Source organism: Rattus norvegicus, chromosome 3, assembly GCF_036323735.1.
Source record: "Rattus norvegicus strain BN/NHsdMcwi chromosome 3, GRCr8, whole genome shotgun sequence".
In the NCBI taxonomy this organism is placed as follows: domain Eukaryota; kingdom Metazoa; phylum Chordata; class Mammalia; order Rodentia; family Muridae; genus Rattus; species Rattus norvegicus.
The window spans coordinates 188,560,007-188,700,164 of record NC_086021.1 but is presented as its reverse complement, the minus strand read 5'-3'; the positions used below and the strand labels follow the sequence as shown (position 1 = coordinate 188,700,164).

General features: G+C 49.8%; 5 protein-coding genes and 1 long non-coding RNA gene across 30 annotated transcripts in view; 5 read left to right on the top strand and 1 right to left on the bottom strand.

The window, feature by feature from the left end:
• Positions 1-4,095, top strand: part of Srms (src-related kinase lacking C-terminal regulatory tyrosine and N-terminal myristylation sites) — a 6,405-nt gene extending 2,310 nt beyond the window's left edge. The window contains 7 exon segments of the mRNA NM_001011961.1: positions 47-168; positions 841-1,007; positions 1,681-1,822; positions 1,909-2,067; positions 2,633-2,814; positions 2,896-3,052; positions 3,306-4,095. Of these exon segments, the coding sequence (NP_001011961.1) occupies positions 47-168; positions 841-1,007; positions 1,681-1,822; positions 1,909-2,067; positions 2,633-2,814; positions 2,896-3,052; positions 3,306-3,499 (1,123 nt within the window). The 3' untranslated portion in view covers positions 3,500-4,095.
• Positions 4,096-6,940: 2,845 nt separating this feature from the next.
• Ptk6 (protein tyrosine kinase 6) lies at positions 6,941-15,532 on the top strand. Its single transcript, NM_001108968.1, has 8 exons — positions 6,941-7,461; positions 9,775-9,896; positions 10,175-10,338; positions 10,696-10,849; positions 11,324-11,485; positions 13,662-13,843; positions 14,339-14,492; positions 14,850-15,532. Exons 1-8 carry the CDS (start codon positions 7,232-7,234, stop codon positions 15,035-15,037), a joined length of 1,356 nt encoding a protein of 451 aa, NP_001102438.1. The 5' UTR covers positions 6,941-7,231; the 3' UTR covers positions 15,038-15,532.
• Positions 15,533-21,565: 6,033 nt separating this feature from the next.
• Positions 21,566-23,344, bottom strand: Ppdpf (pancreatic progenitor cell differentiation and proliferation factor). Of its 4 annotated transcripts, none has more exons than XM_006235748.5 (5): positions 23,176-23,344; positions 22,342-22,413; positions 22,192-22,269; positions 21,965-22,061; positions 21,566-21,883 (listed from the first exon to the last, which is right to left on the bottom strand). In XM_006235748.5, the coding sequence occupies exons 2-5, from the start codon at positions 22,394-22,396 to the stop codon at positions 21,766-21,768; spliced, it is 348 nt and encodes a 115-aa protein (XP_006235810.1). In that variant the 5' UTR covers positions 22,397-22,413; positions 23,176-23,344; the 3' UTR covers positions 21,566-21,765. The 4 variants fall into 4 exon arrangements, with proteins under 4 accessions (XP_006235810.1, XP_006235808.1, XP_038960622.1 ...); XM_006235746.5 differs by lacking the exon at positions 23,176-23,344 and adding an exon at positions 22,632-22,940; XM_039104694.2 differs by lacking the exon at positions 23,176-23,344 and adding an exon at positions 22,632-22,916 and having other exon boundaries at positions 22,342-22,527.
• Positions 23,345-23,381: 37 nt separating this feature from the next.
• On the top strand, positions 23,382-33,512 carry LOC134486215 (uncharacterized). Its single transcript, XR_010065066.1, has 2 exons — positions 23,382-31,259; positions 31,887-33,512. It is a non-coding gene; the product is annotated as an uncharacterized LOC134486215 (long non-coding RNA).
• Positions 33,513-47,531: 14,019 nt separating this feature from the next.
• On the top strand, positions 47,532-56,710 carry Eef1a2 (eukaryotic translation elongation factor 1 alpha 2). 2 transcript variants are annotated; one of them, NM_012660.2, is made up of 8 exons: positions 47,532-47,783; positions 49,054-49,272; positions 50,707-50,886; positions 51,445-51,741; positions 53,216-53,366; positions 54,441-54,697; positions 55,472-55,706; positions 56,288-56,710. In NM_012660.2, exons 2-8 carry the CDS (start codon positions 49,129-49,131, stop codon positions 56,413-56,415), a joined length of 1,392 nt encoding a protein of 463 aa, NP_036792.2. In that variant the 5' UTR covers positions 47,532-47,783; positions 49,054-49,128; the 3' UTR covers positions 56,416-56,710. The 2 variants fall into 2 exon arrangements, with proteins under 2 accessions (NP_036792.2, XP_063139179.1); XM_063283109.1 differs by lacking the exon at positions 47,532-47,783 and adding an exon at positions 48,490-48,564.
• A 12,063-nt stretch (positions 56,711-68,773) lies between these two features.
• Positions 68,774-127,820, top strand: Kcnq2 (potassium voltage-gated channel subfamily Q member 2). 21 transcript variants are annotated; one of them, XM_039104178.2, is made up of 18 exons: positions 68,775-69,273; positions 88,954-89,044; positions 89,973-90,099; positions 90,431-90,606; positions 91,668-91,793; positions 94,040-94,150; positions 94,690-94,785; positions 98,598-98,692; positions 100,315-100,344; positions 103,315-103,383; positions 106,178-106,207; positions 111,095-111,148; positions 114,824-115,047; positions 115,726-115,831; positions 116,313-116,537; positions 118,137-118,244; positions 120,907-121,030; positions 121,603-127,820. In XM_039104178.2, the coding sequence occupies exons 1-18, from the start codon at positions 68,978-68,980 to the stop codon at positions 122,323-122,325; spliced, it is 2,811 nt and encodes a 936-aa protein (XP_038960106.1). In that variant the 5' UTR covers positions 68,775-68,977; the 3' UTR covers positions 122,326-127,820. The 21 variants fall into 21 exon arrangements, with proteins under 21 accessions (XP_063139106.1, XP_038960106.1, XP_038960105.1 ...); XM_039104177.2 differs by having other exon boundaries at positions 68,776-69,273; positions 115,723-115,831; XM_006235721.5 differs by having other exon boundaries at positions 68,777-69,273; positions 115,723-115,831; positions 116,313-116,444.
• The last annotated feature ends 12,338 nt before the right edge of the window (positions 127,821-140,158 follow it).

Here is a 140,158-nt window from a genome sequence, read left to right as displayed (position 1 = left end):
CACATGGTTGGGCCTGAAAGAAGACTGTTATGTCCTGGATTTGCAGTTGGTACTTCAATGGGATCAGCAGGACTCAGGCCCAGCAGTTGCTCTTGTCTCCTGCCAACGCACCAGGGGCCTTCCTCATCCGGCCCAGCGAAAGCAGCATCGGGGGATATTCTCTGTCAGGTACTTGAACAACCTCTCAAGACTTCATTTTCCTGGGCGGGGGGGCGTCTTGCTCAACCCTCCCAGGTCAGACCTACTTGACCTTGGGGCAGTTGATTCCTACACTAGCAACCCTTCATACAGACATGCTTGTTAGCAAGCAACCTCCCTCTCTCTCTCTCTCTCTCTCTCTCTCTCTCTCTCTCTCTCTCCTCCTTCTCTCCCCCTCCTTTCCTTCATTCTTCCCTCCTTCTCTTCCTTCCTCCCTCCCTCCTCCCTCCCTCCTTCCCCTCCTTCTTCCCTCCCTCCCTTCCCCTCCTTTCTCCTTCCCTTGCCTCCCTCCTTCCTTCCTCCCTTCCCTCTCTTCCCTCTTCCTCCCTTCCTCCCTTCATTCTTCCCATCCTCCATCCCTTCCTCCCTTCCCTCCTTCCTTTCTTCCTCTTTCTTTCTCCACTTCCTCCATTTGCTACCTAGTAGAGTTAGCATTCCATTAAACATGAACCTATTTAATACTCTGTCACCAGGGCTCCCTGACTGTCCTGGGGCCTGTATCTTGACCATGCCCCCTCTTGCACAGACCATTGTCCACCTCAGCGACCCCATGGTCAATCAGAGCGAAGTCACTTGAGATGCTGGGCTGTGGGTGTCTGAGGCAGGTGTAACCAAGGCACTGGTTTCCATTTCTGTCTCCAGTCAGGGCTCAGGCCAAAGTCTGCCACTATCGAATCTGCATGGCACCTAGCGGCGGCCTCTACCTGCAGGAGGGTCGACTCTTCCCCAGCCTGGATGCATTGCTAGCTTACTACAAGACCAACTGGAAGCTGATCCAGAACCCTCTGTTGCAGCCCTGTGTACCCCAGGTGGATCTGCAACTTTCCCCATTCCTGGGGACCACCAGGAACCCTGCCTTAGAGTCTCTTGGCAAGCGTCTGGCCTAGACTTGACCAGGGAATAGCCGGTGTCCAGTGGTTTGTTTATTCTGATGGAGTTGCCAGTTTTATCTACTCTGAGGCTGTTAGAAAGTTGGGGAGCCCCAAGGGGTATAGGATGCACCCAATTCTGCATGGCATCATGAGGAGTCAAGGCCAGTGTGGGGAAGGCACCCACAGTTGCTCCTAGCCCTGAGGGCAGAAGCTGAGAGTAGAGATACTATTTCTCCCAGTATCTGGTATTACTGGGTCCAGGGCAGCAGTCTGGTTTCTCTGGTTCTGTAATGACAGCCTAATGACAGCCTAGCCAGGTTTGTAATGAGTATTTGTGAACGGATGTCCGGCTCTGGTAAAGGGGCCGCTTAAGTTCCCAAAACAATTAGCCTCCTAGCTCTGAGCTTGGCCTCCTGGAGGTCCACACTGGTCTCCCCTTTGTCCTAACCTGGGCCTGGAGTAGGAGTGCACTGGGGAGGGAGAGGCTAAGGCCTGATGCTGGGACTTTTCCTGAGATTCCCAGGGGGGCTAGGTTCAAATAGTAACTTCATCTTCCTGCCCACTCTGCTACGGGAGTCTAAGGCAGCACACTGAATGTCCCTTCCCACAGATGCCCTTGGCTCAGGACGAGTGGGAACGGCCACGTTCAGAATTTGTCCTTCGGAGAAAACTGGGTGAAGGCTTCTTCGGGGAGGTGTGGGAAGGCCTGTGGCTGGGCTCTACACCTGTGGCGGTGAAGGTAATCAAATCAGGTGAGGCCCTGTAGCATTGCCCTCTGACCCTGGAGCCTGGGGCAGTGGTGGCCCTGCACAGTCCTGGAGCAACATCTTTTTTATAGCTGACATGAAGCTGGCAGACCTCACCAAGGAGATTGAGGCACTGAAGAGCCTGAGGCATGAGCGGCTAATCCGACTGCACGCTATATGCTCCCTGGGTGAACCCGTGTACATCGTTACTGAACTCATGGGCAAGGGCAACTTGCAGGTCTACCTGGGCAGTGAGTAGCTTCTACTTGGGCAGTGGATGCTTTCCCTTCCCCCACCCTGTAGCAGTCACATCTGCCAACCCCTACGATAACATCACACCCTAGGTCCACAAAGAAGAATCCTTAAGCATTTGTAAGAGACACATGCAGCCCAGGTTGCAGACACCTGGTCCCACTGAGGCCAAGGATCTGGTTCAGGCCTAGATTTGGTGAAAGGCTATGTAGTCAAATCCTGGTCGTTCTGAGGCTAGGGCTGCCGTACAAACAGTAGAGGTTCCCTTTGTGTCACTGACCTCTGATATGCTCAGACCCAGTCCAGGTTGGGTAGTATCTCCCTTGGGAGTACAGGCAGGTACCGAGAAGCAGGTTGTGCTTGAGGCCTTGTGGTGACTTCCCTTTCCGTGCTATTCATTGTCTACTGGGCCTTAGTAGGTGCCGCTCTCACTCTCTCAGAGATGGGAGAATCAAGGCACGGAAGAAGCATGTGTGTGCACATGCACTTGCCTTGCTGGGCATCATCCTGTGCCATTATGAGGACCGCCACCCAGCCCTGACCCCTGAGCCCCTCTCTCTGCAGGCCCTGAGGGAAAGGCCCTGAGCCTGCCTCATCTACTGGGATTTGCCTGCCAGGTAGCTGAGGGCATGAGCTACCTGGAGGAGCGGCGTGTTGTCCACCGCGACTTGGCTGCCAGGAACGTGCTGGTGGGGGATGACCTCACCTGCAAGGTAGCTGATTTTGGCCTGGCCAGACTGCTCAAGGTCAGTGGGGCTCTGGGCTCCTAACCCCTACAGAGGGGAAAACACTACTCTGAATTCCCAACCGTTACACCTCATCCCCAGGACGACGTCTACTCCCCAAGCAGTGGCTCCAAGATCCCCGTCAAGTGGACGGCACCTGAGGCTGCTAATTACCGTGTCTTTTCCCAAAAGTCAGATGTTTGGTCCTTTGGCATCCTGCTGTATGAGGTCTTCACTTATGGCCAGTGTCCCTATGAGGGTAAGCCATCTCAGAGGAGATTATGACTCATCAGGGAAAGTCTAGTCTGAGGGAGGTGACCTGGAATCCAGTCTGAGGGAGGAGATGTATGGTGCCCTGGGAGTCACTGACCCACAGAGGTACCAGGGTAGGGGCTGGAGTACCAGCACAGACTGGTCATGCAGAGGTTGGGAGTAGGATAGTCTCTTTGGTGGCACCTGGGCAGCAGAATCAAGGCAGCTGCTGTCTGGTCCTCTTGCTGGCCCTTTATCAGGAATGACCAACCACGAGACGCTACAGCAGATTAGTCGTGGATACCGGCTGCCACGCCCAGCTGTCTGCCCAGCAGAGGTCTACATGCTCATGGTGGAGTGCTGGAAGGGCAGCCCTGAGGAGCGTCCCACCTTTGCCACACTGAGGGAGAAGCTGAATGCTATAAACAGACGCCTCCACCTGGGCCTCACGTGACCAGGTCTCTCCAGACCCTTGGGCAGCAGCTAGGGCTGCCACTTCCTGAAGGCTGTCTCCCAAGGAAATATTTGTCACTCATACCCGGGAGATGCTATACAACTGAGAATGACAGCAGCCTCTGGGCTCCCACACTGGGGCTCCTTCACTGACACAGTCTGGTACTCACATGTGCACACTAGAGAGACACATGTACCTACATGTGCACACCAGACGGACTCGTGCAGACTGAGCCTGGTCATGAGCACTCACTCAGATATGAAGGTCGATGTGCTCCTCCTGGCATAGTCCCCAAAGTGTTGATAAAGTATAGAAGAGGAGCCGCACGGACGTGCTGGACAGACAAGTACCCACAGAGCCAGCAGTTTCCTCCTTGCCCTCAACGCTGCTCCCTTCTAGAATCAAGGATGAAAAGCCCACTTTCCCCAGGTCTTACTGTGGATTAAGTAGCCAACACCAGGGCTGGCTGTATGCCAATACATGCTATGTTCTCTTAGGAAACAGCAGCAGCATCTGCCCCTACCCAGTGCCCCACGGGTACTAGTAAACCTTAGGAACACAAAGTCAGCTTCAATAAACATGTTCTGTCGGTTTCACATTCCGGCTCCCCGAATGGAATGCTGGAGGCTTTCGAACGCAGGAGGGAGAGTTAAACGGCAGCCCACAGCCAGAGCTGCATTACAGTGTGGACCTCGTGGCATTAATGGTGGACACTGCTAGAGCTAAGCAAGCAGTCCTTTCCATCTCCCTGGCTTGGGATTGAAGCCAGAAGGCTCCTCAGCTTCAGGAAGGGCAGACTGGCTGTTTGGAGGTCAGCACACCCATGCCTTCTCTACATGCAGAGGAACGGTGTTTCGAGAATGTTTCTTTGGATGATGGGCAGTGAGTGGTTTAGGAGGCAGAATTTTCTGGCTGGTGGGATTAGGCAGATTTAGGTAGGACGTTGACAACCACATAAACTACTCTCTGGGGCAAAGCCCCCAAGGGCCACTTTTTGAGGGTAACACCTTGAGAAGTTGGGCCCTTGATCATACCACAGTTCACGGCACTCAGGGGCAGCATACTTAGCAGGAAAGGCATGGGGGCTTTGCTCAGGGACCCAAGACCATTTCACTCTCCTACCAGTTGTACCCAGAAGGCTGTGGGGCAGAGAGACTGGCAGTCCCTAGAGGGGATGAAATTTGGGGCCAGCTTTGCACTCACCAAAGCCAATTTGCCCATGATTACATTTGTAAAGTGGCTAAGAGGAAGCTGGGAACCGAACCTCATGTGTAAAGTGACCCCTAAGCTAGAGCAAAGATTTTGGGGGTTAGCCAGTCATGGGCTTTCTCACGGGAGGCAGATTTGAAACAGGATGGTCCTAGGAGCTATGGAGGCCAGGCTGACAGAGAGCGCTAACATTGGTCTTTATAGGTAGAAGAGGCAGTGGGATTGGGCTGAGGGATTGCCCTGCCTCTCCTTAGCCTGCAGATCTGATTGAGGGAGGTGGAAGGGAAGAATCTGCACTTGGCAGTTGGCTGTTTATGGGGTTCCTGCTTTGCCAGCACACAGAGCAGAAGTGTGGTCCTAAGGGCTTGTATGGCACAAGACAATAATATTCTGATATTAAGGGGCTACCATGAGTCAAACTATGAGGGCTCTAAGGATAGGATGGCTCAGTCTGGAAAGAAGGATGGTGCTAGGATTGTAGTCAAACCATGGAAGCTGGTTTGACCTGATCCTGGCACATTCCTGGGCACCTAGTCATCCAACGATGAGCAGGTTTGGCCCTCCTGGGGAGAGGCCAGGGACTTTTGGGCTACCTGATGTGTCATCAATAGAGCTGCCCACGGGTCTCATTTAGGGACATGTGGTTGTCCAGGACATAGCTTGAGCTCAGAGGCTCAAGACTTGAAGACCCTGGAGGAAACCAGGAGGCAACTGTGGAGTTCTTGAGGCTGACCTCTGCCACTAGCAATCCTTATCCCTTTCTTCTTCCTGTATTGATTGATCGACCCTTCCCCACACCTTATGGGGAGCTGAGCTAGGCTGGGTAGGTGTGAAGCTACTGAGTAATGCATGTTGCTGTTCTTAATCCCAATAGGAAGTGGGTAGTGCTTTGTCTCTTCCATGAAAGAAAACGCGAGGCCTGGCACAGTTCTCGGAAGTAGAACATTCATTCAACATGTGGGCCAGAATTTGATCCTCAGCATGAAGTAGCATCCCCCACCACCACCCCCACTCCCACCACCACCACAGCACTCCCCCACCTTAAAAAAGAAAAAAGAAAGAAAAAGAAAAAAAAATCATTATTTCCCAGGTCACTCACCCTTATAGACTTTTCAATTTCCTTTCCCGTCCTGGGTGTGCAGGATCACCCAATCATGAACACAACAGGATCAGCCAGAGTGAGAAGGGTTGCCAGGGCCACTCTGGAGACAGGGAATCCTTGGAGCTCTCAAGGTTCAACAGGAGGAGGAGGGACAGACTGGAACAGTCACAAGTAGGGCTACTAGGGATTGGGTAGCATGGGAGGTGAATTAAAAGAGGCCCGGGGGGGGGGGGTTGGGGATTTAGCTCAGTGGTAGAGCGCTTGCCTAGCAACTGCAAGGCCCTGGGTTCGGTCCCCAGCTCAAAAAAAAAAAAAAAAAGAGAGAGAGAGAGAGACCCTGGGGGCCGCAGAGCAGGAGGGAAACCTGGGAAAGAGGGTGGTGGAGCTGTAGAGGCCCTGGTGGTGTGGGCCCTTCCTAGCCATTACTCACCCTTTGTGTCTGCCCCTTTTGTGTCCTTATCTGGAGGATAGGACAATACTTGCTTCTTGATCTGAGGTCTATGGACCACAGACACATCTCCAAGATATCAGAAAGCATTCTAACCCAGCTCACGACACACACAGATGGTCATGCCCTCATACCCCTTGGTTCCCTTTGGCTCTCCAGCTGTCATGCTGTGGTCTAGCATGCTGTCATGGCTGGCTTCTCCAGGATAGACTGTATCTGAATGTCCTCAGCTCAAGGAACCTGAGTTGTGGCAGAAGCTCAGGCTGGGGTATGTTCTTTAAGTTCACAGGTCTCATGCAACCCTCACCCCCTCAAGCCCCACCAGTTTCTTCTTTGTCTCCAACTCATGCCCTGCCCGATTTCCTTGATACCATGCCTAGATCTAGTCCTGTTAGCATCTAGAGGGTGGACACCTGCTCAGGGAGGCGGCGGTCATGAATGTCAAGTCTTTCAGGGGGACGCTTTCTCCTTTGGCAGGAGGGACCAGCCAGTGTAAGGGAGTTTGTTTTTGTTTGCATGTAGAAGAGCCATTGCTTTACTCTCTACTCTGTTCTAGCAACCTGCCCACCATCTTTGAAATCTCCCTCCACTGCTCCCCTCCCCTTCCTTTAGCTCCAAGACTCACACCTCAAGGGGACAAGGCTTCAGTTGATACCTGTGTGCTCCCCATCTAATAGGGTATTCTGTGTAACTGTGGCTAGGTCTTGTCAAGGGGTTGTTTAGCTGACAGGCTTTCACCGAGTGTGAACACATAGCATGGTCTTATCCTGTAGATAAAAGAACAAACAGGGGCTAGAAGGGCCTTCAGGGTGGAGCTAGGTTAGTCCATCTCCAATCAGTGCCGGGTGTGGCTGCTCTCCTGCCCATCATAAGGAAGTAGGTGTGACTGGCTTTCTGGGAAAAGTTCCTCCTACCTCTCCCAGCAGTAAGTGTCTACAAGTAGGCCACAGTTGGCTCTGCCACTAAGCCTGCCATGGTGTCTTTGGACAAGGCTCACCTGGGTCCTAAGTATGTGGGCCTCTGGGACTTCAAAGCACGAACGGACGAGGAGCTGAGCTTTCAGGCAGGAGACCTCCTCCATGTTACCAGGAAGGAGGAACAGTGGTGGTGGGCCACCCTGCTGGATGCGGAAGGCAAGGCCTTGGCTGAGGGCTACGTGCCCCACAACTACCTGGCTGAGAAGGAAACTGTGGAGTCTGAACCGTGAGTGGCCCTGGGGAGTTGGCACAGAGGGAGGGGTGGGTGTCCGTGGGCACTGGAATGGACTGGGGAGGCCAGAGGGTGTAAGATCCTACTTGACATTCAGCTGGTCATACTCTGATCCTTAACATTCTGGTACACAGTGTTGCTGATGGGGCTATGCTTCTGAGCAACACTTGGGGACAGGGTCTCTATTTTGGACTCACCTATGATCACTTCCCAGCCATAAGTACTGCTCTGCTAGGACCCAGATGGGTCCAGAGGGGCCTGATGTGGAATTTTAAGATGTTGTCTGTGAGGGACAAGATCTGTGTGGGAATTCAAGAGCTGTTGGGGGTGTGAAGTTTGCTCATTTTCCAAACAGCCAAAACCAGATGTGCAACTTAGTTAACTAGGGAGAAAGAAGGCTGCTGGGGCACACCTATTTATATCACCTGGCAGGGGGCATATGTTGCAAACACCACAGTGGTAAGTGTTTACATGTTCTCTGAGGCACCCTAGTCCACTGTTCTTGGCCTCCCACATATCTGAGCCCTTGGAGGCTTTGAGGAACTACAATAGTGACTAGTATGGGCATGTTCACAGGCACCCAAGGACCCAAGCTACGTAGGTTGCTCTGGGCTAAGGCTATGAAGGGTCCAGCAGCAGCGGTTTCTTACTGTTTTGCTCTTGAGACCCCCCCAATGCCTCATCTCACAGTGAGTACCTATGGTGCTCAATGAAGATTGTGAACACACAAACAAGAAACGAATACTAAATAGTACCTAGGACAGTTCCAGAGACAGAGACTCAAGACAGAAGTGAGGTAGGCATGGGTGGTGCGCATAAAAGAATGAGGAGAGCCAGGTGCCTTGAACACTCGGGAGGTAAAGGCAGGTGTTTATCACTAAATTCCAGGGCAGCCTGGTGTGTGTGTGAGTGTGTGTGTGTGTGTGTGTGTGTGTGTGAGAGAGAGAGAGAGAGAGAGAGAGAGAGATCAGACAGATAGAGACAGAGAGAGAGAGACAGAGACAGAGACAGAGACAGAGACAGAGACAAAGACCATGTGGCCAATATAGCAAGGGCAAAGGCCCTGAGGTCCTGAGAATCTAGCACAGGCAAACATGTCAGAGGAGGGGAGGGGCAAAGCAGAGGAGGCAAAGTGGTCAGAGGGGAGAGTGGGGCAGATTCTGTACTCTGCAGGACCCGAGCAGGTGGGCTTCAAGGGCTTGAGCTAGATGTTAAACTCTTTTTTTAAAAAAAAGATTTACTTATTTATTATATATAAGTACACTGTAGCTGTCTTCAGACACACCCGAAAAGGGCATCAGATCCCATTACAGATGGTTGTGAGCCACCATGTGGTTGCTGGGAATTGAACTCAGGACATCTGAAAGAGCAGTCAGTGCTCTTAACCACTGAGCCATCTCTCCAGCCCTAGATGTTAAACTCTTACGTGGAGCCTATGATCTGACAGCTCTTGAGGGAGTTGGAGACTCCGAGGGCAGAGATCACCCATGGAATTCCAAGGACTTTCACCTGTAGTTCAGTTCAGGCATATCTCCATCCCTTTGGTTGGAAGCCAGTATGATAAAATGGCTTTGAATGGGAGAGTATGAGCATGGGGGCTACCGTGTCTGTGCATGTACATAAGGGCGTGCTTATCAGAGTGTATGCAAGCTCGGGTTAGTATGAGAATGTGAGTGCACGGATGGGTACACACACAAGTGTGCAACATGAGGACATGGTCAGTGCAATGTGAGTGCACAGTTGTGTGTGGAAAATATCTATCAAACATGCACTTGTATTTCAGTGCATGTCTGTGCACACAAGTGCACATGTGCAAATGGCTATGTGGTTATATGCACATGTATGTGAAAATATGAGGCAGGAGGCAGGACCAGGGAGCTGCTGTTGAGACTTGTCTCCTGCTTCTGGGCCAAGGCTGGTATCTATAGCTTAGGGCCTACAATGTGTTAAGGGACATTCACAACATAGAATTGCTTTTAAAGGGGAGGGGACTCTGATCCCCAGGTGGTCATCATGCAGAGCAGGGTGGAAGGCAGTGTTTGCCTGTCCCACTTCTGAGCCTCCGGGACCTTTCCTGGTGTCCAGAAGCAGACATTTAGGACTCTCAGGATCCATGATGGGCAGAGAGGCCTCTGTAGGGTTGGGAGCAGCACAAGAGGCAGCTTAGCTGGAGTTGGGAGTGTGAGACGGGAACCAGAGGTTATCTAGGACTCCAGGTAGGCAGGGCAAGGGTAAGTAACAGAGACAGGATGGGTGTGGAGCTGGGGTAGAGATCGGCTAGGCTGAAACTGAGCCTCTCCCCTGCAGGTGGTTCTTTGGTTGCATCTCCCGCTCAGAGGCCATGCACAGGCTGCAGTCTGAGGACTACCCGAAGGGTACCTTCCTGATCAGAGTCAGCCAGAAGCCAGGAGCAGACTATGTCCTCTCCGGTACTGCTTCCCAGACCTCCCCTTGCCTGTGCAGAAAACCAGTCACTCCTCTTCAAGTTGGGTGGTTTTCCTTTGCTTTTGTCATGGAAGCCAGGCTTCCACAGGGGTTTCTCTGTTGCCCAGTAACCTGGGAGTACCGGAAACAGAATAGCCATGGTTTATGGCAGGGGTGCCAGACAATGTCCAGGCTGGGAACAGGGGCAGGCAAAGTGGGGTGTTGGGGGACATACAGGACAGGATGCCTACTCACATCTCCTTCTGCCGGCCACCCACCCCAGTGTGGGATGCTGAGGCTGTTCGACATTACAGGATCTGGAGGAACAGTGCGGGCAGGCTGCACCTGAATGAGGTGGTATCCTTCTCCAGTCTGTCTGAGCTTGTGAACTACCACAAGACCCACAACCTGTCCCCTGGCCTACAGCTCTCCATGGCCTGCTGGAAGGTAGGCCACTGGCTCCTCTGTGGCATAGTTGTCCAGGGTCAGACAGGTGGAGTACAATATGGGGAAGGGGGTGAGGGCTCGGGACATGGCATTCTCCTTGGCCCATGGCATCTTCTCGTATTCCACTGACTTACCAGAGCTCAGATGTGCCCCTGCTGAGTACCAATCCCTGACCTTGGTGGATGAAGGCAGTGGCAATTTATGCAGGATATCCGGACACTACTATGCTGGATCGGGCTCTAAATTTAATAATAAATAGGACTCCTCCTGAGGGGTTGGGGCAAGCCCTTCCTGAAGACAAGTTGGGCAACCCAACCCCCATTCCTACCACTGCTATTGCCCTTTCTGTCTCTCCAGCTCAAAACTGAGCCCTTGCCCCACTGGGATGACTGGGAGAGGCCGAGGGAGGAGTTCACGCTCTGTAAGAAGCTGGGGTCTGGCTACTTTGGGGAGGTCTTTGAAGGGCTCTGGAAAGGCCTGGTCCGTGTGGCTGTGAAGGTGATCTCTAGAGGTGAGCAGGTCCGGGCCCAACTCAACTTGGTCGCATGCTACTCCCCCACTAGTCCTTCCAGCAGGCACTTCTAGTCACACCCTACTGAGGATATCCCAACATACTTACTGGGCACCCACAGCATCATGGTGGGAGTAACTTCTTTCAATCATACCGGGTTGTGTTGTTTGTCTGTTTGTCTGTTTGTTTTTAAACAAGTCACTGGAAATTTGTTTCACCTAAAATCCCGACTTCACCCTTAGGTTTATACCTGAAATGTCGAGAATTAGGTCAGCCAGGGCTTTGAAAACATCCAGCTGGGAAATGTTGACTTTGGCAATGGTGGCTTGGGACACTGAGGCCTTGGTGTTGTACTTGGAGGCCAGCCTTTGTCTTCCTAGGCTGACCATACTTCCTGACTTGCTTCAGGAGGTCTGGGCCTCCTGCTTGGGGCACAGGTTGAGGGCTGTATTCACTGAGGTTGATGTCTCTCAGACAATCTCCTGCACCAGCACACCTTCCAGGCTGAGATTCAAGCCATGAAGAAGCTGCGACACAAGCACATCCTGTCGCTGTACGCTGTGGCAACTGCAGGGGACCCAGTCTATATCATCACGGAGCTCATGCCCAAGGGGAGCCTGCTGCAGCTATTGCGGGGTAAGTAGAAAGCTCCATTTTCCTTTTCCAGGGTGAAAGTGTTGGAAGCAGTAGGAGACACACACAAAGGAGCCAACGGATCTGCAGATCCTACCTGTCCCTGCCTGACCTACAAAAAACAGCCAAGAACTCCCAGATGAGCTTGTTGTTTTGTTGTTTAAGAAGCTAGAATTTTAAAGTGGTGCTTGGTGGGGGGCTGAAGAGATAGCTTAACAGTTAAAGGCACTTAATGTTCTTGCACAGAACCAGGGATTAGTTCCCAGCACCCACATGGTGGCTCACAACACCCCTAACTCTAGTTCAAGCGCCAGGCATGCATGTGGTGCACAGACATACATACAGGCAAAATATTCAGGCACATAAAATATTTTTTAACACTAAAGATGGGAGCCAAGCACAGTGCATATGTATTTAATCCCAGCACTTGGAGGCACAAGTTCTGTGCCCTGTTCCATCCCTTGAGCACTCAGGAGCATGCTTCTGGGATCATCTCCTGGAGACACTGTCCACAGGGAAGGCAACATCCACAGACAGTGTGCTACAACATGTCCAGAGCATGATGGCGGTTCTTCTAGCAGGGGTCAGCATCCAGGGAGGAGCCAAAGGCAGCTGGGTGTGACTTTCAGGGATCAGAGAGTGGACATCAGTCTCCCAGGCTGCTTTCTGTATTTGAGGCCAGCCTGGTCTACAGAGCAAGCTCCAGGACAGCCTGGGCTACACAGAGAAACCCTGTCTTGAACCCTTCTCCCCTCCCCCACCAAACTAAAGATAGACAGCAATCAAGGAAAGACACGCACACGCATACCTGTGCACATACCCTCAGTAACAAGTACACGTATTACATCACACGCATTGCAACACACAGACTATATCACCTCATTACATCACACAAACTACATCACCTCATACACAAATCTTTAAAAAAAAAAATGGCTGGGGAAATGGCTCAGTTCATAAAGTCATGAGGACCTGAGTTTTTGAATCCCCAGAACTAACGTAAAGGCAAGTATAGGAGCAGGCACCTAGGTTTCCACGGTGAGATGGGAGGCAATGGGAGAATTCTTGTTTTCTTTGGCTCAGTAGCAAACCACAAAACCCTCCTCAAACATGTCACTGGTGAAGACTAACACCCAATGTTGTCCTCTGACCGCCACACACATACACACATACATTATACATATATAACAAAGGGGGGGGGGGAAAGCAAATGATTTATTACCTACAAAAAATCTATTCATTGCTGATCATAAAATTTGAAAAAGTACAGAAAAGAACTCTCCCTCACAGTTTCTATCCCCACAGTTAACTGAGGTCACTTTACTCTATAGGCTTCTGTAGCTCGTGACTTGCATCAGCCTGCCAGCTTCTCTCTCTTTCAAGACCTGCTGTTCGGTCACACTTATACACATTTATACCCAGACCTATGTAAAACACTGATACACATGAATACATTCACACATGGCACAGACACACCTGCACGCATGTAGACACAACGGATCTCACCCACAAGAGGATACCATGTTTTCTTCAGCACAAACCCAGACCATCTCTATCTGTTGAGATGTTGGGTATGTAAAGACGCCACCCAACTTCATACAAGAGGGAGAGGGAAAGAGATACCGAATGATCAGACCTTGGGAAAAGGGTGCGTATGTACCCTTGGGGAGGGGGCCCATATGTATCCTTGGGGAGGGGGTGCATATGTATCCTTGAGGAGGAGGTGCATATGTACCCTTGGGGAGGGGGCCCATATGTATCCTTGGGGAGGGGGTGCATATGTATGAACATAGCATTTGGAAGAGTAAAGTTGTGTAGTCTGCATGTGTCATAGAATGAACTTGATCTCATGAGCAATCTCTGCAGGAAGAAGTCTTCAGAGATTAAACTCACGCCCCTTGTAGGTGTAGCACTCGCTGGCTGTGCACTATCTGGAGTGTTTAGTGGCTACGAACCAAGAATATCTCATGGCAATGCTTTTACTTTATGAGTCCCAGAGAGGGTGTCAAACAGAGACTATGGGTGTGCTCTTTGCCTCTGGGTACATAACTGTGGAAGGCCTGGGCCTTCCCGCTTTGTAGTTAAGCCAGACCGGCTGCTCTTTGCTGTAGACTTTACAGTCACAGCAAATGACGATTGGTCTCCGGCCAGCTGACTCTGGCCTTTGATCACCCTACAGACTCGGATGAGAAAGACCTGCCTATTTTGGAACTGGTGGACTTTGCATCACAGGTTGCCGAGGGCATGTGCTACCTGGAATCTCAGAATTACATTCACCGTGACCTGGCTGCAAGGAACGTTCTCGTTACTGAGAACAATCTCTGCAAAGTGGGGGACTTTGGGCTGGCCAGGCTCGTCAAGGTAGGCTTCTCGGAGGTAGAAGCCAGAAGTGGGATAATGGGGTTTTGTCTCCCAAGCCTTGAGCTGAACCTAGCCATAAACAAGATGATTTCTTGATAGGGTGGTGTTAACAGGCAAGCAGGTGGCTTTATCCACACAGCCACAGCCTTGTTCATGTCCCATTGGTCTAGCTCTGAGTACCTAGCCAGTCAGTCATGTACCTTGATGTTTTCCTGTTTTTGTGCATTGCAGCTCTGTTCTTGCCTTCCTCTAACCCAGAAACCCAGTGAACTGCACTTTAACTGATACACAGGGCCTAGCCATGATGGTAGCAGCATTGGTGGTAGCTACCTATGGTAGCAGTGGGCTGGTGTCAGTGGGCCAGACAGCAATAGGCAATGTGGTTGTCCCTGCCTACCAGGACCTTGGAGTCTGTGCTTGTCAATGCTACACAGGAAGAGTACAAGTGGCCGCTCCCTCTAGTGTCAGGTTCTACCATAAGACATCTTACCACAGGAGGACATCTACCTTTCCCGTGACCACAACGTCCCCTACAAATGGACAGCACCTGAGGCACTTTCCCGAGGGCATTACTCCATCAAATCGGATGTCTGGTCTTTTGGTGTTCTCCTTCATGAAATTTTCAGCAGGGGGCAGATGCCCTACCCAGGTATTGCCCCAAGAATGTCTCTAGGGGTGGACAAGCAGTGAGGTGGAGTCAGGCAGGTCTTGAATGGATGACAGAGATGATAGGAGGTGCTTCCCAGGGCCTCAACCAGACCCCACCCTTGTTCCATCCCTTGAGCACTCAGGAGCATGCTTCTGGGATCATCTCCTGGAGACACTGTCCACAGGGAAGGCAACATCCACAGACAGTGTGCTACAATATGTCCAGAGCATGATGGCGGTCCTTCTAGCAGGGGTCAGCATCCAGGGAGGAGCCAAAGGCAGCTGGGTGTGGCTTCCAGGGATCAGAGGGTGGACATCAGTCTCCTAGCTCTCATTTCTCTTCTCCCATGGACCACAGGCATGTCCAATCACGAAACCTTCCTGAGGGTGGATGCCGGCTACCGCATGCCCTGCCCCTTGGAGTGCCCACCCAACATACACAAGCTGATGCTTAGCTGTTGGAGCAGAGACCCTAAGCAGAGACCCTGCTTCAAAGACCTGTGTGAGAAACTCTCAGGTATCACTAGGTATGAGAACCTGGTCTGAGCTCCTCGGCTGTGGCCAGGACCCACAGAAGAGGGCCTCGTGGTTATCCTGGATTTCTACCGAAGGCATGCACCACCCTTCAGTTTACTGAGAAGAAGGGGTAGGGAACACACCAAACATATCTTAAACACTGAGTGTGGTCAAGGAAAGAAAGAGGCAGCAGCCATGTTCCTTTCCCATTTATCCTCCTCCAGGAGGCAGTACACAAAATCCAGGAAGTCACTCTCTGGCTTCCTCATCCCTTCTCGCAAGACTTCATGTGACGGAGAAGCCAAGAAGAGTCTAGGCAATAGTCTTTGTGGAATTCTTGCCATATCACTTTTAGAGCTTGACTGCCCACAAACACATAGCCCACCCATTAGTGCCTTAATTCTGCAGGATCTTATGCCACGTAAAACTCAGAAGAAGTTTGCATGATTTTCTCTTTATAACCTTGGCTTCGCTGGAGGAGTCTCGCCTAGGAAGCTCAAGACAGATAAAATGATATGAAATTTCCGCCCGGCAGTTTCTGATGCCCACTGGGGGGTGCTTGAGATACTCAACCACCCGGAGGCTGCAGAAGCAGAAGAAAAGGATGACGGAACCAGGAGGAGCCAGGAGTTTTGTTTGTTTGCCTTTTCCAAGACAGGGTTTCTCTGTGTAGCTCTGGGACTCATCCTGTAGACCAGGTTGGCCTTGAACTCACAGAGACTCGCCTGCCTCTGCTTCCCAAGTGCTGGGACTGAAGGCAGGTGACACTGCTGCTGCCTGGCAGAGTGAGGACTCTTAACCATGTGGGCAGAGGCAGCTCTTCTGCGTCTCTGCCTGAGGTTCTGTACTTGTTTCTAAAGTCAAATTCAACCTGGGCTTGTGAGTCTTGTGTTTAGTTTTAGAGCTCCTGGTTCTTTCCCTTCAGAGATGTCTTTTATCCCTGAGCTCCTCAGGCAGAATTACCCTCATGCTCGGTGCCCTCCTCTGCTTCCCGTTTGGACCTGAGTTTTCCCAGGTGGCTCTGGCCCATGGCTGCTTTTCCCCATGTGTCTTCAGTGCTCTTGACCCATGAAGTCCACACAATCTGCTCTCCATGTCATCTCCTTATATACTTGGACATTAGAACTCCAGTTCTGGGGGAGTATCCCAAAAGCACCTACCCGAGGCTACCTTACTGAAAGTGGACATGCCCCTCTGATCACGTCTACCAGACATGTCCAGACTGGCCTCTCACAACAGGTGAACATGCTGCAACCTCCCTTGCAGAAATGTCTTCTCCGTATCCTAGAGATGACACTGTCTGCACTGCTTCCTGTAAAGCGGTTCTCAGGGATGTGACGTCATTAGATAGGGAGAGCACAGGAAAACAGTTGGAAACGGGGCAAAGGAAAACCCTTTGAACTAAATCTTCTGCAAACATATTCATCAAAAAGTTTCCCCTCTCTCGGAAACTGAATCTTTCATTTTCACCAAGAACAGAATTTGGGCCAGACTTGGTGGCACCCATCTTAAATCCCAGCACTTGAGAGACAGAGGTAGGCAGATCTCTGTGAGTTTGAGGCCAGCTTGATCTACATAGCAAATTTCAGGATAGCCAGAGCTATACAGAGAGACCCTGTTTCATAAAAGAACAAAAATAAAAAAAACCCCACAATTTGTATAAAAATCCAAGCAGACATAAACTGAACCAGGACTAAACATTCTAAAATTAAAGCTGTAGGGTCTCTGTACATTTGGCTATTTGCAAAGTCCTCCCCCACTTACAGAGGGGACAACACTGGGTGCACACCTTTAATCCCAGCATTTGGGAGGCAAATGCAGGTGTTATCTGTGTGTTTGGGGATAGCCTGCTCTACAGAGTTCCAGGACTGCCAGGGCTACATAGTGTGACCCTGTCTCAAAAACAAACAAACAAACAAACAACAAAATAAAAAAATAAACGACAGGGGTTGGGGATTTAGCTCAGTGGTTGAGCGCTTGCCTAGCAAGCGCAAGGCCCTGAGTTCGGTCCCCAGCTCCGGAAAAAAAAAAAAAGAGAAAAAATAAATAAATAAATGACAAATCTCTTACAGTTCTGTTTGGGCTGATCTAGATAGAGATGAGTGCTTATTAAATATCCCTAAAACCTCTCAGAAATATAGAAACAAATGTCCTCAAAGATCATATGATCTAGAATAATCTTTAAGAGTGTTGGTAAAATAAAAACAGGAATGTTTCCAGACCTGTCAACACGGATACAGTGTAGCTAGCTAGTATAGTATGACCAGTGGGTCTCCACCTTCCTAATGCTGTGACCCTTTAATACAGTCCCTCATGTTGTGGTGACTCCTAACCATAAAATATTCTGGTTGCTACTTCATAACTGTAATTTTGCTATTGTTATGAATTGTGAATATTTTTGAATATAAAATCCCCTTTTGTCAAAGGAGTTATGACCCACAGGTTGAGAACCACTGAGGTTTTTTTTTTTTTCTTACTAAGGTTTAAACAAATTTAATTCTACTGAGTATTAAAACGCTAAAAGGAGAAATGAAACCCAAGGGCGGAACCCAGAGGAGGAAGAGAAGGGGATGATCTTTGCTTCTGCGGTGTTATCTACATTTGCCTGACTTGTTAACAAAAGCAAATTAGGTGCTGATAACTTGTGACACTTTCTTAACTGTTGAGTGGACAGGAATGTAAGTGGAGTCAATGTTAAAATGAACTTTTCAACAACAATTTTAATTTTTAAAAGGCATCTTACAACCTTAAGTTTGTTCAGGCTTGAGAAATGCAGTTAACAGTTCAGTCTTGGGTTCATCCCTAAGGAGACAAACTTGGGCTGATCTGCTTATGGCCTCCTGTTTTTACACAGGATGGAGCTGTGCAGTGAAGGAAGGGCAATGCTGCTTCAGTGCCTGCACAGGTTTTCTTCAGTGACATGCTGTCTGCCATGGGTGCCAGGGGCTCTAAGAGTTAAGAATGACAACATATGTAATTAGAACCACTAGAAATAACAAGAAAAACCACCTATGAGCAAAGCGTACAGGGAAAGCTCCGTTTGTGGTGAGATTATACACTGGCATTTAGAGAGAATGATCATTGAGTGCTAACGTAGGACTTCTTCCAAATTATGAGAAGAAATAGGGAGGGAAAGCTGGGGGATTGCTGTTGCTGTTTTGTCTTCTGAGACAGGGTTTCTCTGTGTAGCCCTGGCCATTTTGGAAGTAGCCCTACAGGCCAGGCTGTCCTTAAACTCAGAGATCCACCTGCCTCTGCCTCCTGGTGCTGGAACTAGAGGTGTGTGCCACCACACCCAGCTTGTTGATGGATACTGTCTTCCAAAGGCCTGGTGGAATGGAACCTTTTCTCATGTGGTCAAAGCTAAGGACTGAAAGGATTTATGTAGCATTTTTAAAAACAGCTTAGGGGCTAGGCTGAAGCTCAGTTGGCAGAGCTCTTACTGAACACACGTGATGTCTTGGGTTTCATCCCTAACAGTGTATACACCGAGTGTGGTGCATACCCGAGTCCCAAGTATTTGAGGACAACACTCGGAGAATCAAAAGTTAAAGGGCATCTTCACCACAAAAAGTTCAAGACCGACTCCTGTAACTGGGCTTTTCTTCCTGACCACCTTGTTCCCAGAAATAATGACTCTGAGACTAATCATTTACTAATAAATGCTTAGGTCAATAACATTGGCTCTGTTCCCTGACTCAATAATCCAGTTTATTCTAGGCCAAATTCTTCTACTGGCTAGTTTCCTCTCTGTCTGGGCGAATCTCTCAAGTCTCACTATATCCCAGAATTCCTCTCTCTGCTGGAACTCCCACCTCATATTTCCTGCCTCAGCTCATTGGCCAAAGGGTTTTTTTTTTTTTTTTTAATTGGCAGGTAAATGCTTTTACACAGTGCAGAGATTCTCTCTCTCTACAAACTTGGGCTATACAAGACTTTCTATTAAAATATCTCCCCAGAAGGGAATAGTTTTAGTAATAATATAGTGATATAAAAACCATCTTGGCATTATCAAAGATGTCTAGTTACAAGTTCTAGAATCTTGCACTTTTAGTTTGACTCAGGTGACTAGCCTAGGATTCGTGCTGTCTCACCCTTCTTTCATGTTGTGACTTGTTCTTTGATTACTGAAAGACACATTTTGCTCCCAACCACATAACCAGGATTTCCTTTAAATATCTTGTTTCTTTGCTTATTTAGGTAACTAAGGTCACACCTAACCAAGTATTTGGCAATTCTGAAACCAAACTCTAGAGTCAGTTCTAACTCTAAACCAACTTTGCAGTTTCTCGAAGGGGGCTTGCAGCCTCAGGATTTCTTTCATAAAGGAGAGCTATTAAACCAAGCTTTTGATATACTATATAAAAGACCCTGCCAAATACTGAAATGTGAAACCTTCAGGTTGAACTTACAGGTGTTAATGCATAGGGGTTGTAGAAAATTCCTGAAACTCTGGTATATCTAGGGATGTCATCAGTCACATTTCTGTTATACTTAAACACGTACCACGGGAAATTATGAGTTCCTTAGCTGAGGCTTAATTTCCTCCCATAAATGTTTACTTTGACTCTTGGAGATGGAAAGTGTGTATCGGCTCTGTCTCCAACTTCTTCCAGATGTTTACATCAGACAGGTGTCCACACTGTCTTGGAATCACCTGGGTCATTGTTTCTATACGTGAAACTGGTGGCCTCACCGCCATTTCCAGATAAGTCAGAACAAGGATTCATTATCAGTGAACCGGTTTTAGGTTTTTTTGTTTTTGTTTTTGTTTTTGTTTTTGTTTTTGTTTTTGTTTTTTTTAAGATTATATTTATTGCGAAACTGCTCTCAGGCAAGTTCACTGGCCCCAAGGATTGAGGCCAGGGGACTGGCCATGGAGAGAGAAGAAGAAAGGGCTCGAGAGAAAGGCAACAGAGAGATAAATTTTTAAAAAATGACTTTAAATGTTGCTGGTTCTGAAGCGCCTGTTTTCTAAAGGAAATCTTTTCCCTGTCTCCAGCTTACCTTCTGAAAGGCGAAATGTGGTTCTTTCTACCTTCTGATTATTTTTTTCCAAAGAACCTACAGTGTGCTACCAGCTATTCTGCACTTGAATGTGAAAGTCCGAGGATGATTTCAAGTGTTGCTCCTTGGGTGCCATTTTTTTTTTTTTTTTTTTTTTAAAGAAAGTATCTCTCACCATTAGCCTCACAAATCTACACCTCCCAGCCCTGAGGTAGTGAACACCTCAACCAGCTTTTACCCGGATTCCAAAGTTCAAACTCAGGTCTCCTCATTGGCGAGGCAAGCCTCTGCCAGTTGAGCTTTTTCCTCAGCTCCAGGTAGACTAGGTAACTACAGTGACTAAGGGTGACGTCATGGTAGCAAGGCCTTGTGGGAAGAACTGGCCTGGTTCCTAGAATGCCTTACTATGAGAAAGGCTGACTTCAGGAGCCTCAGGGACTTTTCAAAGAGGGAGCTACCCAAATCTACAGGTGCTAGGGGCAAAAAAACCCTTGTGGTACAACTCAGATGTGGCAGCCTGGCCCAAATACACTGAGAACAAAGTCCTGGCACCACAAACAAACACAGGTGCCCACAGCGCCTATGAATCAGCATAGCACTTGTAAACATGTCACACTGATTTGGCTGAGACTGCAGGGGCTCTTCCAGAACCCAGCCCTATGCCCATCTCTATAGAGTTTTTGTTTTTGTTTTTTTTTTTTTTAGTCACTCGAGATCCAGAGTAGATCCCAAATTCTTTTCTTTACTATCTTTATACGTTTGATTATTTTCTACGACTTCTCTCTAACCTTCTGCAGGTCACTAAGATACCCATTTCTCAGCTTTGCCGGCTGACAAGACTTCAGAGAAACCAACAATGGGAACAGAATGGATGGGGAGACAGAACAATGCTCCTTGTCCCTCGGAGCTGTTGGCTTATCTCTAGCTTCCAGCTCTGACTTGGAGCGGCTCTGTGGGCCTCATCAGGACATTCCAAGTAAAATGCATTTCCTGTTTTGGGTCCACCAAAGGTACAAAGAGCTCAGGAGTGAAGGGCAGCCTTCCACAAGCTCCCTGGATACCTTCAGGGCAGGCAGTAGGGAGGCTCAGCCTTCAGAGGCACAGGCCTTAGTTCCCTGGGGGGAGAGTGCAGCTGTTTACTGGGTGAGGTAGCAGGAAGGCCTTCGGTGCCACACCTAAGACTCCACCCTAACCTTGCTGGCTTAAGCCACCCCCTACAGCTCCTATGCCCTTTCACCTAGAGGTTAGACTACCTGTGGTTGGAACCCTCTCTGTCTGAGCTAGTATCCCAGGGGAGCCATCCATGCAGCAAGTGGTGGAGAGGGCCTGACCCAAGGTCATCCACCAGGTTCAGGGTAGAAACTGGGTCCCTTGAGCTCAGAGCTCCCAAACTCAGCCAGAGGCCCAGCTTCCCCTGGACTCTCTACCTTGGACCAGGCCCACTTGAGAGGGCATCTCACAGCTGCTGGGGTATCACTGGGAGGGGCCTCAAACGAGCTGTCAGGAAAGCCGCAGGAAGCAAGTCAGGATTCAGTCTCAAACACACAAGGGGAGGATGGCTGCTGTGAGTTTATTTTCTGCTTTGTGGAAGACACAGTTATGGGGTCAGGAAAGCTCAGTGCTGTAAACTAATAGGCTCTCTCCAGCTCCTGCTCATGTCTGTTTAGCCTTCCTAGTTTACAGGGAGGGTTGAGAGGGTGGGCTCTGGTCTAGCACCACTTAAACTTGGGCAGTCTGCTGATTCTGACAGGTCAGGACGGGGCCCTGCTGTTGGTCTGGCTAGGATGCATGACTGGCTGCTTCTTCATGGTTTCAGGAGCCAGGCCACAGGAGATCGGGCTTCTGGAGGCCTGGGGGGATTCTGCCGAGCTGTAGGGAGAGCATAAGTCGCTGGGTCAGCATTTGTTTTAATTGGGGCCACCCCCACAACCACACGGAAGATGGACTCACTGCTCAGGAGACTCCAACACTGCGGCCATGAATGGGAGGGTGGATTTCCCGAAAAAGAAGCTGGCCCACCAGTGGCCCGAGTCAGCTTTGGGAAGACCTGAGGAGCAAAGGAGGGTCACGATAGGGTCCTGTCCCTCTCCATGCACCCCCACTCCCCTTCCCCAAACCAACTCACTCCCGCCTTAGGACGTGAACTCTGCCTTTCTGCGGTCTGGTTCTGCACTCACCCGGGGAGTGGGGCACGGCGTCCCCCGGGTACTCTGCACTTCCGCCGGAGCTGTTGCTGGACGAGGAGCCCAGACGTCCTGGGAAGGGGAGGCGGGTCAGCCACAGAGCCCTGGGCCAGCCCTGGGCGGGGCTGGCGAGGGGCTACTTACGCCGATAGTAGTCATGGGTAGCCACGAGCGAGCCGCTGGAAGGGATAGCTGCCATGCTTCAGGGCCGAGGCGCTGCGGAGATGAGAGCAGAATGTGGGCCTGGTAACCGCACACCGGAGTGTACGTCGAGTCCCCCGGGTCCTGACAGTGCCTGGCTTCCAGGCGGCTCCAACCAGCCAGGGCCGGCTGCACGGTGAGACAAAGGAGCTTTGTATGCTCCTGGCCCTAAGAAGACGCGCCTCCCCCACCCCACCGCCGGACGTCACCACCACTACTACCGCTGCCCTCACCTCGGCGGAGACCCCTCCTAGCAGGTTTCGGTGCAAGGTTACGGATGGAAACGCCTGGGGCGCTAGGCCACGGTGCCCATTTGCAAGGATAACTCACGAAACACCACTACTTTAGGACCCACGCGCGTTATGCGCACGCGCGTACTTAGTTGCTTTCCTGCAGGGCAACAGGCACAACACTGTGGGGCGGAGCGCGCGTCAAGGCCCCTCCCCCTTCACGGGGGCGCCACCCATGAAATATTTGAGCTCTCCTGATTCCTATTAGATCGGTGGTAGCGCGAAGTGGTCCCGCCCTTCCCTCTTAGACTCCACCCGGAGCCGAGCAAGGATCCGCCCTACCTTCTGCAAAGCTGGTTCTGCAAAGCTCCACCTTGGCCCTAATGCCTGGATCAAACATCTGTGGTCTCGTTCCAGGCGAAATCAGCTCTGCTGCTTTTTTTGCCCCCCACTTAGAAGAGGTTAAAGAATCTCATGTGTCCCTCAGTCTGTGCCACCCTCTCGGATGTTGCCCCTCGTAGTCCATCCTGTTTGGTGTTCTTGTTACCTTTACTTGCTGCTGTCTGCGGCTTGAGCCTGTCCCCGTAGGCTTTGTTTTCCATGTACGTCACTCCGACCCTTGACCGAGTGGGTCTGTTTAACATAAGTAAGCACAGGGGGCAGCTGTCCCCGCGCGCCTCCCTACCACTGCAATCTCTGTTTTCTGGGCTCACTGGATGGTGCCTGGAGCCCCCAAGCGGTCCTGTAAGGACTAGCCAGCCCTTGGTAAGCTGAGGAGGCTGGGACTGTTGTTCACCCAACCTGTGCTCTGTTTGGAGAGGAGTAATGGGGAACAAAGTACAGACGAAGCCTTAGGGGCAGGGAGCGCTCGAACAGAAGCAGTAGCTAGCGTCAAGCAGAGGTCTGCATGTCAGAGACTCATGTTTGGGCAAATCAAGTGCTTGGAACTCTAGGGCTGGCCAGCATACCCTGCCCACCCTTCCATTCCCCAGCAGTCAGTGTTCTGCCAGACCTCTGTGGGGACTGGGAGGACCATGAGCCAGCTTCGTGCAGCATGCTTCTCCTATAACCAAAGATGCTAGACTTCATGGGGGTTAGGGAGAACCTAGACTAAGTTGGAGCTAGTAGGACCCCAGGAGGAGGCTCTCGTGTCCCAGAGGTCTCAAGGAGGCTATGGCTGGGACCCTTTGCTTGAATTTGTTGAGAGCTACTTTGTGCAAACATGGAGCCAGGCTTGGGGAAACCAGACAAGAAATGGCACAGTAGGGGTTCTGGGAAGAGAGGGGTAAGGTATAATAAAAGAGACGTGGAAAAAAGCAAACCTCCCAAGAATACAAGAGACTTGCTGGTGGTGGCACATGCCTTTAATCCCAGCACTCGGGAGCCAGAGGCAGGCAGATCTCTGTGAGTTCGGAGCCAACTTGGTTTTACAGCACTAGTTCCAGGATGGCCAGGGCCACATAGAGAAGCCCTGTCTCGAAACAAACAAATACAAGAGAGGCACAGGAACTCACAAGAGATTTACCAACACTCACCACACTCTTCTCTGGGTTATATAAGCAGTAACCAATTGCTGGAGACAAGGGGATGCTCCAGCATCTTTGACTGCAACCAGGAAACTCAAGCAGCTTCCATGACTCGTCACCCAGGCTGATGTCACCTAGGCTGATGTCACCCTGGCTGATGTGGGCCTCATGATTCAGCTGCCTGAGTCACCTACACTTTTGTAAGTAACCCTTACATTTTATAGTTTTCTCATTGTCATGACAAACCACCCATCCAAAGTAATTCAGTGAAGCGTACAGCCTGTTGCAGAGTGACATCATGGCAGCAGGGATATGAGGCAGCTTGGTCATGTTATGCCTGCTGTCAGGAAACAGAAGGATGACCTCACTCTCCCTTTCTTCGTTTATTTCAAGAACGCAGCCCACGGGATGGCGCTGTCCACCTGTAGGGACTGTCTTCCCACCTCAGTCCGAGTCTAGAGACTTCCTTCCTCTCAGACAAAATGCGCAAAGGCTTGTTTCCATGGTGGCTCCAAATCCCATCAAGTCAGTTAAGATCAATTACCACATACCCACGCTTCTACCAGCCATTCTAGTAAACTCATTGGTTCACAAGCTAGACTTGAATTTCCTCTTTGATCTGTCATTAATGTCCTGCCTGTGGTGACCAGATATTTGTTCATGTTCCCCAGGAAAAGCTATGCAATACCTGTGTGGTTCAGACAAAGTCTAGAGAGACTGGGCTGAGGGGGTTTGGAGGAGGACTGTCAGGATCAAACTGCAAACGACTTTGGGAGAAAGCCACATAGACTTCTAGCAGGAAACAGGATGCATGTAGCTTGTGGTCACTGACTGAGTCTCATAACCTGTGCTGTTCTGTCCTGTGGATGTGCAGCCTCTCTGAATCTGCTTTGTGGGAGCAAGGTCGGGTCCCACTTGGAGGCCTTTCTGGCTGTCTCAGGGCTGGACAGTTTGGAGGTGTGGTCCTTTGCTGGGGTTGGACAGGTTAAGACTGTAGACATGCTATGCCCACTTCCTGCAAGGTGCTCTCCCTACAGTGTCCCCTTGGCAGCAGAGTTTGTGATCCAAGGTGTAGACTGTGGGTCAGCACCTGGGGGAAAAAGAAGAGGGGCCATGAGAGTTTCCCACACTGGGGCAAGCTAGCTGCTTCACTTGGATGGATGTGGCTGGGGGAGACTTCAACGGGAGACTCACAGTGGGGGACCAGCTACTGATTATCCCCAGCTGGACAATAAGGCTTTCTGTCTCTCCCAGGCTACTCTTGGCTATGATCTGCGCCTACCTAATCATCCCAACTCATTCTCAGCCGCGAGTATCAAGAGTATCTGTAGTAGAGTCTGAAGGTAGTGTCTTTCATCTGTCTGTCTTTCTCTGTGTTTGTTTCTCTCCTTCCTTCACCCCTCTCCCTCTTTCTCCATTCCCCCTTCCTTCCCTCCCCTCTCTCCTATCTAAGATGAGTTCTCATTCTGCTATCCAGGCTGGCTTTAGACTCTTGAGCTCAAGTGAGCCTTCTTCAGTTTCCCACGTGCAGAGGTCCCAGGCCTGTACCATCGTGCCAGCTTTGGTATAGTCATAATTTTTTTCTTGTAAATATGGAATAATGCATGGATTTGCATGTTGTTCTTGGGCAGGGGACCATGTTAATCTCTGCATTTCACTCTCTGTGCTGTGGAAGCAAGAATGGGATATTCTTTCTTTAGAGTGGAAAAATGCTATCTAGTGAGATGGATCAGCAGGTAAAGCCTTGCAAACTTGGTAACCCAAGCTAGGCACATGGATCCTACATAAAGGTGGAAGGAGAGAGCTGACTCTACAAAATTGTCCTCTGATGTCTACACATGCTGGTTAGTGTGTGGAAAGGGGCTATGGGGCTTTGTCCTCAGGGTAGACACCTCATCCTTTCTTACCTCCTTGGAGATTCCTAGTGAGGCTGGCTAAATTACTGTCCAGCTCCAGAGTTTGACCTGTCCCTGGGTTGTGGCTTGTATAGGAGAGCCAGGGTTAGAAGCCCTGAAGTGCGGCCTCCCACTGGCTGTTTGATCTGTCCAGCAGCTGACTTGCAGACTCTACTTCTCCCATGAATGACCACAGGTGAGTGGATGCCTGTCAAGTAAAAAGGATAAGGTCAGAGAACACCAGCCTTTCTCTGCTTGGTGGATTTTGTAGGCTTCGGTATCTGCAAGGTTTGGGTTCGGGGTCAGGATGTAGGAGAATGTGAAGAACATGAACTTTGGCCTCTAGGTATAGGAAACAGGAACAGAAAACTATGTGTATGTGAGTCCACCTTTGGTGTGTGGCACAGGAGCTAGCTGGATTAGATTGCTGCCCAGATGCTAACCTTGGACAGGTGACACTAATGGCCATATATCAGATGGTTCAGGTGGATGATGACCAAGATTTCACACAGAGTGGAAATGCCACTTGCTACCTGCCACTCCTGAGCCCTATCCCTCTCTCACAGATTGGTGCATAGGATTGGCTACACACACACACACACACACACACACACACACACACACACACACACACACATTAATATATATTAATTAATTAAAGCAATTAAATTTAATTGGATATTTTTTAACTAATTTATTTACATCAAATGTTGCTCCTTACCAGGTCTTAAGCAATGGGGATCCAGCCTGTGTTTGCGCCTGTACTCTACTCTAGACACAGGCATCTGGGGTAGAGGTGGGAGCTCTACCAAAGACTGAGGTAGGACCGAGGTTCTCAGGGCTCCTTAGTTTACTCTTGGAGAATGCTGTCTTTGCAGTGACCCAACCCAAACCCCTTTGCTGATGGGTCTGGCAGGACCTGGTATCATCCAGACGATGTAAGTACAGAACAAAATAAAGCAAGTAATGTTTAATAAGACCTTGCAATATGGGGTTGGGGATTTAGCTCAGTGGTAGAGCGCTTGCCTAGCAACCGCAAGGCCCTGGGTTCGGTCCCCAGCTCTGAAAAAAAGAAAAAAAAAAAGACCTTGCAATATAGGTGGTAGCTTATGTGGCCAGCCACTTTTAGCTCCCTCAGCTTCCTTTCTGAAAAATGCACAAGTATCCTACTCATGGGTATGCTATTTTGAGGTTGGAAAGTTTCCTATAAATGCTAGGGCTATGCCTGGTGCATTGTATGTGATCAATAAGAGCTGGATATTGGGTAGGGAAGTAGCTCAGTGTAGGAGTGCTTGCCCTGGGTTCAATCTCTAGCAATACACATGCACGCACGCACGCACGCACACACGCACACACGCACACACACACACACACACACGTGCACATATGTGCACAGGTAAACACACACACAAATACATATGCACACACATGCATACACATATAAATCTGCACACACAGGCATACCCATGCACATGTACACACACACACACACGTGCACATGTGTGCACAGGTGAACATACACACAAATACATGTGCACACACATGTACACACATATACACCTGCACACACACAGGCACACCCATGCACATGTATACACCCATGCACATGTATACACACATACACACAAATACATATGCACACACATGCACACATACATATACACCTGCACACACACAGGCACACACATGCACATGCACACACACAAGTGTACACATGTACATGTGTACACAGGTGAGCACCCACACAAATACATATGCACACACATACATGTGCACACACATGCATACAGAAGCACACGCATACATAAAATGGCTAGCCCAAGCATTCACCTCAGTATTCTAGATTCTTTCTTTCTTTTCTCTGGGTCTGATGTAGCCCAGGCTATCCTCTAACTTGCTCTATAGCCAAAGATGACCTTCAACTTCTGATCTTTCTCCTTCTACCTCCCGAGTGCTGGAACTATAGGCATGTGCAGCCACACATAGCCTGGTGCTCTGAATTCCCACAAAAGATATCCAATAGATAAGAAATGTTTATTCATCAAATGAATGAATGAGATTAATGAAATACTGAATTATAGGATAAAATCCAAAGTAACTCAGCAGAAAGGGACCGGGAAAACTTCAGTTCACCTGGGAAGTGACAAACAGCAAATTCTAGCTTTGAGATCCCACAGATGTTGGGCTTATCTATCTCACAAGGACTTTTCTTTGGAGACTCAGTTGTGTAATGTGATGTTTTTCTGGAAACTGTCTTATGAGAGGATGTTTTCGCTGAAGCAGACACGTGGGAGGGCTGAGAACAGACACGGTGTTTTTCTGGAGGCAGCCTGGAAAAAGGGCATGCAATGTTTTGCTAGAGCTGAGGCTTGAGAGAACACGTGATGTTTGGGGAGGGTATAAAAATAACCCAACAGACAGTAGACGACACTGCATGGTATTGGTTCCCTTTGCCCTCTTTGCTGGCCATTGTATGTTGTGACTTCAAAGAGAGAAATGCAGCAAAGAACTTCTGGTGGTGTCCTGGCAGCTTCTTACCAGCTTCCAAGTACTCCGGCTGATTGGCAGGCCATGTGGTTTCTTCTGGATTGAACTGCCATTGCTGATTCTCATGGTGTTTGCAAGTATATCAAGCTACCATTCCTGATTTGTGTGAATTTAACTGCTGGTATCCTGACAATGCAGATTGGGTTTGCTCCAAAGAACTATTTCTAAACAGGTCCACATCCTCCTTTGCCCTATTAACCTTTCCTTTCCACTGCCTCAGGTGGGGGGATGGGCTCAAAGCAAGGTTAAGGTATTTAAGTAGGTTTTGGGGCTGTAGAGATGGCTCAGCAGTGAAGTGGAAACTTAAGGGTTCTTGGAAAAGTTGGATGAATGGTGGTTTGCCGGGGGCAAACACATGAAGGAATATTTAGCTGAAGCAGACACAGGAGAAAGGATGTTCTTCTAAAGCAAGCACATAAAAGGACTACCTTATATTGCATAGTTGAACTGCATCTGTTGGGACTCCATAGAGAGAAATGCACTAAAAATCTTCTGGTGATGTGCTGCAGTTTCTTGCCACTTCTATGGACTTGAGCCGATTGGCAGAGTGAAGTCAGCTGAGACAGATGCATGTGCTGAGGCAAGACACATGGAGGACACGTGATGTGTGGAGGGTTTAAATAGGACTCACGGGACAGTGACTGAGGCTGAGCTAGGCTTGCTCATGGAGATAGCTGTGCAATGCTTGTCGGTGTAGTGAGAGCTTTTGACTACATCAGGAATGGGCCCCGCTTCCACCCACCCAGGGAATCTCTGGATCTGCAGATGAAACACACACACACACACACACACACACACACACACACACACACACACTAGCCCATTTTTTAACCCGCCTTACTGGCTCAGTGGCCAACCCTCCTGGGGCTAGTGTGCCCTTCCCTTTACTCTTAGCTCAATACCTCTAAGCCTGCCCTTAGCTTAGTTGCCCGGTTATGGTCTGTGAAGCCCATTGGTCTTGCTGCCTGAGATGCTTTCGGTCTGCCCTTCCGTGGGCCACTCTCCCTTTTCACCTGCATTCTGTAAGCTCTCCCCTGAAACTCCGAGTCTGTTCTGTCTCTCTCCCCCAAGTATCTTGATTCTTCTCTTCCTGTCTTCTCCTCTTTCTTAGCCTGTGGGAATCTGGAAGTCCCACCTTTTTCTTTCTGCCCAGCCATTGGCCACTGACATCTTTATTGATTGATCAAGAACCTATTGGGGACAAGGACCTTAGGGTATAGACATGTAGGTTCCCAATCAACGCATCAGAACCACCCCCTACAAGTTGGTCTTGTGTCTTTGCTGAGAGAAGCAGAGCCAAGAACTTTTCCTGGCACCCCTCTGGGTCCCTCTTGCTGAGGCTGAGGCCTGGCTGTCTCTGCTAGATAGTGCCACTGCTGCTGATTCGTGTTTCCTGCCTCGACTCTACCGGACTGTACTGCCGATATATCTGTGAAGTGTTTGTGATATATCTGTGAAGTGTTTGCGATATATCTGTGAAGTGTTTGCGAGTGGATTGAGCTGCCGATGCTGACCTGTGAACTGAACTGCCCATTTCCAGACAACACAGACAGGAGTGGCTCCAAAGAACCTTTCTACACAGGTCCACTTCACCCGTATCCTTTTTTTCCACCTCTGGTGGGTGGTGGGCTACAAGAGAGGTTAAAGTGTTTAAGAACCATCATTAAAAATAGGCATTTGAAAAAATTGAAGCCACACAGGAGCTAAGAGCACTGACCGCTCTTTCGGAGCACCCGAATTAAATTCCCAGCAACCACATGGTGGCTCACAACCACCTGCAGTGGGATCCGATGCCCTCTCCTGGTGTGTCTGAAGACAACTACAGTGTACTCATATACATAAAGTAAATAAATAATCCTCAAAGTAGGGTTAGAAAAATCTAAGCCTACAAGATGTTAAAGCAATGATTGTAAAAACATGCATCAAGCAAACATGAACACATACAATAATGGAGTCAGGACTGGATGAAACTCAATGTCCATTCATGACAAATGCTCTCTACAAAGTAGTACCAGAAAAGAGCACCTTCAGTCTAGTAAGGGGCGTGGATAAAGTTTGGGCAACAAGACATGCACTGGTTGCAGGAAGGGACTCTTCACTCTCACCACAATCTTTCTATACCCACGAGTCTTAGCCAGAAAAACAAAACAAGGAAACAAGAGGCATGCGGATTACAAATGGAGATGTAAAATTATCACTATTAACAGGTAATGGTAATTGCCTTTGTAGGGGGTCTCAAGGAATCTATGAAGAAGGTAATCAGATGGACATTGAGGGCAGCAAGATCGAAAGACACAAAGCTAACACACAAAATCAATGTGCTGGGGCTTAGCGGTTAAAGAGTACTGACTGCTCTTCCAGAGATCCTGAGTTCAAATCCCAACAACCACATGGTGGTTCACATCCATCTGTAATGGGATCTGATGCCCTCTTCTGGTGTGTCTGAAGACAGCATCGGTGTATTCACATATATAAAATAAATATATCGTTAAAAAAAAAAAGCACCAGAACCAGTGCAAAGTGGGCAGCAGAGATGGCCGTGACCCATGGAGCCTCACATGGTGATGAGGATGAGGAAGCTGTTTGTCAAACAGAAGAGCCAAGAACCATGACCTCAGACCAGGCAAAATCCACAATATCACAGAAAAACGACTGCTTAAGAGGTGGGTTAAGGGGCTGGGGATTTAGCTCAGTGGTAGAGCGCTTACCTAGGAAGCGCAAGGCCCTGGGTTCGGTCCCCAGCTCCGAAAAAAAAAAAAAAAAAAAACCAAAAAAAAAAAAAAAAAGAAAAGAAAAAGAGGTGGGTTAAGCCTGGCAATGGTGATACCTTTAATCCCAGTACTCAGGCAGCCAAGGTTACACAGAGAAATCCTGTCTCAAAAAAACAACAAAAAAGATGAATTCCTAAACTGGGTGTGGGGGTGCACTCCTTAAATCCCAGCATTCCAGAGGCAAAGGCAGCCTGGTCTACATGGGGAGTTCAAGGACAGCCAGGGGCACATAAGGGGCACATAGGGAAACCGTATCTCAAAAAACGAAGTGTGTGTGTGTGTGTGTGTGTGTGTGTGTGTGTGTGTGTGTGTAGTAAAACAGTGTTTCACTAGCTGGTGAACCAACACTGGATCAATCCACCATTGCACCCCAACATAGAGATTACTAGTGTGTGTCAGCTTTGTAAGTGGGTGCGGTGGACCAAACTCAGATCCTCACGTGTGCCAACTTTCCAGCCCCTAGGAGCAGGAACCCCCCCAAAACAAACAAACAAACAAACAAACAATTGTGTGTTTCAGAGAGAACTGGAAGGAGCCTGCGATCACAGGATGTGACTCAATAGTCAGCATGCCAACCCACAAGCCGATGAACCGATTTCATGGCTTCCCGGTGAAAATCAGCTAGGTGCTGTAGACATGAACACACAGATGCTCAAGGTAAGTTAGAAAAAGACGAATTAGAATCGCGAAAGTAGAATAGAAAAAAGAACTGCGCTGCTTCAGTTCTAAACATTGAGGTCAGATTTACTGTAAAGCCAGTTTTTTATTTGTCAAGAGGTCTTTATGTGTATGTCTGTGAGTTGTGCACACAGGTACGAGGCGAAGCCTGGTAACTTCTTCGATCATTCTCCACATTACAGAGGCAGGACCTCTCGTTTGATCTGGAGCTGGCCAATTCTGGCTATTGTAGCTAACCAGCTTGCTCCAGGGATCTCTTGTTTTTGACTCATGAATGCTGGGTGAAGAGACTGCCATGCCTGTGTGGCTTTTATATGAGTTCTGGGGATGCAAACAATGGTCTATTTACAGAAAACAAAGGCTCATAATTTTTCTTATTGCCATTTCTTAGTATGTAAATATGAAATTAGCATATTTATGGATTGTATTGTATTAGAATGCTTGATTTTAGAAACAGCTGTTTGGGATGCTTGGGGTAGGAAAGAGACAGGAAAAACTTTCTGGGAATGCAGAAAGGGGAAGAAGCCCCTTGTCCTGGAATCCCATTTGCGATCTTTGTTGTCTGAGAGAGAATCAATTTTGACACAGCTTGTAAACTCGAAATTACCTGCAAAGGGCTGGAGGGATGGCTCAGTGGTTAAAAGCACTGACTGCACTTCCAGAGGTCCTGAGTTCGAATCCCAGCCACCACATGGTGGCTCACAACCATCTGTAATGAGATCTGATGTCCTCTTCTGGTGTTTCTGGAGACAGCTACCCTGTACTTATATATAATAAATAAATCTTTAAAAGAAAAATCACCTGCAGAGATAGTGCCTGTCCTAAAGGCATCTCAAAGAAGATGTCAAAAACAGCAGACCGTGTTTCCACTGGGTGAGAATGTGTGTGACCCACAGCTTAACGGCTAACGCTCCCCTAGTCCCTAAGTCTAAGCAGCACATCTCATGACATCGCCTTACAATCTCAACTAACAACAACACACTCCTTGGGCCGGAGAGGTGGCTCAGCAATTAAGACTGATTTCTGTTCCTTTGAGGACCAGAGTTTGGTTCCCAGCACCCATGTTGGGGCTGCCCACGGCAGCCTGTAATTCCAGATCCGGGAGATCTAAGGTCTCTCTGGCTTCTAAACTGTTGGATTATTAAAAGATATCTGTAGAGTAACAGAAGGTAGAAAAAAGATAAGCTTAGCCTAACGTCAGGTGCAACCATTTCATTCACATTGAGGGAGCATCCTTTGTCACCCGTGAGTCTCCACAAGAAGATGAAATGCAAGTTTCTTTTTTTTAAAGATTTATTTATTTTATGTTTATGAGTACATGGTAGTTGTCTTCAGACACACCAGAAGAGGGCATCAGATCCCATTACAGATGGTTGTGAGCCACCATGTGGTTGCTGGGATTTGAACTCAGGACCTCTGGAAGAGCAGTCAGTGCTCTTAACCACTGAGCCATCTCTCCAGCCCCGAGATGGAAGTTTCTTTTTTTCTTTTTTCTTTTCTTTTTTTTTTTTCGGAGCTGGGGACCGAACCCAGGGCCTTGCGGTTGCTAGGCAAGCGCTCTACCACTGAGCTAAATCCCCAACCCCAAGATGGAGATTTCTTATTTAGAAAATAATTTCGTAGCCCAGTGGTAGAGCACTTACCTAGGAAGCGCAAGGCCCTGGGTTCGGTCCCCAGCTCCGAAAAAAAAGAACCAAAAAAAAAAAGAAAATAATTTCGTATTCTACAAGAGCGCTGGAAAATGTAATCATTCGGTGGTGAACTACCGTTCCTAATTCTGAGAGGATGTCAACAAATGCAGGGCCTTATTGCTGCCTTCTGCCGAGGAGGGCCTCATCTGAGTGGGTAGTTCTGGGTCCATTGAGGAAGGACCCACATAGCAGGGGAGAATCTTGATCAGCTGCAATGAGTCACTCGATTATCATCTTGCACACAAGTTAGTTACAGAGTAGACCTGAGAGACTTTTCCAGGAAGGTTGGAGAGATTTTCTGTGAAGGGGAGGAACAGAAGCAGGAGTGGCGGCGGGGAGTGGTGGTGGTGGGGACCAGTGAGAGAGAAAGTGGGCATAGAGTTGATTCAGAGTATGAGTGTCTAGTCCCATTTCCAGGACCGTCATACCAAAATGAGCTGGGAGAAAAGAGCATGGAGCTATAGATCATCAAAGGAAGGGAACAGGAGAAAATAGAGGACTAACGTGAGGAATTGTATCCGGACTGGGGTGAATGGAAGGTTGAGTTGCAGCCTGTGGTCACAGGCTCCTTCTGGTTCTCACTTAGGGTTTCTATTGCTGCAAAGAGACACCGTGACCACAGCAACTCTTATGAACAAAAGCATTTAATTGGAAATGGGTTAAAGTTCAGAGGTTCAGTCCATTATCACCATGGCGGGAAGCATGGTGGCATGCAGACGGACATGGTGCTGGAGAGGGATCTGGGAGTTCTATATCTGGATCTGCAGACAGCAGGAAGAGACAGTGAGACACTAGGTCTGACTTGAGCATCTGAAACCTCGAACTCCACATACTAACTCCAACAAGTTCACATCTACTCTTACAAGGCCTCCCCTCCTAGTAGTGCTACTCCCTATGGGCCTATGGGAGCCGTTTTTACTCAAACCACCACATTCTACTCCCTGACCTCCATAGGCTTGGAACCCTATCACAGTGGAAAATGCCTTTAGTCTAACTTCGAAAGTCCCTGTGGTGGTTTGAATTGGAATGGCCCCCATAGACTCATGAGTTTGAATACTTAGCCCATAGGGAGTGGCACTATTAGGAGGTGTGATCTTGTTTTAGGCGTGGTCTTGTTGGTGGGAGTGTGTCACTGTGGGGGTGGGCTTTGAGTTCTCTTATGTTCAAGCTGCACTCAGTGTGGCACACAGACTCATCCCTGCCTCCAGCACACATCTGCCTACATGCTGCCATGTTTCTCACCATGAGGATGATGGACTAAACCTCTGAAACTGAAATTCAGCCCCGATTAAATGTTTTCCTTCATAAGAGTTGCCATAGTCATGGTCTCTCTTTACAGTAGTAAATAAAATAAGACCCCATAGTCTTTAACAGTCTTAAACTTTAACAGTCTTAATAAGTTTAAAGTCTCTTTGAGGCTCATGCAATCCCTTAACTGGGATCCCCTGTAAGTTCAAAATAAAAAAGCAGATTCCAGCATATAATGGAACAGGATATTATATGGAATATAATAGTAATATGTTACTATTCCAAAAGGGGAGAGGGAAAGAAGCAGAAGTGAGCAGATACTGACTAAAGCAAGATGGGAAAACATCTGGGCAAACTCCAAAATGCGTTTCCATGTCTGATGTCAAAGTGCCCCTCAGATTGCCAACTCCTTTCAGCTTTTTTTTTTTTTTTTTTTTTTTTTTTACTGAAATGTACTTTCTGTCTGCAACACTTCTTTCCCTTGGGTTGGTCCCACTCCCTGTTATAAGCTCTCCTTGGCAGGTATTCCATGACTCTGGCATCTCCAACATCTTAGGGTCTCCAAGGCAACCCAGACTTCCCCTTCACAGCTTCACACAATGGTCTCTTTGGACCTCCATGCAGGGACACCCTGTCACACACCTGGACTTAATGTTTTCCTTAGTTGTGGAGGAAGATTTCATAACCCGCCTCTTGTACTCTTGACTCTAAAGACAAAAACAGCTGAAGCTGCCAAGTTCTGCTGCTTGCTAGGGCTGGAACATGGCCCCTTGTTCAAATACATTTTCACAAGCTTCTGTTTTCAGTGGTTTCCTTTTACTACCTAGTCCTGGATGTTCTGGAACTCACTTGGTAGCCCAGGCTGGCCTTGAACTCACAAATCTGCCTGTCTCTGCTTTCCAAGTGCTGGGATCAAAAGTGTGCTCTACCACGCCTGGTCCTAAGCTTTTCTTTAATTCCTTTTCACAGGTTGGAAGCTGAGCTGGGTGGGGTCTTGCTCTGAGGTCACTGCTCCCTTTATTCCACTTAGCATCAGGCTTCTCTTCCGTTCACACTTCCTGGTGTTCCTTTTCTCCACCAAGCATGCAAACATTTTGTATGTCTCCTCGCTCATCTTGCTCCTTTTCATTATAGATCTGCATAAGACTGGCCACTAATAGCCACACAACACAGTCAGTGCTAATGGAAATGCCCTCTCCCGAAGTTGTCAATCCGTAACTCTTCAATTTAGCCTCAGGCAGATTTTATAGACCAGGGTAGAAAGCAGCGACATTCTTCAAAATATCAAGAAAAGTCTCTAGGCTACATACATATATTCTTCTCCTCTGAAACCTCTTGATCTGGGGTCCTACAGTTCAAATCACCCTCAACACCAATGTCTTCCGTGTTCCTTCTAGTATGACCCATCAAGCCCAGATTAAAGGATTCATCTGATTTTCTAATCCAAAATCCAAAATCCCCATTCTGCCAAGAAGAAGCCACATAGTCAGGCCTATTACAGCAATACCCAACTCCTGGCACCAAGTTCTATCTTAGGGTTTCTATTGCTATGAAGAGACATCATGACCATGGCAACTCTGATAAAGGAAAGCACTTAATTGGAACTGGCTTACAGTTCAGAGGTTTAGTCCATTATCATCATGAGGCCACGCAGGCAGACACAGTGCTGGAGAGGTGTCTGAGAGTCTTACATCTGCGGGCAGGAGAAAGAGACAGTGAAACACTGGGTTTGGCTTGAGCATCTGAAACCTCAAAGCCCACTCTCAGTGATACACTTCCTCCAACAAGGCCACACCTCCCCTAATAGTGCCACTCCCTATGTGCTTATGGTGGCCATTTTTATTCAAACCACCACAGCACTTAGTTACATTTTTTCTACTCCTGGGGGCTGGAAAGTTGGCAAATATGAGGGCCAGTTTCTCCACAGCATCTAAAAGGTCATTTTGCAGATGCCCTAGGAACAAGTGTAGCTGCTGTAAGGTGAGTTGTTGAGAGAGCTTGCCTGAAACATTTTATTTAGGTGTGGGGTGAAGTTCAATAAGTAAGACTTTTGAGAGACAGGGTAAAATATAATTATGAGGATAATAAGGAGAAAAGAAGTAATCTAGGGGCAGAAACAGAATTACGGGGAACCAGAAGCCCTGTATAGGAGACCATGGTTGAAATCTTCATGGACCCCTGTCTCTAGGAACCATCTCAAAACAGTTAGGAATTGTTGGCATGGAAACAGCATTGTTTAAGGAGGTCAAAATCCCATCTCAGTGGTTAGATCTAATCTTTTTAATCATGGAGCCCTGCTGCAGTAAAGGAGTTGAGCTGGCCCTGAAGGACGTCAAGCTCATGTGAGCTGGTGCGACAATGAGGTTAATGGAGCCAAAGAAGGCTCCAGTCTAGCTCAGTTCTGAGTCCCCAAAACAACGCCCGGAGTGGCAGGAGGAGGGATGAGTTGGATAGTCCATGGCTCATTAGTCCCCCTTTAGAGGTTACCTGAACTGCTTTCAGGGGTTTGAGGTGCCGATCTCTCAGTAACTGTTTCAAGGCTGACATATGGTCAATGAGGGGAGCAGCAGTTAGAGTGCCTCAGAAGAAGGACCATCCAAGGAGCCATGAGAAAACCTAACAGTTGGCAGAGATCCAGAACGTAAGTCAGGCGGCAATAACTGAACAGCTTTTGTGGGGAGCATTAAGAGACAAAGTTACAGGAGGAAAACTTTTACATCAACGTTAACACGAATCAATGTGATGGAAGATTAAATACATAGTTAACACAAAGTTAAATGCAGTCCTACAACTGACTGGGCTGTAGAAGGGTAACTGTAATTAGTTGTTTGTTTACACCAGACTCCCCGCATAAGGAAGCTTTGTAAAGGAAGTCAGTTAAAGTCAGAATCCAATGAATCTGAACCGAAAGTGCTGAAATATATTCCTTGCTTTCACATAGGATGAAAAGCTTTATATATTTGTTTTAAATATTAACAATACTGGCTTTTATTTAAGGAAAAAGAAAACCAGAGTATCTTAATTAAAACAAATGTTTTGGTTAGACCTCTCCCTCTGTTGGAACTCCCTTTTCCAAAAGCCTCTTCCAGTGCATCTTTCCTGTTTGGTTTTTCTTCTATCTGCTCTAACCACTGGTCCCTCTCCCTCTCCCTCTCCCTCTCCCTCTCCCTCTCCCTCTCCCTCTCCCTCTCCCTCTCCCTCTCCCTCTCCCTCTCCCTCTCCCTCTCCCTCGGTGTCACTGCAGAGCTCCTGCTTTTTCTGCTTTTACTACAAAGGCCTCACTAGTGTTCCTTGAAGCTTCCCTACTCTGCCTCCGTCACGTGGAAAGGGATGCCTCTCTTTGGTAATTTGGGACATTTCTCTCTGACAAGTCTCTCAGTCCACTTGGGAATGACCTGGATCCCAGCTCCTTTCTGGGAACTTCCTCATCCTCCCCGAGGAAATGCCTACCACTAGTTCCACAGCTCCTCTACAGGGTCCTGGGTCTATGACCTTAACAAGCAAAGGCTTTATCACTTGATAAGACACCTTAGATGATCATATCTAATATTTGAAACATGGTATTTGTTAACATCAAAGTTTTCAATTTTTATAACCAATTTTTAAAATATACCTGATTTCAAATATTATTTTACATTAAACAAATTTTAAGTTATTTTAATCTTATTTTGCTTCACTTGCTTTAGGCTTAAATTTGAATATTTAGAATATTGAGTATTTGGAATACTGTGATGGGATATAAATGTTGGTCTTCCCTTCCAAACTTGTCCCTGTAAATCAGTGGTTCTCATAAGACCATCCTACATATCAGATATTGACATTACTACTCATAGCAGAAGCAAAATTACAGTTACGATGTAGCAACCAAAATGATTTTATGGTTGGGGTCACCACAACATAAGGAACTATATTAAAGGGCCACAGCATTAGGGAAGTTGAGAACCACTGCTGTAAATGAATTTCATTTGTGTAGCTGGGCTTAGCTACTTTGTGGGTTCTTCTTTTCCCCACCCTTTCCCTCTCTGGTTTCATCCCCTAACACTAGATAGGAGAGAAAGAAGAGAAAGAAGGAAGGATGGATGGAGAGAGGGAGGGAAGGAGGAAGGGAGGGAGAGAAAGGAGAGAGATCCTTGAATCTAATTTCTTTCTTCTTCTTCTTTTTTTTTTTTTTTTTTTGGTTCTTTTTTTTCGGAGCTGGGGACCGAACCCATGGCCTTGCGCTTCCTAGGTAAGCGCTCTACCACTGAGCTAAATCCCCAGCCCAATTTCTTTCTTCTTGTTTCTTATTTGAAACCCCTGTCAATGACCACTAACCCTGCCTCTGTGGGCCCTGGCATTTATAGACCCTCTGAAAAGTTCCCAGCATACCAAATGTCACACAAGGGCAGAAACCATCTGCAGCTGGCAAAACCACACCTCTACTAGAGGACAAGGCAATTCATAGGCAGCTGCCATGAAGCAGCCCCATTTACCCTCACCTGGGATTAAAACAAAAACATATTCTTATATTTCTGTGTTATTTGTTTTTTTTTTTTAAGAAACCAAAATTGTTAAGAATGCCCTACACATTTGCACTGAGCATGACTGATGGATGGGGTCACTAGACAAGATGGTGGCAAGATGGTTATCTCCTCCAAGGTGAGCCTAGGTCATTGGTTAAGACAGTGGCAAGAAGGAAAAGAGTCAGAGTTGGGGTCAATCTGAGACCAGTGGGAAAATTCCACCACAAATCTTAGAGCACAAAAAGGCACCTCCCTTCCAGGAGGAGTAGAGTAATTTAGATTCTGGAACAACTGCAAGTCAACTATCAGACGAAGCCACCTGGGACTCCCCAGCCGACCCTCTGGGAAAGTCCTGGATGGTCCACTGACCACAAGTCAGTTTGAAGGTCGCTTCACCCCACCAATAGTACCCTGTCTAGTTACCGTCGTTCAACGTCTGCCCTTATTGTTTGAAATCTGCCTCTGCCAAAGGTATGTAACTCCCTGTTAGAGTCTGCTCCGGGTCAGCTCTCTCCCAAAGTGAGGAGACCCCAGCGCACTGGAACAATAAAACTCCTCTTGCTTTTGCATCGATCACTGCCTTCTCTATGAGTCTCATTCAAGGGGTCCCAGAAGAGGTTTGGTTCTGACCTCGCAGAATGTGGTTCACCCAGGTGAACCCATTGGGCTCATGCCTTTGGAGATTTGAAAGGGAGCAGCATTTAGCGAGTCAAACAACTGTGGTTATATTTTTTTCTGTTATTTTTTGTTGTTGTTTTGAGACAGGGTTTCTCTGTGTAGCTCTGGCTGAACAAGCACTTGTTCTGTAGACCCGGCTACCCTCAAACTCAGAGATCTGTCTGCCCCTGCCTCCTGAGTACTGGGACTAAAGGTGTGCACCACCAGTGCCCAGCATTTTTACTGAATTTTAAGTTTGCTTTATCTTTCAACCTTGTTGCACATTACGTCCTTTGAGTGGTATGAGTTAGAAAGCCACACAGTCAATCAGGGTGTGCTGATGCGCCCCTTTAATCCCAGCACTTGGGATACAGAGGCAGGTGGATCTCTGAGTGAGGCCAGCCTGGTCTACAGAGTAAATTCCAAGACAGTCAAGGGTACACAGACAAACTCTGTCTCAGAAATGAACAAATGAAAACAATAACAAACAAAAATCATGGGCTGGAGAGATGGCTCAGCGGTTAAGAGCACTGACTGCTCTTCCAGAGGTCCTGAGTTCAATTCCCAGCAACCACATGGTGGCTCACAACCATCTGTGATGGGATCCGATGCCCTCTTCTGGTGTGTCTGAAAACAACAACAATGTACTCATATAAAATAAAACAACAACAACAGCAGCAGCAACAACAACAACAACAGAATCCACTCATGTGGGGCATGGGAGTGCACTAATCCCTGTACTCTGGAGATAGAGGAAGAGGCAGGCAGATCTCTGAGTTTGAGGCCATCCTAGTCTACAGAGCGAGTTCCAGGACAGCCAGGGCTACAAAGAGAAACCTTGCCTTGAAAAACCAACCAACCAAGCAAACAAAATCACTCATATCTGGTAAAGCTAAACATGAGCCTACAAATCCAAGAAGCTTACTGTCCTAGCTATCGTTCCATTGCTATAGAACAGTATAGGAAACACCTATATCTGTAACATACCATCTGTAATGGGATCCAATGCCCTCTCCTGGTGTGTCTGAAGACAGTGACAGAGTACTCGTATAAAATAAATAGATAAATCTAAAAATAAAAAAGAAACATTAGATAAGTTTTAGCTTGGGATTAGTACAGGATCCCAACAGCCCTTTACCTGGTTCAGTCATTAGTGCCGTCTATTTATGTGAAGCACCACGCTGAGCAAAGCATTGTAGATTATAAAACCAAAATGTTGATCCACTCTGAAAAATGATGCTGTCCTGAACTGCAAATTTCTGGTTGGGTCATGTGATACAGACTTGTGTGGTGTTTTGCTGAAGAGGACAGGTGATGTTTGGAGAGAGTATAAGTAAGACTCAACGGACAGCGACCATTGTGTTGCTTGCCATGCAACTTTGTTGGTCTCCCTTTTTCGCTGATCTTCACTTACTGAGAGAGGTATGGGGGAGAAATGTCTCTTGGTATTCCCGTTGGTTCTGATTGTTCCCGCTGACTTGCTGATTTCTGCTGGCTTGTGCTGCCAGTACTGATTCATGCTTGGTGACACTTTGCAGCCGGACTGCTGGTGTCCTAACAATGGAGATTAAGATCACCCCAAGGAACCACTTCTAAACAGGTCCACCTCCCCTTGTCCTGTTTACCATCTTTTCTCCCCTACCTTTGGACTAGGGGAGACTTTGGACTTTGGTGGGCTAGAAGGGGGATCAAAGGGTTTAACAACCCTTAATCAAGTAGGTTTTAAAAAAAAAAAAACACTAAGCCTACTGTGTCCCGTAGTATCAAATATTCGGTCAGGATTTCATTCCTTATAGAAAAACAAAGAAGCACGCCTGTCTCATAAAGAGTAAAATTTGCCTTTGTCCGTTAGCGGAAAGCGCAGGCAAGTGGTGTGACTAGGACCAAAGTAAAAACAACACGTCATTCCAGATGAGTGTGGACACACTGGGCTACATCAAAGATAAAAGCTGCATTTGTATTGTCACTATTAGTTTTTAAGAGGCTGGGGGTCCTGGAAGCCTCACGTCAGCCTGGAGCCACTGACACTGCGGGTATACCCTTCCAGGCTGGGAAAAAAAGCATTGAAAAACTATAGTACAGACTAGAAGGAAATAATCTCAAATCACGAATCTGACAAAGGACTTGTGCCCATAATCTCTAAGGAACTCTCAAAACTTGACACACGAAAGATACATAGCTGAATTTTAAACTAGATAGAGGACTTTATACTTTTCTCCAGAGATCTACAAGCAGTCCACCATTATGAGAAAAGGTGTTCAGTGTCACTGGTCACTAGGAAAACTTAACTCTTCTTGTTGGCTGACAGCTTGGAAGCCCCTTAGTAAGTCATGTGCCTTCGCATCTGTCATGCACATTACAAAACAGCCTTGAGGTACCAATTGCATTCACATTCCAGATGCCCAGAGTCTTGGGGTCCTGTGACCTAAGACAGGGAAATACTCAAAGATGTGAATCATTGGAAACGTCACCCAGGCTGAGACTGCCACACGATCAAATAGACAGAAAATTCTAGAACACAGTCAGCATTGAGCAACAGTGATCCAACTGGTATGTGTGGGCCTCCTGGTTTGTTTGTTTATCTACTTGAGGAAGGGTTTGAATTTATAATAATGCTTGTCCTGGATATTCAGTACAGGTTCAATCTAAGTCCTTTGGAGGCCTTAGGGGAAGATGGAGACTGAATACTGAAAGGCAGTCAGGGGCAGTCACAAGGATGCCTCTGCCATCTTGAAAAGCAGTCTGTGTAAGTCTGTTAGCTGAATGTCGATTGAACAAGGGCTGGCATAGCACCCAGAGTCACTTCCCAAAGCTCTATGTGCAGAGAAGGGAAACCAGATACATGAGAAGTGAGGGTGGTGCTACAGTGAGAGAAGTCAGTCACCAAGGTCTGCCAGCTGCTGCATGACTGGTCACTGTTGCCTGGAAAATATATTCTACCTGGGTCCATTGGGGATATTGACACACATCCTGTCCACCATCACAGGGATTGAATTTAGAGTCAGGAGGCAATATGCCAAAGTCTTTAACACTCTGTTTCAGAACTATCACACAAGATAGATGTGCACCTGTTTATGACGGGCTTGCTTGTAGCAGGTTAAAACTGCAACAGTATTTAGCTACAAAAATAAATGAAATCCGAGACAGTGTGGCTGAATCTCATAGCCATGGTAATGTACATTGTATCGTAGATTGTGAAGACCTTCAAAGTTCTTTGTGTTTGTGAAGGTCTGGTCCCTAGGGTGGGACTGTGGGGAGAGAGTGGTTTTCTTAGCACAAAGGCCTTTGAGAAGATCTTTAGGACTAATGGAGTATGCTTTTGAGGATTGCGGACCCGGGCCTCTCTTTCTTTTTGCTTCCTGGATAGGAGGGGGTGAGAAATTTGGTTCTTTGGCATATCCCTGCCACTGTGTGGTGCCTTGGTATGGGGTCAATTCCTTGTGGAACTCCAGAACTGTAGACAGATGATACTTTCACTTTTTAAGTAGCTCATGTCAAATGTCTATTATGGTGACAGGAAGCTGGTGGTGGAGCAGGGAAGAAAGCCAGAGGATGCAGGTTGGAGGCTCCAGTTTGTGTTGTTTAAAAACAGCCCCAAATGAATCTGTGTCAGGAGTCCCCACAGTGGTGGCCACTGAGATGTGTCTATTACCAGGAAGGGTGCAAGGGAGTGATCTGGGTGTTGCTTCAAAGGGTGAGTTCTCTGGAAACACAAAAAAATAGGGTCTCTCTGTGCAATTCCATGTATCTTCACTTGCTTTTAAAAGGATCTGCATGGAACTAGAAAGATAGCTTAGCAGTTAGGAACATGTACTGTTCTTCTGGAGGACTATTTCTAATATTAACATGGGGTAACTTACAACTATCTGTAACTCCAGCTCCAGGGGCTTCTATCTCATCTGCACATACATGCACAGATGGGCCCCAATATGCATACTTTAAAATCTTTTTTGTTTTTTTGAAGGACTGCACCCTCTCCATGTTGCAACCTCTGTGTCCCTTTGTCCCCATGTGTGGCTCTTGGTGACTGATGGGATGCTGGCCTCCCAGGACTTCTCCTGGACCACGTGGACTGTGGTTACTCCTAAGGTTGGCCGTTCCCTGTGCTGTGACCTGAAGACTCCTGTTTCTGGGTGTTTACTGGATGCAGCACCTGCTCTGACCCCAGCAGTTGGTCTGCGGTGTGACCTCCCAGTCTGCAGAGGGTGGAAAGTCCTTGTGTCCTACAGTGCCTGTCATACTCTCACTGGTTTTCAGAGATGAACAGCTCTTTGCTCCTTGGATGTTGTAGGGCTGGGCTCCCTAGAGAAGGAGGGAGGAGCCTACTGCCTGGTGAGCTGCTGCTCACCATGGCAACAGCTCCCTGTGGCTGTGGGCTCCCTGACAGACTGGGGATGCCTTAGATGCACAGACCTCATGCTTTGCGGGGTAGCATATTTGGGGTCTTGGCTAGCCTAAAATCTGGTGTTTTCCTGTCAGGAAGGTATTGATTGTTGTCAAGGAGAGGTCCCAGAGCTCCCCTCATCACGGAGACAGTTTATTTGCTGCCCCAGGAGCATACTTAGTCTCCTGGTATCTGCCTGGAAGTTGATCTCAAGGGAGGCTTCCTAGGACTCAGGCTCAGGTAGATGGCCAGTAAAGGGCTCTATGGCCAAGGACTGTGCTCAGAGACCAGAATGCATCTAGCAGCTCAAATCAGGGTGGATCTCTCTGGAAACTCTCAGACTAGAAGGTGTCCCAAGCCTGACCCCAATCCTGTCCCTAAGACCCTTTATAAGTAAGCCACTTGATCCCAGTGACATACATCTGTTGGACATTGATTCCAGGAGGCTGTCCTGGCCATAGCTCACAGAAGGCACCCACACAGGTGGTTAGCCGGGCACCGCAGCTATTATTAACCTGACAGTGACATCACCACCAGCCAATGGGAGGCAGGTTTATTTGCAGGGCTGGCAGCTTGATAACGGTTAATTTTAGCTGGATCTTCATTTCCAACATTTGTGAAACCCCCACCAGCCAAAGAGGTGGTGCTGTATCTCCCCAAACAGCTTGAAGATAGCAGGTGGGGGTTCCTGGAGAGGCTGAGGAGGGAGCCTGAACTTCCAGGTTGCCCTAGGAAGAACCCTGGTTTCCTGTAGCCTCTCCTTGTTTGCCCTGCCCCACCTCTGTGAGCTTCCCAGGGTCACTGTGACCAGTAACTGAGAAGCAGGCAGGCTACTGAAGGAACAGGCATAGTAGAGGTTGTGACCACAGGTGAGACCCAGGCTTCTGTCCGGAAGTTACACTGTCTTGATTCTAATGCTTTGAGCTACCTACTCGTGTGGTCTCAGGCACTGAGCTTAGTTTTTCTTTGCAGTTTCCTCATAGGTTTTGGGGTCCCTGGGCCTACTAATAGGACCTGCTGCTGTTTAGTATCACAGACTTCTTAGAAGTTTAAGTGATGCTAACCATGCAGTGGAAGAGGATAGAAGCCCACACTTCTGGCAAGGTGCTACAGTGGAAGGTGGGAGGCAGGAGAGACATCCATAGGCATATGGTAGGGTCAGGCTGAAGCCCTCAGGACCTCAATGCCCCCCTAGAAAGTCCCATCCCAGCATTACTTCCTGAAGATTCAGTCCCAACACCGAACTTGGGAGATACGTGCAGGCTCTGCTGCTGGGGCTACTGGGTATCTGGCCATTACTTAGCCCTGCTGGGTTAGTGGCTCCTGGGAACTGCTGGCCACAAGGCTATCAGTGGGCTGAGAATGTTATTGATCAACAGTGATACCTCTTAAAGATTTGCTTTCTGCATATTCCCAGGGTCTCTCATACCGACAAAGCCTTCAGGGATTTGCAGTGAAGGCAACGTATATCCCAATGACAGGGAGGTATTTTTGGCCTGCCTCCCCTAGGTCAACGTATAGGTGTTTCAGGCAGAACATGACCTCTGGTCATCAAGGGTCAGTCCTCTAGATGGGTAAACTCCTGGCCTTGGGTCTTGCTGGCTCTGCCTCCCTGCCGTACACAGAGAGAGACTATGTAGAGAAAGGGTGTCTGAAGAAGACTCCAAAACTAAAGGGAAGGTAGCTAGTCACAAAGATTCTGGGTGATGGATCTCTTTATTGAGCCCACTCTGCCTCCTGAATCTTAAACCAGGCCTGGTCGTCTCTGTGTAAGAAGGAAGGCATTCCGGGGACAGATGAGTCGGACAAGTGGGTGGGGTAAATGCTAATATCTTGCCCGGCATTTATTTTTAATTCCTGGCTCCCAGTCGACGGCCTCAGCAGTCTTCAAAATTGCCAGGTCATCCGAGAGGCCTGCCTAGTCTCTGCCTGCCCTCTGCCAGACAGACCCTCAGGCTTCACCTTACTCTCTCCTCATAGCTGATAGCTGCCCTAATTGGTCACCCATCTCCAGGGCCCCTCACGGGGGCTGCCTCAGTAGTTGGTGCTGGGCCCTGACCCCGGTCTTCTATGTCTAGATAGGCACAGGCCTGCTGTTATTCAGCATACTCAAGGAACCTTTGCTTCCTACCTTCTTCCTACCTGCTTCCTACCTGCAATGACAAAGATTGGGTGGGTAGGGACAGGTGGCAGCATTGGAAAACAGGAATGTCTGGGTCAAATGATAGGCATCTCTGAAGAAGTCCTTGGTGACGACACATGGTGGCCACAACCCCCTTAAGGCCAGTTTTGGATATCCTAATCTTCCTAGAAACCTCAGGGGCTCTCTAGTTCCTACCCATGGGGCCTGAAGGAGTTTGGGGGGGTCTGAACTCTGGATGTTCTTAGTGGCCTTAGCTAAGACCGTCTGACCAGAAATGCAATCAGGAGTATGCCTTGACTTTGAGAATGGGTTTCATAAATTCCCTATACCTAAGGGAATAGGTATAAAAAACCTCTTTCCAGAGCTTCCTAAGAAGGTTGGATCCGGGCTAGACTTGCTGATGGCCTCAAGGACCTGTCATGTAGGGTCTATGTGAAATAAGCACCTGTCCCGGGGGTAGGGCATCATGGAAAACCTCTGGAAATTGAGCTTCATGTTCATTGGGACTCAACCATGAGCAGGGCCAGCAATGGATGGCCACAATCAGGGCTTGCAGGGATCTTGACCTAGGCTTGGACCTCTTCTCCTGGGTCTACTTGCTGGTTCCCTGTTTTGTGTTCCATTTTCCTGGGGACATTTTTATGTTGGATGTACCTTTTTTTCCCCCTGCTTTCAAGCAACCACTGTCTCTGCTACTCCAGTTCTTTCTACTGCTTCTTTCGCCTCTCTCCATCCCTGCCCCTCCTTTCCTGGCTCTGTTTCCCTGCCCCCACCTCTGAGCGCTGCACCGCCCTTTTGCCTGTTTTTCTCTCCTGGTCTGTGCTCTCGCTCGGTGGTTCTCTCCCTCGCTCGGGTACATCTCTGCAGCTGCGTCCTCTCGGATCCTCGTTACGCCGGCCGGCGTCCGTGGGTGCGCGGCCCCTGCGTCCGCGCATCGTTCGCACCCCATCTGCCAGCCTCCCGGCGCCCGCCTCCCCCCTCCGGTACCGCATTGCCGTACTGCAGGGGCGCAGTGCATTGCGCCGGCACCGTCAATAGGTGGACCCCCTCCTAGAGAGATAAAACCGCCGGCGCCAGCGCCACCAGTCCCTCTGACTGAGACCTCGGCTCTGGGTAAGGACGCACAACCCGGTCTGAGACCCTTGATTAGGTTTCCAACCAGGGTTCGCCTTCCTGTGAACCCGTCCTGAGGTAGAGGGGGACATGCGGCACCTAGCTGGGCTGCACCTCTGGGCTGGGAGGGGGTGTCTCTAGACAGGGCATGGTGGGGTCCCCGTGGCAGTCGGGTAGTAAGTCCCTTAGGTGATTGTATACTTGGTGACAGGGGTTAGGGAGGGGGATGTTTCTCCTGAAATCATCATGCTGTCACTGTGACCTTGGGGCTTGCCGGGGGTTCTGCGAGGCCGATCGTTGCAGGTGCTGGCATGGTGGTTTGGGGCTCTGAGGATGTTCGTGATTTGTCAGAGTAGGGCGGGGGGTGGTGATGGTAGTGAAACCTGAGGACCCCTATTCACGTTCTACGGTGGCTACCACCCTAGGATGCACCCCCATCCCACCAGGCCCGAGATTCTTGGTTGACCTCTAAGATGCGCAGGTACTAAGACCCAGGGCCTGGACCAGATGGTAGGGGAGAGGGTCGGGGCATCTCTGAGGGCACTTGCTTAGCTGGGCCAGGTGGGATTTTTATTCTTCTGGCTAGAACAGGGCACTTACCTCTCGGCCCTGATGGCTGCCCCCTGCCTGTGGGGAGGGCCTGAGCTATTCTGGGCCTATGCCTGGGCACCATCCAGCTGTCTCCTCAGCCAGCCTGTGGGCAGAGGGAGGAAGATGGCGCCCTTGCCTGAGGAGGGGCTGAGGAGTGCTGGCCTTCTCTTCATGGTGGCAGCAGATGGGGGTAGGGCAGTGTCCATCCCTGGGGTGTGTGTGTGTGTGTGTGTGTGTGTGTGTGTGTGTGTGTGTGAAGGAGGGGGGTGGAGGCATCGAGGACAGGGAGGACAGCGCACTGTAGAGCTGGGCACAGTGACTCATCACAGGGCTCCTGGCTGCTCCAGGGGCTCACTCAGTCTGCTGCTCTGTGATGTCCAGACAGGATTAACCCTTCCTTAAGGAACTTTCCTCCAAATCAACTCTCCAAACACTTACACACTAACGAACCATTTGGGTTAAGGTATAGGGTAGAGAAACAGGTGACTTATGAATGCAATGTGTCTGGACACGTTTAGGACAAGGGTTTGGGGGTGGAGGGTGTCATTCTTCCCTATCCAGGCTCAGGTGAAGACTGGGTCAGGAAAAGAGCTCCCAAACAATGCAATGGTGTGGGTATCTCTGCTGGGCTCTCTTAGGGCCCCCTAGTCACCTGTTTCTCTTGTCCCTGGCCCCACAGAGTTCCTGCCCAGCAAATACCCTCAACCCAGAGCCAGAGCCCCCACAGTGCCAGCCCGTCCCTCACTCAGGCAGAATGGGCAAGGAGAAGACACACATCAACATTGTGGTCATTGGCCACGTGGACTCAGGCAAGTCTACCACGACAGGCCATCTCATCTACAAATGTGGCGGCATCGACAAGCGGACCATCGAGAAGTTTGAGAAGGAGGCAGCAGAGGTGAGGACCTGGGGGCCTGGTGCTTTCTTTCATTGCCCAGTTTACCTCCTTCAGTGCAAGGGGATATGGGTAGGTAAACAGAGCAGTCTCCTGAGAATGTTGCTAGATCTGTCTCATACTGAGGGAGGGGGAATTTGTGCCCTCCCCAGGTCCATTATAAGACTCTTCACTCTTGGCCTCGGTGGGCCAGTGCCAGGGGGCCCTTCAAGCCTTATCCTCTTGCTCCCCAGGACTGAAACTGGGCTGAATGTGGTGCTGCCCTCACTTGTCTTCCAACAGCCAGGGCTCAAGGATGCTATTAATAGTTGATTGATGGGCAGCAGGCTTGCCAGCTCCACTTTCTCCAGATAAGCTGAGGAGGGTTGCTGATCTAGGATGATACCTGGAGTAGGGGGGATCTTGCTAACCTGTTCCTGGTTGAGACCTACGAAAGAGCAGTGATTGTAACTGGATTCTCTTCTCTGCCCCTACCCCTGCTCATTCTGAGAAGGGCTGGCTCCTGCATAAGAGCTAAGGCAGGCCTGAGGACATTAACTATCTATGCAGAGCTCTTGCTCCAGTGTGTATATGGGACTTTGAGCCACAATTCTGTGTGTCTAGGCCTGATGCTTTTTACCTTTTAGAGGGTGTGATTTTAGGGGGAGGAGGTAGGAGGGATTTGAGGGTTTGAAGGTCACTTGGGTCAGGTCCCAGCTGGGTTTTGTCTGGTTCTGTCTGAATAGCCAGCCCCTCCAGGCTGGGCATCATCCGTGGAATGCAGAAGCATGTCATTTGAAATTCTGGTAGGGAGCTATGTTCAGTTGAGCATCGATGACCACAGCTCTGGTCCAGGCTGTAGGAGTCTCACCAGGAGTCTGACCCTGGCACAAGTTTCCAAAAAGCAGCCAGCCTTGCTCTTGGTAGGGCTACTCCTACTTCTCCTATTTTGGTGGAACTGGGGAGGGGAGATGTCTCAGAGTTAGAAGAATTCATCCACTACAGGAAGATCTGGAACCAGACTTTTCTCAAAACCTTGAGCAACTTACTCATGTTTAAAATTTCCCTTAAAAAATAACTTGAGACTTGTTTTGTTTTTCACAGCCCCAAACCTAATGAGATAATTGACCTCTAATTGGGTGTAGAGCCTTAGCCTCAGGTGGCAAGGATAGTTTGGCAACTCCCAGACACTCACGCCCTCTGCTGGGGGACTTGCGTGTTCACAGCCATTTAGGAGGGGAGCAAGGGTGGGGCTGGTTGATCTGGGCGGCCTCAGGTGAGGCACAGCAGGGTTTGAGGAACAGCACCGGAGAGATGGGACAGAGGTCCTCCGTTCGAGGCACTTTAAGCCAACTGTCAACCTCTCATGGTTGCTCCCTGGGGCCAGGACAGGCGTAGTAGGTGGATGCGACCCCAAAGTCCTGTGTCCTATCCTGAGTTGTGCCCCTACCCTTCCAGATGGGGAAGGGCTCCTTTAAATATGCCTGGGTGCTGGACAAGCTGAAGGCAGAGCGGGAGCGCGGCATCACCATCGACATCTCCCTCTGGAAGTTTGAGACCACCAAGTACTACATCACCATCATTGATGCTCCAGGCCACCGGGACTTCATCAAGAACATGATTACTGGCACATCCCAGGTGCGTGCAGGAGGGCACCTAGCTCAGTGACTTAGGGCCCAACAGCTCTCTTGAGGTGTCAGTATCTCTTGTACTTCCTGCCTTGACAGAGCCCCGCCCATGGCATCTCCATCCCGTTAGGCTGAGTCCCTCAAGAACTGAGTCAGTGCTTTCATGTCAGCTAGATGGTGTGCCAAGAGGGTTACCTCACCACTGCTGGGGTCAGCAGACAGACAGAGGGAGAAATGTAGGCATATCCTTCACAGACAGATTTTTATAGGAGAGCCCACAATAGAGACGGTGACATGTGGGTAGAAAAGCAGTCAGACAATCACAGGCAGAGAGGACAAACCAGAGAGGATCAATGACTCATCCAAGGACTAGACCCTGTTGGTAGTGGAGTTGATGGCCAGTCTGGGCCTCTTTGACTCAGGGCCTGGTGGAAGAGTCCTCTGTTGCCCTTGAGGTAGATACCCCGAATCTCCAACCCCAGGATAACTGCCCTGGTCTCATTATGTGGGTAGCAGAGCTAGGTCAAAGGCAGGGCCAGGGGCTCACTGTGTCTGACCTGTTGGATAGGCCGACTGTGCAGTACTGATCGTGGCAGCGGGCGTGGGCGAGTTTGAGGCGGGCATCTCCAAAAACGGGCAAACCCGGGAACACGCACTCCTGGCCTACACTCTGGGTGTGAAACAGCTCATTGTGGGTGTCAACAAGATGGACTCCACGGAACCAGCCTACAGCGAGAAGCGCTACGATGAGATTGTCAAGGAGGTCAGCGCCTACATCAAGAAGATCGGCTACAACCCAGCCACGGTGCCCTTCGTGCCCATCTCGGGCTGGCACGGTGACAACATGCTGGAACCTTCACCTAATGTGAGTGAAGATAGTATGGTGGGGACAGTGCTGACCTTCCCAAGAGCCCAGGGCTCCAAGACTCCAGGTCTGGGTGGGCCAGGCTCCCTCTGGTCTTGCTGGGTTCCTGTGAGCACTCTAGTGATGGAGGATACTCCTGGTAAGGGACTTGCATTTGGGGTCCTCTATCTCAGCCTCCATATGAGGCCAAAAGAGGAAGATAAGACCCCCTTTCTGGCAAGTGATGGTTCCACCATGCCATCCCTACAGACACTGCCTGTTGAGCCCCAGAATGCACTATGGGGGAAAATCAGTTTTTATTTCTCCCAAGCCACTGCCCTGGGTTTGAATACCATTCAGGATCAGCAAGGCCACATGATCCTTCTGAAGTAGGGTGGTATCTGGGAAGCAAGAAAGGCTGGCCTGAAGAATGGAGAATGTGTCTGGGCTGGTTGTGTGGAAGCTTGAAGCTCAAACAGTCTGCAGCTCTGGCTTGGGACTCTTTCTTGGGAGTGAAGAGGACATTTTTCAGAGAGGGCCTGGGACCTAGAAAAGGGGGCACCCAGCTGTAGGCAGCTTTGCAGCTGCCCACAGTGAATGAAATGGTACAAGCACAGGTTCTCTGGAGATAGCTGAGGACCCAGTGCCTGGTGGTATAAGGACAGAGTATGGCAGACAGGGGTTACTCCATCTTGCTCTTGCTCACATATGATTATCAGGACTTTAGGATCCCCTGGAGACCCCTGATCAGCAGAAACCCCTCTGTGCCCTACTGCTGTATTGTGCTCTGGGGGTCTGCTCATCCACAGTTTGAGGGCCATCTGTTAACCTGAGGTGCTTGGGACTTGGTCATGAATACTAAGGCAGGAGGCCACAAGCCCCTTGGGTGGATTTACTTCTCGTCTGTGGCAGGTGGACCGTGAGGAGCTCTGTCAGGGGGGTTTGAAGTCATCCTCCAGAGAGGCCCTTGTGGTGGTGGTGGTGGTGGTGGTGGTGGTGGTGGTGGTGGTGGTGGTGGTGATAGACACTGAACTTGGAGATAGCTTGGTAGTGAGCAGAGCTTCTGGGGTTGGGGCGGAGGGTGGACTTTATCCCTGACATGGCCACTGGCCAGACTTGGGTCCCTACTCCCCTGGTACTTGCCCTGTCTGGGACTGCAATTGACCAGGTCCCAGTGGGATTAGGGAATCAGGCTAGTCTGAGTGGCCTCATTTGTAAATGGTGGGAGCATGACAGCATAGTCTGGGGAAATTATTTTCGTTTGCTTGTTGGTTTGTCCCTCCTGTGTTTCCTAAGCTGTGTTTGTTCAGGGTCCCTGTGAGGCTAGGAAGAAGAGAAGGGAGGAGGAGAAAGCAACTGAACTTGAACAGTGAGGCTCCCTTCCCAGGCCACCTTAGGCAGGTCCTGGAGATCTGAGGCTGAGGGTTTGGTCAGGTGAGTTGCTCTGTGATAACTGGCACCTATCCCCCCCAACTCCCCTTTTGGTCCCGCCCAGATGCCATGGTTCAAGGGCTGGAAGGTAGAGCGTAAGGAAGGAAATGCAAGCGGCGTGTCCCTGCTGGAAGCCCTGGACACAATCCTGCCCCCCACCCGCCCCACCGACAAGCCCCTTCGTCTACCGCTGCAGGATGTATACAAGATTGGTGGTGAGTGAGAATTCAGTGCCGGAGCTCACTGCTTCCTGCAGGTGCTTGAGCGCTGTGCCCCAAACCTTGACCAGGACATCAACAAGGAATCCCCAAGATGGCTGCCTCTGCCTTTCTCCTTACACCATATACTCCTACACCCCATCCGTTTACTCACCCATCCTGATTCTTGTGTTATCTATCCACCCCATCTATCTGTCTACTCAGACACCCCTCACACTCACCTCCACAGTGACCCCTCCACCCATCTCCAGTGACCCCTCCACCCACCTCCACAGATGCCCTTCCCACTCACCTCCACACATCCATCATTTAGCCTTCAATAGGATCCCTTTCCCACTCCCTACCCCCTCCACTCAGCCACAAGCTAGGGCCATAAGATGGGAGGAGTACTGACCTGACTTACACTTCACCTGCAGGGTGGAGGGTGCCTGTCTCACAGGAGGCAGTCCTAGTCCAGGAATGAGAAACGAAGGTCACGGGGGTCAACAGAAGCCAAAGCCAAACATGAGATGAGCAAAGGGAGAGGGATGAGAATATCACGCTCACACTTCCTCCAACACAGAGCCTGACAGCTGGCTTTTCTGTCATCCCATAATGCCAGCCCCCACACCCAAGCTACCAGGAGAAGCTTCCTCTCCCAGCCACTTGCTCATCAAGGTATCCCTGTGGTAGCCAGGCTGTTACTGTGAGCAGGCTTGTCAGAAGTGCTATGGCCAGATGCCTCTACAGCGGCAGAGCCACTGTGCCACAGCAGGACTCAGGGAGTCCCGTGAGGGAAAGAGTAAGCCCAGTGCCATGCTTGGCTGGGCCACACGCCACCTGTCCCTTATCCTTGAATCCTGGGAACTCTTATTCCCCGAACCGGCCAGGGGAGACTCTCCTTCTTCTGTCTCACCCTCTGCTTGTCTAGGGACCCTCTGTCTACTTATCTGCTCCATGAGGCTATCTCCCTTGGCCCTGTCAGAGAGGAGAAAGTCCTGAGTTCTGTGTACTTTCAGGCTCTCTGCTTGTATGTTTTGCCCTGCACCCCTCCTCTGGCCCGCCACCTCACAGTGCCCTCTCTTGGCCCAGGCATTGGGACTGTACCTGTGGGCAGAGTGGAGACCGGTATCCTCCGTCCTGGTATGGTGGTGACCTTTGCGCCAGTCAACATCACCACAGAGGTGAAGTCTGTGGAAATGCACCACGAGGCGCTCAGCGAGGCCCTGCCTGGTGACAATGTTGGGTTCAACGTGAAGAATGTGTCTGTCAAGGACATTCGCCGGGGCAATGTCTGTGGGGACAGCAAAGCTGACCCCCCTCAGGAGGCCGCCCAGTTCACCTCTCAGGTTGGTGGTCACACTAGGGTATGTGGGCATTCCTCCTCAGAAGGGGAGACATGGGCAGGGGTAGCAAGGAACAATGTCTGCTGGCCCTTCACCTGGCACTGGAGAAGAAGACTCTCCATTCACTCAAGGCCACTCAGTGCTCAAAGGCTAAATGGGTGCTCAGAGTCACCAGCAGGTAAGGACTGCGGCCTCTCTGGGCAGTCCTTCCCCATGATATTTGATCTACAAAAAGGCTTTTATTAGCTTACTGCTTGGGGTATCACTGTAGACTTTCTTCTCCTAATTGTTTTAAAAATTAGATCTATTTATTTAGTGTGTGTGTGCACGCACGTGAAGGTCAGAAAATCAAACCTCTTTTCCCATCTTGTGGTTCCCAGGGACTGAACTCAGGTCTTCGAGACCCAGCAGCAAGTACCATCCTTGCCCACAAAGCCGTCTTGTTGGCCTCCTTCTTTCTCTATTTTTAGTGAACCCTTTTCATCACCTCTTCACAGGGCAGGAATTTTTAGAACAGCATTATCGAAATATAATAGAAGCATTATCATTGAGGTCCAATTTTGTCCTGGTTGTACAATGCATCCATTCTGTCACGGTCCTTTCAAGTAGCTGTCTTTTGAGTCCCTCATAGTCTGCTACATGCACAGCAAGATGTTAGGGTATGAGTGGGGTCCCTGTGGCCTGGGCATTCCTTGCACAAAACCATGGGCATCGGGAGATGACCCTGTCCCTGTCCCAAGAGACCTTGTTCACGGCTTACCTCAACTCTGCTCTCAGGTTATCATCCTGAACCACCCTGGGCAAATCAGCGCTGGCTACTCGCCAGTCATCGACTGTCACACAGCCCACATCGCCTGCAAGTTTGCCGAGCTAAAGGAGAAGATTGACCGTCGCTCTGGCAAGAAGCTGGAGGACAATCCCAAGTCCCTGAAGTCTGGGGATGCCGCCATTGTTGAGATGGTCCCAGGAAAACCCATGTGTGTGGAGAGCTTCTCACAGTACCCACCCCTCGGTGAGCTGGGTGATCCAAGGTGTAACCTAGTGCGGTACTGACGGGCAGTGTCAGGAGTTTCTTTACTATGGCAAACTGAGGGAAATGCAGCAATTAGTAAGAGGTTTCACTGAGTACACACACACACGGACACACACACACACACACACACACACACACACCCCACTACCACCACATCAAACACAGTGCTCATTTACACACATCACACACGGTGCTCATTACCCCCACACACACCATGGTGCTCATTACACACACACACACACACACACACACACACACACACACACACACACACACACACACACGATGTTTCTTTTTTGAAGAAGAACGCTTGAGGAACTTCTCCGCAGTCAAAAGCAAGGCTAGTGATTTCTCCCCCATGCCCTGGCCCCTCACGACAGGATGGCCTAGTTTGCCCTAACTTTAGAACCACGTACTTGCAGCTGTTCCGGGCTACAGGGCTCTGGTCCACTGAGGCGGTCAGAACAGCTTAAAGGGGCATTAAGCTGTTCTGTGGTCGCCCAATGCACCTGCGCACTGCATCCTGGGCGCCCCCGCAGTTTACGCATCTCTCCCCACAGGCCGCTTCGCCGTGCGCGACATGCGGCAGACTGTGGCCGTGGGCGTCATCAAGAACGTGGAGAAGAAGAGCGGCGGCGCCGGCAAGGTCACCAAGTCCGCACAGAAGGCGCAGAAAGCGGGCAAGTGAAGCGCGGGCGCCCGCGGCGTGGCCCTCCCCAACGGCGCCGCGCCGCGCCCCCAGCCCCGCCCCCGGCACTGGCCCCGTCCCCTCCCCCGCCCCAGGCGCGGCCCCTCCGCCCCGCCCCCCCGCCAGGCGCATGTCTGCACCTCCGCTTGTAAGAGGCTCTACGTCAGCGACTGGATGCTCGCCATCAAAGTCCAGTGGAAATTCTTCAAGAGGAAAAGCGCCCCCACCCCAGGCTTCCGCGCCAGTGCTGACCACGCTCAGTGCCCGTTTTCCCAATAAACTGAGCGACCCCAGAGCCGTGTGTGCCTACTGCTGGGGCCCTATTTCTCAAAGTCCCGTCGTCGTCCAAGGTGTTCAGTCTGGCACCTCTCACCGCTGCCAGGTGGCCCTCACGACTGCCCTCCTAAGCTTCATGGGTAGGCGATGGGGCCCGCTGCGTGGGTGCTGGGAATCCCCAGCTAGGTGAGGATGGAAAAGCCAAATGGCTTTGATGGCTATGACCTGTTTTGGGGTGCCTCGGTGAGATGTGCAGGACCTAGGTGGGATGTGCAAGACCGAGTAGAACCAAAACTGAGCCCGACAAGGAACCGTGAAACTTGAGAGCTCCTCCCCACGAGTGGGCACACACTTCCCCCTAGGTTTCTGGATTCCCACAGAAGTCCATCTTGCTCTCACTCCAGCCTGCTGAGCCAGCCCCAGGTCTATTCTAGTTCCCTTGGCCCAGATCCTCACTTCTTAAATTGCAGTAACACCAGCCCCAGAAGTCAGGAGGCTGATGACATGTCACGTGAGCTGGGATTGATCCACCTGTCCCAGAGCACGCCATGATTCCAGTGGCCAGGCAGGACAGATGGTAGGACTACTCTCCACTCGCTCTTGTCCTAGGGAGCTGTCCTCCCTGTCCTCTCAAAGCCTATTCTTGTTATTGAGGGTTGAGGTTGGGTGGGGTGAGCGGAGTCCCTCCACAGAGCCAGAGTAAAACTCCCTGGTCTCTAATATTCCCACATGTTCCCCTTGTGTCAGTTTCCAAGGTCGGCTGCAAATGGCCAAACACAGTGTGACTTGAGAGGCAGACCTTCAGCACCCTTGGGCAGAAGGCAAACCACTGTAGATCTGCTCTCCCCTCCTGGTTTTGTTGGCGTGTCTGAGCTAGTGGCCCAACCACTGCAGTCTCTGCTTCTTGGTCATGTGCCCTCATCTCTTCTAGAGTGTGACATCTGTCTCCTATAAGGACACCCATGTCTGTACTTAGAGAGCATGCATGGAGAACCCAGATAATCTTCTGCCTTCTCGAGTGCATCTTCAGAGCCCGTCCTTGCACATAGCTGCCGTTCCAGGTTTCTGCTGTTAGGCTCCTAACACCTTCAGTACACTCAGCCTCTATGCTAGATGAAGACAGACACAGTGCAGCTGCGATGGGCAATTCTGACATCCAAAGAGATGGCCACACTGGTCCAAGGAATTCTCCTACCTAATCACACAGCAGAGCAGAAGGGGCACCTCAACACCCATGACGGTGGGGGAGCAAGGGAGGAAGGAAGGAAGACCTTCATGGCTAGGGAGTGATGAGTTTGGGAAGGTGGTTACCAATGGGTGTGCTGACAGCCCACAGACCCATACAGGATGGGTTTGAACTGAGGATGTCAGGCCTCTGAGGGAAGGCTACTAGATACAGATACCCAGGCAAATATGAACTTTAGAGAGACATCAGATCCTTTTTAATATAAAAATTTGAGACAGATATAGTAAAAAAAAAAGAGTTCATTGTTTGTCTGGAATTGTAATTTGAATTCTTGTATTTTGTCTGATGACTGTATACAAGGACACCAGGTTTCTCCCAGACATCTGGCCAATTCTAGGTTTTTCCGGGCCATCATTATTGATAATATGGATCAGGTAGACCGAGTCAGTCACAGGAAGTTGTTTCAATATTTAGTCCTCTTAGAATTGGGAAAACTAAGGAAATTCATTAGACCAAGACAGGACAAATGTGAGAGACAGCCCCTGGCTGGGGTTAAAGGAAGCCTCGAAGGCATACCCTGCCTCATTCTCCTGTCCTTGGTTGCTATAGCAAACTTTGGTGTCCTCTGGGAACCCTGGCTACCTAAACACTATAGAGTGACCCTGTTCTGACCAGCCAGCTGGTCACAGTGGCATGTGTTGGGACACATGGTATATCACCAGGTAGACACATTCCAAGGACTCCCTGGAGGTCTGAAGATGCCTGGATGCAGTTCTGGTCCTCACTGGTAGATGCCTGTGTATTGGGCTCTGGCCCCCTAGAGGACCCTCTAGGGAGAGTCTTCAAGCCTTGGGCCCCTCTTCAGGGTTGTGGTGATGACAAAGGCAAGCACCAATTCCTAGATCTGAAGCCTGAGGAGTTGTGGGCCTTACTGTGGTCTATTCTATCTCAGGGCAGAACTCCATGGTAGACTGGAAGAGAAAGAAATCTCAAGCAAGCTCCTGGTGTCTGTAGTCTGTGGTTCCAACACATGTGGTCACTTCTGAGACTGCCAGGACATTCTCTTTGATCTCTTTGTTAGTGTATCCTATGTCCATCCCACCTATGTCTCTTCAGAGGGCAAGGGCTGATTCTCCACATCCCACTGGGTTTCTGGGGAGTTCCAGGAGCTGCCCACACTTAGGCCAGAAGGAACATCAGAACACAGTGACCACACATCAAAGCTGAAAGATAAAGGGGTAAGAAATGCATCTGCTCGCCTGAAGGATGCCCAGCACTGATTTGAAGTATGACACACAGCAGCCATTGCACATCCCATGCCTCTGCTGTGGCCCGGGCCAGGGCTGAGATGGAGAGGAACTTAGAGCAGAGAGAACTCAGGGCAAGTAGGAACTGAGGAAAGATAGTATACACAGGGAGACTGAAGGCCATCAGCTCAGGGTACACAGTAGACAACTAGACAGGAAGGTTGTGAAATAATGGTGGATCACCACAGCTGAGAATGCCTAGAGCCCTGGCAGGGATTATAGTTCCAGGGTTGGAATTATTGTTTGGCTGAAGGGACCCAGGCTAGGAAGGTGACAATGACGGCAGCCTCTGGGGTAGGGGACACCATCTTGACACACATTCCTGAAGACAATGTATGGAGTAGGGTGAGGTCTGGGGAATGCCATCCTATGCTGGGTTAGTGAATAATTTACAGTAAGCTCCACCAATGCTGACCTCCAGCCTCCTTGCACACTTTGAAGGCCTCTGAAAGATTCATGAGGGAGTGACAGAATTGATGGCCCTCAGGGTTACTGAGTTGGCCAAATATGATTTGTCTTTTGCCTGGCCTCCACAGGAATGCTGCACCCTCCTGTAACGTTTATAGAGAGACCTTTCTTTCCTTCCCCAGGATCCCGAGGGTGACAGGCTGTTGTCTGGATGGTGGCTTCTGAGTCCTCCTTTAAGGACTGAGCCTTGTGGTAGCTTTTGACCCTGTGACGTTTCACAATTATAGTGATGACCTTCTTTGAGGATAGCTGTGGGTAGTAACCATAGGAGCTTCTGGATGGGATTATCAGTGTGAGCATTAGTGCTTTGCCAATCTGTGCTTGGTGTGGGCCTGGGCCCGTGTGCACGTATCCTAGGTGTGGAGCTGCATATATGTAGGGCTGTGTAGCAGAGAACCTGGAGGACTGTTTCAGAGATGTTAGAGGTAGCATACATGTGCGTATATGTCTGCCTGTGTGATCATGCTTGTTTGCCAGTATATGCTGTGTGTGTGTGTGTGTGTGTGTGTGTGTGTGTGTGTGTGTGTGTGTGTGTGTATGCGCGCATGGCACGCACACTCTTCTGGGTGGCTAGACCAAAACACCCCTGAGGAAGCTGTTTCTGTCATGTATGAAACTAGTGTGGATCAGGAGGACTGTATTGGCACACATATGGGCCTGGTGTTTGTTTCTGGACTCTGTTTATTAGTGCAAGGAAAATCCATTCCCCAGAGATGGTGAGTGAGGACTGTAAATGGAGTCTGGGGAGCTGGGAAGTGCTGACTCAGTTCTGGCTTCCTTTGCTGTGCCTGATGTCTCATTGGGGTTGGCTGGGAGACTACAAAGACCACGGGCAGCAATCAGGCCACGGAGGCTGCATGAGGCTGCATGGGGCTGAGAGCTGCTCAGGTGTGGCATTGGCTGTGGTTCCTGCTGATGTGTTGGTCAGCTCAGCCCCACCAAATCAGTCAGGGTTTAGATGGAGGCTCTGAATTTGGGAGGAAATTCCAGAAACAAGGATGGACTGAGAACACAAAGTCCTACTTGTTCATTCTCTGTCCCCAAGTGGCGAAGGAGGACAGGGATGAGGCTTTTGTCCTGGCTACCGTGTTGGGGTTGGCCACTATCTGGCTACAGTTCCCTCCTCTTCCTGGCACTGGCTCACTGTGTTCTTTGGAAGATGCTACAGTACCAAGGATCGGGAAGACTGCAGTTCCTAAGAGCCTTCTTCTTACAAGAGGACAGAATGGATGGGCTGGAAATAGCAATGTAGCAGGAGCCGAGGGATAGAGCAGGATCTGAGGGCGGAACAGGAACTAAGGTGCATCAGGAGTCGGGGACTTTCGTAGAAACTGTGTGTAGCAGGAGTACAACATAGCCAGGGCTGTAGCAGAGACTGGGGGCGCAACAGAAGTTGGGAGTACAGAAGGAACTGGGGGTGTAGAGGAATCTCGGGGTGTGGCTGGAGCTGGCTATGCAGCTATAAGCAGGGCTTGTATAATGGGTTTGGGGAAGGACTCATGGGGCAGGGACAAGCTCGCTCACCAAAGATGCCAAAAAAAGGCTGCCACCCTGCCTGGTTCTAAGTGCCAACATCCTGGGTGGGAAGATCCTTCAGCCCAGGACTATCTGTGAGGGTGAAGGGTGTATGTAGTTCACCTCCTAGAAGGTTGAGGCTGCTACCATCTGGCATTTTGGCTCTTTGGTACCATTTCACTGTTTTCCTTTCCCCATGCATCACTGATGGCTTCGGTTTTTGTTTTTGTTTTTGTTTTGTTTTTTTTTTTTTGTCCTGAGTGCTGAGGAAGGCAAAGCCTGGCAGAGATGTGCCCAGCCAGCCAGAGTCGGTTCATTTATTTTTACCTTAACACTTACATAACACCTCTTCTGCAAGACATCATTTCAATACTTCACAAATCTCATTCCACTGTCATGATCGTGCAATGTGATTGTCTTATGCCCATTACTGGTAAAGAAACAGAGGTTCAGAGACCTCCCCCAAAACCCACTTGAGTTAAGCTCACAGCTGTGAAGCACAGGTCCCACTGCCCTGCAGTGCTCTCAAAGGAGCATTTTTCCCACCGAGCCTGAGAACTGAAACTGCAGATGCTTTGCTGAAGTTGGATGCTGGGCTCCTGCCAGCCCTGGCTGGATGTCCTCAAAACCCTTCCTGGGGCTGGGTTTTCTTCTTTCACAGGTCTCTGGCCTCCTTTCTCAAGAAAGTTATCGTCTCTTGGCTTTGGTGTACTCAGAGCAGTGTTGGGGACAGTAGAGCTGTTTCATGCTAAGTTACAAATGGTTATGCACCACACATGGGCACAGTTTAAGAAGGATGCGGTTCTGAAATTACTAGGAGATACAGTCCCACAGAAAGATTCCTGGTCTCTCACAGTCTTTTCTGGCCCCTTCCCATTATACTCCTTTACCTTACGTACAGGAGTTAATTGTTTTGTAGATCTGTTGGGACTGGGCTTTGAAACTCTACATTCTGATTATTCGGGGCTTTCTGTAACAATGCTACAATGTTACAGAAAGCTGTTTTCTTGACCAAGGGTGAGAACTACCCTTATTTGTTGGAATAAGGGCAAATATTTAGAGTATTGTACTGGCTGGTTTTGTGTGTCAACTCGACACCAGCTAGAGTTATCACAGAGAAAGGAGCCTCCCTTGAAGACATGACTCCTAGAGATCCAGCTGTAAGGCATTTTCTCAATTAGTGATCAAGGAGGGAGGGTCTAGCTCATTGTGATTGGTGCCATCTCTGGGCTGGTTGTCCTGGGTTCTATAAGAAAGCAAGTTGAGCAAGCCAGAGGAAGCAAACCAGTAAGCAGAACCTCTCCAATGGCCTCTGTGTCATCAGCTCCTGCCTCCAAGTTCCTGTCCTGACTTCCTTCAGTAATGAACAGCAAAGTGGAAGTGGAAGTCGAATAAACCTTTTCTCCCCAACTTGCTTCTTTTTTTTTCTTTTCTTTTTTTTTCGGAGCTGGGGACCGAACCCAGGGCCTTGCACTTGCTAGGCAAGCGCTCTACCACTGAGCTAAATCCCCAACCCCCCAACTTGCTTCTTGGTCATGATGTTTGTGCAGGAATAGAAACCCTGAGTAAGATAAATGTACTTAGGGATTACATTGATTTAATCAAGTGGTTGCTGTAGGCTCTCCTCTAATATCCATGACTTCACTAGCCCTGGGTAGTTGATTAGGTATCCAATACCAAGCATGACTTCCTTCTTGTTGAATGGGTTTTAAGTCCAATAATAGAGCTGTTGGCTGCTAATGAGGTATGCACCCAGCAGTCAGCACTGCACCCTTAGTGGGTGCTGTTGGCCGTTGTTGTGGTTCATAGGCATCATAACCAGGCAGGGCTGATTTTTGGCTGCTTCCTTCCTTTGGAAGCTTGCATGGTGCCTTGTAGAACCATGAAAGCAGCCATTCGAAAGAGCAAGGAGGATCACATGAAAGGGTTTGGAGGGAGGAAGGGGAGGGGAAATTTGTAATTTTATTATAATCTCAAAAATAAAAGAGAAAACCTAAAGCAGCTAAAAGGGAAAGATATGGTCAACTTAAATTCCTTAACTTTAGCACAATTATCTGGGCTGGATAATTCTCTTGTGGGGATGATGTGTCTTTACACTGTGGCACCATCCCTAATGTCTACCTACTTGATGCTAGTGACAACTGCCCCTACCCTATGGTGAAACTAAAAATGCCCCCAGACACTGTCTTTGGGGACAAACATCCCTAGTGAAAATGATGATCTGACAGGGTATCAGCCCAGTGGGGGGTGGTAGTATTAAATGTGATTTATGCTAGTTTTTGGGACAGGTAGCCTCGCTGCCCTGCATATTTTACTGTCTTGTTCCTAATTGCCAGCCTTGGCTCTTCCCTCTTCACTGTAGCCATGAAGGTCTGTCCTGGAATCCTGGAGAGGAGAAGTAAGGTGTGGAAACAGGAATGTGAGTCACTGTGGCCACCCTTCTGCCATTAAGCAACTGGACATGGCGAGGAAGGTCAGGGTGTTTGTTCTGTTCTAAGAGGAGGCTATGATTCTCTTTCTGATAGAGGAAGATTGGGGGCTTTCTTGGCAGCTGTGGCAGAAGAACCTGAAGCCAGGACTTAGAGAATTCTATGTCCTAGTTTTGGAGGTGGACACTCAGGAATGAGGTGTTTGGGGGGATCTGCCTCTGGGCCTAAGACCTTTCCTGTGGTCTCAAGTGGCAGAGAGCCGAGAAGGTACTTGGGCCTTAGCTCTTTCATTAGCCCTGGACTGGAGCATGGGCCTCACCATTTGCTTTTCTCCAGAGGCCCTGAACGTACACAATCGCTTTGGGGTACAGCCTCAACAAATCAATCTGAGAGACACAAACAAATCGAGTTTAGCCCTTGGACTGCTCAAGGTCACCCAGCTTGAAAGAGCTACAGGGCCCTTGGGGGCCATACTTTGTAGCAAGGATGGCCCTGTCCATAGGCCCACCTTGGCTTTGATGAAAGAGGAAGATGAATTTCCTGGACACTGGAATGTAGCCGCAGGGTCCACAGGAAAAGCTGAAACTTCTGTTGGGGTCTTCTTAAGTCATCTGCTGAGGAAGCAATTGCTAACTTTGAAGAATCTGTTTGGGAAGGAACTCCAAAGACTTAGGAGCTCTGCCCAAGGCTGGATAACACTGTTCAGCCAACTGGTCAAGCAAGGCACTCTAGTGAGCACAATATGGCTGTAGGCAGGAGCCAGTAGCAGATTGCCTGTGTGTGGGAAGAAAGATGCTGACCACTCTGCCAACACGAGCATCTTTAGAGCACAAAGCTCCAGCCACCCACACCCTCCCAGGGTACACTCCAAAGGCCCCAAACCATGCAATTCCTGGGCTGTCTTCCAGGGTTCATGTGACTGGAGGCTCAGAGTGACATCAGTCTTGGGCCAAAGTGACCGTTCACTGGTGAAAGCAGGCAAGTCATTCCGTGGACTATCCTGTGAACTGTGAGGGGCCGTGAGGTCCTGAGCCAAGCTTACTACACGGGGAAGATGAGTATGTGGTAGGTAAATGAGTCATAGTTTTATACTGACAAGGAACTGGGTTTGGGAGAGAAGGCAATGGAACGGGGATATCTGACTTCAGGACCTTCCTGAACAGAGGTACAGTGTCCATTCAATCAGGACTAGCACTCTAGGCGGAGGACACAGCCCATGCAGTTGTGTGAGAGGCACTGGGGTTTGGTGATTGGCTGGTGTAGTACTCAGTCCAAATGAACCGGGGACATGAAGCATGGACTGCTCCACAGTGGAGCCTGTGCCATGCTGTCATTGAGACAAGAGGCTCAATATTTCCTCAGCTTTTATCTTCAATGCAGCAATCGACAGAGCGTCTTTGCTTGTCTGGGGTGTGAGGAAGGGTGCGTAGGTGCTAGTTACAAAGCTGTGGTCCAGGAATGAAGCAGGAGGACCTTCTCTGTCGCAGAAGAGGGCGGTCAGAACGTTCTAGAAGCCCAGAAAGTTTGTCTTGGGGCCTATTTGGACACTCCTAGGGCCACCACCATCTTTATCACCATCTCTGTCACCGCAGCCTGCCGTGAAAGTCTTATCGGTGACTGGGAAGGGCAAGTTCAGTTCCTCAAATAATTAGTCAGTTTGCCAGAGGCTAGGGCAGCTTGTTGAGAACTCAGCCCTCCTCCCCCAAAAAACCCCAACCAACAAACCAACCAACCAACCAACCAACCAACCAACCAACCAACCAACCAAAAAAAAAAGGACTTTCTATAAATTAAATTTTTATTGACTTCAACTGGTAAGTGTTCCTGTCAGATTAAACAAACAAACAAACAAACAAAAAAACAAAAAACCAAAAATAAAAAAAAAAACCCCCACAGTACCTTTATATCTTGTCTTTACCTCACTGCACTGCTCTGTATGATCCAGACCATAACAGTCTTTCTTCTTAATAGTGGAAAATTCCTTCAAGGGGGGCCTTTCTGCCTGGGTAGGCACTTCCTGTCGTCCAAATTACAGGATTAAAACCACCGCAGCTCTGCCCAGCCAGAGTGACTGAGGACTTGTCTCTTCTCATTTCCCCAAATTGAGTCTGTTTCCCAGCTGGCAGTGTTCTCCCTTCTGGTCCTTACCAGCTGCTCTGTCTTCCTTGGAAGGAGGTCTCTGTTGGAAGAGATCCCCATGTACTGTGGACTGTGGTAGCTGACCCTTGGAAAGGGGGTGACGGAACTCCTGGGTGTGAATGCTATTATGTAACAGTCAGGCCTGCTCAAACTGTAAGGCTGGGCTTCCTAGCAGGGGGTTTGCGGGGTGGTAACTGTTTGCACATACTCTCTGTGACTTCACTGGAGCGTTCTGACAGTCTGGCCAGCAAAGACCATGGAAGCACTACGCTGTTTCCAAGTTCATTCCCTGTACTTGGCATCTGTGAGACCCAAGTCCCCAGTCTCAGCTGGAGAGAAAAAGAATGGTAGGTTTCCATCCAGAAAGTCCTGGCATGTCTCTGACCCATATTGCTGTGTGTAGCACTCCAGAGAGGTGATATGCTATTGGGCCTCCATCATGAGTAGTCCCAATAACCGTGGCTCATAGACCCTTCACCTCTGCAGGCTCTGAGACAGCAGGTACAAAGAAAGAAGTTCAGGAAGGCCCAGGCAGAAAATATACAGCCGTAGCCTCTCAGATTTTTTTTGCTTGTTTCTCTTTTTAAGATTTATTTTAAGATATATTTCCAATTTATTAAGACTATTTTTAATGTGTATCGGTGTTTTGACTGCATATATGTCTGTATGAGGGTTCCAGATCCCCCTGCAACTGGAATTTCAGACAGTTGTGAGCTGTCATGTGGTTTTGGGGGATTGAGCCCAGGTTCTCTGGAAGAACAATCAGTGAGCTGTCTCTCCAGCATCTTGATTGCTTGTTTCTTGAGTCAGGGTCTTTCTAGCCCTGAACTCTTGATACTCCCCCTGTCTTAACCCCTGAGTGCTGGGATTTCATGTGTGAGTCACTGTGCCTGGCTAAATACATTAACTTAAAAAAAAGTGCTGGAGATGGGACCCAGCACCTTATGCATGCATGACAAGTACTTTTACCACTAAGCCGTGTCCCCAAATTATTTTGTATAGGAAGGAATATGAAGGAGGACTTCAAGGACAATGGGTATTGTCTTTGAATAACTTTAAACTGTTCTTTGACATAATAGGAGCCAATATGATCTTGCGTTTTGATGGTCCAACATCTCTGGCTGCTTCGTGTAGGTCAGTAATAGCAGAGCAGTGAGCCACTGTTTTAGATTCCCTGCTCTGAGGAGAGGGAGAGAGGAACAGGCTGATAACACAGGCAGGCTGTCAAGGAGGTGCTGAAGGGACAGCGCCCGGCTGAAGGATGACTCCGATGCTGTCTGCTAGTGCCTGCAGCCTGGACCAGAGCTCTCCCCAGCTGGAGCTGGGTTATCTTGTGCATCTGAATTTTTCCACCACCCCCTTCTGGAATCTTGTTAATGCAGTCTTGGCAAATATGGCCTGAGCCTGTAAGCTTTCTCCATCTACTTTTAAATAAATGAGATTCCTGTTGCTTGCCTGACTGGGTGTATGCGACCCACTTTTCTGGGTCTTGGGGAGGCCAGCTAAATGCTGGTAACCAAGCTGCTGACAGTGCATGGCCCACAGGTGTGCAAGGCGTGGTATTAAAAAAACATAAATGATTAATGAGCCAGCTTCCCGGAAAGACATCTTAAGCAGAGGAAGGAGTTATAAGCCACAGTGAAGGAGTCACTTTCTAGAACCTTCCGAAATGTGGCAAAGCTGTTCGTACAAACAACAGTGGTGGTAGAGAACAGAGATTTGGGGGACACAGAGATCTCTACACTAAGCTTACAGTCCTCTGAGCTTTCCCATTGTGCGTGTGTGTGTGTGTGTGTGTGTGTGTGTGTGTGTGTGTGTGTGTGACTCTGAAGTACCAGAAAGTTTGTGGGCTCATAGCAACTTCAAGGATGTTTTCCCCCTGAAAAGAGATGAGTAAGTTTGTGTCTGCTGATGCTATGGAACTCCAGAGAACCTTCAACCTTGCCTTCCTCTCAGTGCTTCCTCTCGAAACACATTTCCTTCCTAGGGAACCAGGACCTTTTGTCCCTTAGGGTTCTGACTTGACCCCATCCCCAGACAGGATTTCTCTGTGTCGCTCTGGCTTTCCTGGGAATCTGTAGACTTAACTGGATGGAATGAGCTAGGCCCTTCCCAGTTGCCATCTGTGAACTGTAATCACCTATCTAGTTACTTAAAAAATACTATTTTGAAATTTGCTTATTTTGACGTTATGTTTATGGGTATGTTTTGCCTGCGTATGAGTACCACATGTTTGCAGTGCCCGAAAAGGCCACAAGGTGTCGTTGCATTCTCTGGTGCTGGAGTTAAGTTTTTAATTGTCATGTGGGTACTGGGAACCAAATCCAGGTCTTTCGGAAGATCATTCAGTGCTCTTAACTACTGAGCCAGCGCTCCAACCCGACTTATAAAAACTTACAGTTCTTTTACAGAGACTTGAATGGAAGACGACCCAGAGGTAGGTGATGGTAAAGCCAGCCCGCGCAAGGGAGTGAGCAGCATTTTTTGCCCCTTGTACCTCAAGGCTTCTTCTGACTGGGTGGACCAGGCTGGTGCCTCCTCCCTTACCCAGGTCTAGTTGGCTCAGTAAGCGTGGAGGTGGGCAAAGATTCTGCCCTAGGCGCTGTTCTGGCTACCATTAGAGAGCCTGTACAAACTTCCCTGCACACCCAGAGGAGAAATGGAGTCCTGATGGTTGGCACTCTGGATGCTAAGAGTCAAGATCCTGGTGGGCTGAATCTTTAATTCAGAACTTGACAGGCAGTTCCTTGACTTGGCAGGATCCTTCTCTCCCAAAGGTGTCCACTTCCTGACTCCAGGTCAACTCTGGTCCCACTTCGGGATCCCTCAGAGAGCTAGATCTGGATCACAGGGCTTTCTTGCATAGCTTTGCCCTTCTCAGAGATGACAGCAGGGCTGGACTCCCGGTCAAGGAGCACTGGTCTAGGAAAGCGGGAAGGGTTTTCCAGTGAGGCAGTACACCTGGACCGGCTCTCCCTGCCTGACACACAGTGGCGTCGTAGGGGTTAAGGCGGGTGGGGCGGGGCGGCGGGAGGAGCCCTCGCGGAAGCGGGCCAGGCACCGAGGCGCGCGCGGAACCGGGTGGCCGCAGCGTCCCCGCGCGCGGCCGGGCCAGGTAGGAACGCAGAGCCGCAGCCGCCTCGGCCATGCGGCTGCCGGACCCGGGGCCTGGGCTGGGGCCCGCGCCACCCCCTGCGCGCCGCCCCCGCTGAGCCCGCGCCGGATAGGGCGCCGCCGGCACCATGGTGCAGAAGTCGCGCAACGGTGGCGTGTACCCCGGCACCAGCGGGGAAAAAAAGCTCAAGGTGGGCTTCGTGGGGCTGGACCCCGGCGCGCCCGACTCCACTCGCGACGGCGCGCTACTCATCGCGGGCTCCGAGGCCCCCAAGCGCGGCAGCGTTTTGAGCAAGCCGCGGACGGGCGGCGCGGGAGCCGGGAAGCCCCCAAAGCGCAACGCCTTCTACCGCAAGCTGCAGAATTTCCTATACAACGTGCTAGAGCGGCCCCGCGGTTGGGCGTTCATCTACCACGCCTACGTGTAAGTGGCCCGCGATGTGGTGAGCGGTGGGCCCGGCGAAACCCTGGCCGGGCCGCGGGTTGGCTGCAGGCGCAGCTGCGGTGGGCTGAGGGGCCCTGGTGTGCGTGTCCACGCGCGCGCCTGGTTCGCGTCGTGGGCGTGGGGTTTGGGTCGTGGCACTGCAGTCTCGGGTTAAAGCAAAGGACAAGGGTTGGCGAGTGACTTTGGAGATCATTCTGGAGTCAGGGACTGTTTTATTTGGGGTTGGGGGAGGTTACGGCCGCCAGGCTGGATTGTACCAGCCCTTCCCCCGCAGGACGGGATGTACTGGCGCCCCAGCCCCCCTCAGCCCGAGAGGCCCCTCCCCACGGCCCGCAGCGCTGAACAAAGGGCCGGCTAGGAGGGAGGGCGGCTCAGCTCTAGGTCTGAACTGATTCGCCCCTCTGCATCCCTGTGGGGTCTCTCCGACCACCAAGTAGGGGCAGTGAAGAGGACTGGCCTCTTCTTAGCCATCCTCCTAACCTCTTGCTACCTCTCTGAGCTTCCGGGTTGCAGAAATGGGGAGAGGACCTAACATCACCTCAGCCCTGGGCTAAGTAAGGGCAGTTGCCTGCACCCATCTCCGGAGGCCCACTCTACTTGTTCCCTACACTCCAAGTAGTCCCTTTGCACCTGCTGATGATCTCTCTACACATTCTGGGCTCCAGGTCCCTGAGAAGAGACGACTGTTATTCCCCAGCGCTGCCAGCTTTGGGCCTGGAAGGGGCTGCTCCTGTCCCCAAGTCTGGGACTCCTTCTGGGGCAAAGCCAGCAAGGGTCGAACCCTGTTTCATGTGTGTGTGTGTGTGTGTGTGTGTGTGTGTGTGTGTGTGTGTGTGTGTGTGTTAGTATGTATAACCTCCCAGTGCAAGGACGCTGGCTCTCCTATTCCAGTAGAACCAGGGACAGAGGAGGAGCACTAAGACTCGGCCATTTTGTATGAGAAGCATTTGGGGAGGGAGTGAGACCCATGTTCAGGAAAAGTCTCTATCAAGGTGTCCACCTATCCTGGCCTTGGCAGGGTATGTGTCCCATGAGTAGGCCTGGGAGTATTCTGCATGTGATGAGCATAGGTTTGGGGACAAGGAAAGGTCCATAGAGGGAAATTCCTGGATGCCTGCTGAATGATGTCCTGGGGGTAGCCACAACCCCCCCCCCCGTGTATGTGTGTGTGTGTGTGTGTGTGTGTGTGTGTGTGTGTGTGTTTGATATGGTGTGGTGTGGTATGTGTGCGCCTGTGCTCCTGTGGACAGTTCTGAAATTCTCCAAGTCAAAGATTCCATCAGTAAGGCTGTCCAAGGGGAGCAGCCTATAGTGTCAGCCTCCATCCCCTCCAGAGAGGTGAATTTGATTTTCCTTTGCACAGGGTCCTGTGTTTTTCTTTATCCCAAGGAAGAGTCCATTTGCCCTTAATGGTCCTTCTCCTGAAGCCACGAGCTCCTTTCCCTGTCTTGGGGCCCAAACATTTCTACCGTGGCTGACTGTAGATACCCAGGATAGAATCCTGTGTCCACAGGGCTGGGTGTGGATGCCCAGGCTGGCAGCATCATCTAGGATTCTTTTTGTGTGGGGAGTGGTGTCTGTAGCCTCTATGGGGCCCTGTTCTATCCCTGAGTCTCACTAGTCGGTCTCTCTGTTTCTGCTGCCTGCATCCTGTTTTCTGAAAGTAGCAGTGTCAGAGCTCAAGAGTCCGGTGTGGGAAGCCCTTGCTTTACAGGATCTATGCTACCCATTTACATTACCCACCACAGAGCCACTCCTGCCCCTGCAGTGTCCCAGACTTTAGGGTTTGGACTATGAAGACATACATTCTGCTGCAGGCCCCTTGGCTTCTATACTTTGTGGCTGGGTCTTGCAGGGAGATACCTTGGGATTGGGAGCAGGAGAGAGGAGAGCACTGAAGAAGAACAGAGCTTCTGGTTGCTAACTGGACACAAGTGTCCAGTCCCAGAACCCCTTTCATCAGTAAGGTGGTAAAGCCACTCCTGGCTTCCTGGACTTTGTGAAGACCAACTGATATCTTCCAGTACGCCTATTGATTCCACTGTGAAAGGTGACACATCTCTGATGTCTTTGTTGCTCATGACCCATGCCCCCAGTTTCCAGGCATGGAATCCTCCACACAGATCCTTGTCTAATTTAGGAAGTCCAGTAGCCTGAGATTCCTGGGCACGTGGCAAACCCTTGTGTGGACTACTGGCCTGAGTGGACTGGGCCATACTGTGTGTTAGGCAGTGTTTGGTTTGTTCATTCATTAGCAAGGATGTCACAGCCCCTCCTGGAGCCAGGCAGCTAGTGGGGAACAGATCCAAGGCTCATAGAAGTGAGTCTCTCATTTAAGCAGCACTGGGTTTTCCTGGGCCATTTTCCTTCTTCCTTTGGCCATCAAAGCCTGGTTTGTGAGATGTCCAGTTGTGCCAGCCTCTTGGCCAGTTCTGCTGGGTCTCTGAAGGTTAGCCACTGCCCAGAGTCAGGAGGTGGCCACTCTTGGTTTGGACCTTAGTGGGCAAGGTCAGACTTACTGACCACAAGGCTATTCAGTTTGCCTTTTACAAAGCAATACCATTATGGACTGCTTGCAAGAAATGTTTTCATAAATATCTCCATACTTAGCCTGGGGGGGTCACCCAGGCAGAGCCATTGTGAACTACCCAGTTCCCCACAACCCCAAGGTGAGCTGCGGTGAAGAAGACAAATCTAGGCAGAGGTGGGAGTAGTATGGGAGCCTTAGAGGAGTCATGCTCATCTGATGTGCTCAAGAGAGCTGAGTGGGAGCTCCAAGTGGTTCAGGGACATAGGGAGAGGTTGCTGGGTTATGATGCCCCTACCACATGCTAGACTTCCTGTCTGCTGGCCAGAGGAGCAGGATGGAGAACTGAGTCTGAAAAGGTTTTCCTGTGTGAGCTTAGAGGTGAGCTGAGAGCCGAGACTGTGGACAACGTGTCCTTTCCAACATCCAGGCTGGCGGACAGCTAGAAAGAACTAAAGGGGAAACTAAGTCAGGCTGATCACCAAGGTTCCTCTGTCCACAGTGTACAGGTGTCCCTGTAGAGTCCCAAGGAGCTCTAGAGTCGTTGTCACAGGCTTTCCAGCTTGGTGTCACCTCCCATTTTACAGAAAAAGCAGCATCCAAGACCACGGCCATGTTTCAAGCTCTTTGGGCCCAGATAGGCCTCCCTCACCTGGAGGATGACGTCTAGGTTGCTTTGCAGGCCTTTCTCATCCCCCTTAACTGCTTTTAGCTCAGAAGCTGGTAAGAGTCATGGAAGTTGGAGTAGGCAGGTCATTTGAGGAGTAGGTACAGGTCTGGTCCTCGTGTGAGACAGACAGGAGAGGTGGTCACTTGGAGCACCAAGGTCTTGTCTCTGACCTATGGTATGGGGCAGTGATTGGAAGAAGACTCCGTATCAGTGAATGGTAGCATGTGCTCAGCTTCTCTCAAGAAGCAGGCCTTCCTGTAGCCTCATTGGTCCAGATTCAGAGAATCTTATGGAATTTTCCCAAAGGATGGAAATACCTCAGAGAGTTGTGGTTTCCAGGGAAACCTGTGTTTCTCACGGGGCCTAGGCTTGTCCACCTTCCAGGCCTGCTCGGTTTCTAACCCTCACTGGCATCTTAAAGGACAATGAAGAAATAGAACAAGTGCAGTCCCTTTGCCCTGGTTATGTGTAGAGTATATCTTTAAGCATCCTTGCATCTGTAAAGAAACAATGGATTAGCAACTAGGCAGGGAGCATTCTGGGTAGAGTTGCAAATGGGAGCAGAGAGATCATATTTTTATGGATACCAGCATGAGTCGGATATGTAATGCCATCTATATGGAGACTTAGATGGACATCACCAACCTGGAGAACTTTGACATGAGACTACTAGGTGCTGGGAATACTCCCAGATGCTGGCCTAGAGTCTGGAGTGCTTCCAAAGAGCCAGTGACAGTGTCTGATAGTGCAGTTGGCGCCAGTGGTGGGGCCTTTAGTGTCTTCCAATGAGCAAAATATACATCGGCTTTTGCAAATCCTCATGATCTTGGCTGTTCCAGTGTGCACCCTGGGTGAGGTGTTCTGACCCCCCTGTTCATGCGAAAATGGGGCTGATGTGGTCGCCAGCACCTCCTGGTGTGAACAGTGAGTCCACTGCTCACTGTAAGGCTGAATCTAGGGAGATGGGCATGTCCCTAGGACTAAAGGCTCTTTGGAGTACTTTGTGGAGGGTACTAACAGCTGTATTTGAGCATATGAATCCTGAACTGACACGTAAAAGGATGGGGAAGGGATGTGGTGTGTGCTCTGAAACATCTGTGCATCCCTGCAGTTGGATGGGAGGGTTGGTCCTGGCCCTGATCCTGGTCACATCCTTTAAAGGCTGAGGTGACATTAGAGGGCCCCATTTTGGGAGGAGAGTGAGCTCGGATCTGGCAGCTGTTGTCCCCTGGTAAGGCAAAGTTGGTAAAGAGCAAAGCGTCTTTTCGGCGACCTTGGTGTGTGCCCCCATCTCTTATTACAAATAGTGCTGAGCTGGGCCTTGGTGGCCCAGCAGAAGCAGGCAGATCTTTTATGAGTTTGAGGCCAGCCTGGTCTACAGGGTAAGTTCCAGGACTGTCAGGGCTACACAGAGAAACCCTGTCTCAAAAACAAAAACACCATATATATATATATATATTTATATATATATATACACACACACAAAAACAACAATAACAACAACAACAAAAAAACCCCACAAAAACAAAAAAAAAACAAAAATAAAATGAACCAACCAAACAAACAAAAACCAACCAACCAAACCTCCCCTAAAACCAAATACTGCTGAGTAAAGCAGAGTGTCTTGCCATGTAACTACCTATGTGTCCTCCACCCACCCAGTATGCACCTTTGTGCTATAAGCTGCTGGAGATGGGGTTGGCAGGGTACTCTTGTTACCTCTCAGGGTTGAAGGAGGACACGGTTTGGGACTGAGGGCTCTGGATGGCCCTGCTTCCATCCAGGTTAGATCCAGAATCTGAACTCCGGTTTCCAGACTCCAGTGTCTTGTTCATGATGTGTGTGTGACGTTCCCGGATGTGGGATGTGGGGGCGGATTTGAGCTCCTTTGAGCCACTGGACACAAAGATTTGTAAGTGCTGGTTTTCGCTGGCTTGTGCTGCCTGAGGTTTTGCAGAGTGGGACCTTATCCAGTGGGGTGTGGAAGTCTTGGGACTATGGCTGGCCCAGCTGTAGACAGTGACTCTTAACCTCCCATTCATCAGCCAATCCTTAGACTCAGGATCCAGTCTGTACCTTGGTCTTGGGAAGATGATCTGGGCCACCGTTTAATGGGAGACACAGGTTTAGAATTTTAGACATGAGTTCTGAGTGTCAGAAGCTTGCCAGCTCTGAGAGTACCAGCCATTTTCCTAGAACCATGAGTTTGTGTGTTGATTGGCAGTTTAAGATGTCTTCCTCTGTGGAACTCAAGTAGCACGCCTGACAGCACCCTAAAGGTTGGGCGTTGAGGAGAGGGGGATGATTTTGGATCGAAAAATATAGTGTGCAGGTTCTGCTGGTAAGCTCCTCAGGCTGCAGGGGACTGCTGAGCAAGCCCTGTAGACATCTGGTTTCTACCCAGAGGTAGATGAGTTAGTTGGCTTGACTGAGCCCCCCTCACAGTGAGCATCGTCCTCTGTTTGTGGATGCCTGCCAAGCATGGCCCTTTCCCTTTCACGGCTGGAACTGGGCTTTGCTTTCAGACAACAATTTGCTGACAGCTCTAGGAGCTTCTTCAAACAGCGCCTCACTCACAGTGACGCACCAGGCACCAAGCCGTCATTTGGAGGAGGAAACCCAAAAGCATCTGTCCAACTGCCTAACAACAGCAGAAGCAGTTTATCTGATTTGAGATGAAATACAGGGTGGTGGTGGTGGTGGTGGTGGTGGTGGTGGTGGTGGTGGTGGTGGTGGTGGTGGTGGTGGCATTGAGTTGACTTGTGACTGTCCCCAAAGATCAGTTTGGCAGTGACTCATGGTTGCTATGTGCCTGCCCAGCCTGTAAGCTAGGCCTCCCACTGGGGTCTCTGTAGGAAGTGAACTCTGATTTCTGCTTCCTTGCTGACTTTTTTTTTCTGTAGTTCTCAGAACCCCAGGTGTGTCCTATAAGCTGTGCACAGGCCTGTACTTCATGTCCATGCTTCTGGGGCTCAAAAACAACTGTCTAGTGTGGAGATCTGCTCAGGATTACTGCCTTGTGCAGGACTGAGGGCAACAGGAGTCCTCCCGGCATCTGCATACGCTCCTTCTTATTGTATGTGTGCATGTATATAGAGGCCAAAGGTCAACCTTATCTGCTGTCACTCATCTTGCTTTTTGAGACAGGGTCTCTCACTTGGGTTTCACTAGGTTGTCTCTGCCTCCTCAGCTCTGGGAGAACAAATGTGTATACCACACCTAGCGTTTTAAATACAAGTACCAGGGATCACACTCAGCTCCTTGTGCCTGTGTGTCAAGGACTGTACCAACTGAGCGGTCTACCAGCCTCAATTTCATTCTCTCATCCATTCCTAGAAGGAATGGGACCTAGTGGGTGAGGCTAAGTGATATTTTAGAGGGACACCCTGAGAAGGATTTGGGCTCTCGAGGTATATAACAGGCTGCCCAATCACTCCTGCTGAGCAGGTGGTCTTTGTTCTGGGAATAGAGACTCACCAAGGGGAAGCTCTTACCATGTTCCATGGTTATCCATGCCTGCCCATCTTCAGTTGGCTGAAGGGGGGTGGCTGCTGGGGACATCAGAGCCTTTGTGGAGGAAGTGAAGATTCTGGGGCAGTAGCTTCTCTGCATGGAAAAAGGAGACATATTCCAGACACACCCTCGGTTGTCTTTGGGCTCTGTTGGGTGTTCAGCTGAAACAGAATTAGGTCTTCCATTTCTTTTTTGATACTGGAAATAATGTTGTGAACGCCCAGCAGGGCTGTTATTCTAGAATGTTCTAGTGAGAGTTGCTTGAAAACTGCATAGATTCCTTGATGATCTCATAGGTGTCATGGTATCACTCAGGGTGGCATCCCCTGAGATCCCTCCTTTCCCCTAAGTAGAGGGGCTGTCCTTGCTCCAGGTTCTACCTGGTCTCTGGCCCTTTCCATCCTAGAGCCACCAGCGTTGTCCTGTGCTGGAGACTTTGTAAGGCCGGTGACACTTTTCTTTTTTGACTTAGAAAGAAATTGGCTGGTAAGTATGAGGCAGGGGCCAACTTCTTCATAGGTTCCAGTTTTGGGAAGCAAGGTAGATAAGAAACATTTTTGGAAAGCCCGTTCAGACGAGGCTGTGTTGACAGACAGTGCCATGAGTGTGGAGGGCTCTGAACCAGATGTAGTGGAGCTGTGCGATGCCTGGGGGGGGGGCACAGCCAGGGCCTCTGGAGCACAAGGGTTTGTGGGAGGCTAATTGGATGTTCCATTTACTTTATTTTCATTTTTTTGAAAGTTTTATACATAGATACAGGGTATCCATTCCTATTCCCTCTGTTTCCCTCCTCAACTCTCTTCCCTACTTCGTGCCCTCTCTTTTTAGTTTGTCTTTAGTTTTTAGATTTATTTTTACCTTATTTTGAGAAAAGGTCTTACCGTGTAACCCTGACTTGCCTAGAACTTGATATGTACACCAGGCTGGCCTCAAACTCACAGAACTCTGCCTGCCAGTAGCTACCTCCCCAGTGGTGGGCATCACCACACTTGGCTATTTTTGTTTTTTTAGAAACCACTGAATATAATTAATATGGCCTTTAGCACATTAATGTGGGGTTATCCACCAGGGCATGGGCAACCTACCAGTGCCCACCTTCCAAAGACAAGTGACTCTCCGTCCCTCACCAGCCATCAACTGCCAGTAGGTCCTCAGCTGTGGGCGGGACCTTGGGAGCCTCTCCGTGTTGGAATTATTAACTGGCTTGATCTTGTTCATGTCTTGTGAGTTCATGTGTGTGACATCTATGTCATGTCCAGGGGGCATTCAATAATCTTCCTCTCTATCACCCAAGCCTTAGATTCTTCTGTTTTTTTTCCTTGATGTTCCTTGAGCATTGGTGTGTGTGTGTGTGTGTGTGTGTGTGTGTGTGTGTGTGTGTGTGTGTGTGTATGGTTATTAGGGTAGCCTTCCTTCCAGAACGGGAAAACTTCACATGAAACACACATACAGAAGACGTGCCAGAGGAAAAAAACCTGGGGATATATGAAGTGATTTGTCATGCAGTGCTTCCCCAGGCTGGCCTTCTCTCTAGTCAGCTGTGTCTCCTGGCTTCTCTCACCGTGAGATATTATTTATGCACATTCCCGGTGTGCATTGTAGGCCACCATGGACTTTATAATGGTTGCACACTTGCCACCTGCACCTCGCCAGTTCTGATGTTTTCCTGTGCTGGATGTGCGTGCGTGCGTGCGTGCGTGCGTGCATGCGTGCGTGCGTGTGTGTGTGTGTGTGTGTGTGTGTGTGTGTGTGTGTGTGTGTTTCCCAAGCCCGTCTTTCAGGCCTGGAGCACTTCCTAACGGACAAGAAGGGTTCTTTGCTGATGGAAGTGAAGGACGTATCTGGGATCTCACCCCTGCTAGCATTGCTGCTGTGAGGTTCCCAAATGTCTGAACACACACCCCTCTGAGCTGTAGAAGATACTGCAAGAAGCCTTTTGACTACTGCAAAATTGTTCTCATCCAGAACATTATTTCTCCTCAGGCTATAGATACAGATATTGGTGCTTGCTGTTTATAACATTTGTAGAAAGCCTCTGGTGGGAGACAGTAGGTAGAGCAAGGGTCTGGGACCATGCCTGTCACCCCTCCTATTCAGGTGGCCAGCACAGAAAAAGGCCTGCTACTCTTGGGAAGGAGGTAGGAGTTTCTGTATTCCTGGAATTGGGAAGGGCCAAGAGAAGGTGGGTTTGGCTCTGTGGCGCTGACCATGGTCCTGGACGCAAATGCACAGTGGTATTTCCTTGTGAGGGGAAAGCTCCCTGGTGTGATTGCTGCTCCCACCTTTTCACAAGATGAGCCTTGGGCTACTGTTGTTAGCTTTAGAAGGGGCAAGAGCTGGGGGAGTTATTTCTAGAAGGTCCTAGGGACTATGGGACAAAGACACAGGTAGGTTTCCTCTTTCCTGGGTCAGCATAAAAAAAAAAAACAAACAAACAAACAAAAAAAACTGCACGATGGTGCTCCGTGACACCTCGTTAAATTACCCAAGTGCTGAATTCTAGCATGCAGAAGGGAATTGCGTGGGCAGACAGCTCTGCAGGCTCTGGTATGACCAGATTGCTTTGTTTCTGACAGAAGCATTTGGTTATGGGTAGCATTGCTGTTTTATTATACGCCCAGTGCAAGAAATTGGGGAAACGCTGGAAAACAATAGGTGCATTTGCGCCTCCTGTTGATTTCCAGATCCCTGTCTTTCATCTGGTTTCTCTCCTGTGTTCACGGCATACTAGGAGCTGATCTCCTTACAGATCAGCTGTTCTGTGATGTGTCTTCTCCTATGGACCACTGGCACTCCATCTAGTTCATTTGGGAACACTAAGTTTAGGGTAGTGTCTGAGTCAGGATACTATATGCCCGTGTGTCTACACAAACCTTTGTTCACAGGTATGTCCTGTTCAGGCGGGCCATTTCTGCGGGATGTGCGTCTGATTGTGGTCCCATCTCTTGTTGTACTCATCTGGATCATTAGGAAAGCTGGTGAGGAGCAAGGGGAGCCCAGGAGAGGCCCATATCAGGAAAAGGTTTGAGGAATGAGCTCTCTGTCATTGGAGCTGTGCACAGCTGGGACCAAGTATCTAGTAATGATCAGGAATCAATGCTGTGAGCTTTGGGGCCAGCCCAGGAGCACAACTTGGGCAGGAGACATGAACATGTCTGTCCATCAAATGTGGGATAGTGGGTGGGGAGGCCTGTGAGCTACTCTGTCAGGAGAGCCATTGCTGGGGTACCCTGAGCACCTGATGGTCCTCCTGAGCCATGAAAGAAAATGGAAATTCACATTCAGGAGGGGAGAGGTTACATGGTAAACTTCCATCTCAGCAGAGGGAAAGTGTTTCTTTTCCTAAGGCTCTTATATGTTACTAATAGCCTTCAAAGCTGCAAGATGGGACCTGTAGGTTATGTCCAGGAATATCTGTGTTGGGGGTTGAGTGTCACTCAGTAGTAGAGGAGAGGAGAGCCTGAGTATGGGAGGGAGGGGACTGGTACTGACCGTGGACAGTATCATTTCAGTGGTGGAAGAGGACGTGTCCTGGAAGGGATGCTACCCAGCCCACAGTTGTTGAGGTCTTTTCATGAGCTGGAAACACTGTATCTATATGCAAGACTTCCCAGAAAGACTGGTTGGTCTTGCCGCAGAGGCCTCAGAGAGTATCTTTATCTCCATTTTTCTCAGGATGACCCCATGGACCAGTGCTCAAGGACTGGAGAGTCTCTGGGTACGGTATATGCAGGCTATCTTGCAGAGAGGCCCCAAGGCATCGAGGAAGCCTTGCTTAGAGCACAGATGTAATGACTCTGGAGAAATAGTTTACTCTACCAAGAAGGTTCTTGTCTGTTGTCTTTTAAAACTGAGATGAACAGCATAACCCTAACCATTTTTGGTAAATAAATTAGTGGTAGTTTTTTTTTATAAATACCACATGGTCATCAGTGTCCTGTAGCATCAAGGACACCTGTCTCTATGGGCAGTTCCCCACAGGGACCCTTTCCAGTTTCTGGTGCTCAATGATACCTTCCTGTCTATGATAGGTTTGTTCTTGATATGCTCTACAAAGGGATCATTATGTTCTCTGTGTTGGATGCTTTTCCTCCGGATGTGTGGTTCCTCTGGATGTCCAAGCCATAGGGCAGTAGAGCCTTACTTCTTCCTATGGGTCTCTGGCGTCCAGTTTGTCTGTCCTCCTGTCTGCTGATGGATATGTGGCTTATCTGTATCATTAGGCACTGCAACCCCAGCTGCCACAAGGTGGGTGCTAATTTCTGTGATGCACACATAATTTTCATAGAGACACAGCCTTGTCTGTAGTCAGCTGTTTTTTTTTTTTTTTCTATGCCAGGCTTGGAGTAAGTAGCCAGGCTCTTCAGAAAGTTCCTATCTCATCTGTTCTCAGACCTACATAAGGCCCACCATACTGATTTCCTTCTTTCCTTGCTTTCTCTGCCATTCTTTGAACATCACAAAAGAACCCCCAAGCGATACTGGAACTGACATGAGCAGTCTGGAGCTGAGAGCAGTTTGGTTACGTCAGGATCCCACTAGTCAGGACATATGTCCTATGTACAGGTGTGGGGATGGTCTCCTGGGCGTTGGAGAGGGCAGAGCAGATGAGGCTGTGACCTCCGTGGAAGTGAGCATGCCCAGGGAAGAAGAGTCTGAGGAAGAGATGGACTTCGGTTGTGTGAGTGGAAGGAAACTTTGCTACCAGGTATCAAAAGGAGGTGTGCAAAAGTCCTGAGGAATGGAGGCACCGTGGTGAGGCTGAGAAGGAGCAAGGAAAACCGTTGGGTACACCAGGTATAGCCAGGCCCTTAGGGCACTAGGGCCAGCATAGAGCTGCAAGCAGAACCGATGTAAGCTGTCTGCCATTTCCACCACAGCTCTCTGCCCACTCCTGGGATTGAGATAGGACAGGTTTCCTATGGTCTCTGTGGGATGCACAGTTGGCTGGAATGGGGCATACTGAAGAAGGGAAAGGCCGAGTTAAACTTCTAGGAGTTAGCAGGTTGGGGGCTCTGAGCCTGTAGTATGGCCGCCTTCTTAGATGATTCAACGGGCAGGGAATGCAGTGTAGGCCTGGCATGGCCTGGGACAATACTACCTGATGTAGACTGGGCTCTGTAAAGCACCCACAGTGACTAATGGGAGTAAATTAACTTCCTGGAACTTCAGTCTCCAGGGAGTTTATATAGGAGGTGCCAGCTCATGAGGTGGTGCTTGGGAAGGACTCTCCCTGTGCTGAGCTGGCAGGTTTGGGCACCTGTGCCTATAGAAGATACCTAGCCTTTCTGGGGGCTGCCCCATGGTGTCTATAGCAGCTATTAAAACTGGGTGTCGGGGCTGGGGATTTAGCTCAGTGGTAGAGCGCTTACCTAGGAAGCGCAAGGCCCTGGGTTCGGTCCCCAGCTCCGAAAAAAAGAACCAAAAAAAAAAAAAAGTCTTGGGCTTTTGATGGAGTGGATAGCTAGACAGCATTGTATGGGGACAGGTCAGGGAGAGTAGAAGCTTGGGACCTCTCTAGCACCCTCCATCCTTGAGATAACCTTCGTTGGCCATCCTGTGATCAATAGTCAGTGTGGGTGAGAGGTCCCTTGATACCTCCCGACTGTGGTGTTTGGAGATGGAGGCAGGATGGGGGCTAGCTGAGGCCATCTGGGGAGGCCTCAAATGCTGAATCAGCACCTGAGCCTCCAAGGACTTGGGGCTTCCTGAGCTATGGTTTGTCAGGGTCTGAGGTATTTTATGAGCATTTGTTGTGTACTGGGCCTTGTCTACTTCCCCTGAGTCACTTTCTCCCACATCCCCAAGGCCTTATGGATGATACTAGGTTGGGTAGAGGGGCTCCAGAGTGACAGACAAACCAATACTGCCCCTCAGGGTGAGGAGACTCATTCCAGCCGAGAGGTCCTTAGATGGAGTGTAGCTTCTCTTCTATCAAGGCCCAGGGGATGTACGGCCGTGTGATTTTTTTTTTTTTTATTAGAAGCAGCCATCAGCAGCCCAGCTCTGCTTCACTCCTGACATTGGAGGAGACAGTAGGTCCTGGCAGCAGAGCAGTTTATTAGGGGGAGAAATTAGATTCCAGGTTACAGCGCTGGCTGTGTCTAATGGACGAGGCGGCAGTAGGTCCTTGGGGAGCCATGTGTGATCTTAACCAGAGGGGATGTGTATGGTCTCGATGTAGTTCCCCTCTTACTGTACTCCAGGCCCTAAGCTGGAAAGGCCCAACATTACAGGAATGTGGATTACCCTGGTTGGGCAGATTTCTGCAGGGGATCCCGTGTGGACATACAATATCCTCCTGTGGGCAGGGTTCCCATACAGGGTAGTTTTGCCTGCTCTAGCTGGATCCTGTGTGAGCCATGCAAGTGACCTGGAGCCCCGCTTTCCCCATCTGTAAGTGGGGGCACGAGCAGCTGCCTGCCTTAGGGTCATCACACCCCTGGCATGATGTAGGCAAGTAGAGACTTTCAGCCCTTGGAACCAGATTTCAGTAGTCTGCGTTGAGCAGGGCTGGGGTCTGTGATTAGCTAGCTTCCTTTACTGTTATGACGTTTAGAATCTTTGTTGTTACCAAATGCACATTGGCATGGCGAACCCTGGCTTCCTAAAGTCAGCCTTTGGGTTCTGAGCCAGCCTGGGGCGTGTTTCCAGGTTCTGACAGTGAGGCAGTCGGTGCGTGAGGCAGGATTGGAAGGGGATGGCAGTGCCTTTTGTTTTGTTTTGTTTTGTTTTTCCAGAAGAGAAAGATTCCCTGTTATAAGACTGAGGGGACAGGAGGAAGGAAAAGGAAGAAGCCTTCCTGGCATGCAGGGGCCATGCACGGGGTGCATGCACATGAAAACCTGTGCCCTTTACATCTCAACATAGGCTGGCACCACCAGTTGTCACTGAACATTATGGGGATGTGGATTACCCTTCTGGGCCTGAGTGAGGGCCCACTGACCCTAAACCGTTGCCCCAACCTTTGCTCCCTTTCCTGTCTCCTTTTCTTGCACTCAGGCCCTGGTTCAAGTGATCTTCCTCTGTCCAGAGTTCAGAGTTCCCTCCCATGAAGTCGTTCTTGCAGCTAGATGAAGGCAGTGGGTCTCTAAATTTCCCTGTGGCGTCTTGCGATGTGGGACCTGGATGTGCTTCTAGATACACAACAGGTTCCATGCAAGCTCCATTTCTAGGAGACTCTCCCATGCCAGGGTGGGTTGCCAAGAACTGTCTGAGGTCCCTGCCTTGCTCCTCTCTGGCTCTTGGAATCTGGGGCTGGGGACCAGCTGCTTGTGATGCTGGTCTCCTTGGCAACTGCTGCCAGGGAAGCCTCCTGAAGTTGAATCTATTATCATAATTAGCCCTGAAACCCCTTGTTGTAATTCTGGGCTGCAGAAAAACCAGCCATATTCTTGCTGCAGGCCTCTTGTCCTTTCTGAGCCCACGGGGCTTAGCAATGGCTAGGATGGAGACCGTGAGGAAGGCCCCTTCTCATCCAAGGCTCCAAGGCTCCTTGGTTTGTGGGTGCTGTAGGGAGATGTGGCCAAGCCCCAGAGCTGAAGATATCTCATGGTCTGAGACCTCTAAAACCGCTTCTCCTATGTGCCCCCTGTTCCAACTGGGTTAAAGAAAATGCTGAATTCCAAGTCTGAAAATTTTGTCACTGGGGCAATTCCTCTGATGGCCAGGCCTGTACCAGTGGATGGTTCCAGGCTCCTCTGAACACTGGTGTCCATGCTGGATGAATCTTCCCAGGGTTTCCATCCTCCCTCAGAAGGGAAGAAGGTGATTCTTGGCTCCCCATTACACTTGCCATGAGTGTCAAGAAACATAACACACAGTATGGCAGGACAGGAAGCGAGGGGATGGGCATTCCTAGAATGGTTTCTGCCTGTGGCCGAGTGATCACTGACACATGATGGCTCGGCCTGGAGGAGAGGCTAGCTTTGAGAAGGGAGCAGATCTGAGGGTGACCTCCTGCTCTCCCGTTGTTATTTGTCCCTTATGCTGGGGCTCCAGGCTGGGAGCCTGTGAAGTGCCCACGTCATGGAGGATAGGGGGACATGCTGTACACCTCCTGAGGATAGATGGTAGGAAGTGCCAACCTTCTAAAGCTCCTGTGCCCCTCCTCCTCTCTAAAGTGGACATGAGTGTGGGATGTTCCGGATACCGGTTGCCAGTCACTGAGGTGTTTACAGATGGGTGGAGTTACAAGTGATCAGATGTTGCCTTAGGCCTGGAGGTGTGGCTAGCCTAGGTCCCCTCTCCTGGGAGGCCTCCTGCCTGAGGAGGAGCCTGGTCACACAGCCTGAGCTCCTTCCTGTCTCTGAGCTTCCAGGAGCAGCGTGGGCGCTACTCTTCCTGCATGTCCCTTGCAGCCTCCCCTGCACCAGCCTTCCTGGAGGGGGCCATCTGCTCTGTCTGTTCTGAAAAACTTAAAAAACAAACCGTGGAGCGGAGGAACCACGGCGGCACTTTCTGGAAGCTGCTTAGAGCGGCAGGGCTCCAGAGTGGCTTTCCTCTGTACAATGGATAGTACACAATCTGCTGGCTACGTGAGAGTGTTCTGGGGGAGCAAGGTTCATGTTCCCTCGAGATTAGTCACTGGCTTTGTACACCCAGGTAATCATGGTCACACTCAAAAATGCCTCCAGAGGGGTTGGGGATTTAGCTCAGTGGTAGAGCGCTTGCCTAGGAAGTTCAAGGCCCTGGGTTCAGTCCCCAGCTCCGAAAAAAAAGAACCCCCCAAAAAAATGCCTCCAGAATGGTCTGAGAGAGACCCTTAGGAATACAGCTGAGAGGGCCAGGTCAACTGGCACCTTGGCCCTCAGTTGTTTGTAGTTAAATTTATTTATTTATTGGTGTGTGTGTGTATGTGTGTGTGTGTGTACACGCACATAATGCGTGTATTTTTAGGCAGGCATGCACGTATGTGTCAAGTTGATTTCTCCCATCACGTGGGTCTCAGGGATTGAACTCAGGTTGTCCGGTTTGGTGGCAAACTCCTTTTCCCGTTGAGTTATCTCATTGGCTCAGCTCCAGTGTTTTTAACACAAAGGAATACATTGTAGTGTGGTAGGCTGGATTTCTGGACTAACTATGGATACTCTATTTTTGAGGTCTATCCCTGAAATTCTGTCCCTGACTCTGAATTCTATTTTGCCCAGGCTCAGCGCTTGCTTTACCCTTACCAAAGCTTTCCTCTGTTAAAACAAAAACAAAAACCACCGTCCCTGCTTCTCTCTTAACCAAGCCTGCTCCTCCTTACTCAGCAGGTTCTGGCCCCAGGAAACCCTCTTGGGGAAGCCTCCTCTGAGCTCCTACCTGGCCTTGTGTGTTGAGCCAGTCCTGGCATGTTTTCTGCTACAGGAGCCTTCGGTGTTTCTCATGGTTTTATCACTAATCCAGGGTCCTTATCAGGGCATGGGAATCCCCTGCCTTCCTTTCCATTCCTTCCTTGCTGATCAAACTGGGAGAAGACACCCCAAGCAGCCAGAACCAGTTCTAGAGTGCAAACAAGATGTGTACTTTCTTTCCTCTCTCTCTCCTTTTTTTTTTTTTCAGGGCTCAGTTAATTGAATAAATTGGCTAACGAGCAAAGGAAATTAATTGCAGTTTTGAAATGTGACCGTGGCTTTGTGCTGTTCTGATTGTGCCAGCAGCCGGTCACTGCCGCCACTGCCTCTGCTCAGGAGCTAAGAAGCTTGAGACTTCGGTGTTAGATGTTGTCAGGAGCCACAGACCTGGGACCTATGCCCAGGAAGATCGTCGGGCCCGTGCATCTCTTAGGGCCAGTGTTGTTGGAGGTTTAGCTGAGGCTGAGAATCCTGGTGTCAGGTGTTCTCTGAATGCTGCTGGCCGTTGCTATGGACTGATTCAAGCTGGAACATGCAGTGAGGGACCCTGGAGCATCCTTAGCTCTTGTTGGGGGAGAAATGGTCTTGACTTCTGACTGGTGATTTGAGTGATAGGGTATGATGTCTCTCGCACCAGCTGGTTCTCTCTCTGTCTCTTGGAGTTCCCTTTCAACTTTTGAACTCCATTCTTTGTGTCTCTCTTGGCCCAGTCTCAGAAAGACACAGGGAATTAGGCCCTCACCATCCTCCTGGACTGGATATACTGCTGGCACATGGTACAGACCCTGGCATGGTGTATTCACAGGCCTAGATGGGTCTTCCTGGTACCTGTTATTTTGAGAGTAGGGCAATTAGGTCCTAGGTGGGTGTTGGTGGGGTCAGTGTTGGGTAATGGAGTGACATTTTCTTTCTTTCTTTCTTTCTTTCTTTCTTTCTTTCTTTCTTTCTTTCTTTCTTCTACTCCTCCTCTTCTTCTTCTAAAATTTATTTATTTACATCACATCCTGATTGCAGCTTCCCCTTCCTCCTCTCCTCCAGTCCTTTCCTCTCACCTTCCCTTCCTCCCATCCACTCCTCCTCCCTTTCTCCTCAGAAAAGGGAGATCTCCCATGAATATCAACCCACCTTGGCATATCAAGTTGCAGTAAGATTAAGCACATCTTCTCCTGTTGAGGCTAAAGAAGGCAACCCAGTCAGGGGAAAGGTTCCCCTTTGACCACTAAGTTAGCCAGGATTCCCAGGCATCTGGCTGAGCCTTCTTACCCATGAAAGTCAGTTGTGTATATCAGTGTGTGGCTGTGCTAGTACTCCCCACCAGCCAAGCACAGGTCTTGGTGTTGCTATGTTTTCAGGTGGATGGACACTTTAGTCAGCAACTGTAGCACAGGTGACTGTCAACAGTGCCTGGGTTCTTGAAATCATGGAGGGTGGAGATGGTATTGGTCTCAGGGTCCTCTGTGGTGACAGAGGCCTGCCGAATGGGGGGACAGGATAGTAAGCATCTATGAGTAAGACCTGCAGCAGGTGCTCTGGGTTAAGGTGACTAGGTGGCTGCCTACTGATAGCACAGGATGGACATAATCTCTGGTATATACCAGGCTCCATCAGTGGACTGCTTGCACTGCTGTTACCTTCCTGATAGGCCAGTTCTACTTTGGGAATGTGAAACCTGGACCTTGAGGGTCTAAGGCTGCCAGACTGGTGACCCTGGTCTTTTCACCCAGACAGCGGGCTACTGGACCTGCTCACTGTGCGCTGTCCTCTCAGGATGTGGAGCCCAGCTTTGGGGGTTCCTGGTTCTCCTGCCTCTACCTCCTGAGTGCTGGGATGATAAGTGTATTCTCTGCTGGCTGCTAAATTCAGGAAATTGAGTATTCTAGGCATGTACTCTGCCAACTAAATAGGATCCCTAGCTCCTTGTTTTCCTCCTTATGTCTCATTCACTGCGGCTTGTCTGAAAGGGAGGGGCCGGGGCCAGGTAGAAAGTAGACACAGCACCCGTTATGGTGAGAGGTGAGCTTGGAGCAAGACCTATTCTGGCCCTCAGCCACCCACAGGCTAGAAAAGTCAGGGGTCTCGAATATGCAGGGGCAGAATCCAAATGCATCATCTTCAGCAATAATGGGCTTCATCATCTGCAGCTCTAGAGGTGCGGCCACAGCTGGATTCGAGTGCTCAGCTGGCATCAGCTTTTACCCATAAGCACCCCTGAGCCCTGGACTAGAAAGGGGGCATGGTCTCAGAGACAATACCCTGAGCCTGCAGCAGAGGCCATCAGAGAACAGCAAGAGGGAAATAGTGACCTAACTGGCGGGGACAGTGGTCAGTTCCACACATTAGGTGAAGAGGGAGAATTGTGTGGAGGCAGCCTGACCCCTTAGACTCTCTTTTGCCTGAGGGTGGGACTCATGATGGACTCTAAGGCCCAAGCAGGAGCATGGTAGCTTCCCATCATAGTCATCACCATTATTGTTGTCATGTGCTGTGTGCGTGAATGGATGCCTGGGTTTCGAAGATAACGTGACTGCTGGCAGGTGGGGGCGGGCACAAGCAACTCCTTGAGCAAGAACGCTTGTGGTTCAGGCAAACGTGAAGTTCTTCTGGGTGCCTTGTGGCCAGGCTTGTTTCACGCATAGGACCCAATGACTGTGTTTGATGTGCCTGTTTCGTGCGACAGGCTGTCATCTTCAGAAAAGTGTTAATAACACTCGAACGGCCTAAGAGCCAGTGGGCTCCTGACATGTGCACACCCCATGTCCACGTGTGGGCCTCATTTGTTTTGGAGTCTGCCTAGAGTCTGCCTCTTATGTTTTAACTGCAGTTTCTCCAGTCTCCCAGGATAAGTTGCAGATGTGGTGGTCTTCAGCAGGCAGTATTCCTGTTATACTGCCTATCGTGTTTAGGCACGTGTTAAGGGGCACTTGGTGTGCCCCTTATCAAAGGCCACAAGCTAGATTCCTGTGGAAGGACTATGGCACCTGTCCTCTGTAGAGCTCTGGGGTAGAGTAAGGGAGAAGGAATCCCACTTGTCAGAGGATGCAAATAGCCACGGAAGGGGCAGAGATCTTGCAGGAGAATTTTGGCAGGTCAAGAAGGGTCAGGTAATAATAATAATAATAATAATAATAATAATAATAATAATAATAATAATAAATTATGAGAGATAAAGATAGATAGATAGACAGACAGGAAGGAAGGAAGGAAGGAATCATCAGAGCTTATAAAGAAGGAGAAATGGAAACACTGTGGCAGCTAGGGAAAGGCCAGAAAAATGATCTGAGAAGTTCTTGTTCAGCACCCGATCTAGCTGGAAGAAAAATTTTCTGTCTCTGAACCTAGGGAGGAATTGTTGTATACCAGGAAAAAGAATCAATATTTACCCTCTGTAGGGCAAGCAGTGTGGAGTTGGTTCTTTTATTGTTTCTGCCGCACAGAGGAGCCTGGTCAGCAATTGGTGTGATTCTGGAGTCTTGGGTAGCAGGAAGCAGGTGCGGACTGGCCCCCTGCTGTGCTCAGAGGACCCGATAAGGTCTCATCGTGCTAGCTAATAGACAGAGGTTGCACTGACAACTGCCTGCCCACTGACTGCAGGTTTCTCTCGCCTCCTGCAGGTTTCTTTTAGTCTTCTCCTGCCTTGTGCTTTCCGTGTTTTCCACCATCAAGGAGTATGAGAAGAGTTCCGAGGGGGCCCTCTACATCTTGGTAAGCCCCATTCTTGGGTAGGGCATGGGGAGAGGCCTGAAGGCTGGGAAATGGGCCTCTGCATGCAGCACGGCCTGCCTTCCAAGCCCTGGACCTCTGGTTCAACCCTGATCGTCTAGTGAGCCAGGACTTCTGTGTACACGTTCTCCTCCAGAGCAGTTAGTGTTCTTTCTTGCATACACAGCCACTGTTGCTCCCAGCATTGTGGTGTAGACCTCAAGCCCCTTCCCAGCCTCCTAGTCCCTAGAGGTGGTATTACAACATCCCGAGGTTCTCACCATCCCCCCCCCCCCTTTCCGCCCTGCTCTCTGGAGCCTCAGTACTCAGATGCCCCCGCTGAAGTGTGTGGTGCTTCCCAGAAGATGTGGGTGAAGGGGTGGGAGGCCATGATGCTCACTCGCATAAACCCTGTGACGGGACAGGGGTGGGTGTCATGGAAACAGGATCGTAATTTCTCTGTTGCCATTGGTAACGGAGGTGGCCCTTCAAGAATGATCCCACTAGAGTGCTTTTCCACCCACTTTGCCCCACTGCCCTGGAGCTGCCTGAATTCTAGAGGAACCTATTCTCCCTTTGGTATGGCTGCGAACTCTCTCAGCTCAGCCCTGTTGTGCCCACCCCTCACAATGGCACTAGAGCCTCCCACTCCAGCTCAGAAGGGAGGCAGGAAGGGGGTTCCTTTGGTGGTCTACAGGCCAGGACTTGCTGGCAACAGTAAGTCCCTGGAGGATCTGTTTCTAGCAGGGATTCAATCCTGGCTGACATGAGCTAGGTGCCCTGTGGGGCTTGAGCTAAGCCTGAAGCTCTGATTTCTAGCTTCTGATCCCTGGGGCTTTAGCCATCCCTGTCCCAAAAGTGTCATTGTAGGATAGAGGTAGCCCTCCTAAAGCCTGGTCGTGTCTTCATCCGTGTTCTTCTCACCTCCCAGGAAATCGTGACCATCGTGGTATTCGGTGTTGAGTACTTTGTGAGAATCTGGGCTGCAGGCTGCTGCTGCCGGTATCGAGGCTGGAGGGGCCGGCTCAAGTTTGCCAGGAAGCCATTCTGTGTGATCGGTGAGGCCTGGTGGACATGGCCACCAGAGTTGGGTCTGGGGAAGGAGTTGCTTTTGTCTTGGCCACAACGGGCTAAGTGAGAGGGTAGGGTCTTCTGGAAGTTCCTTCTTATCACTGACTTGGAACTGGAGGCCATGGCTAGCAGGGCCTAGGAGTTGGGAGGGGGACAAATTGCTGGGCAGTCTCTCCTGGAGATCACAGGTAGGCAGGGTGGGCACTGAAAACCACCCTTCCCAGGGCCCCACATGCCCTTGCATGTCTAAGGGGTCATTGAGTCCTCCTCTGGGGGCCCTGGGGAGGAGATGCTGTGATCTGTGCCTGTCTCCCACAGACATCATGGTGCTGATTGCCTCCATTGCTGTGCTGGCTGCTGGCTCCCAGGGCAATGTCTTTGCCACATCTGCACTTCGGAGCTTGCGGTTCTTACAAATCTTACGGATGATCCGTATGGACCGGAGGGGCGGCACCTGGAAGCTCCTGGGATCGGTGGTCTACGCTCACAGCAAGGTGAGCAGCCCTGGCCCAGCCTGGGCCTTGCTGTTTTCCATAACCTCAAGGCTCCAGGCTGCTCAGCATTGATGCAGTCACGGACCTGGCAAGATATAAAGGAGCCTCTCCTTTTATCCCACGGCTGACTGTCTTTCTCACCTGTCCTTAGAAGCTGTTTTCTATTCTTTTTTTTTGGTTCTTTTTTTTTTTTTCGGAGCTGGGGACCGAACCCAGGGCCTTGCGCTTCCTAGGTAAGCGCTCTACCACTGAGCTAAATCCCCAGCCCCGCTGTTTTCTATTCTTAGTGTGAGCGATCCTTCCTGTTAGCTGGCAACCCCTGTAGCTGAGCAATTTCCCTCCCTGGTTCTGAGGGCCTGGATCGATAGATACTCTGCCTGAATCACCTGCTTAGGGGTTGTTTAAGTTGTGGCTTGTGGCGGCTGCTGACCAGGGTACTCATGGCGTGACTGTGGGTACACATTCTGTGTTGAAGGAATCCTCAGTGGCCAAGACCTGGTTTCTGCCAGGTTGTACTATGGGACCTTTGTTCTCATTGACTCAAATGCTCTCTATCCTGCCTGGGCCCTCTTTTATTTTTGTCAGCCATAATCGTGTGGGGTCAGGCACTGGGCTCTGGGGAAGCTGAGCTCCCTGGGGGCCTGGTCTCTCTCCCCCCTCTACACTGCACACCCAGTGTTGGGAACTGAGTATATGCCCATTGAGGCTTGCACCCCTTCTTGGGGATATCTCCACAGTGTTGGGACCCCAGCTGCTGTGTGTGGGGTATATGCTTCACCCAGCCACGGACAGGGTGTTCAAAGGGCTGCTGGATGCTCTGCTCGCAGGTCTAAAACAGTCCGTTGAAAGTTGCATTGTACAGCCAGCAGTCACTCTTCAGTATTCAGGACAAAGCCCTGTTGTCAACCCTGACCAGTGTCTACTCTAGATGTACCTTGCTGGCATCAGGAGGGGACTCCATCCTCCGAGTCTCTTGAGCTGCACAGTTGAGGGCAGGGCTCCCATGCTGGGCTTCCAGGCTGGCCTGAATGGGAAAATGATGTGGCTTCCTGCCTTTGCAGGAGCTGGTGACTGCGTGGTACATTGGCTTCCTCTGCCTCATCCTGGCCTCGTTTCTGGTGTACTTGGCAGAAAAGGGTGAGAATGACCACTTCGACACCTACGCGGATGCACTCTGGTGGGGTCTGGTAAGTCCTGGTCACCGGTCACCATTCCTTCCTCCTCCACATCCTCTGATTACTGCTATCTTAAGGATGTACACCCTGCCCCTTGGGATCTGAAGGAGAGACCTAACTGCCATTAGGCTGAGCTGAGTGGGCATGTCTCTTGGAGGACACCTGGTGGCTGGCTGTGGACATGACAGCGACTGAGACTGATGTGCTTCTTGGGTTGGTAGATGTGATAGGGGACACACTGGGCTCCTTTCTCCCCATTACCTTCTTGCAATTCCCCCACTTGCTGCTGGACTGTGTAGGAGAAGGATTAAGGTGGGGGAATATCAAGGCTCTGAGAGTAATGACCAGAATAGAGCCATCCTGGGGCTTCCCAGCTCAGGAGTTTGAATAACCCTCATCACTTTGGAGCAGTGTGAACTGCCACCGTTCCAGGCACTTGCTGCTAGCCTTCCATCTCCAGTCAATCCTGTCTTTCACTGTGAGGGACAGGGGACAATACAATACTGAAGATGGCTCAGTGGGTAAAGTACTTGGTGGGAAAACATGGGGAGTTCATTTTGGATCTCCAGGACCCGTGTAAAAGTTGGGTACACATGGTTGTGCGTGTGTGTATGCATATGTGCGCGCGCGCACACACACACACACACACACACACACACACACACACACACACACACACACACACACACAGAGTGCAAATCGCAAACTCAGGCCTTGACTCTCTGGGATGTTTTTTAGGTGGTCTGCAACCTACCGACAGTGGCCCTAATTGCAGCTCCCCAAGACTTGCTGCTGCCCAAGTGGCCTTTGTGTCTGAGGCTCCCCATGCTTGACTCTGCCTAGAACACTCCAGAAGTCCTCTCTCACTGCCCCTTTCCTGTTAGTTATCTTTGGACTTCTGCTTGTAGTGGACATGGAAGGCAGGTTTCCTAGGCCCCTGTTTTCTGATATTGCTTTATGGAGCCCACCCTACTCTAATGAGATAGAAATGGGTTTCTCCTACACTCTCGCCCCAAAAGCTTTAGACTCCTTGGAGGTTCAGGCAGAGGCCGTTTCACCTGACAAGCCATGAGGTGATGACCTAGGCAGGTGCTGTGCTTGCAGAATCACTGGGGGGAGGATAAGACAACTGCCGGGTGAAGCCACAGGGAAGTTTACTTGTGATTTTACTAATGCCCTCAGGCCTGGAACCCCGAGTCCTTTGGGAAGAAGCAGATATATTAGGAGTGAAGCGAGTTTAAGTCTTGAGGTGACTGGTGGAGGAGACTGTGTGATACAGGAGAAACTGGACTGTCTAAGAGTGTGTGCCCAGACTCTGCTGAGGGAATCAACTTGGTACCCAGGGGCCCTGAACTGTAACCAGCGGGCCTCAGGGTCCTGTGAGAGTGATATAGCCTATTCTCTTCAGAATGTTCAATGTTGGGTTGGGGATTTAGCTCAGTGGTAGAGCGCTTGCCTAGGAAGCGCAAGGACCTGGGTTCGGTCCTCAGCTCCGAAAAAAAAGAACCAAAAAAAAAAAAAAAAAAAAGAATGTTCAGTGTTCTTGGGGCTAGGCCTTCCTTCTCTTTCAGAACTGAAGCAAACATTTTATCTTTATTGTTTCAAAGTAATCCTTGTATTTTAAAATGTCTACTGGTTTCATAGCAGCCCCTCCCTCACAGCTACCCATTTGTCTTCTTGGCCACCTTCTATTCCCACCCCTTGCCTTCTCCCCTCCTGGGCCAAACCCTCTCCTAGACTGTCCCCCATTCTCCCCGAATCCTGCTCTTCTAGACCTTTCTGAGTCCTAACACTCTGTGGACCTGGAATCCTTGCACTTCCTTGATCTTGTTCCCTGACATGATGGGCACTTACCAGTTAACTAGTGCCCCATTCCTCTGAGCACAGAGCAGGGGTAGAAATGCCAGCAACTCATCTGGATGAGAATTTCTCTCCTTGATTGGTGCTCGTCTATGAACTAGGGGAGTTCATACACATGGGAATGATTCCCCCTCCAGTGTAGAAGAAAGATTGGGGTTTGATGGGATTGTAGAATAAAGGACAGCCTATGCTGACCCTGGCCTATGTTTTGCCCTGGTATGGTTGATGTAGGAAGAATGACCCTCCTGTGGGTCCAGTCAAAGTCTTAGTGTCCAGCTCCCCCTAAACTACTTGGATGAACTTCCTATGGCTGAGCAAGGACATCTAACCTGGGATTGTGGCCTCTGTGGTAGGCCATTGACAGCCTGCCCAAGTGACCCCAGCTCCCTGCCCCTCAGATCACCCTGACAACCATTGGCTACGGGGACAAGTACCCTCAGACCTGGAACGGGAGGCTGTTAGCAGCGACGTTTACCCTCATTGGTGTCTCATTCTTCGCTCTTCCTGCTGTAAGTCCTGCATGCCTTCCTGCTCTGGGGATATTAGGGGTCTCAGAGGCTCCTCGAAAGACTTGACCACAGTCCACCTGTGAACTGTGAAGATATTGGACAGGAGCAGGTCCCTGCGGGGTTCATAGTTCTTAGAGAGGATCCAGACCAGACCAGACCAGACCAGAGTAAGACACTTCTAGTGTCTTCAGATCAGGCCTTCTCAATAGCTCTGTTGATTTCCATGGCTTTCCCATCTGGATGACTCTAGACAGTGGGGGCTCTCATCTGCCACGTACAGAATGGGATGGGTATATTGCCTGCTGATTGGGGCTGACAGAGGCCAGCTGTCTTCAGCTGCCTTGTGGACAGAGCAGGTTAGGAGGGCTCCTGATAGGGATTACTAGGCACTGCCTTCTGCTAGCCAGAGGTTCCCCGGGCCTGGAGGTGCTAAAGAATTCTAAGGGTGTAGGAAGGTGCACCCACAAAACACAAGTATTATGGGCAAGGGTGAGGAGGGACATGGTCCCAGGATACGGTCTGACCTCAGTGATTTGCAGGGCATTTTGGGATCCGGCTTTGCCCTGAAAGTCCAAGAGCAGCATCGGCAAAAACACTTTGAGAAACGGCGGAATCCTGCGGCAGGTCTGATCCAGGTGAGCCTTAGTCCCTGTTAGGGACCAACCCCTGTTCTGATTCCTCCTCACCTAGAAGGGAGCCCACTAGGGTCTTGGTACTGACAATGGCTGTAACCATCCTCTCCCCTGTCTATGGGGAGGCTATAGCCTGTGTTTGGAAAACAAGGTGCTCAGCATAAGAATAGACTATACACATCTGAGGTCACACCCAGTGACTCATGACACTGCTGCTGGATGGTCCTATGCCAAGTGGTCACTTGGCTCAGGTTGTACTGTCCCAGAAACCATTTAGGTCATTTCGAGTGTCCTGTGAGGTAGGTGTCTCATCACACCTATTCTGCAGCTGTGAGACCCACAGCTTAGAGAGGTTGAGAGGGGAAGCAAGTGGCTCCTGAGGCATATCCGTGCCACTTCGACCTGAGCTGTGGACACTGTGCTCTGCACTTGCTCGCTCAGGTGGTCTTACCATTTAGGGGCAGGTTGGATGTGCAGGTTACCTGAACACACATGCAGAAGACAGAGATTCCTCTTGGACTCTGGAGTTGGCCATGCTTTCCTGCCAGATGAATGAGGCCCTGTATCTGTCTTTCTTTTTAAAGATGTGGCCTTCACTGTCTTAGCCTTGGGTCCAGCTTCCTCTTGTGTCTGTGCTGCACAGCTTTCGCCATAAAACTTATGGGTATTGTTTTGTAATTTCAAAATATACAAAAAGAGAACAGAATGCCCATTTGAAAAATAAAATGACTGCAAGTCCGTGGGGCCAAAAGGTTTAACAGGGAGCTGCATAAATTGAATACCACCCCCACATATTCAACAGCACCCTGTGAATCTGCCATCACAGATCAATAGCATAGCTGTTCCTGCCTCACCAAGTGCCTCCTTATTTGTCTTGCCTACACAGTTTCCCCCACTGTGAATTTCAGGATGGTTCCCAGAGCTTCAAGACATCTCCAACCCATTTATGACGCATGATTACAGGGTGAAGGCATTGTGGTAGAACATTTGATCAAAGGGTTTTCCTTTGAGCAAAGATGACTTTCCTGTATATTTGGGGCCAAAGCTTTAGTTAGCAATGTCCCCAGTAGCCCTCATGTAGGTACAGGAGTAGAAAGACTGGTTTTTCAAGAGGCTTATCACCTGATTATAATTCTGGCTCCTGAGCAGAAAAATACTTGGAGGGGGAGTCTCAGAGGAGGTACCAGGCCTTCTATATCCTCAAAGCATTCTATAGAACTCAGCCTTGCCAGCCTGGACCTCAGGTAGATGTTATTGAAAGATTGAAGGAGGGGGTTGGGGATTTAGCTCAGCGGTAGAGCGCTTGCCTAGCACGCGCAAGACCCTGGGTTCGGTCCCCAGCACCGGAAAAAAAAAGGGGAGAAAGATTGAAGGAGACCAAAGTAGTAAAAAGAAATCTCATGTTCAGGGACTGGACGACATAATCTCATTAAAATGTTCTCCCCAAACATTGGCATGTAGGTCCAGTGCCCTCCACCCCCTTTCTTCAGAAATGGAAAGGCTAATCCTAAGGTATCTGTGGAATTACAATGGACTCTGGATATTCAGGACAGCACTGAAGCAGGGCAAATTATGGGGACCCTTACACTTTCAGGTTTTATATCTATTACAAAGCCGCAGCAATCAAAACAGTGTAGGACCTCTGGATGGAGAGGTGGCTCAGCAGTTAAGAGCACTGTCTGCTCTTTCAGAGGATCAATTCCCAGCAACCACATGGTGGCTCACAACCGTCTATAGTGGGATGCAGGTGTACATGTATAGAGAGCACTCATACATTAAATAAATAAATATAAATAAACAAACAAAACCAAAACAACAGCAAAAAAGTATATAGTTCTCATGTAGGGACAAATGTACCAGTAGAACAGTGAGCTTATGTGTCAACTGATTTCACATAGGGCACCAAGTTGTGTAATGAGAACTGTTTCAACCCATTAGGCAACATATTAGGCAACTGGAGACCTGTTTTGTTGTTGTTGCTGTTGTTTGCTTGCTTGTAACAGAGTCTCTGTAGCCCAGGCTGGCCTCAAGCTCATGTGATCCTCTTGTCTCAGCCTCCTAGGTTCTATATAATAGACATGTGTCATCATGCTCAGTTTGGAGTTTTTTTTTTTTTTAATTAAAAAAAAAAGATGATGTTTGGCTAGGCTTTGTGGTGCTTACTTGTAATCCCAGAACTTCGGAGCTGAGGTGAGAAGCTCTTGAGTTTGAGGATATGTTGGGATGTTGCTGTAAATAAATTTAAAAAAAGCTAAATCTATTAAACACTTTAGAAGTATGGAAGCTTTATTGTTTTTATCTTTTATATTTGACACCAAAACACAAGTAACAAAAGAAAAGTTAGAGAGCATCAAAATTAAAAAAAAATGTATGCCTCAAAGGACATTCAAGAATGACAAGACAACCCACGGAATGGGAAAAAGGTTTGGGAATGAGCTTAATATCCAGAATATATAAAGAGCCCCAGTAGCTCAAGCACTAAAGACAAACAACCCAGAGGGTTTTGGTGCAAGGGAATGGACTTTTTTTTTTTTTAAAGAAGAGAGACAACTGGCTGCAAATGTGAAAAATGCCATTAGATGAATGAAGATCAAATCATGAGATGCCAGCTGACACTGGAAAGAATGGTTAAAATTTTAAAAATGGACCGTAAACATTGGTGGGAACATAGTGGCACTGGACTTTCTTTCACACACCACTGGTGGGGTGTAACGTGTAGCCACCACTCAGAGAGCCATGATCAGAGCTGGGCTCAGTGGTAGAGCACTTGTCTCACATGTGCAAGGCTCTGGATTCTACCCTTGGCACCAAAAGAAAAAAAGGGGGGGGGTAACCAAATAAACAAAAAGAACCAGAAAAGAAAGTGGCATGTAACATTGTTACCTATGTGACATGGAACATTGTTGCCTACATTGTTACCCACATGACATGGAACATTGTTGCCTTACCACGTGTTCACTCCTTTGTTAGGACCCAAAACCTAAGCTAAAATCCTCCATGTTTATAGTGCATATAACAGTCAAAATACCTGTGAGCCATGCTCACTGGTGGATGATCAAAATGTATGTGCTATGTCTGTACCATCAAGTGTTATTCAGTCCCAAATGTGATACAGCTCAGTGTATAATCCTCAGCTCTGGGGGCCTTTCCCTCCATGCAAGAAACTAACAAGCAGATCACACAATCATGAGATTCCATGATAGGAAATTTCCAAAACAGTCAAATCCATAGAGACTGAAAGACTGATGCTGCCAGGTCCTGGTGGGAGGTTGGAACGGAAGTGTCTACTTCATGTGTAGGCATGCCTCCCTAAGGGTAAGAAGCTAGGGATAGATTGTTGCTATGGCCACACAATGCTGTGTGTAATTTAAAGGAGTCAAAATGGTAGACTTCATGTTGTGTGGATTATGATAAATATACAAAAAGAAAAAATGTATACAGAATGGAAAGTGGTCTGAGCCAGTGAAGAAGCCTGAGCCTGGGCCACTATGCCTAGTGAAAGAAGTCGAGTCCTCCTAGCCTTGTCCCTATTCCCAGGTCTCATGGGGTTGGGACTGGAGAGACAATGAAGTCACCCACTCGATGTCAAGAAAGACAGAAGGGAAGACCACCAAGGCTCACTGCAGACTTGCTTTGAGCCAGAGGCAGAGTATCTCTCAGACCCCGCCAGCTTCTGTGGGCATCACGCTTAAATCAGGTTAAACTGAGGCTGTGGGTTGAAGACAGGCATGGGGACTACAGTTCCAAGTGGGTGAGGTCCCTGGAGATGGGTAGCCTCGGCCCTGCCACAACAATCTCACCTCTTTCCACTGCAGTCTGCCTGGAGATTCTATGCTACTAACCTCTCACGCACCGACCTGCACTCCACGTGGCAGTACTACGAGCGGACAGTCACTGTCCCCATGTACAGGTACTGCGCCAGGCCCAGCCTCACCACCCTGCATGGTGGTTTGCTTGTTAATTTACATTTGCTCTTTAAACCCCATTCATTTATATTCGTTTTCAAGTGTATGTATTTTTCCACAAAGGATTCTGTGTGGTTTATTTCACAGTATTGATTTTGTTCTTTGTTTTACAGTGTTGTGACTTTTATTTCTTAGTCTTGTACCCATCCTTTGCTTTCCATTCCTCTTTTGGGTTCATTGTGTTGTGATCCCCACTCCAAGACATCCCATGAAATGAATGCTGGCCTTAGTGCTGGAGGCTGCAAAGACTCTAGCAGCCCAAGACTTAAGAAGTATAGAGGTGACTGTTCTTCTGACTGTTCTCCAGCAAAGACCAGAGCAACTATGGTGTGTGTGTGCATGTAAGGAATAACCCAGACTATAGTGAGAGTCTAGGGCTAGGAAAGTCATATCGTCCCAGCATCCTCAGCAAAACAAAACACAAGACACACCCCCCCCAAATTCTGGAAAACAGGAAAGGTCAAGAAGTGCCTTTCTGGGGGCCATCAGGAGACAGTGCCAGCTGGCTTGTGGGCCACTGCACAGAAGACAGGTAGCAGCCCTGGCTTGGGAATTGTATACACAAAGCTTGAGCTTAGATGAAAACATGAGCCAACTGGAGAGATGGCTCAGTGGTTAAGAGCACTGACTGTTCTTCTAGAGGTCCTGAGTTCAAATCCCAGCAACCACATGATGGCTCACAATCACCATCTGTAATGAGATCTGATGCCCTCTTCTGGTGTGTCTGAAGAGAGTAACAGTGTACTCACATACATAATTTTTTTTTTTTTAAAAAGAAAACATGAGGCAAGGCAATAAGGCCTGAAGCTGTAAGTCAGAGCCCCTTGGGTGCTGTTTCTTCACCTTGAACTGAGAGAGAGAGAGAGAGGGGGGGGGGCAGAGCAGAGACAGGACAGAGAGACAGACAGATAGACAGACAGAGAAAGAGAGACAGCGACAGAGACAGAGAGACACACAGAAAGACAGAGAAACAGAGACACAGAGTGAGAGACAGAGATAGAGACAGACACACAGAGAGGGACAGAGAGAGACACAGACAGAGACAGAGACAGACAAAGAAACAGAGACAGAGAAATAGAGAGAGACAGACAGAGAGACAGAGAGAGAAGTCAGACCAGGTCTCCCCAGCCTCATTACCTGAGTCAGACCATTTCATCCCACCTGTTTCTGCCTATCTGAGGCACGCCCAGGTAGCATGGGCACAGAGCTCTGTCAGGACTCCTGGGCTGGGGATCATCTTCAGGGATCTGACAACCAGCAATGGTCAGATAGCCCATAGACCATTCTGCCTGCATCAGTCTTGGCAAGGCATTGCCAGAACAAAGATGGCTTTGCCATCAGCACCCACCCAAGGCTTCTCTGCAGCCCTGAGCCCTCACCTGGCCCTGCCTCAAGCTCCGTGCTCCTAGCAGGGCATTGAGACAGGACTGAGCTATGGGCTAATTTTCTTTATTCTGTTGTCTCCCCTACTTCCCTCAACTTTCTTTTTCATTTCCTTTTTCTTATCCCGTTCTTTTGAAATATTTGGTTCTTTTCCCTTTGTGTGTGTGTGTGAAACCCTTGAAAGCTCACAAACTCAAACCTATGGGGCCTCCAGGTAGGACATGCATGGGATGGAAGATGTGTGTAGCTCTCGTCTGTCTGAGTTTGGGGTGGGGCAAGCCCTCCAGAGCTCATATCCCATCCTAGAGCACCTGCCCTATAGTCCTCATGCTACCATCGTCAGACCCTGCCACCCGATGGCCCCTTCCTGCCTGGAATCCCTGTGTTAGCCTATAGCTCCTTCTGGGCCAGTGTGAGCACACCTTGCCTCTCTGACTCCTGCTTCCTTAGCTGCTGCTTCCCTGTTGCTGGATCCCTTGTCCTTGGTGTGTCTTGTTCCTCAGTGTGGCTTGCTTCCTGCCTTGTCTTAGAGCTGTGGTTCCCTGCTCCTGCCTCTACTTATGAGCAGTATCAGTCATGGGACTAACTGTGTTTCTAAGGGATCAATGTTTAGGACCAGGAGCATATCCCAGACTAGAATCTTACTTTGGACATCTGCCCTAGGTTCTCCCTTCCAGAGTTGAGTGCCCCCATGACCCCATATACCACAGTGGAGAAAGCATGAAGGCCCAGGGAGCAGAGCCATTTATTTATTCTGGGTGGTGGCTCCTTCTTGCTGTGTTCCGGGCCAACTTGGGAAGCAGGAGACATTCTTTTCCCATGTGCATGTAGCTGTGCTACTCAGGAAGTCGTACCCCACATGTAGAAGGTGTGCCACCTCCTTACCCTGCTTGGGTGCAGTCTATGCTGGAGGAAGACTCCCAGACCAGCACAGCCCTTACGAAGTGGATCAGTCCTTCCTGGCCTGGTCCAATAGCAGGTATAGGTCCTTTTCTTTGGAACTGCGACCTGTCTCCTACCTTTTATAGGGACTGGACTAGGAGATTAAATACTTGACTCTCAGAAGGGTCGTTCTCTTAGTAGGCCCTTGGACATCTTCCCAGAGCCCAGAGGCACAGGTAACTGTGGTAGTAGCATTTAACGTCTTGCCTCTCCCGGGGCTCCCGATCTCCTGGCACATGGAAGATCCGTGTCTTGTCCTGTCATGCTTCTCCTCACCTCAGCCCATCTTCTCCAGCCAGCACCACATTCAGAAAGAAAATGTCCCTCAGAGCCCCCAACCTGTGTGGCTGGAGTTGTCCCATGAGCCCAACAGTATTCTCGGATTAGCCCATACTCTCCTGGGGTTGCTCCTCCCCCAATCCATTGTGACTGCTCAGGGGTGACCAGCTATGTGCACGGCCCTACTCCCATGTGTCTGCCCCTGGTTGCTGCTTTGTGTGTCCTGGGCATGCATCCAGTGTGGCTGGGAGGGTTGGTTTTTCCTGTGTCTAACCTGACCTATGTGGTGGTGGTGAGTGTGGGAGCCCAAGGCAGAGGGCTGGGCCAGAGACCCTGCTCCAGGCCCCAGGGCTGGGTGAAAAAGTGGAGGGATGGACCTCATGGCACCAGCCTACTAACATATTGTTCCTGCTTCATGGTGACCTGTCAAGGACAGTGAATGGCTTGGGGGAAGGGAGGCAAGAAAGGGTAGAGAGAGAGAAGCTCACAGGGCTTGAGGCTTTCTGTTCTGTTCTGTTTTGTTTAAACCAGGATTTTCAGAGCCTTTCTAGGTCTGATCCTGGGGCCGTGGCTAGGAAGCAAAGAAAGCCCAAATGTAGCTACCCTTGTCAAAGCCTGTGCAACCTATGGGGGTAAAAGGAGAGGGGAGAAGATAGGCAGGGGCGGAAGTGGCTCAGGGGTGTAGGGTGGGTCTCTCTCTGCTGTGGAGGGACAGGTTTGGAGGGAAGAGCAAATTGGGCAATGAACTCAGCAGCCCTTCTGTTTTAGAGGTGGTGGGGGAGCCATTAAATGTTTGAGTGAGAGAAGAACAGGGCTTCTGGGCATGTTTGAGAGACCGACTGGAGTGGGGGGTGGGGCAGAGAGATGCTGAGAGGGTCTCTGTGAGGTGAACAGAGGGAAGAGGAAGACACAGGGCATTTCTAGTACCTATGGTCACACAGACAGGAGGGCTGTGCTTTTTAACTGCAGGGTCAAGAATGAAAGACAAGATGGGGTGGGGGAGGGGGTCCTGAGGAGCCTGGCGTGTAGTCAGGGCTGTGAGAAGCCAGTGCTGAAAGAGATACAAGAGGATCTGCATCACGAGGGTGTCCTAGAGCAGGTAGGGTCAGAACTGAGAAAAGGGTGGCAGGGCCTGGAGTCATAGGAGCCAAGGAGGTGGGAATTTCGTGGAATAGGCATTTTCCAGGAGGAGACAGAGGGTCTAAGGCAGAAAGTGGGTTGCGATGAGGAGATTTTCATTTCTATGCGGCAAGGGTTCACCTTCCCCATAGGAACATGCCTTTCCTGATACTGTGTCTGTGGCAATGGACTGAACAAACGCCAGGGAAGGCAGGCAGAGGCCTGGCACAGGCTGCCAGCGGTGTGTGACCAGGTCAGGAAAAGGATCAGAGTCATGTTATAGGTTGAGGGTCCTCAAAGCACCAGGGCCCGATGAAACCAGACTTTTCATTTGTTTGGGATAATCATCCTGTAGACCTGGATATGAGCTTCTCTTTGCCCAGCACAGCCCTTTCTGACCTTCCTCCTGAACCATTCCAGTCTCTGGAGGCAAAGAAGCTCTGTAAAGGGACCTTGAATATGTTGTAGTGCTGTTTGCAGCTCCTTGAAAATTTTCAGAGGCAGGGAAATAGAGTGGAAGAGAGGTTGGGGAGGAGACACCCTACCTGGACTCTGCTCTCTTGATCTATTCTGTGCTGAAGGGCTGGGTCCTCACGGCCTGCTGTCCATTTCCTGTGCCCGAGGCCCCAGGCCCCAGGAGAACTGGGAGAAGGGGTTGGCATAGGTAAAGACAGCCCTGGAGCTTGGGAGAGGTGGAGGCACTAAGCCCAGAGCTTCAGGTGTTCTACACCCATACTCTGGCATCTGCTGTTTGCTCTTGTGGATGGCGTAGATGTGGGTGTGCAGCGCTGAGCTTCAGCTCTTAGGGGGTTAGGCTTACTCACCTCTCCTTCTCTTGCCTCAGACTCATTCCGCCTCTGAACCAGCTGGAGCTGCTGAGGAATCTCAAGAGCAAATCTGGACTCACCTTCAGGTCAGCACAGGGTCTCCTCCCACACTAAGGCTGGAACGCTGGGGCACAGTGGGCAGCTTGGGTCTCCCGAGGGGATCTAGAACTTGGGCCAGTGACAAAAGCCCCGGGATGTGCTTGGCTACTAGTCTTAAAGACTAGTTAGATTTTGCTAGCCGGATTAAGGATCCTGTCCCTAGAGGAGTAGCTGGTTAAGGGGATGGGCACGAGGTGGGTGGGGTAAGGAATGGACTTCGATAAAGTATTGTCTGACTCATTCATGGCTAGTGCTTAGGTGGGAGTGGTGTCCCAGCACTGCGCTCCCAGTGTTGTGGGTGGTGGCATGTTCACAGTAGTACCTGCTGGTCTTTCAGTTATAGAATTTGTGACTCTTGGTGTTTGAACCAGGGATGGGTATAAAGAAGGGCTTGCTCTCCACAGAAGCAGAGAATGGGGCTACAGCGCCAAGCAAATTTCTGTTTCCAAAGAGCCTTCGGGAGGACAGGAAGGTGGTAGTGGGTTGATGGCAGGCCATGTTCCTAAACATATGTGAGCACTTCCAAACCTGCTAATGTGACCTCCAGTGACCCTTCTACACCTGGATTTTCTGAGTGGATTCTGGATCCATTCACAATCTTCCATATAAGAAGAGAGAACTTTGGAGAAACTAACAAGGCAGAAGCTAAATAAAGACACAGGCAAAGACTGTAGTGTTATAGCCACAAGCCAAAGTCACCGGGAGTGGCAGGGTGGATCCTCTCTTAGAGTTTGGGAAAGAGTTCAGCCCAGCAACACCTTGACTTCTGTGTCTCTACTCCAGGACTGTCAGATCTAACAACCTGATTATAATGCCATGTTACTGAAGCTCTAGATAACTCAGATCCAGAGCCAATAAAATGGGGTGCTCTTGTAGCAAACACCCAAGAGTGTGAGAGTGGGTTTCAAGCTGGGAAATGATTGGGTCCGGAAGAGGTTTGAAATGCACATTAAAACAAACACACGCCACCTGGAAGGGATAGTGGAAGCATGGAAATTAAAAGATGCTCTGAGAAGTCTCCCAAGAAGTGAGGTTTCAGTTTATGGTTGTGGTTGGTTCCTTTGCCTGTAGGATGTGTCAAGGCAGGAACATCATGGCAGAAGGGTGTAACAGGTGAAAACTGTTCATCTTGTGACAGTTAGGAAGAAGAGAGAAACAGGAAGAATCCAGGGACATGACTCACCCTTCAAAGGCACCCTCCACTGATCTGTCTTTGTCTATATTCCCTGCACTTGCGAATATCCTATTCTCCATGAGCTCATGAATGGATTAACTCAGGGATGAGGTTAACTCGATCACTTCTCAATGATGCCACTAACTGGGGACTTAGACCTCAGCCCATGACACATTCAAGGAGATACTTCATATCCAAACTAAATGGGAATTAATACCCTTCAGAAAGAAGTCAGCACATAATGTGTTACCGAAACTGTACCTGTGGTAGAGTATCAAAGGCTGGCTTGAGTTGTGTTCCCGTTGGGTGGAAGCGGAATCACAGGAGGTGGATTTGGATGCTTGACCATTGAGGGAGGTTTCCTGCCAATTACAAAGAGTACAGCCTAATTTCTCCTTGACGTTCACTGTCAAATTTCAGAAGAAAAATAAGTTGGGAAACCCCTATGAGAAACTTGAACTTGGAGATCTAGGGACATTCTCGGCCTGTCCAGACAGCAAAGGGTTATGCCTGAGGTGAAGCACTTCAGGGAGAGACAGCTCAGTTCCAGAGCACTGGCTGCAGATAGGGCAGAAAGTAGATATGTGACTCAGGTCCAGTCAATCATTTTGGTGGAGGTCAGGAATGAAGACGCTTATACAGGAGGGCAGTAGAAAGGACTCTTCTAGAGTAGACTGACACACACTTCTCAGCTACCTCAGGTCCTCAATAGGATGCTCATGTCTAATGGGATCCATTCTAGGACTATCTCTTGGTTGCACACAGGACTCTCCTGACTAATGCCATTCATCCTGAGCCTCTTTGGGGTCCTACAGAGAACCCTAAACTAGGCCCTTACTCTGTGTAACTCCTCTGTAAGGGTCACAGAAGGAACCAGGCAGTATTTGGAAATGTATCGACAAGCCCTCGTCATACAAAAGACTGACCTGGCACTGCCCTCCTGAGGGGTACCATGGGTCACTCCTCAAGTTCCTTTCTTAGCTAAATAAGATCCAGCCACCATCTGCTTACTTCCACTAAAAGGAACCAACCCAAGTAAGGCAGATAATGGTCAAAATGGCTCTGCAAGCCTGGGGATGACTATTGGCCTTAATATACTATGGACTGTGACAAAGTCCTTGGCTGATTCCTGCTGTCACGGAAAAAAAAAATTGCACAGGAGGGAAATTCCATTAAGTCAAGAGCTTTCTCCAGCTACATTTTCTTCCTGAAGCTTTATTATTATACTAGTATGATTGTGTTGAAATGAGCATCATCCATTAATATACAATAAAGGACCCCCCCCCCGGGTCAGAAGACCACAGTTCCCTTGGGAGCCCCTTCCTTCTCCCAGCCTTGCTCCTGGGCCTTGTAGTACCTCATCAAGAGGACAGGTACCCTAGGAGGAGAGGACAGGTACCCTAGGAGGATGATTCTCTGCACCAGGCCTCATTATGTACAACCCAACCTGTGAACAAGAGGATAGGTGTCAGGTCTAAGGCCAGGGGCCTGAGTCGGTGAAAGAGATCCTAGAGGGGGCCGAGGGAAGGCCCCTTTCCTGGGCCACTGTATGTGCCATGGGGCTGCCAGAGGGGGTAGCTACTAACTCTTTGTTCCTCTATTTGAAGGAAGGAGCCACAGCCAGAGCCATCACCAAGGTCAGTTCCTCCTGCCTCCAGCCGCCCTGGCTTGTTCTATACCCATCTTGCCTTGTTCCCTCCATGTACAACGTGTGTCATAGGGCAGGACACCACGGGGCCCCATGTGTGCTTCTCTGTACAGCAAGTGATTGTGTGTCCTGGCACACCCAGGGTCACTTCTCAGTTACAGCCTCCTCACGGGGGTTTGAGCAGCAAGGGGGGTGGGGCTTCTGGGGAATCATCTACTCCAACTCTGCCCTTGGGCTAGCCCCACAAGGAACTCTGAGGCTGGTTCCTGTGTGCCCTGCAGGTATGTTGCTGGAATTTGCAGCCCCAGGTGGGGTCCCTCCCGTCACTCTAGTGGGGAGGAGAATGTATTCAGAATGCTGGCAGAAGGGAAGAGGGAACTTGCTCCCTGATAACCTTCCGGGGTGGAAGATCCAGGGTCCTCCTGAGGAGGTTAAGATGCCCTACCACTCACACCTCCAAGGATATTCCTACCTCACTGCTCTCTCTGTCTCTCTCTCCTGGTCCCTGCTGACCTCCAAGGCTCCATTTGCTCCGGTTGGTTAGGTGGGGATCCCGTGTCAGCTCTGCTCAGTAGAGAAAGGTGGAATCAGACTGTTTTATCCTAGCATTTACAAGCAAAGAAACACCGTCTCACAGATTTTGAGTTCAGTGTGCATCTGCCTTCAGTGTGCATCAAGGCCTTCAGGCTGAGTGTGTCCCTCCCCGAAGTGACCTGCCCATAAGATACAGTGTGTATATGGCTCATAGACTTAGGGTCTCAGAAGGAGATTTGCCTGACACCTAGTGACCTCCCAGATACCAGGATTACTTAGAATATCTAAACATTGCCCTTGTACAAGAGAGGGTGGAATTAGGCTGAACCCATTCTCTATCCATTGGAGAACAAACACCGTCCTCTCCTGTCCCACAAAAGGATGATTTATAGGTGGCGTCCTGAATGACAAAGAGTGGCAAGGCTTCCCAAATCAGCTAAAGGGACAACCAATGTGGCAAACCTTGGTCACTAAGGAAATTAGCTGGAAAGACACAGGCAGTCTAGCGTAGTCTTGGTTGTTGACATGTGGAGGTAAGAGAGCTAGCTTCGCCTGGCCTTGGTGTGGGTAAAACAGGAGAGTATTGGCAGCCTCGCTGTGCCAAGGGGTACCCACTCCAACTCCTCACTGTTCCTCAGGACTATTCTGGTCTGCCCCTCTCTCAGTACTATTTCCAGTGACCCCTGAGCTGGGAGGCCCTTTGGTTATGGACACCAGGGGTGTGCCCTGGGTGGACCAAGACTGCCCTGACGGTGATGGGTCTGGAGGATTCTTGTTTCATCTCCATACCACCATGACTGTCTGACCCTTGCACCTTGACTGGAAACAAGTTGCCCAGGAGGCTCCTGGCCTCTAGCAGCTCCTTGCGCTTGCTGCCGTAGCTTTAGCGCAAGTCTCGTCTCAGCCTTTCTCTTTCTCTTTCTCTCTCTCTCTCTCTCTCGTCCTCTTCTGCCCCCATCTGGAAAATCTTGCTGCCCCCAAGTGCTTTAATCACTGTTACTGCCCTTCTTGGGCCCCTTTCTCGTCTGCTCTGTCTTTTGGGATGAGGTGCTGACCCTGAAAAGCAGGACTCAAGGTGAGGACCCATGGGAGCCCCCTGGCTCTCCGGTATGTTCCGTGGCTCCCCTGCTCTCCGCTCTGCCACTCCTCTGTCTTCCCCGCGTGTCAGTGGCCCCTACCTGCCTGTACCTCCACACCCTTCCTCCAGGGCTAGTATCTACAAACCCAGTCCTTCCAGGACACCCTGCTCCCAAAATGCTCAGTTGAGGCAGCAGATTTGCCATCCCTGGGAAGGGTGTGCAGGTCCTTTGCACGGACACTGGGATCCTCAAGGAGGTTGGGGCACCTGGAGAGCTGAGTGCTGAGGGAGTGGGAACAGTTTCTGTCAGTGAGGACTCCCACTCCTTCATTGGGATGCACACCTGCTGGCCAGGTAATGGAGGGTAGGGTAGTATCTCTAGCCTCTTTCAGGAGTAGCTAAACTCCCTCTTTAGCACCAAGAACATAGGAAGTGTACAGGAAACTGCTACTTAAGAGACACATAGTGGGGTGAGCCTACCCCTGGGCTCTTGTCTAAATGTTAAGTTTGGTGGAGGGTAGCCTGGTTCCCCAGAATCTTGCTATTCTTAGACTCAGTCAGTCTAGCAGAACTCAGTGGCTGTGTTTCTGGCCAACCCTGGACACAGTCTTACGTGTTCCCTGGCAAGACCAGCTGACATCTTTCTGGGCAAGTGGGCGGTGTGAACCCAGGACCCTCAGCTACCTAAAGGTACCTTCCTGGTGTGTTGTACCTCATAATGAAGGTGCATGGGGTGGTTTGTTCCTGAGGAGACCTACATGACTAGACTGTAAACATTGGGGGACATCTGGGTCAGGGGAGCCAGGGCAGGTGGGAGCTCAGGCCTGTGCTGTACCAGTGTTTTTTTGTTTTGTTTTGTTTTTTGTGACCGCAGTTGCTGTGACTGTCTTTTATGGGCTCACTGTCCTTCTCACTGTCTCCTACCCTGTGCCTAAAGGAGCCCCTTAGCCCTGGCTTTCCCCTTCTTGTCCATACAGGTCCAGTCTTCCTCACAGATGGTGGTGTCTGTGTGTCTTGGTGCCCATCTGCCCTGTCTGGCCTTAGGCAGTGTCGGTGGGCCTATCTGTTCTCCACTGGGCTTGGCATACTCACGGGCAGGCCAGTTGGCGTCTGCCTGTGATTGAGACTGGCCAACCATTTGCACATAAGGTATAGCTTCACTTTGCTGATGGGGCAGAAAAATGATATCAGAGGGAATAGTCATAGCAGCCCAAATTGGAGGTCTTTGGTACCCGCCAATCAGGGAAGGCTGAGGAGAGCAGCTTCTCCGGATCTCATCAGGCTCTCGAGCCATGTTTTCTCAGACAAGAATGACAAGCCACATACGACATTCATTAAAATGAACACAACTGGAATTCATTCCTGAGCTTCAGTGGCCAGGGGTGGTCAGTGGCTGCCCAACGAGACAACACAAGAATCAGACATGGTTTCTATAGCAGACCTGGGCTCAGGCCCAGGATTCTCATGGCTTCCAAACTAGACAACACAAGTATCAGACAGGGTTTCTATAGCAGACCTGGGCTTCAGGTCCAGGGTTCTCAAGAAGCCATAGAACTGGGGAACAAAAGGGACATTTGTCAAAGGTGCTGGAAATGAACCATCTCTGTCTTTTGTTCCCAGGACGGACTTGGGGTCCAGGGTCCAAGACACTAGGGGCTCACTTGCTTAACAAGTTATTTAACCCTGGATCAAGTCACAGAGAATGCTGCAGATACATTACCCTGTAGTGAAGCAGTAAGCATCCAGCCTTCATCTTGCATCTCTGAGGAGCCCAAAGCAGCTCGTCTACTTAGAACACCAAGCCTATGTAGACGCTTGGGCAGAAGTCTTCCAAGCACTCAAAGTCCTGCAGGAGCGGTTTCAGAACTAGCCTGCCTGGTCAGCAGATACTCTCTGGAACTTGGTTCCAGTTTTAATTTCTGTTAATGCCAGTTAGAGCGGTGTGTCCCTTTGTGTCTGGTGTGGGAGGGGGTGGCGACTGGGGCAGTCAGTGACACATGACATAATAAACATGTGATGGGAAAACAGACTGCTGGGCACTCCTAGGGCTTGTTTGTTTCTGATTTGAGATGGTCCTATATGTTGGTTTCCTTGGAGACGAAGTTTGTGAAGTGCTGTTTTAACTATCCAGGAAGAAGGAAGGCCTGGAGGGAAAAAAAGAAAGCTTGTTTTTGTAATTTTTGCTTTTACTTTCCTTCCTTCCTTTCTTCCTTCCTTCCTTCCTTCCTTTCTTTCTTTCTTTCTTTCTTTTTTCCTTCCTTCCTTCCTCTCTCTCTCTCTCTCTCTCTCTCTCTCTCTCTCTCTCTTTCTTTCTTTTTTTCTTTCTTTCTTTTTCAAGATAGGGTTTCTTAATCCTGACTGTCCTGAAACAACTCCCTCTATAGATCAGGCTGACCTCAGAGATCTGCTGGCTCTCTCCTCTCTCTCCCTCTCTCTCTCTCTCTCTCTCTCTCTCTCTCTCTCTCTCTCTCTTCCTTTTTTCCCTTCTTTTTTTTAAACTTAAACATTTTTTTTTCATGTTGTAATGCAAAACAGACCTCAACAGTCTGGGAGATTCTTGGAAAGGGTCACTGTTTTCTGGGATTTTGCTAAGGTTTCTCCTTGGAGCTCTGTTAGCCCAGGCCATGGCAATAAGGTGGACTCGTGCCATCCCAGAAGAATGTACTTGACCAGTCCTTCTAAATATGGCTACGTCTCCAAGCCTCTTCTCTTAAGCTTCCATCTAACTGGGGGCAGCCATTGCCTCCCAAACAAATCAAAGCCTACTACTGACAGATCGCAGGCTGGTGTGGCAAAACCTCGCCGCTTGCCAATTGGTTTGCAAAGCTAAATTGCACATTTTTCCCTCCATGAAAGGCGCATGCTTTGCAGTGGTCACATCCCAGACTATCTCCATCCACATCTGGCCTCCTGCAACATCTTGGTTCATGTATTATTATTATTATTTTTGTTGGCATGAGTATAGCAAAAAAATAATACGTCTCTTAAAACATGAACCCACACTCTGGCTTTGGAAGGAAAGGATATTTTTGGAGGAAAAACAGGGATTCTTTCTCTCCAAAAATAGAGAACCGTTTTCTTTCCCAGGCAGCAGAAGACTTTTTGCGCGCTCCCTTTTCTTGCTGTCCCTGCTCAGACACAAATACTGCGGCTGGGGGATTGTGAGCCTGAACTCCCTAGGTGGTCACAGTGCCCCAGTTATCTGCTCTCTGTTCCGGTCCTGTCACCCGCCCCCAGGACTAACTATACTCTCCTCATTTCCAGTAAAGGCAGACCGTGCCGAGGGTGCCTGTGTGGATGCTGCCCCGGACACTCTAGGTACCACGCAATGCTCGCACGGACTGACCACGCTGCACGCTCCTGCCCTCCCTGCTTACTAGAGGTTCAGGATGAGCCGGTACATTGCCCACCCAGCTCTGAGTCCCTCGATACCTAAACACAGGGCAGAGCTGGGCGCCTGGCCTCCGACTCTAGACAGAGCCCCCTCCTGCCAGAGCAGGGGGCTGGCTGGCCAGGGTTACTGATGTCTACAGTTCAATAACCTTCAGGGAACATTTCCTCTGGGGCCGGCCACTCTGGTACCTCTACTAGGCATTTAAGGACCGACCCTTAGCCGGCACCTCACTGAGGGAGGCAGCTCGCTGTGTTCTGGGCTCTTCGGGGGCCCCCAAAAGCCAAAGGCCATGTCTCCCCCTTCTGACTTGCAGGCCTGGTTTAGGGAAGACTGGAAACAGGATGCTGAAAAGAGCCTCCTAACCCTATGCACCTTGACTACACCCTTCCCTTTCCACTCCCCTGTCTGTTGTCCATGTATGAAGGCATCTGTCCTGCTTGCTCTGGGGCCCCTGCCTCCCGGTTGCCCTCCCGTGCCTGTCCCTTTCCTGGCTGGAACAACCCAGCCGTGTTCAGGCAGCTGTGGTGGCCCCCGCATGGGGGAGCCCCCGTCGTGTGCATGCGTCCGGCTGTGCCGAGCAGCATGCTGTGCCTTTGCACCCGTGCATGCTCCGTGTCCTTCTCCACTGGGAGAGGGGCTTGAGGGCCACCTCCCCATCCCACGGGCCTCTCCGCTGGCTCTGTGCGCTGGAGGCGTGTGCTTGTTGGGAGAATGTTGCAGTTGCAGACAGACTGGGTATCTGTACTGCCCTGGGAGGCAGCCTGCTCAGGCCCTGGCTGAAGCCGCCTTGCTTGTCCACAGCATACGTGTCCAGGTGCTTCTGGCCACAGGTTGAACCTTTAGGACTAAGAGGCTAAGGCCAGGCTGCTTGAAGACCAGAAGGGGTAGGAAGAATGGGCCTTCAGGGCCCAGCCATTGTCAGCCCTGCCTTCTGTGTTCTTGTGGATTGTCCCTCGGGCATCCTTAGTCCAGGCACAGGCTGGGCAGTTCTCTGTGGATGCTGGCCCCCTCCATTGCTGTGCCCATGCATTGACTAGGGCAAAGGCCACCTAATGGCTGGTTTCCTTTTGAATTTTGCTCTGGAGATTGTGACAGGAAGCAAGAGGCTGGGGTTTGCTTGCTTTCCAGATTCTTCCTGAGCTGACCTCTGGCTGGTGTCATACCCCTCGTATATTGGGTAGTTTTGTTCGTGGGCTCTCTTGCTGGGGCTTTAGGAGAAGCTCTGGAGACCTTCCTACCTGATGCTTGCTTTCATCTTGGCTTGGTGGCTTGGGAGGTGAAAGGGAGTCCCTTAAGCTCTATCCAGGGCCTCCATCCAGGCTCTAGAGATGTGGAAGACTGTGAGGAAACTCAGTGTCCTGGTAATAGCAACCCACCTTGTCCCTTTCTCTGTCAGAGCCTCCTTCTGAGGAAGGGACAGTGTGGAGAATTGCAGACAGAAGAACCAAGACTAAGGATGGGGTCTCTTTCCTGGAAGCTATAAATCTCCTATGGGCTGCAATCCTATGTAAGGCTAGAGTCCAGGCCTGAGGTTGTGTGGTTGATAACTTCTGATGGCTGTGGAAGAAATTACTACTAGGATGAAAAAGTGGCTGACTTTGGGTGACCTGCTTGGAGACACCTGTTCAGTCTTTGTTGTTGCAACCTTTGCAGAAGCCAGGGGTGGGGAGGCAGTAAGAGCCTGACTTGCCATCACCAGTCATTGCCCCTCACTCCTTGTGACGGCCAGGGTTAAATGTAAACTGAACATTAGCTATTGTAACATTGAGTGAGTCCTGGGACCCTATCAGGAAGTCAGCTCTGTGACTTGATTCAATATGGTCCACACCAGGCTTGCTTAGTGATAACTCACTTCCCTTACTGAGTGCTACTGGGAAGTGTGTCCTTCCTCACTCTAGCTTCTACCTCACCTATCCAGGGGGGACCGTGAAAGACACATTATCTTGGGTCTCCAATAGTTCCTGTAAGTGTGGGGCCCATAGGAAGAGAAAAGAACATTTAGAAGCCACAACCCCCTGAATATTGTTTTCTTTAGATCCAACTAGAACCATTTAGAAAGGGGTCAGAAAGTGGGTGGATTCTGGGCGTCCCTGGCCACAAAAGTCTAGACTCTGGGCTATTTTCCAAAGCTAGTGGATGCCACTGGCTCCTGATGCGCCCAGAACATGGGGTATTTTGAAGCTGCCTTAGTTTCCCTGTGTGGGTTTTGTGTCCTTGGCGTCCTCTTCTTCCTTCCTCTTCTTCAGAGAGTCTGAGCAGGTACAGATGGTCTCCCAAGTTGCCTACTGTCCAAATGGGTTTGGGAGGACCACCAGTCCCATCTACAGTCCAAGGTGGGTGGACATAGCACCATGGCCATCTTCTCTTGTATAGACAACTCTGTGTCGTATGCTGCTGGATATATCTCTCTGGCTGGTGGCCCATCGAGGGACACCGTGGCTGGGGGAAGTTGAGTTCTGAGGCACTGATGAGCATTGCACCTTCCTTGGAGTTTACCCTTAGTACTGCCAGGTGTTGTCATGGGCCACGTCTGAAGCTATCCTGGGAAGTCCTATGGCTCCTATTTGGCTGAACAAGTGAGTTCTACTTCACAAGACACTTCCTGCCTTCTGCCTCTGGAGCGATGGTGGAATCACCAATGGGGAAATTAACCGACCCTGGATAGAGAGGCCCATTGCCCCCAGAATAAGGGTGGATGCCACCTCTTCCTGGAGCAAGCTAATCATGGACCCTCTGTCTTTTGCTATCTAGATTACAGTGAACCACTGAACTCTGGAGTTAGGAAGAAACATGGGGCGAGGGAGGTTTTAGGACCTTCTAGTTTGGCATGCCAGTGGGAAAGAGTTTTGGTTAGGGGCTGGCCATCACCTCTCTGTTTCTATAACCATCATCTGGGACTGAGGCTTGGGACAACCAGTCCTGTAATAGTCAAAGCCTAGCTTGATAACCTCATCCCTGATGTTCCCCTAGAAACACCCTAGAGGAGGGTCTGAATCCCAGAGACCAGACAGTGTTAGATATAGTGTTCCACATAGAGGCCAGGCAGTTTATGGGACTCAGAAAATACTGGGGCTCCAGTGGGTCTAGACGCATTAGTTGTAATCCTGATCTCTGATGGTCCTGGGACAGGAGATATAATGATGGTTGGGGCTCTCTGGGGGAAGTTGGGATGGGGGCAACAGGGGAGTTCATTAGCTGGGCTAGTACACATGAAGGTCCAGGGAAGAGATCGAGTCTCAAGTGTCTGGAGATGTCTAGGAGTCTTTTGGGGAAACAGACAGGACAGTGTGGAGAGGGCCCTGGCACATTGAGGGATAGCCGAATAATTTAGGAGTCCCACCGCCGTTACCTTCCCAGCTCTGGCCACACCTGTACGGCTCCTCACCTCTACCCTGTGCTTCACCAGCCACAGCTCCCTGTTCCCAGTGTGGTTGGTTACTCTCTGGACTTGCATTTCCCTCCTGGCTTGTGGGCGGGCATCAGCTGCAAAGAGACTTGCAAGCGTGACTTGTTATTTCCAGAGTGATTTCTCTTGCTGTTTTTCTGTGTGTCTGTCTGTCTGCCCGCTCTGTCCGCTGGTCCGTTATTCCTGGGAACAGTCAGAAGGTCAGTTTGAAAGATCGTGTCTTCTCCAGCCCCCGAGGCGTGGCTGCCAAGGGGAAGGGGTCTCCCCAGGCCCAGACGGTCCGGCGGTCCCCCAGTGCGGATCAGAGTCTCGATGACAGCCCAAGCAAGGTGCCCAAGAGCTGGAGCTTTGGTGACCGCAGCCGTGCACGCCAGGCTTTCCGTATCAAGGGCGCTGCATCCCGGCAGAACTCAGAAGGTGAGTCCACCAGCATCACCTTCCCCAAGGCTGGTGGCTGCTAGGGGGAGGACGTCAGTACTTGGCTATAGGGCACAAGTGGAAATCTTTTGGAGCAGGGAGCTCCTCTTCCTATTCTTTTAAGCGATGCCATGTAAGACAAACCACTTTAACACACACCATCCACTGTCAACTTGTAATTTCATGATTTGTCACTTCTGCAGGCAATGGAGAGAAAGTTCCTCTAGGCATCACCCTGTCTCTCTCTAGTCCAGCACTGGACTCCGTGCCTATATCTCTCTACCTCCAGTCTGTGCATGTCACATGATATCGAGCCTCATAGGGTCCATGGCAGCCATTCCACATTGAGCACGGTGTCCCCAAGGATCATTCATGTTGTCAAGTGTGGTAGCTTTCTTCATTTCTGGGCTGGACAGTGACCACAATGCGGTTATCCTTTTATCTGTTGGCAGGGATATCCTTTTAAACTCTCATGTCGTCCAGGCAATGGCTTTTGGAGAAGGCACTAAGAAAAGAGAGCTATAGAGAGGCATGGGCTGTGGAGGGGGGCAATCCAGTGCATCAGAGGCACTGAAGGGCTGTCCTGGGGGAAGCCTGAGTGGCCCTTGAGGATCAGGCTGGGGGTTGTATCCTGTTGTGATTGTCTGCTCATAGTCTGTGCTCCCTTCCACCTAGAAGCAAGCCTCCCTGGGGAGGATATCGTGGAGGACAACAAGAGCTGTAACTGCGAGTTTGTGACTGAAGATCTTACCCCTGGCCTCAAAGTCAGCATCAGAGCTGTGTGGTAAGGGATCTTGATCTGCATGAGAGAGCCCTGTTCACTGACCACATGAGGTCTTGCCAAGCCACCAAAGGCCATAGCTACTGGGAAAGCACAGGGAGTCTAGAGGAGGACTCCTGCCTGCTCCAGCCTCATTATCTGTCAACCTGTTCCCAGAGGTCCAGAGAGTCCTGATAGAGCTAGCTAGACCTGAGAACCCTGGACTGTATGGATGAAATAGGGGACAAGGGCAGGGGCATATCTTCAGACGATCAACAACTGCCCCATACCAGCGGTTCCAAGGAGGATGGGACTTGTCTTGAGGCTTAGCACTGAGTGGTCCATGGTGGGGCAGGTTAAATGGGTAGCCCAGTTGAGAATGGATACTACTTCCCAGGGACTGTGGTCTTGGAGCTGCTTTGAGGGCGACAGACAGGGGGATATGGGAACTGGCCCCTGTCAGTGTAGCCTCTGTCTGGAACTCATTATCTGTCCATCCCTGCAGTGTTATGCGGTTCTTGGTATCTAAGCGAAAGTTCAAAGAGAGTCTGCGCCCATATGACGTGATGGATGTCATCGAACAGTACTCGGCCGGACACTTGGATATGTTGTCCCGAATCAAGAGCCTGCAGTCCAGGCAAGAGCCCCTGCCTGTCCAGTCTGGGCATGAACAGGGCCCTCCGGGACAAAACCAGGCATGGCACAAGGGGCACCAAGGGCTGGGTGACAGGTGTGCAGAACAGGGCCAGTACCAGCTTTGGAGGTCTCTTCCCACCTTGTTGGCTCCTTGTTGCTTTCTGCTGTGTTTTCACACTGTCCGTTTTTAGTATTTCTTCTGCCCCTTCCACCCTTCTCTCTTCCACTCCCCCTGCACTGTGGTGGCAAGTGTCTGTATGTCTGTGTCCACATGTACACATGTGCACACGTGTGTGAATGTGTATAGGTGTGGGCATCTCAACATACCTGTGTGTATGCTTAAGTGAATGCATGTGTGCATATATGTGTGCAAATGCTCACAAGATGTATGGGTGTATGCATGAGCACCATGTGCTGTGCTGTGTATGTGCAGATGTGTGTGGGTGTATGTGTATGCATGTGTGTGGTATGTGTATATATGCTGATAAGCGAGAGTTTGTGACAAGACAGAAACGTGCGACTTCTGTGGGCCCTGCTACACAGTGACCGGAGACCCCAGAACTGTTCTTCCCAGGAACAACCATCTGCCCCCTCATGGTGGGGTTCTGCTTTCTGAGTAGGAAGCACATCAAAGCAACCACTGGGTTATCTGTGTGTGAGAGCAGCTTACTCCAGAAGTTATGTATTCATGCATTGTGTACCCATGAGTAAGACCCAAGTCCACCCCCACACACATGCATTCAACATGTACAGATGTACACGTACAGGCCCATGATCATGATTGTCTGAACCTACCCTCAGCATGCTCACAGGAGCATACATATCCTCGATGCACAATATGCAAGTGTGCATTTCCCAGCTGCAGGATACAGATGTGTGCACAGCCTATGTTCACAACTCTTCCAGCCTACTCCACGTCCCATGTTCCTAGGCACACACCCTTAACCACAGACATCACTCACACATGTGAGTGTTTGTGACCCCTGTGAGGACCTATTTCCTAAGGTGGGACACACCCTGCTTTTAAAACTTGGAAGTAGACCAAGGATTTTGGGTAGGCAGAGAGTAAGGACAATAGAGACAGCCTGAGGAACTCGTTATGGTCACAGAAGTTGCAGCAATGCCCAGTGTCAGGGGCAGGATTTCTAGACCATGATTTGTTCTCATAAGTGAAGGCCAGGAAGATGTAGACCAGCTCAGGCCGGGGTCTCTTAGCAGCTTCCCCAGAGTAGATGCTGTGCATGTACTGTTTGTGGGTGAATGAGAATCCCTATCCTCCAGCCTAGCCCCATGTCCATCCCCACAACTCTTTGCTCCGCAGGGTCTTTCCTCCATGGTTCCCTTTTCCTTCTCGTTCTGTCTGGGAAACAGACAAAACAGACTGCTAATGAGGGTTCATGCTTCTGGCCTCGGATGCAGGGTCCTGTTGCTCCGAAGCTGAGGACTTAGTTCCCAGCACCAATCCAACCTGTACTCTACCCGAGGTTCATTGGGCAGGTTGGAGAGTGCTTGGGACATGGGAAATGCATGGCAGATGTGAGGGCCAGAGTGTGGGTCCACCGTTCTGTTTTGAGTATGTTTTTCAGAAGAATCACTGTCGTCAAGTTCCTTGTTTCTATGCATGTCCAGCAACTCGCCTTGAGTTGTTTACGATGTGTTTTGCCGGTGTCTCTCTTCTTGTTTATGCTGCCAGGATAGATATGATTGTGGGCCCCCCACCCCCTTCAACTCCCCGGCACAAGAAGTACCCTACCAAAGGACCCACGGCCCCTTCGAGAGAGTCACCCCAATACTCACCTAGGTTAGGATGCACTGCCTCCTCCCGCCCTGCCTGTGAATGGCCAGCCCCTTTGCTCAAGGCCGCATGATGGCAACACCTCACACTTTTCTTCCCACAAGGCAGGGCACATTCATGTTCTCTCTCTTCCTAAAGGGCATGCTAGGGAAAAGGCTACTCCTAGTCAGGGCTGGTCAGCAGTGCCTTGAGTCCTCCATCTACAGGGATTGTATGGATCTCTCCAAGCTATCTGCTAAGGCTGCTGACTCAGAGGACCTCGGCAGATAATGGCATCGTGAGCTTGACCAGCTCAGAGCCTTCACACCCGCTCATTACTGGGGTGACCAACATGTACATGGTCCTGACCTTGGCTCTGAGGAGATAAAAGCAGATGGGGTGCTTCCCTGGTCCCCTTCCTTAGGTGTCAGATGCACCCGCCTGAAGAATATGTGAAGTCTGGGGGTGTAGCTGATGGGTAGAGCACTGGTCTGGGCTTACCTAGCTTAGGGTAACATGCCAGGCGTGTGTAAAGCCCTAGGTTCAATTCTCAGCATTGCCACAGGTTTCCCAACACCATGCTGGTTCTGTTATTTCTGGTGTCATTTCAAGTTGCCACCACTATCACTGATGTTATAGATAAGGAAGATGACATCCAACCCCTTTACCCTGCCCAGATGGCAGATTGGGGCCAGGAAACAGTCAAATGGCAAAACCCAGCTCTGATGTGGTTAATACGGGTGTCAAGGTCTCCCGGCTACCCTGGGACCACTCATAGAATTCCGTCTCCCTCTGGCAGGCCTGACTGTCCAGGAAAAGTAAACCTCTCAGGAGCAGGGAAAGGGAAGGCAGACAGACACTTGTCTGTCTGTCAGCAGGGAATAGAAGCTGGGAAGCTCAGAGAATTTGGAAAATGGGATCTGGCAGGTATAGCGTCTGCCCACTCCTTGGGGCAGGGTTGTTGCTCATAAGGTCAAAGGTCAATATGGTGAGTGTATCAGTTCATGAGAGAGGAACCAGGTAGGGAACAGCTCTTGGTCAGAGGACATCTAGACTGAGTGGCCCATGACACTATCTGCCAATAAGACTGAGGTCCATTTAGTCCCTTAGGACTTGCCACCATGTATGGCAGCTGATCATCCAGGCCATGGGCTGGGAAAACCCCATACGACTCAGAACCCCCTCAGCCTCCTCCTAATGTTGCAGCTACAGACACACAGGAAAGGTGTTAACCCAAGAGGTGAGAAGCATCTGGGGGGTTAAATCTGATGCCCCAGCCTGAACCTCGGGGAAGGAGGTGGTACAGGATCCTTAGAGGACTCTTGCCTGGCTACCTTGAAGCAACTTGAGGCCCACCCTGAGATCTGCCAGGCAGACGGCTCGTCATGTGGCCGGAGTGAAGGGGCTGTGCGTCTGTGCCTGGACCATGTGGACATTGGGACATCAGGGAACCTGTTCCCTTACCATTGCCACTGACATCTGCTTGGAACCAGAAGGTCCCTCCTGCCTTCCCCCCTCCCACCCTCTTTTGCATGAGCCCAGCATGAGCCCAGTGGAGCATGCAGAGGCTGCCCCTGGCTGATCAAGCCTGAACCTTTCTCTGGAGTTGCCACAAAAGCAGGCAGGGCACCCCAGTTTGTGGAAGTAGAGGGGAGCCTGCTGACGCGTACGTACCTGCCGGAGTGCGCTTTGTGTGTGAGCCACACGGCTCCGCTCGAGGGCCCTGGCTCAGGCATACTCTGGGTGCGTTGGGCTTGCAGGCTCTACACAGGTTCTTTTTTTCTTAAGTGGCCTGCAGATCCCAGCCCAGGCTCTCTCTTGTGACACCAGCCCTGCCACAGTCCTACGTGCTCACATAACACGCCATGGATCTGCTGGTGCCACACTGGGCAGATAGGAACCCAATCCTTCCCTTCTTGTTGGTGTTACGGCATCTTTACTGATCATTTCAGTTGAATTTCTCATGTTGTCCAACACTTACAAGTGCACGCACTCACTCTCGTGCCCGTACCCCCACCTCAACCCTACAAAGACCTGTTGGCAGCACTCATCTCTCTTGTACTTCGGCAGTCTCCTGTGTGGCCTTTGTTTTCCTTCTCCCTTGTCCTGATGCATGGAGCTGACACTCACTGCCTCCCTGCTTCTGTCGTCCTCGCTGCAGACATTTAACACTGACCTTGTCATACCTGTTGGGGTCCAAGGAACTCTGTGGCACATTAATGTTGGAGTAAAGCTGTCGGGGGTGGGGTGGGGTACTTGGGTAGAGACACAACCTCTCCTACTCTGGTCCCTTGGCCCACCCACCACCTCTGGTCTCCTGGATCTCAGTTTGCTGTGAGACCGGTCAAGGCCTGGAGAGAGACATGAGGCAGGACTGATGAGGGTAGAGCCGCGCTAGGGAAGAACGGGGAGTGGGCCCTGGGGGGACATTTCCCTTTACTCCTTGTTAATGTGCCAGATCCCACGGGAATGGAACAGATAGGATACAGGACCCAAGGTGTCAGGAGGCGGCCTGAGATCATGAGGCACCAGTGTCCATCTGCCTGGCACCTACTGCCCCCCGGTCGGCTCTGGACAGGGCTTGGAGCCCAGATCTGGGGGGCTGTGGGTTAGCCCAGGAAGAAGGGGCAGGGGCCTGGTCACACCCTCTCAAACTCATACTTGGGGGCTGGGTCTCTATTCCTGCTAGAGTGGACCAGATTGTGGGGCGGGGCCCGACAATAACGGACAAGGACCGCACCAAAGGCCCAGCGGAGACGGAACTGCCCGAAGACCCCAGCATGATGGGACGCCTTGGGAAGGTGGAAAAACAGGTGGGAGAGGCTTGGGAGGGGAATGGCCTCTGCTGTCTCCCAGTCTTATTTTGTTAGCCTATGGTGGCTGAGCAACCCTGGAAAAAGGGTAGAGGCAGCGGGAGGCGGCAGAACTGTGTGGGATGCCCCTGATTCCCTGTGAAATCCTATGATCTTGTCCTCCTCCTTCTCATAGTCAGTATCTGGATATTGGAAATGCCTAGAGGGGTAACTGTCACTCATGATTTGTATGTGAGGGTCCTTTAGCAGGACCAACCACTATAGAACTTGCCAGAAGTTGTACACGTCCTACTTCTCCCCCCTCCTCTCTTTTCCTTGCCTAATATCCATCCCCACCCACTCCCCTGGAAATGGATCCTTAGGAACCATTTCCTGTGGTGACAGGAGACCTTTCTGGGAGTTGGCCTGAGCTCAGGCACACACTGACCAGTAAACTCAGGGTTTGATCTGTTGGAGTCTGAGGTAGAGGAAGGGCAGCTCCAGGGTCCCTTCCTCTGCCCCCTTTCACCTGGGTACATTCTGGGTCTTCTCCTCCAAAGTCCAGCCCAGCCCAGCGACTTCCATTCTTGCAGGTCTTGTCCATGGAAAAGAAGCTAGACTTCCTGGTGAGCATCTACACACAGAGAATGGGCATCCCACCAGCAGAGACAGAGGCCTATTTCGGGGCCAAGGAGCCTGAGCCGGCACCACCCTACCACAGCCCGGAGGACAGCCGTGACCATGCAGACAAGCATGGCTGTATTATTAAGATTGTCCGCTCCACCAGCTCTACGGGCCAGAGGAACTACGCCGCACCCCCAGTCATGCCCCCTGCCCAGTGTCCCCCATCCACCTCGTGGCAGCAGAGCCACCAGCGCCACGGCACCTCCCCCGTGGGAGACCATGGCTCACTGGTACGCATCCCACCACCCCCTGCGCACGAGCGCTCACTGTCTGCCTACAGTGGGGGCAACAGAGCCAGTACCGAGTTCTTGAGGCTGGAGGGCACCCCAGCCTGCAGGCCCTCTGAGGCAGCCCTGCGGGATAGCGACACGTCCATCTCCATCCCTTCGGTGGACCACGAGGAGCTGGAGCGTTCCTTTAGCGGTTTCAGTATCTCCCAGTCCAAGGAGAACCTGGATGCCCTGGCCAGCTGTTATGCAGCTGTGGCGCCGTGCGCCAAGGTCAGGCCCTACATTGCAGAGGGTGAGTCTGACACAGACTCAGACCTCTGCACACCGTGTGGGCCACCCCCACGCTCTGCCACTGGTGAAGGCCCCTTTGGAGATGTGGCTTGGGCAGGGCCTAGGAAGTGAGTCTGGGTTGGGCTGCTGGCCCCATGCCACACCCACTCTTGTTCAGTTTTAGAGCTGGAGTTCCAGGGCCTTTCTTAAAGTGACAGAGCGGCATAGAGTAGTGTGGGTTGTGAGGATGCTCATGGGATCTCGCTCTCAGGGTCAATGTGGAGTGGAAATGAGGCAGGGTTCCTTAGCACATACAGTAACATTTTATAGAAGTTCTTTTCCAACCAGGAGAGGGTGGTTGAGGCCGGGCCCTGGAGGCCCTTGGGAGCTCCCTATGGCAGCAAAGCTAGCCCTGCCTAGTCTTCTTGGGGGACATATTGCCCTGTGAGTGAGGAGGGACAGCGTGATGGTTAGCCTCTGTGAGTGGGGGTGTGGCTGGGAGCAAGTCCGTGGGAGGTAGTGGTGAAATGAAACAGGCCCGTCTACTGCTGATAGCCAGTCCTGAGGCCCATGGGTCTCTCAGTTTAGTCTGGGAGCTCAGGGGTATAGTAAGTCACTGGAAACGGCCCACTCTCACACCTGACTGCTTATCCCTCCATCCCGACTGCCCCCAGTAAAGCATTACCAGACCCACTGTTGGGTGTGGCTGGGCAATGCCCCTCATCCCTGGGTAACCTAGCTAAAGAGCTGCCACAATCTTCCTCCCTCTTCCAGGTTATGTGGATCTTTCCATGGGAACCATCTTTAGGTCCTTCTCCTGGAGCTGAGGAAGGAGTGAGGCCTCAGGGACCAATCTGGAACTTAGAATTGATCCTTAGACTCTCTTGACTTCCACCTCTTAGGGGAAGACTCAACTCACAGCCTTTTCTGAAAGGGTTTCTTCAGCAGGTTCTGGCTGCCTCGTGCCAGGTACTGTAGCCCAGTAGGTATGAGTTGACACTTCAAGGCCTCTGCTCTTTCCTGGTGTGGCACTGGCCTCCAGGCTGTGGCCAGCACTTTAAGAGAATCACCAGATAAGCAGACCAGCCTTAGCCAGGGCACCTCCTTGCCTGCTGCCCACTTGGCTCTACGGATTCAGGCAGGGCTAAATGACATGACGTCTTCAAACTGCCGGCTCTCTCTACACGAGAGCATGGCCTTTGAGCCTGGTCAAGGATCCTTCCCAATGAAGCTGGCCATCCAGTCCTTTATCCACTAGTAGGTCCCTGGTCTGTGGCCCCTGGGTGTTTGAGGAATTGGGAACACCTTGGCCTCTACTCTGGTGAGGAATAATCCCTGTCCATCCTGTGAGTGGGCATCTTGGGCCATCAGCAGCTGACTTTAGAGGGAAACATGGTAGATATAATAGAGCCCTCGGTTGTGGCCCCATAATATCTGGCCCAGAGGTGCCTGGCATTAAATGATAACATTTTGGGGTGGGGGCCCTAAACCCTCTTGCCCTCAGTTTTCCTGGTCACTGAGGACAAGCGCTACAGAGCTTGTGCTTGGGCAGAGCTTTATTTACTTCTTCCACCCTTTTGAAATGTGTGTTCTGGCAGGGGTAGAGGCAACTTGGGTGGGGGGAGCTATGCTCAGCAGGAGGTACCCCATCCCTGAGGAGAGCTTGAGCCAGGTCTCTGTCAGGGACCTAGGCGTTTGAAGGGCTACGTCTGCTGTAACCCATATGCCCTCCATGTCAGGGCTACTAGGATCTCGCATCTGGGTGCCTCTGCTACGATCCTAGTCGGGAGCCAGTCTACGTTTGTTCCAATAGGTGCACGTTGGTTCTCTAAGGCAGGGCTATAGTCAAGAACTTCTTGGTATGAGCGATGTCTCTCTCTCTGTGGGAATGGCAGGTGATTTAGACAGGAAGAATAGCGATACCCTTCTCTTGGTGAGTTGAGCCTGGACCTGCACTCCTCCCTCTCTGTCAGGACAGGAAGAGTCTAGAGCAGAAGGACAAATGCATCTGCCTGGACAAACCAACAGCCGGAGCACTCCTTCCCTAGACATGGGCAGGCTGTAGCTATCTCAGCTTCAGGGGATGTGGGAGAGAGGTTTGCATCTGTCCTACATGTTCCATACAGCGTGTCTTGCCTCATACATGGCCCCAAATCCTGTCCTCAGAGCTGACATGGATACAAGAGCCTGGCATACCCTGAACTGGGGTTCTGTGGGATGAGGAAGGTGGACAGACACCCCCTTCCCAGAAACCCGGACACAGAATTTATCAGAAGTCCTTATTTAGGTTACAGCAAGAATGAGACAAGGAGGCGTGGCCTTCTCTGCAAATGAGGAACGCTGGTCAAGTCCGCAGTGTTGGCTACACAGAGGAAGGAAGTGTATCTCAAAGTGTAACACAGAAGTCCTGATGTGAGGGATGACGGAGCCCTTTCTTAGGGGACCCAGGTCCAGGCTTGAGCAACACAAATGTCCACTGCCTTGACATCCCCACCCGCAGAGAAGCAGGACAAGATGGACGCCAAAGGCTCCCACAAGAAATCCGTGCACTTTCCTGGGTACACACGTATCCAAGTATGGCTGAAACCCAGCAGCTGCCCCATGGCAAAATTTTCCTCAGAAAACATTTGTCCCTACACATTCCCTCACATGCCCACCAGCACATGCCCATACACTCGACACACATACATGTACATTCGCATGAGTGCACACAAAAAACCACATTTTCATATGCACACATAAATATACACACAGAGACACAAGTATACATACAACAGGTGTATTTTCAAACATATATTCCTTGTTATACACTTGCACATGCAAGCTCACACATAGTTTGTCAGACCACACATAACAGGTACACACACACACACACACACACACACACACACACGGACACACACCAACACACATATGAATAGACAGGCTTGTAGGCTACATTCTATTCCACATTTGCACATACAGCAGGTACCTATTTTTATACCTGAATATTCACATATATGAACACATGTATATGAGTAACCTGTATGTATAATGTATACACATACACACACGTAGGGTTTCCTCTCTTTCTCTCTGTCTACACACACACACACACACACACACACACACACACACACACAATCTTTTTCTCTCTGGCTCTTCCTGATGGTAGCTGCCTGGGCAGGGTGCACAGGAATTAATGGTGAATGCTCTAAAATGTTGAACACTGACTGAGGTGGGAGTCCTGGTTATCTAGGACTTCTGAGCAACAGTGGTAGAGAGTCCACCTGGAGACCATTGAATTCCCACACTGCCCTCTCCCTGGACTAACTGGTGGCTGTCTGCAGGTGTCAAGAGGGTGTAGCTAGGTCAGGGTGAGGATAGTTCTAGTTCCTACTAAGGTCCAGATCAGTCTTCGCCTTGGGTTAATCTTGGTTTTGGCCACTTCCCAGTGCCCTCCCATATACACGCCTGCTTCATCATGCCAGGCTGTGATTGGTGTTTCCTGGCTTAGCTTCTGTCTTTTCAATTTTGGCCTCTGGAAGGTCTAACAGAGACAGAATACCTGGGGTGAGGGCCCACCTGCTGTCTTACCCGTGGTCTGGGCAGATAAAGTGTCTATTTGAGGTCGTGAGCTAGCTCTTAGTTATGTGTTGACATCTAGGGGCCTCACTGGGAAGCCCCATTTAGAAGTGGGGGAGTCACCAGACACTACATGGGCCTCCCTGGAGGAGACTCTCTAAACTGTAGTCATCCTCAAATCCTAGACATAGATCTACATCCAGGACCACCTTCCACCTTTAATTCTCCGGTTTAAGGTTCTTTCTCCCCTCGAGCTGGTGGCTCCAGATTCAGAATGTGGAAGACGGGGCCACCCTGCCTTCTGCCTCCCCTATCGGGTTTATCCTATATCAGGGGCACTGTGAAGAACACCCTTGCTTTTTGTAGAAAGAGTTGAGCCCAGAGATGTCTTCAGACTTTCCCCAGAGGTAAGAATCTGGGACGGGGATGCTGTTCTGACACACTGTAGCTTGTGTCTTCCAGCCGTAAGCAGTGCTCAGGGTCAGAGGCTAACACACTTGCCCATGGCTCACACCCCAACATCTGCTGTCTTTCCCTGAGGCCACACCCTCTTCTGTTGTTCGAACAGTGGGGCCCACTGTGTAGGGGCTTGGAGGTGTCTGGGTCATCTCGTATCCCAACAGGGTAGCTTGGAGTTAAGAGTAGATAATCTATACAGGGTACCCCTGAAGTCCTGTATAGGACTCAATGCTGATGTGGCATCTGCTGTCCTGGAGCATAGAGGTCAGTCTTCTCCCCCTGACACCTCCCAGGGCATAGGATATAGGGTTTGGGGGAAGAGGTCCAGGAAAAGTCTGCAGGCAAGTCTGTCTGTCTGTCCTAGGCTCCTACTGTGCCCCAGCTGAGCTAAGGAGGCATGAGTTTCTCAGAGGAGGTAGTAAGATGGCAATGAAGATTAATAGAGGAGACCCAGGTACCTCTTCCTTCTGAGGAGTCCCCACACGTGTTCAACACCCACACTGGGGCCTAGGGTGTCCGGTGTCCCTGGAAGTGAACGAATTTGGGCCACAGGTTGCTGAATTTTGCTTGTCTGTGAGGGGCATGACTCCAGCGTGCATTGGGAAGCACCAGGAAATGGGGTAGAGAAAAAGGGTTGCACCCTAGGAAGGAGGCCCACCAAACATTCAGAGGTACCTGGGTTTTAACATTTGTTCAGGGCTCTGTCTTGGATGCTGACCTTGGAGCCCTGGCTGTCAAAGGATGCTGGGTCCATCCCACGACCCATCCTGAAGTTCCCCTGGTGTCTAACCCTCCGTCAGAGAAGGGATAGTTCCCAGGCCGTTTTTCTGAGACTCTCAGGCAGGAGTGCACATCGCTAATACCGCACATCCAACTGGGACCGGCTTTTACAGAGTTGTTGCCTTAATGTAGGTTGAGGGAAATTCACCAAGGTCACCCCTGCCTCTGCCTGATACAGACACTGGACTCCACCTCCAGGTCCTGCTACTGGAGAGGAGTGCGGGCATGATGAGCTGCCACTAGTAGTCCCACATGGAGGGGCTCAAAGCTGTGACCCCCTCGATGTCATCTATCTGCCTGGGATGGCTCCATATGCAGTGCAGCGCACCCCGCGCTTCCAGTCCACACCTGCCCATTGCGGTCCTGTCCCCCCCTGGCCGCAGCTGCGGCTGCAGCTTCCCCATCTGCGCTGTTGCCTTTGGCTGTCTTTGCACTTTTGTTCATGCTCCAAAGAATATTTCATAATGCCTTCATACTGATGTGCACCCCAACCATTTTGTACGCGCCCTTGGGCCACAGCGACTGGCCTTCTCCTTTGGGCCGGCGTGCCGCCATCTGCACACGACGCTGTCTTCTAGGGATAGATGCCCAGGGAATGAACTCTAGTTTTCTAACGGACTAGCTGAGATGTTAACTTACTCAACATGAACAGGATGATATCTGTGCTGTGTGGGCGGGCCAACGTGTGCCCGCAGGGAACTTTGGGGCAGAATCCTGCAGCAAGGGTGCATGGAGGTGGTTCTGGAAAGTTTTGCTGCTGCAGGGCTAAGTTCAGACGCCCAGTGGAACTGGGCGCTTAGTAAAACACAGTGATTCAACCTGGACTGCCTGGCCTCTTCATTTTCACGTGTCTCCTGGCAGCTGGGATAGGGGCTGGGGACCTGGTTGGGGAGACAAAACTACTAAGCACTTTGACTTGGGGACTCTCATGTCCCAGCCTCTGTATTTCCTGGAGCTGTTACCAGAGTTGTTAGAATCAAAGGTTGGGCCTTTTTAGTCTTATCAACGTAGGTTCAGCCACCCATCTTAAATAGGTTAATCAGTCAGAAAGGAATAAAAGCAGACAAAGACTTATTCAGTGTGGCCACATGGGGAAGATACAAAACTCTAGTCACATCGTATACCAAATTCATTTTCAGTGTCTTGCCGTTATGCCCAGATTTAAATAGGGGGTGAGAGGTATGTTACCAAACAGTTTTGGTCAAAGTGTGGTCCTGCCCACCATTCTGTCAGCTCCAGCCTCTCCTGCAGGATGGTTTGACAAGTCGTTATGACAATATGTGAAATCAATTTCCTCCTCTGGCTGGTACCTGGCTTCAGGCTTTTCCTTCTCCCCGCATCCTGGAGGAAATTTCAGTTCCAGGGGTCCACTGTTTCAGTAGTCTGATACCCAAAGGGAAGGGCCCAGGTGTACCCTCATCATTCTACCAGGATGGTTAAGGGACACCTTCTAATAGCCACAAATTGAGGCTGTGAAATACCAGACATCCACTCTGGAACCAAACTCAGCACAAGGTCTCACCCTCTGTGAGCTCAGTTATCAGGAGAGTAGAATCCTGGGGCCACAGGTGCTTCTGGTTTGGGGTAACCCATTCCCACACACTTCAACAGTGAGCTGGCTTTCAGAGTGACTTCCTGGGCCAGAAGGGATCTATTTGGCCAAGATTGACTTGTTACTTGCACACAGCCTGGGCTCTGATGTCATCCTGGCTACTTTACTGTTCATGAGTGCCTACCTGGTCTTCTACTTTTACACCTCACTCCTCCTCTGGCTCCTGCATAGACCCCTGGTTCCCTATCCTCTGGCTACCCTGGACCTCAGCCAGGGGAAGTTGCAGGGTAGGTGGGTACTCACCCAATCTGTTTACTGCCTGAAGATTGGTAGAGCCTGTCTATGATGGGTTCTGGCCTGTACGTTTAGGGTTTTGTTCTCCCGACATTTGGAGTTGTCACCCTACAGGCTCTCTCTAGGCCTCGTGGGGCAGCTGAGCATGACGAGCAGCTGGACTTGGTTTGGTAACGCCTTCAGGCAGTAGCTGTCCGTAGACAGATGCCCAGAACTGTAGTCACATCTAGACAAGACTTCCTACTTCTGCTTTACAACATAGTATTCAGGAGGGGCTCAGGACACCTCTGGAGAGTCTTTGGGGGGTCATGTGTTTATGGAACATAGTGTGTGGCTTACTGGGTGGGTGCCAGTGCAGCCTCTGTTTCCGAGCCATGATGATCAGTCTGAGTTTGGGAACAATAAAGTGACCTCACTCATTCGGCTTCCACCTTTATGGGCATAGCCAGTGTCTTGTGCTCTTCTTTCTGGCCACGATGACCTTGATCTCAGCGGTACCTGCCTCATTCCTCTGAGCCTAGAGGTTTCTGTGGGATTAGACTACAAGTTGGGAGTTAGCTGTGATGGACAGAGAAGCCCTGAGTAACCAACAAGACTTGTTCACAGAGAGGCCCACTCCAGTATGAGGGTCTGCTGTTTTCTTCCTTTTCTTTGCTTGACTTCTTCCTTTAGGGCGCCACCCGCCTTAATATGACCAGTACATTTTCATTGCTTCCAGAAGATTGGGAAATGGAATCTTCCTACTAGGTTCTGAGTGCCTGGTTAGAAGAAGAAGGCCATAATTAAGAGAATGGGTAAAGGTGACTGGGGACTACAAATGTGTGTCCCCTTTGGGTACACCTGACCCCATACATCAGAGCCACATGGTTGGGTTAGATATTGGCCGGTCAGCCGATGACCACAGACAGAGCAGAGCATAGAGGGTGGTTTCCTCAGGGTATAGCCACACCTGCCCCAGGCTCTCTTCAACCTTCTGGCCATGGTGGCTTGCCCAGGCTTTCTGTGGTATACCTATCCTTGTAGAGTAGCAGGCAAGTGCATTCTGCCAAGCTCCTACTAGGATGATCATGCTGTGGGCACCCTGGGAGTATCCCCTATCCTCACTCTCAGCAGGCAGTCACACCCTGTTATCTTACGGATCCCTTAAATAGCTAAAGACCATTTAGGGTTTGGTGGTTTTGGCGGTGGTAAGGAATAAGAAGCAGATACCTAGACTGTCTTAGGGTTCTCTGGAGTCATAGAACTTATGGAATGTCTCTATATATTAAGGGAATGTATTGTGATGACTTAATAGTCTGTAGTCCAACTAACCCAACAATGGGAGCTGTGGATGGGAAGACCAAGAGTCTAGCAGTTGCTCAGTCCCACAAGGATAGTTGTTTAAGCTGGTCTTCTGTAGCAGTAGGTTTCAACATGTGCTGGCAAGTAAGCACAAGTGATCAAAGAAGAGTGAATCTTCCTTCTTCCAATGTCCTATGTAGGCCTCCAGCAGAAGGGGTGGCCCATATTAAAGGTGTGTACCACCGCACCTGGATCTAAAAGTTGTTTTGTCCCAGGCTGACCTTGAACTCCGAGATCTCCTTGCCTCAGTCTCCTGGAATTAAAGGCATGTACTACCTTGCCTGGGCCTGAGCTTTTCACGATCACTATGCCTCAAGATCTTCATGCCAAAATCCAGGCCAGAAACCTGTTTTCCAGCCTCAAGATCTGGATCACAGGTGTGCCCTTCATTTCTGGATTGTAGTTCATTCCAGATGTGATCAAGTTGACAACTGGGCAGAGTCATCACGAAGACTGAGCCTGGGACTGTGTTGTATAAGGAATCCCATGATCAAGGGGGCACCAAGGGATACTCTTCTTAGGGAAGCAGTGAGCGTGGACATTTATGAACAGTGTGTGGGTGCAGAGGGACATCTAAGGCCCTAAGAATCTGGCTTTGGAGGAGAAACCACTGCACCTTGCACTGTCCCGCATGGGGCATTTCCTGTCCCTCAACCCATACATATCCACCAAGTCTATTTCACTGCCAGTGATTTTCTCCTGACACCTCATCTCCCTCCTGTCTCCTGTCTATGGTCAAGTTTATTGATTTAGCAGAGGGACCTCCTCTAGAGTTGAGCAAACAGTTGCTTCAGACGGCCTGTCAGTGGTCACACCAACATCTCACAGGTCCAAAGTAACATACAGGTGTTTGTGAACCTTTGCACACAAAGCAAACATCTATGCAAAATAAACTATGACCCTGAAACTCACTGAGACCCCCTAGGTACTTACCCATCACCTTGGAAAGAGGGGTCGCTCAGGGGAAGGCACCTTCACAGGGGCTGAAGAACCCTGGGTATGTTGTAGACCAGAAGGGATGTGATATGGTGTGTATAGCTGCCCATGTACAGGGAAGGAACCTCCAGACAGAATTGTGTGAGGGACACTGGGAATCACCTGTCTAGAGGCAGGTGGGGAATAATTTCCTAGGGTTTATGGCGCAGGCCAATTGCGGGGACCTCTCTGGGATAAATGCCCCTGATGACTTTCAATGTTGGAGTTGAGGCAACACCCAGGAAGGCCACCAGGTGGCAGTGCTCACCAGGCGAAGACTCCTACCACCAGTCTCACGTGATCCTGAAGTGCTCTGAACAGATGAATCTGGACTGCTGGAACTTGCCTCTCAGGAGGTCAGGCAGAGCACAGCTGCCCGCTCCCGTCTTTCTCAGCCAGGCTGACAAGGCTTGGGTAGCCACACCAGTCACACCACTCAGTCGGGGCACAGGAGCCAGAGGCAGGCATGGGAATCACCAGCTTCTGTTGTAGACTACAGAAGGTCTTGAAGCATGGCAGACAGATCCTGGATGGTGGGGCTTAAACCTAGACCTTGAAATCAACATGGGCCTGAGCCAATGAATGTCCAGCACTCAGAGCCAATGCTCAGGCGAGGCAAATTTACCCAGGGGTCTGTTGCCATACCTACCATGGGGCTCTCACTTAGGGGAGTTACAGAGCCCGTTTCTCTGGCATCCTCTTGCTACCCTCAGAATCCCTCAGGATCTGGCTTCAGGCTCTTTAGTAGATCCAAGATGGAGATGAGTGGACAGATGAGCTGAGGAGATTACACGGGGCCTGCTGTCTGTTCTCTCTCATTGTCCGGAATCATATATACTCTGGGTACTCACGCTCTTAGTCTATCCCAGAGGGCCTCCACCCCTTACTTGCCTGATACGCCCCTCCCTGGGGTGCGTAGGACTGATATTCTCCTCAGAGCCACAGGACCTGACCTTACTGGAGCCTAACCTCCAGAGTCAGCTGTCTTGATTTCCTTGTGGTCCAGTGTCTGGAAAGAAAACTGTTCCTGGCCTCGTATGCAGATCCTAGCAGGCCAGGGCACTGACTACTGGAAGTAGGGAATTGGATTAGGGGTTTTGGCCCCTAGGGCCTAAGAGGATTTTGTTATTGTTGTTGTTGTTGTTGCTGTTGTTGCTTTTTAAAATTACCTCCTGGTGTTCTGTAAGCGTCTGAAGGCACATGCTACTTTTCCTAGCTCCTATCAGCTTGAACCTCAGCCAGAGCTGCTGGCTCTGTACCCACCCCTGATTCCATGGCCTCCTATAACGCCAGCACATACAACACACAAAGCACATATAACAAAGGGACCCCAAACACGAGCCTGCTCACTCGGGGCCTGGGAAACTGATGTCAGGGCATTGGAACACTAATGTCCAGGACAATAGACTTGTGATGGTGTTGTATTGAGTACCAGCTACAGCCCTGCTACAGGGAAGGCCCCTGGCCTTCTGCTCCTCTCAGGGCCAGTAGACATCTCTCTCATGGTGGGGTTGTCAGATATAAGGTGGCCTGAATCTCGCTTACCACAGCCCGGAGTCTCTCAGCCCATAGAGGCGGGGCTCTCACAGGGAGCTGCAGACCTCGCTCCTAATCCTGCTCAGAGCCAGACAGCTGCATCTGAGGCTTTACTTGACATTCAAAGCTGCTATTTTTCTCTCACACGTGGGTCTTACATTTGCGTTGGAATGGATTCCTGCTAACTTCTCTGCTGCTGCTGGCAGACGATCCTTTGAGGCTGTGCAGGATGGACAGCTCACACCTGCCCACTGCTATCCCCCAAAGGAACCTAGTGGACATGGAGAACTTGGCCCCTAGAGGATATTATAGCTCCCTTTCCTTCCCACAGCTCCCGCTGTGCTGTTAAGATCACCTTTTTTCTGGTAAACTCTGAGCTCACCTCTTTCCCCACACATTTTCCCTTCCCCATCATCTTTCTTCTAGTAGGACTGTCTCTGTTTTTCCCTTCCCTGGTTCTGGAATACATTCAGTACCTACCACCCCACCTTCTTTGTTGAGGCGTTAGGTGATCCACTGTGATTGATAGTTGTTTTTCTATTGCCAATTTTACTGCTTTCTGCTCTAATCCTTGCTTCTCCATTTTCTTTTTAGGTTTAATTTTTCTCTTCCTTTCAGTTTCTTTCAGTGAGAGCTCAGTTTGCATATTGAACTATATTCCATTATATGCAGGCCTCGTTCAGATGCTGTGTGTGTCTTTTCCTCTCAGCACCACAGTACCTGCCTCCCTCCCTTTCTATCCGTGCATCTCATTTCAGTTCCAAGTATTTACTTATGTTCCTCAAGCTTTCCTTCTGTGGCTTCTTGTGGGGCCACTAGTTCATCTAGCTTAATTGAATGCATATGTGTATGTGTATATGATGCATCATGCATATGACACATATGTGTATGATGTATATGTGTGTGCGTATGGATTGATGTATATGTATGTGTGTATTTATATGTGTATGTGTATATGATGTGTATGATGTGTGATGTGTATATGTTTTGTGATGTGTAGTGTATGATGTATATGTGTATGGGTATGGATTGATGTACATGTATGTGTGTGTATTTATATGTGGACATGAGTATGCATATGATGTATATGTATGTGCATGTGCATATGTATAAGCATTTGTGCATATGTATATGATGTATACATATGTCTGTTTATATATATATTACACCACAGTTCGTGTGAGTTCTGCTCTTTTTCAACTGACCGTAGGCTTTTTCATGGCCCAGGATCCAGTTTGCCTTGCTGAAAGCTGGGAGAGCTACTGGGAGGCATGTGATGGGATCTCTCGGAGCAGAGCTGCAGAGTTACTTGTTCAGCCTCTGTGTGCTCATTCACTGTGGCAGTGGAAACTAGGGAAGTCAGATCTACCGTCTCTGTTGCCTGTGTTGGCTTTTATTCCATTTGGCTTCATTTCTCTCCCCCTCCTCATCCGGTAGAAAATAACCTCATATTCTAGTTTGCTCTCCGCTGCTGTGAGAAAACACTGACTGAAAACCATTTAGGGAGAGAAGGGTTAACTTGGTTTACAGGGAGGGAGGCCAGGGTAGGAACTTGGAGGCAGGAACTGGAGGGAACCCATGGAGGACGCTGCTTCCTAGCTCACGTTCAACGACAGTTCTTTACGAAGGGGATAACTAACTTTTTATTTCAATTAAAAAATTTAAATACCCGTTTAATTGAAACAGAATTGCATGTTTTCCCTTTCTCCCTCCAACTCCTTACATGCTGTCCCCTCTCAACATATACACACATTCAGACTGAAAGCCTCTCTCTCTCTCTCTCTCTCTCTCTCTCTCTCTCTCTCTCTCTTTGTTTGTTTTTGTTTGTTTGCTTGTTTTTGTTACATACTGTGAAGGCTAATCTTGGTTGTCAATTTGAGGACTTCTGGAACCAACTAAAACCCAAGCAGCTGGGCCCACCTGTAATGAACTTTTTTAAATTGGGTCATTGTTTATTTCTTTATTTCTTTCTAATATTTTGGATATTAACCTTTTGTCAAAGATTCCCTCCCATTCTTTGACCTTCTCTTTCACTTGGCTAATTGTTTGCCTAGCTGGACAGAGCTTTTTAATTTTAGCTTTATAATAATGAAGTCTGGAATAGTAATATTTAGGGTTCTCCTTTTCAGTTACATTTTTTAAAAAATTATTTATTTACTTTTACACTCCAGATTTTATTTCCCTCCCGGTCCACCCTCCCCTTCAACCCCAGTTCCACATTTCATACCTCCCCCAGCCGTGTCTCCACAAGGATGTCCCCACCCCACCCACCCCACTAGACCTCTAAACTTCCTGGCACCTCCAGTCTCTTGAGGGTTAGGTACATCTTCTCTGACTGAACCCAGACCGGAGAGTCCTCTGCTGTATATGTGTTGGAGGCCTCATCTCAGCTGGTATATGCTGCCTGGTTGGTGGTCCAGTGTCTGAGAGATCCAGGTTAATAGAGTCTGCTGGTTCTCCTACAGTTACATTTTTAAAAAAGACTTATTTATTTTATGTATATGAGTGCACCGTCACTGTCTTCAAAGACAACAGAAGAGGGCATCAGATCCCACTACAGATGGTCGTGAGCCACCATGTAGTTGCTGGGAATTGAACTCAGGGCTCTGGAAGAGCAGACAGTGCTCTTAACCGCTGAGCCATCTCTCCAGCCCTCAGCTACATTTTTTTATACAGCTCATGCTAGGAACAACACCGCCCACAGTGGACTGGGGTTTCCTACATCAGTTAGCAACCAAGACAGCATTCCCAGGGATAATGACCACAGGCCAGTCCTCTATGGCCACCTGAAGTTCCTCTCCTCTTCCTGGGTTTGTTACTGTCATGACTGAAGCTTTTTGTGATGCCTCAGTTCCTCCTCTACCTCATTTGGGTCTTTGCATGGTTTTTATTTCTTTCCCGGGTTACCAACGGGAACTATGTTACTTCTGTTTATTTCAGAATCACTGATTTTTATCACTTCTGGTTTGTTTGTGTGGACCCAAGGTCTTATTGCTATAGCCATTATTTCCTCTCCCCAGAATAGTTCCCCAGTGTGTCCAGGGGAGAAGATCCAAGATGATGAAGTCCTTGCTTTTGTTTGCCTGAGAGAAATTTTCTTCTTAATAAAGGGTAATTTTGCTGACTATTGAATTCTGGGCAGACAGCGTTATTTCTCAATAAAGGCATCACTGCACTGGGTTCTTGTTCCAAGTTCAGTGTCTTTTACACCTTTGATTCTCTGCTGTCTGTATGTGTGTTATTTAAATGTGTATATGTATCTATATATGTGTATGTATGTGACCATGGATATGGTATGTGCATGTGTATGTTCTTATGTTTATGTTGTTCATATGTGTATTCATGTACATGTGTATTCATGTGTATGTGTGTAAGTACATACATGCACATATGCTATGGCATCTATGTGTATATGCATGTGTGTATATGTATGTGCATGTATGTATGCATCGTGTGTAAGTACATACATGTACATTTGTGTGGCACATAAATGTATGTGCATACATGTGTGTACATGTATGTGCATGCATGTGTGTATGTGCATATATCTGTGTATGTGCATGTATGTGCATTATTTGTAAGTACATACATGTATATATGTGTGGCATCTAAATGTATGTGCATGCATGTATATATGTCTTTACAGATGTCATAGCTCAGGTGAGACCAGAGAACACCCTGTGGGAGTTGGTTCTCTCTTTCTGGCATGTGGGTTCTGGAGTCTGAAGTCAGATCCACTGACTTGGCAGCTCCACTGAGACTGGATTTTCAGAATTTTGGGGTGGATGTTCTAGGGCACAGTTCATCCCAATGTTCTTGGATTTTCTTAGCTCAGTTGTTTCGGAGTCTAGTGTTAACTTTGAGAGCAATGTGGTCGCTGCTCTCCTAGATGGCTCTCCTTGTTTTTGTTTATGTGACTCTACGTTCCGGTTTAGAGAAGGCCCTTGGCCTATCTTTGCTTTTTCTGACTTCCTCCGGCCCCGTGAATATTCTGAGCATTGAAGTCATTTTTTTTGTCCGAGTCGTTGTATTTCCATCTGGATCTCACTTCCTTACAGGCTCCATCTCTGCTGGAATAACTCTTAGTGTCTTGAATGCTGTCTACTGCTACACAGATCACTTACAGCTATTTTAGGTTCTCTGCTGGCAGTCCCAGCATCTGTCACGTCCCAAACACTCCGCTTTCGATTGTTGCTTTGCTTCCTGGGAGTGTTCTCCCTGCTCACTATGCTCTCGGTTGGAAAAGGTCCTTTGTGGAGGACAGCAAACACTGACAGGGTGTCCTCGCACTTGGCCGTGAGTGGCTTTTCTTTTGCAGGTGGTGGTGTGGAGGTCTGAGGACAATCAGGAGCAAGCTGGCTTGAGGCGGTTGTTGTTGATGGCTCCTTATTCAGGGCACACAGCATTACATTAGAGGTGGTGTTAATATCTCCCCCTCACTTTTCCTCCTGCCTCACTACAGAGAAGCTCTCTGTGGTGTGATTTCAGTCTAGCCCTTGTTGGAGTCATGTGTTAGCACAGTAACTATTACATGTGTTTAGTAAACCCCGTCTCAGGCAGGAACTTGAGGTCTGGGGGTGCCTTTCCCAATGCCGACTTCTTTGAGGGCTTCTATGTGTTGGCTGAGCACTCTTTGTCTTTCCTTCAGAACCTCTCCTCTTCCCTGCTCTTCTGTGGCAATATCTTCTTCAATGTCCCCCGTGGAAGGAGACTCCTGCTGCAGGGTAGATAGAGGTAGGAAGAGTTTGTGCCCTTGCTCAATGGATGACATTGCCCCTAGAGGAATGACTCCTCAGAATGTCCCTCACCTATCCTTTAAGCACCCAGTGTCTGTAAAACGTGTAGAATACTCTAAGCCTTTTGTGATTCAATTTTCTGCTCCTTCCCACGGGATGTCCTGGTACTGCTATACATGGGGCAGGAAAGAATGAAGCAAAGTCCAGAATGGGTGGGTCAGCAGGGGCCTGGTCTGGCATCGAATTCAGGGGGTTGGGAGGTATGGAGAGTTGGGGTTGGGGTTTAGAGGAGTGCAAAGTTGGGTAGTAGGGGGAAAGTGTTCTCCAAGGATTTTAGTGTTACAGCTTAGACTGTGTTCAACAAAACAGCTTGCATGCATGCATTTTGTCTGGGGTTAATCAAGGGCTATATATAGGAAGCTTGGAGTGTGGGAAGGGGTTCTTCTTAGGGTGAAGTTTCATTGGCTGAGGCTTTAAGGTCCTGGAGATATCTCATTTGCATGGAGAGGCATTCCAGGAAGTTGAGCTCATAATTTCTTCAAGGACTCTGTGACATTCCTCAGGTCGGGCAGAGAAGAGGAAGCCCCATTAAGAAAATGGAGTCCATTTTTTTGCCAAGCTCAGGAAAGCTGTCCAGACCTCAGTAGTGAGGTGCAACATTCTTCAGTCCCAAGCAGTTTAACAGTGAAACTAACCCATACTCAGGCATCACCAGTGTGCTAGTTTACGGTCCTACTGAATCTAGGAGTGTGTATGGAGTTTTTAATTACTCATCCCAGCCCTGACTAGACTGGTGTTACTGCGCTCTACTGACATCTCTGGGAGTCAAGAAACATTGATGTTGATCGTCTGTGTGGTTTTGGTCTCCCTATGGAGTTTAGAGTGATGATTTCAGAATTCTCTAGTATGTTGAAACTACCACAAACTACAGCCTTGCCTTTGTTTTTAAAGGATGCTTTGTCTAGGTATGAAATTCTAGGTTTCCCTTCATATGTAACTATGTTGCCCCCACATCTTTTTGTTACATTGTTTCTGTTTAGAAATCCGATAGTCTTAGACTAGGTGGTGGCACAGGCTCTTAATCCCAACAATCTCAAAGAAGGCAGATCTCTGTGAGTCTGAGGCCAGCCTGGTCTACACAGTTAGTTCCAGGACAGCCAGAGCTACAAAGTGAGACCATATTTTAGAAAAACAAAACAATACAAAAGCAAAACATATAGCAGCCCAAGAAAGAGTGGTCCACAAAGAGAAAAATGAACAGAATCTCACAGGCAAAGCATTGTTGGAGAACATGAGGGCTGTGGGGCCAGACAGACAGCCTAGCACACACAAAACGACATATAAAACCTCTAATAATGCACCTAACCAAGGACATGTAGGACTTGCACAGCACAAAACACTGCTGAAAGAAACTAAAGACCTACAAACAGAAAGACGCATGCATTCTCCAAGATGACGATATTATTAGAAAAAAAGGAATCTGCTATTCTTTTTGGAGATTTTTTAATTTTTATTTTTTAATGTGTAGACATTTTGATTGCATGTGTGTTAGTGTGCCATTCATATGCAATACCTGCAAAGGCCATAAAAGGGTATTGGATTCTCTGGAACTGCAGTTATAGAGGGTTGTAAGATGACATGAAAATTCTGGGGACCAAACCTGGGTCCTCTGTAAGAGCAACTGTGGAGTCATCTCTCCAGGCATTCTTATTTTTAACATTTATTCTTATTATTTTAATAGTGTGTATGTATGCGTGCTTGTGTACGGATATGTGCATGTGATTGCAGGTGTCAGTAGAGGAGAGAGGCATTGGATCCCCCTAGAACTGGAGTTTCATGTGTCTGTGAGCTGTCTACCACGGGTACCAGTAACCAAACACTATCAAGTGCTCTTAATGGCTGAACCTTGTCTCCAGCACGAAAACCTCTCATTCTATATTCTTCGTTTTTTCACCTTGTCTCCCCCAACCTCAGGCTGCTTTATTGACTGGTTTCCTTGACTTCTGTTAGATTTTCCTCTTTGCCGTAGACTGTGAGAAGTTCAATTGTGATGTGTTTGTGTGGGCTGAGTCACACACATGCCTTTTGCTTGGAATGTATTGAATTTAGAACATCGGAAAGCTAGAAATTTTTAAACTTTTATTTTACACGTATGGGTCCTGCCTTTAACGATCGTATGTGCACCACATGTGTTCCCTACTCGTTTGTTCAGTGCTCGTGGATGCCAGGAAAGGGAACAGCATCCCTGAGACTGCAGTTACAGCCAGTCATGAGGCACTCGTGAGGGTGCTGGGGATTGAATTCCTCTGAACCATCTCTCCAGTCTGGTTGGTCATATTTTTTCAGTATTTTTTCCAGTTTTTTTTATAGGGACTATAATTATAAGTGTATTAGGTCTCTTTACATTGTCTTGTGGATCGCGGATGCTTCTTTTATTTCTTTAAAATTCTCTTTTATGTTTCATTATTAATGGCTTCTTTGCTGTCCAAGCTCACGAGTCTTCTCTCTTTTGCCAAGCCTTTTACTGCATTCCCTAGAAACATCTGGGTCTTTTCTGTATTTTCTCCATCTCTATTTAACTTATTCAGAAAGTTAAATATAGCTATAATAACTTATAAATACTCTTGTCTGCCAAATCCAATATGAATGCAAGTTTTGGTCAGTTCCAATTGTATTTATTTATTTATTTATTTATTTATTTATTTATTTATTTATTTATTTATTTATT

Coding starts and splice junctions, on each gene's coding strand:
- Ptk6 (NM_001108968.1), top strand. CDS start 7,232: ATGGTGTCTTTGGACAAGGCTCACCTGGGTCCTAAGTATGTGGGCCTC. Junction 10,339..10,695: donor TCTCCATGGCCTGCTGGAAG/GTAGGCCACTGG, acceptor CTGTCTCTCCAG/CTCAAAACTGAGCCCTTGCC. Junction 13,844..14,338: donor GGCTGGCCAGGCTCGTCAAG/GTAGGCTTCTCG, acceptor ATCTTACCACAG/GAGGACATCTACCTTTCCCG.
- Ppdpf (XM_006235748.5), bottom strand. CDS start 22,396: ATGGCAGCTATCCCTTCCAGCGGCTCGCTCGTGGCTACCCATGACTAC. Junction 22,270..22,341: donor TACCCATGACTACTATCGGC/GTAAGTAGCCCC, acceptor TCCCCTTCCCAG/GACGTCTGGGCTCCTCGTCC. Junction 22,062..22,191: donor CGCCGTGCCCCACTCCCCGG/GTGAGTGCAGAA, acceptor TTTGCTCCTCAG/GTCTTCCCAAAGCTGACTCG.
- Eef1a2 (XM_063283109.1), top strand. Junction 49,273..50,706: donor TTGAGAAGGAGGCAGCAGAG/GTGAGGACCTGG, acceptor CTACCCTTCCAG/ATGGGGAAGGGCTCCTTTAA. Junction 51,742..53,215: donor TGCTGGAACCTTCACCTAAT/GTGAGTGAAGAT, acceptor GGTCCCGCCCAG/ATGCCATGGTTCAAGGGCTG.
- Kcnq2 (XM_039104177.2), top strand. CDS start 68,978: ATGGTGCAGAAGTCGCGCAACGGTGGCGTGTACCCCGGCACCAGCGGG. Junction 90,100..90,430: donor GAAGCCATTCTGTGTGATCG/GTGAGGCCTGGT, acceptor TGTCTCCCACAG/ACATCATGGTGCTGATTGCC. Junction 94,786..98,597: donor CTGCGGCAGGTCTGATCCAG/GTGAGCCTTAGT, acceptor TTTCCACTGCAG/TCTGCCTGGAGATTCTATGC.